General features: G+C 45.3%; 3 protein-coding genes and 1 long non-coding RNA gene across 14 annotated transcripts in view; 1 reads left to right on the forward strand and 3 right to left on the reverse strand.

Annotated features, from left to right (window-relative positions):
* Positions 1–2,433: 2,433 nt before the first annotated feature.
* On the forward strand, positions 2,434–55,288 carry PLCD1 (phospholipase C delta 1). 5 transcript variants are annotated; one of them, XM_072033872.1, is made up of 15 exons: positions 2,434–3,004; positions 15,448–15,612; positions 27,626–27,854; positions 32,788–32,917; positions 37,153–37,456; positions 38,458–38,659; positions 40,464–40,608; positions 41,617–41,766; positions 47,256–47,417; positions 48,764–48,920; positions 49,208–49,324; positions 50,478–50,656; positions 51,185–51,317; positions 53,187–53,336; positions 53,717–55,288. In XM_072033872.1, exons 1-15 carry the CDS (start codon positions 2,971–2,973, stop codon positions 53,806–53,808), a joined length of 2,349 nt encoding a protein of 782 aa, XP_071889973.1. In that variant the 5' UTR covers positions 2,434–2,970; the 3' UTR covers positions 53,809–55,288. The 5 variants fall into 5 exon arrangements, with proteins under 5 accessions (XP_071889973.1, XP_038030478.1, XP_071889974.1 ...); XM_038174550.2 differs by having other exon boundaries at positions 2,446–3,004; positions 37,228–37,456; XM_072033873.1 differs by lacking the exon at positions 2,434–3,004 and adding an exon at positions 10,287–10,305.
* Positions 7,392–10,459, reverse strand: LOC110354070 (uncharacterized). The gene is made up of 2 exons (XR_002405500.4): positions 10,319–10,459; positions 7,392–9,795 (listed from the first exon to the last, which is right to left on the reverse strand). It is a non-coding gene; the product is annotated as an uncharacterized lncRNA (long non-coding RNA).
* Positions 55,289–56,840: 1,552 nt separating the features above from the next.
* VILL (villin like) lies at positions 56,841–89,680 on the reverse strand. 4 transcript variants are annotated; one of them, XM_021277400.4, is made up of 21 exons: positions 89,242–89,680; positions 80,894–81,002; positions 78,813–78,894; positions 77,304–77,378; positions 75,497–75,693; positions 73,592–73,700; positions 73,191–73,301; positions 71,660–71,859; positions 71,493–71,571; positions 70,552–70,650; positions 68,191–68,344; positions 67,079–67,179; positions 66,320–66,457; positions 65,605–65,763; positions 64,340–64,519; positions 63,638–63,783; positions 62,823–62,967; positions 61,929–62,117; positions 60,264–60,332; positions 59,190–59,444; positions 56,841–57,996 (listed from the first exon to the last, which is right to left on the reverse strand). In XM_021277400.4, the coding sequence occupies exons 3-21, from the start codon at positions 78,879–78,881 to the stop codon at positions 57,883–57,885; spliced, it is 2,589 nt and encodes an 862-aa protein (XP_021133075.2). In that variant the 5' UTR covers positions 78,882–78,894; positions 80,894–81,002; positions 89,242–89,680; the 3' UTR covers positions 56,841–57,882. The 4 variants fall into 4 exon arrangements, with proteins under 4 accessions (XP_021133075.2, XP_021133074.2, XP_005027356.2 ...); XM_021277399.4 differs by lacking the exon at positions 89,242–89,680 and adding an exon at positions 88,334–88,365; XM_005027299.6 differs by lacking the exon at positions 80,894–81,002.
* A 13,342-nt stretch (positions 89,681–103,022) lies between these two features.
* CTDSPL (CTD small phosphatase like) overlaps positions 103,023–142,462 on the reverse strand; it is a 79,932-nt gene continuing 40,492 nt past the window's right edge. Inside the window, exons 2-9 of one of the 4 annotated variants that reach the window (XM_038173724.2) lie at positions 138,849–139,003; positions 131,763–131,795; positions 125,150–125,251; positions 120,167–120,223; positions 113,113–113,205; positions 111,273–111,458; positions 109,265–109,386; positions 103,023–109,194 (exon numbers count right to left, since the gene is read on the reverse strand). In XM_038173724.2, the coding sequence (XP_038029652.1) occupies positions 109,140–109,194; positions 109,265–109,386; positions 111,273–111,458; positions 113,113–113,205; positions 120,167–120,223; positions 125,150–125,251; positions 131,763–131,795; positions 138,849–139,003 (803 nt within the window). In that variant the 3' untranslated portion in view covers positions 103,023–109,139. Of the gene's footprint in view, positions 109,387–111,272; positions 111,459–113,112; positions 113,206–120,166; positions 120,224–125,149; positions 125,252–131,762; positions 131,796–138,848; positions 139,004–142,462 lie in introns of all 4 variants that reach the window. The other 3 variants (XM_038173725.2, XM_038173726.2, XM_038173727.2) reach the window with 3 other exon arrangements.

Below are 142,462 nucleotides of genomic sequence, written 5' to 3' on the forward strand. Positions count from 1 at the left end.
AGTGATGTTTAATTTTAATCATACTGAACTCTCTCCTTCAAATCCTAGTTTGATCTCAAAGATCAAGGGCCTCAGAACTGTTCATGAACCTGCTGGTGGATAGAGTTTAGGAGGTACATTCAGACCAGGGAAGAAGCGATCAGAAATTCAGACAGCTTTTTAAAAATAAGCAGTCAGTTGCAGCCTATCTTATCTACGCATTTTGTTAGAGAACAAATTGCTCTCTAAGGACTCCAGATGATTTCTTTTTTTTTTTTTTTTTTTTTTTTTTTTCACCAGTTTTAAACTTGCCACTCAGCTTTGATGCAGGCTTAACTAGGAAAAGGGCAGTCCCCCTAAACACCTTGAGCCTTTTGGATCAGCCAAAACCCAAACCAGAAAGGCAAACAGTGAGGGCTGTGATCCAAAGTGGGGACCAGGGACTTGATTCAGATAGGATTCTTATATTTTCCTTTTATTCTTAGGGGTATTGTTTCAGGATTTCTGCAGCTTATAGGAGCCCAATTGGTCCTCATGTAATTTTGGTCTAATTATTATTCTGTGCATATATTTGTTTCAGGAATGGAGAAGAATGGGAAATCAAGTGTGTATGGTGTGCATGCAGAAATATAGCTAAAAAGACTTTTGCCTTGAGAAAATAGGGTCTGATGAGACCAGTGCTGTATGATCTCAGCTTCGGTGTGTTTGCTGCAGGGTTTTGCTGGCTCTGATGGTGGCTGCTGTACTTTCTGATGAATGCCAGGAATGCAAGGCTGCCTGCAAGTGCTAGGCATGCGCTGAGCACACATCAAGCCTGTCACGGATTTAGGAGTGGTGATGCTTAAGCTTAGGATGGCAGGAAGGTGCCGCAGTGAAAGCAGCTGTAATAGTGATACTTCTGGACAGGTATGGGAGTGGGAAGAGTGGCGTAATGGAGAAAAGTGCAAGGTTGGACAAAGTTTTGTGAATCCTCCTGGCAGGCACTATTTCTGCCCCCACTTGCTCTCATCAAGAAGGCAGCATGGCAAGGAGGATGCACTGGCAGATGCGGTGGGGTAGGCGCAGAGGATCCTCAAATCTCAAATCTCACACCTTCAGATCTCAAGGTTTGATGGCAGGGAAGCTCAGTCCCTCTTGAAGGTGCCCTGTCCAGCCCAAGGAGGCCAGCACAGTCGTGATGGAGTTCACAGTGTTGCAGGGGACTGCTGATCCTATCTTGGTGCCACTGTGCCCTGTACTGTCGTGAAGGGGCACTATCCAGACCATGATCTTAATTGTTTTTGGGGCTAACAGCTTGCTTACACCTCTTTACTTTGCTACAGGGGACACAGGGGGACTGGCAGGTATGTCTTGAAGTGAGGCCTGGTGCTAGGCAGCGTGAGGATGCAGCAGGGTGTGATATAGAGAAGGGTAGAGGAGTGACTATAATGTTATTTCCTGTCACCGCTTTCAAACTGTTTGCCCTTCTCTGCTTCTTCTCCCTTCTGAAAACTCTAACACCTGCATCACCACCGCTTTACCGGAGTTTCCAGTCTGGCTGACTCACCTACCAGCCTGTCCAGCAGCCGCTTCCCCTTCAGCTGATAGCGTGATGGGTTTTGGTGGTGTCCTCTGGAAACCCCCCTGCCCTGGGGCTTTTAAGACTTTACAAGGATTCTTGAGACACCCTGGCTGCTTTCCTGCTGTCCTCACTGCCAAAATATTTGACCCTGTCCAAGCCAGTATCTCCTTTATTTTTTTATTGTGGGTTTGCAAAAGGGATGCTCCTTCCTGGGTCCTTCAGAAAGCATCTCACTTGTTTGCTCTTATGCTTTGTGCTAGCATGGAGGAGTTTTGCTATATTAAGGCAGTTTGGAGGGCATAAAATTAGCTGAAGTCTGAGCTCTTGAAGGAACAGCTCGATTCCTGGCAGGGATGGGCAAGCAGTCCTAGTCCCAAAGTATTTGTCACCAGGTGCACCCCAGAGCTGTCACTGTCAGTGAGGGACTTTTCCCTTCTGTCACCGGAGCTGCTGTGCGCACAGCTGCTGAGGAGCAAGGACTTTGAATCCTCTGACAGCTCCATCGATTGCATTAAGATCACCTAAATAACCAGAAATAAAAATAAACAACAGAAAAAAAATAATTAAAAACCTCCCTCAACCACTCAAGTAGATGGCCACTTTATTTTCCCAGTGTGGATTCCCTTTCTTTCCCTCTCCCTGCTTGACAGCATCATCTTTTTCTCCTTTAAAAAAGGAAAAAAAAAATGTAATCTATTTTAAGAGCAGGGGGCAGGGCAGAGGAAAACAGCTCGGCTCGGTACAAGCCTCAGGGCAGCGAGGAGTTTTTTCTGCTTTCTGCCTCGCTGTCTCGAAAGGAAAGCTTGCAGCTTTTTGTCTGCTTTTGTGGTTACAGCGTGTCCGCCAGCAACTTCTGAGCTGTTTTGTTGCATTTTTTTCTCCTTGTTTTGTTGCGTTGTGTCCTGAGAGATGCCTACAAGCCCTTTAAACCCCAAGCGCTGCCTCGCATCTCACGGCCCTTCCCTTGGGTTGGGGACAGATTCGAGCGCTCGGCGTCTTCTGGAAGCCTTGCCGGAAAGGAGCGGAGCGTGTTTCAGCGTTTGTGCCAGCAGCAGGAACAGAAGCAGGGCTTGGAGCTCCAGCAGGAGCAGGAACAGGAGGCTGGCCCCACAGAGAAGGCCAGCTTGCACAGGGAGGAGCCAGGGCCGGCGGTGAAGCTGGGGCGCTTGGCCTCACTCGACGCGTTGGGCAGGCGGCGGCGGCGTGCGGATGCGGGAGGGAAATCAATGAGGAGTCATAGCGAAGACGGCTCTCCAGCCAAGGGGAAGGAGCAGGCCTCGCCGAAGGGAGCTGACATTTGGGGATTACTGGAGGAGGGAGCACGGGGGAGCCTCGCGGCTCTGGCTGCCAGCCCCAGCCGGCGCTAACATCTGGGCACAGCTGTTTGCCGGAGCCCTTTCCGCGGCCGCCCCCCGGCTCGTTTCGCAGCCATGGAATCGAACGGCACCTTCCTCGCCTGCAACAGTAAGTCTGTGCAAACGTCCTTGCGTTTCAGCCCTTTTATCTCATGTGAGAGCTTGCTTTTTTCCTCCTCTCTCCTCCCTCCCCCTTTGCCGCTGCAGTTCTCTCAGTTGGAAGCAACGCGGCGTTTCAATCAGCGTTACGGGGGAGAGGTGACAGATTTTTCTCTTTTATTAGGGTTAGATGTGTTGCTCGGAAGGGTGTCTTGGCTGATCAGCGTGTGCGAGCCCAGCCGGGCTGATCCAAATCTCCTCCCCTTTATGGTGAAACTGGGAGCGGGACAGATGCTCAGCGGAGTAAATCAGGCTCAGGGGAAGGCAGCAGAGCCAGGATAACTCTCTTCGGCTCAGTGTCTGCCACCCAAGACTCTGTAAATACTCTGTAAAATACAAGTAATGTTTCTAAACAAAAAGAAATCCTCTCAGCCTTGACAGCAAGTGAGATTTAAGAAGTCTTGATCAGTACCAAGCTGAGGAGGCTTGTCTGATAGGCAGGGTAATGAAATATGCCTTATTCCCTAGTCTGACGTGTATATGTCGATCTGTTACCTCTTCATTGTGTTTTATTCACTCTGATGAGCAGGAACAGCTCAGGACTTGAAATGGGCAAAGTCTATGTGCTTATTTGTTGTTCTTGGGATAGGTGCTTTCTTCCTGTAGATGAGCTATAAATAAAAATAAATTGATAGATCGATCTGTGATTGACTGTAAACAGAACCAGGTAGCATTGCCAAGCAAAATGTGAAAAAAATCACCCCCAGGCTCAAGAAATCTTCCCTCTGCTTTTCCCAGAACCTAGAAATCAGGCAGGAAGGTGAAACTGAGGTTAATGCTAAACTTTGTGTAGGTATCTCATTCATTATAGAGCCACTGGGGAAAGAAAGCTAGGAAATACATCTGGAACTATTAAAAGCTTTCCTAATCTGGCTTGTAGGTCATTTTTCAGTGAATATTACTTTTTTTTTTTGTGTGTGTGTGGTGTTAGGGACCGGGAAGAATTCAGTGTCTGTTTGTTATTCTATTTTCTTGTCTCAGACAGAAAAATAGACAAGTATGGAATGAGCTGTGTGCTTTCAGAAAACTATTTGCTGAAATTCCTTGGCACATACGTGCACAAGTGCCAAAGTCACTCCGAATGCCAGACTTCTTAGACAGGAGAGGTTGCTCACGTGCTGGTTACTTAGCAGGATCAGACTTGTGCTGCTCCATTTGTCAGAAATTTCTCAGATACTGTGGTTTATAGCTATGTTTTATCTTTGGCTTGGTGTTTTGAAGCTCAATTTATCCCTGTCCCACATGGACACAACTGTGTTTGCTGTGTCAGAATTAACCACAGACACTCGGTTCCATCCCAGCACGCAGTAAGAGACCCCTGGGATGTCTTCCAGTAGCAACTGTTTTGATGAGAGTTTCCGAAAAGTTTGTAGAGTTTTGTTTGTTCTGTCTTTGGATGGAGATCTGAATCCTGGGATGAAAACTGAGTGTGCTCTCTTGTCCGTAGACCCGTGTAGCTGCTGTGATTTAGTGGTCTGTGCCTTTTATTCTGGATGTGTTTGATTCAGCTGTATGGGCTTCTTGGTGCTTTTTTTTTTTATAAAAGGTCATCTGCATTTATTATACAATGGATCTGCCGGACTCTGTGGGCTATTAATAAGCTTTCTTTTGCCTCATGAACCTGGCATGTATGTGAACTGGGGGTCCTTGTGCTCACCCAGATTGTAGAATAGCTAATTTGTGCTATGCCTTATTCTTACACACTGACCTCTTCATCCCAGACACTGTGCACATTGTGCGGGGAATGCCAGAGCCCCGTTACAGGAATGCCTTCTGCCACAGCCCAGGGTGAGAGTCAGCAGGGAGGGGCTCGTAAAATCCTACAGAACAGGCCGTTTCCTTGTTTTTCTGTCAGCCGATCCCGAGGACTAACTTCTCTTGGGTTTAGATTTCCAAATGAATCATCTCCACCTGCCCTTCGAAGCTGGGAGTGCTGAGAAGGCGCCTTCTGGGCTTCACCCTCCGTGGGTGGAGGTGATGCTGCTTGGCATCAGCTGAGATCTGCTCCGGAGCAGCCGGTGCCTTTGATCTCCTTTCCTGCAAACAAGATACGCCTGGCACACCTGGATTGTTGGAGGTTGTGCCAGATGCATGACGTGGGGTTTTTTAAAGCCACAACTTTGCCAGTAGTGCAGGAGAATTTGCCATACTGGCGCTGCTCGGTGCATTAAACATGCAGCGTTCCCTTTTTGCACAGGACAAGTCAAAGTCATCTTGGAACTTTTTTTATTTTCAATCAAAAACTGCTAAATGTCCAATCAGAGCAATGCTTTTTAAATAAAACTAAAGCCCTTAATTGGTTTTAAGACAATGCGCAAAGCCCCAACATCAGGCTCAGAAGCAGATGAGTAGAGCCAAAAGACGCTTGTGGAAAAATAGATTTTAAAGAAGAAATGAAAGAGGAGGAAGAAGGAAATGCAGTCACTTGGAAAACTGCTGCAGGTAGCAGGGATGAAAGGACACTGCCAAGTACAGGGAAAAGCAAGAGGAAGAGGTGTGAGGATGGGGTGGTTTGTGCAAGGTCAGGAAACTCAGCCAACTGGACAGGCAGCTCTGGGAACCGCAGGTGTTGATTTGGGAGCAAAGTATAGTTTCCTTCACTGGCAGATCACGTATATATAAACAGGTATTAATAGGGAAAACTGCATCGTGCTCTTGGTGATTTGACCATCCAGGGTGGGAATCCACTAGCTAAACGCAGGCGTCTGCAGGAAATTGTAGACTTGCAGGGATGAGTTACACGTCTCCTGGCCCCTTGCTCAGCACACTGCAGTTATCACAGGATCCCAGAATCGTTTAGGTTGGAAGAGACCTCCGAGATCACCTAGGCCAACCTAAAATCTAAATATCTAAATACTGTCAGACTCACCCCCAGTCCTTGCATCTCCAAAATCCTTCCCATGGGTGGAGCATCTCAGTCCTTACTCAGTCGAGCCCACCAGAATGGGTGGCTGCAGACCTGGGGTCAAACCTGAAGGTTTCTCTTTTTCTTTATGCAGGTAGAGAAGATTTTGCCACAATTTCTTCTAAACCAAGATACTTCCACACCTTAAATAAGCCACTTGAGATGGTGTGTGGGGAGAAAGCCTCACACCTTGGGCTGCCCCTCACACAGGTGTCTTTTAAGGCCCTGTGTTGAGAGACACACAAGTCTTGGCTATTTCTGGCTCTAGTTACAGAGTGATGAAATTCCAGATAAATCACACAGGGAAAAAAAAAAAGAAAAAGAAAAAAAAAAAAAAGATATTTTTTCCCCTAGTTTTGCATAACTCAGTGGTGCAATTTGATTATTGCACAAATTTTGCCCTGCGGTGGAATGCTCTGAGTGGCCTGCTTTTTGGCCAGGGAGGAAATCTCAGCTCCTGAATATGATGTTGAGAAAAGCTGTTAAGTGGCCTGAAAACAAAAAATGATTGAAGCTGGTACCCACCTACAATTGACTTTGGTTTCATGACGTGAAAGTCTTCATCAGTATGTGCTGAGAGATGTGACTTAGGAATTGTCACATTAGGACAGCCACAACACGATGCCTGGGATCAACTCCTCCTACACGAAGCTTTAAGATCACCCTGCTTCTGCTCGGCAGGACCTCTCGGGCACATTGGACGAGAAGTAGAGTGGGCGAGAAAAGCCAGAGTAAGGAAGAAAAGAGAGGTTTGCTGATGCTGCCACCAACTTTGTGGAGAAGCCCATTCTCAGTGTCACCACAAGGTGGAACTTGGTCCATACCACATGCACCGAAATGCATCCATGCTCACCGAGCAGCAGCAGCTTTGGCCAGAGATGCAATGATGTTTGTGGTCACAGTCCCCCCTCCCTGCTCCCCACTCCCCCAGAGGGAGCAAAAAGGGGAGAGCTGCTGTAGAGGAACCACTGGCATTTTTTAGTGGTGGTGGTGGTGAGAAACTGGCTGTTCCAGCAGCAAAGCCTGGTGCTGTGGTGTAACTGGGGAAAACAAAGCTGAGAGACAGTGGTGGGTAGCAAGGAAGGGGGAAATGGAAGCAAATGGAAAATGGAAGCTAATGGAAACGGAAGGAGGAAAATCCCAGGCAAGAGCTGATGTAAAAGCCAGGTGTATGCAACCATGGGTTGATGGCACATAACAAAAGGGGTCTCTCAGAGGCACCTCACAGGTGACATCAGTGTTTTGCAAAAGCACTTAGAAAACCAACTGATTTATTTGTCACTTGGCAGGTTTTCTGCTTTTCTGAACAGCAGCCGCTGCCCATTGCTGCAGGTGGCTGTGCTCATTTCCACGCAGCCGGCGCACTGACAGCACTCCTCATAAATAATGTGCAAAAAAAATAAATAAATAGTGTGCAAAATAATCCTCGGACTTCATTGACCACCAGAAACTTCAGGTTCTGAGGGCTCCATCACCCTAAGCAGCAACGGCAGGTTGTTGTGTAACTACAAATCAGCTGGACCACAACTTTTCCAAGCTTTCATTGATTCTCAGTTCACCTGGATTAAAAGCTCTTGCTCCTGGTGAGGGCGAGGAATTGGTAGGGCGAGCAGTGATACTTTTACTGTGCTGTTACTCTTTTTTAAATAATTCTGTTGAATTTCACCGTGGGTGAGCCTGGGAGGGAAGCTGAAATTAATATTAAAATACTTCAAAGAAAAGCATCCCGTGAAATAGACCTTCTTCCTTTTTGATAAGGAATAAGAGCAATGAACAACCTTTGACCTCATTAGTGGGATTTCCCCCCAAATTGAGATGTGTAGGTGTTTTGCAGCTGCCAGAGGCGTTACTAGTCCTAATAGAGCAATTTACATCATGTGCCTGATGCAATGGGGAAGTGGTGAGGGCATCACCAGCATGGATATTTTCATTCCAGTCCCAAATTATCACAAGTCGGGGCAAATCAGCAGTTGATGGCTGTCAGGTCATTGGGGTCAGCATGGTGTAAAGAGGTTGCCATCAGTAATAGGGCTGCACCACTTCTGGTATTGCCCAAACGTAGCCACGGTAGGTGACCAGTTCCAACCCCAAACCAACCTGCTTCTTCCTCTGTGAGTGGTAACAGAGCTTCCTTTGGTCCTTTGCATACGGATGTGATAAAGATTAATTCATTCTGGAAAATTGCCTGAAGAGCAGCCTCGGCATTAATAGTTTTCTCACATAGCCCATTTCCTATCAGGCTCTCCAGCCTTTCTGTCTCAAGTGCCTGTTTCCTGCATATTGAAGCACTTTGCTAACTTCAGGACCGTGTTCTGACAACCTCATTCCCATCAATTTCCATTTGCTCCGCGAGTAATCTAGCCAGAATCGATAGGATGATTAGCAAAGCCCCGATCCTGGGCACAAGGACATGAATAACTTCACTCATGTGACTAGTGCCATCGATTTCAGTGGGGTTGGTCATAGGGGTAAAATTGCATGGCTGAGTGTTCCCAGGCTTCGGCCCCAGTCAGGTGTTACCTGCAGTGAATAAGGGCTGGAGAATTTATCCCTGAGCCATTGAAGGAATCATTTCCTTCAGCACCAGCATGTGACACAGCATCAGGTAACATCAATGAGTACCCTGCAGTGCCACACTTACCCATCATGGCTTGTCTATCAGATATGACATTATCTCTAAATGACCTCAAGACCACAATAGATCCAGATCTCTTGTTTCCCCAAGCAGGGTGTTTCTGGCCCAGTGTTGTCATTTTTGTTTTAAAAACAAACTGATTTTATCTGCCTGGCATTTCCGAAGCGTTCACAACAGAACTTGCTCATTGCTGCTCTGGAGAAATGTCTAAACTTGGTGAGCGCCGAGATCCTGTGCTTTGCGTATGTGTAAACTTCAGGGATAAGTACAATAAAATGTTCTCTGAGAGCCTGAGAGGCTCTGGGCAGTGCTGTTGCTGACACTTTTTATTAGGAATTAATGAGAAAATGAGGCAGAAGGGATCTGCGTGCTCCCAAACTGATCCCTATGGGACACTGGCTGCTGGGAGAGCTGGTGCACAGAAGCAAACTGTTTTGCCAAGGCGAGTACAAGAGATGACTCTCTTCCCCGCTCCTTAATTAAATCAGCACTCTCCAGTACAATGTGAAATATGGGCAGTGCTCAGAGCCTGCTAGCTAATAAGCATGAGCTAGCCATCACATCACGGTGCTCACCCACCCGCCAGGGCAAGGGCAAGCCCCCCACTGCCGGGGGAGGGCTACAAAGACTTCTGGCACCAGCACAGAGGGCTCAGAAGAGGCTGGGGGTATTTCCTCAAGCACACTGCCTGGCTGATGTGTTCGGCAGTGTCCCATCCATAAAATGCCTTTATTTTCCTTTGCCTTCTGTGACTGGGAGCTGCTATAATAAGGCGTTACTAGTTGTGCTGCTGTTCAAGGCCAGGCAGTGGCTCTGCCTTGTCCCCAGTGAGTTTCTTACTCACTGTGCCAGGGATTAATGACTCCGATCCTGTCCTTGTGCTGGTCGGGTCACGCAGTCATCTGTGCTGATCTATGTGTGTTAGGAGGGCTTCCTCCAAAATACAGAGAAAGAGGAGGATGGCTGGGGTGCCAGACACCTGAAATAGAGAATCTGTTTCTAAAACCAAACACAAAATGCACTGGGTGTGATGGGGACTGATGATGGAGAGACCTGGATCTCCAGTAGAGATGGTGACACGTGGTTTGCCGTCGAGCTTCTTGGGCAGATCCTGGTTCTGCAGTAAGGGGACATTCACTCCAGTTTGGATCCATCTCCCCTCATTATTTTCACTTGTGGCTGGCTTTTCAGGGCGGCAGCTCTGCAAAGGCAATGACAAAAACCTGACAAGGTCTGTAAATTCACCTAGGATGGGACAGCTTAATAAGCAGAGCTCTGCATTTCACTGCAGAAGGAGTCATGGCTAGGAAAGACATGGATTTTAATCTGAATCATTGCCAGGAGAATAGGCAATAAACACGAGGGTCAGCAATTTACATAAACAACTTAAACTTATATAAACAAATTCTTCACTATGAGAGTGTCTAACCTCTTGAACAGTGGTCTAGATCAGCTGTTAAGTTTCCGTCCCTAGAGATATCCCAAACTCACCTGGACAAGGCTCTGAGCACCTGATCTGCATTTGAAGTGACCCCACCTTGGGTGGGTGGTTGACCAGGAGACCACCAGCTGTGATTCTCTATAACCAACTTGTTAACTTGTTAACTTGCTTGGGATAAGCCCCCATCGGAGGTTAACATGTAGAGGTGTAAGCCCTCTACATGTAAACCTGAACTACGAGAATAAACCCATAGCTATGCAGAAACACAGGGTAAGTGACTCACCCAAGTCACGTAGGAAATCGGTGGCAGGGAAGACATTCTCCGGAGTCTCAGGAAAATGCTCTCCCCTAGGTGGAAATAAGAGTATTAAAACAATTTCCGAGTGGCTTTCGGGCTACGTCTGCCTGCCCCGGTGTTTTTAGCTTCCTGTATGTCAATCGCTGCATGTCAGTGGGAACAACACAGAGCTCGGCACAGAAGGAAAGGGTGGAGCCGAGGTCCCTGAGCCAGGCGTTTGTGGGCAGGCTGAGCTGACGAGCCCCCTGGAGCCACAGGCAATATTTGGGGCCCCTCCAGCCCCTGGAAAGGAGGCACAAAACCCCACTGGCTGCCTGTAGGAAAACTCGCTCCTTCTACCTGGGCCGCTGCCGGCAGACAGCCGGCTGTAATTTGGCACCCAACGCATGCAGCCGATGAGCAAGCAGGAGGAGAGACTTCCATAGTCCCACCCCTAGCCGGACTCTGCCCTCCTCTGCCTTCTTCTGCCTGGCCTTTCCTCGCTGCCTCTTTTCCCTCCTTGGAGCCCAGTTGGACACGGCGAACGCCCCGGGGTTCCTGGATGAGCAGGGATCCCCTTGGGGCCGACAGGGCCCCCCATCCTTCCCGGAGTGCGGTGCTTCGTTGCGAGCCCTACGCTGGACCATGCAGTGCTTCCGAAGGCCGCCCAAACGCACCGCGTCCCAGGAGAACATCCTGCGGGAGCAGAGCCGTCAAGTGGCCGCACAGAATGGCAGCAGGCTGGGTAAGGGCCACGTTGGCCAGACCCTCGGCGCTTCCACACGCTGGCAGCCGCTTCGCTTCTGCCTCTTTTCCCTGCGCAGAGGCAGCGCTCCACCCTACAGGCAGCTCCGAGGTTATTTTTAAACTCCCGAGGTTTCTTTTCCTTTCCTTTGCCTGTAACCACCCGCCAGATGTAGGAACCACGTCGGTCGAGGCATCAAAGAAAGAGGGTCCTCCCTGGCAGAGGGTGGGTTCGCAGATCTCTTGCTGGGCTTTGGAGCTGGTGGTGCTGTGAGGGTGTTTGGGGGTGGCGGTGCCTCTTTTCTGCCCGGTTTTAGGACTTGTCAGCGGTGCGGTGCCAGCTGATTACAGCCCGAGGAACCACTCAGAGGGCTGCGTTCACCAGATGAAAAGAGACAGGAAACCCCAGCGAGTTTCGTAACTTCTCTGACTACGAATTTACGGCTAGTGCCTGCTGTCTGGAGAGACAGCCCAAGTGGATGCGGGTCCGTTGATTTACGTGGCTACAGACAGCAGGTGGAAATGGAAAATCACCATTCAATCCCCCCCGAGCTGTCTGTGTTTAATCTGAAAGGCTTTCTGCCCTTTTAAACTGGCAATCCTGAGCTGTGCCTGGTCCTCAACCAGGTGGGAGAGAGGAGCAGGCAGGAGGAGGCTTGTTTTATAGCAGCCGTAATTGATGTTTTTATCAGATCAGCAGATTTGCAAAGCGAGCAGAAATACAGACTGTCGCTGTCGCCTGTAAATATCATCCCAACTATCTCCTCAGTGAACTCAGAGCCAGGCTGCTGCCTTGACAGTTGTTGTTTTATGGTGTTCCCTGCTTGCTGTAAACCTGAGATGGGTAACACAAAGGTTAACGTTTTGGGGCTCTTGGTGTCTAAAGCTTCATAGTGCAGGATATTAACTTCATGCTCGCGGTGGTGCTGTGTGTGCTCGAGGCTCTCCTACCTCTGCCAAATGCAATTTTCCCTCTGAACAGTTCTGTACACTACGTGTGTTGTGTTTAGCAAGTGTTTGACTGATATTTTTAAGGAGGGGGGCCTGACCCTTGAAACACATAGCACAATTTTGTGTGACAGGTGTGTATTTGGTGTTTTGCAGAGGATGCTAAGCAAGACACGGCCCTGCCACATGTTTCAGGCAGGATCTGGACATCTATTTCAGCATGGCGATCGTGTTTCTCGTGCCCAGCGCTGTTATATAATTGCAAACCTAGATCCCTGTCCCACTGCACAGTGTTTCTGGATCGTTAGATGACGTTTGTATATGACAACTCTGTCTTTTTTTATACAGAAGTTTCCATTGCTGTGAGACAGAGCTCTGCACGGCCAACCTCATCAGCTCCCTGGGGATGTCTGGTAGAAGTCCCCAGGGGCTGGTTTGGATATAAAACCAAAAATGAAGGTTCTGCTTTGAAAAGATGTTTTTTGTAGGTTTGTTTTTTTTCAGGAAAGCAATTCAAATGACCAACTGAGAGTCATGTCCCACTGACACACTGGGGTTGCATTTGTTGTCCTATATTGTCAGATCAGAGCATGTTGTGGTCCATCTCTGACCTAATAAAACGCTGTTATCTGCCTCGTAGGTAGGAACAGAGAAGCTAAGAGCCTTGCCCAAGATCATTTAAAGAGTCTGTTGTAGTGCTTAGACCCGGCATAGGATGCAGGGACCAAAACATGGGCCTTATTCCTTCCTCTGGGCCTACCGTGGTGGCTCAATCCGTATTTTGGGTTAGTGTTGGCAGAGGTCAACTCTGGGTGAATGCTGTGTATCTGAAAGGCCCCATGAGAGTACCAACCTCCCTCATCAGAGGGGTAATGGAGCTTTTAGACACCCATCCTTAACCCTCTTGTCCTTTCCTGACCAAATTCACCATCTTCTGGAGGCAAACTTGTTTCCATCCCCTCCCTGGCTTCTCTCGCTGCCCTCTGATTCACGCTCCCTGACATCTTTGATCTTTGATCTCTGCTGTCCTTTCACCATGCACTTTCTCTCTTCATCTTTTTCTCCTACTTCTGTGAAGGGCAGTAGCCTCCTTCACTGTGTCATTGAACCTGTCCTGGTCTTTGGTCACAGTGGCCAAGGATGGGTGGGGATGGCTGGCAGGGCTGTTCCCAACCTGTAGTTGGATCCTCCGAAGAGGAAAGAGAATTTTGTCCCATGCTAATGCAAGGCCTGGGCTATGAGAAGGATGAAGGGCTCACTCCAGCTTGTGTCCTACCCACGTGGATCTAGCTTGGAGGAGACAAACCTACCCCTGACTACTGCTAGTGGCCATCCAAATTTGCCCTTATGACATTGATGCAGCTTTTTGATCAGTTACCATGACATGTTATGCATGCTGCATACAGAGTCTGTACCACAAAAACATGTCACAGTCAGCAGGGGTTTCTCATTGCACACTTATGCACATAGGCATCCAAAGGAATTGGTGGTTTTCCTGCTCATGTCACCCCAGGATGGCATGTCCTCCTTCTAGTCCCATAACAATGCCTTGCATGGTTGGGGTCTGAGGGAAGATGGAGTGAGGCTGGGAGCCAGAACATACATTTTGTGGGTAAACACAGAGGAGGAAGTTTGTTCCCTCTCCAGAAACCTTCAGGGGTACCACATCACTGTTAGTGAAGCCTAAGTCTGCAATTCTTTGTGCTTGAAAGGCCTTAGGATCAGAGAGGAAGCCTCGACACTGCAGCTCAGGAGGCCGATGCCTTGTGGGGCTGTTGTGGTGTCAGTCCTTCCTGTGGATGGTCTGGCCTCTTGTAGACTGGGTATGCTTGAACCTCAGCAAACCTAAGAGGGTGTCCCAGATCCCACAGCTGAGATCAATCTTTCACCCTTCTGTGCCTTGTGGGAGCCAGATTTTTCCTTCTCACCATGAATTTCTTCCTGAAGTTTCCAGGGGAAGCATTCAATTCCTCCTCCTGGGCACTTCCAAACCTGACGTTGGAGCTGAGAGGCTGTAGCATGTGCAGGCACTTAATTACTGATACAACTAATTGAATGTAGAGGAAAGAAAGAGGCCACAGCAACCTCTTCATGATCTTCAGCTCCTGTTGTGGTGCTTTCAATTCTGGATGCCTCAGTGAGGCTCAGCTCCAGGCCTGCTCCTGCTCAGCTCCAGGCCTGCTACTCGGTGTTGGAAACCAGTGAGGTGCCCTGAGCTGCTTACTGGGTGGACACAGGACACCCCTAATATTTAACTCTGACAGAGATCGCAGACTTTACCAACCTAAAATGACCATGTTTCGTTTTTCATGCAGGACTGAAGCAATGCTTTGTGGTTTATTGCCTTGTCCTGTTCAAAGAGCGGCCGTTCAAGGCAGCTCTACCCAGGGAGGAACAAACCCAATGGCCCAGGGGAATGCCACGCTGCAGTATAAATCTTATTGCACAAATCAATTAACTCAGATTCCTGCTTTGTGGGGCTCTGTGTTGTGTTTATGTAGTGCTGGGACATATCCTATGATGGGAGTGTCAGGTGGCTGCAAGTGGCCAAGTAGTTATTAGTGACAGCCTCACCTGCATCCTCAAGATAAGGTTAGCAGAAGTCATGCTGAGTTGGAGTTGGGCTTGTTCAATGCTACGGAGCTAAATGTTGTTTCACCAGCTTTGAAACAGCCTTTTATGCAATGTCAGAGCTGCAAGGTGCCTATTACAGGAAGCCCAGGGTGTGTTCCTCATGTTTCATTCTCCTGCTGCCCCCCACCCGCCCTGCACCAGTTCACACACTGCAGATCTCTAATTAATGGTTGGTCTGAGGGACAAAATCTCCAAGGTATTTAGGTATGTGGAAGTCATATACTTCTGAGACGTTCAAAACCATGTAGAATGTCAAATGTATGTTTTGAAAGCGTTAGTAGATGACTGTTGCTTCTCTGGATGTCTAAGTGCCTTCCTGAAGCTGGTCTGAGATGAGAAATCTCTGCAGGTGCTGGGACCAGAAGGGGACAGCTTTTCAGAGAGGGACCTGTTTTCCTGAAGGAAATTTGCTGTGAATAGAGCTGAATTCTCTTCAAAGCTCCTAACAGTGCTCCAATTAAACGTTACACAACTTTCCTGCCTCTGCTTTTACTTTTATGCTGTTGTTCTTGCATCTTAACTATATTTACTGTGAAGGAAATATTTGATGCTTGTAAACCACCTGAGAGTTGTAGTACAGAAATCTTTAGACTCAGTCTAAGAAATCCACAAGGCTCCAGTCTCTTTTGTGAGCATAAAATGTGATGTGGCAGATTTCTGGGTCTCTACTCCACCATTCTCCCCAGAGCTGGCTGCACTGTAGTGCTCTGTTTATGTCTCTGACTTATGTCCTGCTGAAGGGAAGACCCTGTGTACATCATTTCTTGTGCTAGCTCTTACGTATGATTATCACTACTCTTTCTCCCCAGGCCTGAAAGATGACAAGGATCTGAAGTTCCTCCTGAAAGGCAGCCAGCTGCTGAAGGTGAAGTCCAGCTCTTGGAGGAAGGAGCGGTTTTATAAGCTCCAGGAGGACTGCAAAACAATATGGCAGGAATCGAAGAAGATGCTGAGGTCTCCAGAGTCACAGATCTGTAAGTAAAGTCTGCATCATCGCAGGCGTGGGGCATGGTCTGCAGAGGTGCTTGGGGTGAACCAGGACGTGCTTGTGGTGCAAAGGCAGGGCTTGGAGCAACGCGACCAGATCCTTCCCTCGTCCTGTATCATACACTGAGTTATGCTGTCTGTTTTGGAGACAGCTGGGAGGAATCTGCCGAGTCGGGAATGGCCGCATTTCCCAAGCTCGTGAGCTACTGCTTAAAATTGTCGTGGGGTAGAATGAACCACAGGGGCTGTGTGGCGTGGCGTGGCGTGATGCGGTGTGCAGAGGGAAGGGCACGCCAGCAGCAGTTGGCACCCAGGTGTCCTGTTGTGTTGAGGGATTGTCCCATTGGGGCATTGGGCTGTGCCGGGCTCAGCAGCCCTACCTGGCGTATTTCCTCTCCAAATAAAGGGTTTGGGTTACTCAGGTGTCTCTGTGGGGACACCTGAATGTGTAATGCATGGTGTGTGATGTGGCTTGAGCATCTGTGGCGTGGTATGGGGCACTTTGGCTGCTGATTTGGGATCTGCCAGGACAGGTATCTTTGGGAAGGAGAACCTATTCCCATCCTTATCTTGGAAATTCACAATCTGCCCCATTGTAAGAAGTCCAGATATGACAGTCACTATTGCACGGGCACAAGGACAACCATTCATCCCCAGTATCACCCAGCTCAGAGTCATAACTGGGAACAGGGGCTCCTGGTCCTGCCATGTGCTGTCAAAATGGGATCAGGCAGTGTATGTATTTCTTTGTATCTGCTTTATTTCCTTCCCTTTTTTTTTTTCCTGACATATTTCACTGTCACTGATAATCATGGTCTGGTAAAGACAGGAGGTAAATGAATAATGTGGAACTTATTTTATAGCATACTAAAATGTAGAACATGCTGCCTGGGTTATTTACACTGTTTGCTTTTAACAGTCACAGCTAACTAAATGAAGAGTGGGTCTTCCAAACTACTCCATCCCTCTCCCAGAAATGGTGAGGAGGAGTAAGGTAGCAGAGCAAAATATGTTTAGTTTACAACCCAAATCTTTTATATGACTTTTGCCAGCTCATTTAATCTCTTTGTGCATCCTTTTCCCCTGCATTTCCTTTCTCCTCCTCAATCTAGCTGTAAAAAGCTTTGGATTAGAGACTGTCCCTTGCTGTGTGCTTGCATGTCCCGCATGGTCCTAAGCTCAGCAGGGTCCTGAGCTCAGCTGGGCTGTTTAGGTACCAGTGCAATACCCCATAATAACACTTGAGCATTTGCTCCCTAGCAATGTCTGTTACATGGAGCTCTGTCCCAGATAAAAGCTAAATCCTTTCCCAGATTATGTCTTCCTACAAAACAAACAAGGGCGTGAGTGGAGAAGAATGGCTTTCAGAGCTTTCTTTCCTGTGCTCTGAGCCAGCAGTTTCCAAATTACAGGGGCTGAGGACACCTCCAGCAACATTCCCACCCCAGCTGATCCTCTGAAGTGAACAGGAGGGGTGCTTGTGCCGTGACTTCATGGACCTTGAGGTCTGCTCAGAGGAGCACTGGTCAATCCCATTCTCTCCATCGCTGGGCCAGTGGCATGGAGAACTGGCCCCACCGTAACTTTATTCTGTGTTAAGTTGCAATAAGAGCCCCACAGGAAGATCAAATCCTTTGAGCTGGGTGTTGGGCACAGGCTGGGAGTGTGTCTGCGTGGGTGTGGATTAACACCACCCGAGATAGACTTTGCTAACCGGGCCCAGTTAACGTTATTGCGCTGCTGGGGATGGAGGCAGTGCAGAACCAGCTCTGCCCTAGGAGTGTCCTTGGTGCAGTGCAAGGATGGAGTAGAACTGCCTATTGACGCACACCCACAGATGTGCTCCATAACACTCCCACACATTCACACCTTTCCCCACAGAAAGTCTTTTTATTTTTTTTTTTTATCGTCAAGAGACCAGGAAGGGAGACAAGGCAGCTGAGGCACAGCTGTCCTTGCTGCTCTGAAAAAGCAAAGGGCAGCAGTGAAGCTGCTGGCTCTGCACCTTTGTGCCCTGCTGGCTGTAGAAGCGTGCCTGATGTCAGCTTGACCAACCAAGCACGCTGGAGCAGGCCACGTCCCACACGCTCCTGGGAGGACGTGCAGGTATGCTGGAGGTGCTGGCACAAGTTTTTGGGAGGGTTGGATGGCCACCTTGGGGCTGCTTCAACAAGCACAGTGGATGTGCCTGAACCTGGAAGTCAACAGGAGAGATGAATACAGGACTGATGCCTGCCCAGTCCCCAGCCAAAACCCCAAGGCCACCCATTTTCCCATGCCTTTCTCCTCTCTTGGTCCTCCAGGACCTTTCATTCCCAAGTCTTCAGGGTGATTGCTGGTTTTGGGTTTGTTTATTGGGCATTTGACTTCACCGGGATGCTTTGTGTTTAGGTACAGAGAGGATTGCCCCTGGTTCACGTTGTGTCCTCTGGCAGGCTTTATTGCTGTGGCCACCTTCTCGTTTGGTTTGGTGTGTGTAGGCAGTCAGAAGACAGAGGAAGAGTTCAGGTTCACTGATTTTATACACAAAAACAAGAATTTCAAGGCGAGTCTCTCCAAAGGGTCACCCTTCCTGGTTAACAGATTCCAGTGCACTCCAGGGCAAAGCCTTTCTAAAACTGATGATAAGCTGCTTTTTTTTTAAGGAAGGAAAAAGAATGAGCTGAATGGAAACTGGGAGGTTTGAGCAGCAAGGCCTAATCTTATCTGCAGCTGAACTCAGAACAGGCATATGGAGGCACCTCAGAGGAGCAAAGTCTGGATAGGGTAAGGGTTATGTTTTTTATTCGGGCAGTTTCCTGTTATTCCTCTTGCTGTTCTTATAATCAGGCAGAAAAGCTACTCGTAAACCATTGTGTGCTGGTGTCTGTAGGAGATAAAACTGCGGATCTCTAGGGATAGACAGGAGAATCTCAGCTGACTGAAGTTGAAAAAAACCAACATATCAGGGTTGTCACAGGCACAGATGTTGCCTGGGCCAGATACAAGGCATACAACCATTACCTTCCTCTGCCTTTATTTTAAACAACTGGAAATTTAGATAGGATGCTGTCTTGATATCTCTTATTACCTACAGGGCTTTTTTGGGGGAATAGGCTGCCCTTCTAATATGGTTGCTACACGGGAGGAATGTAATCCATTTTTTCCCTTTTTATCCATAATCCATTATTTTTCAATACTTCCATTTAGACCCAAGGAATGAGTTTTTCAAAAAGCCCCTGAAGCACCTTAAGGGGACAGTTCTCCAACAAATGTTAAACCACGATCCCTCAGGGTTCAAGTGGCAGGATTAACAGTTTGGGGGAAAAAGAAGAGGTTTGTGCAAGGGATCTGGTAGACAGCCAGTTCAATCAGTGCCCGTTCTCTCCTGAGCATCGTTATGGTGGGAGAGAGGGGAGGCAGAGAGGATTGCACTCAAGAAGCAGCAACCTGTCAGTAACGCTGTCTTGGCTAACTGTGGCCAAAGATCAGGTCTCATCTACACGTGCAAAAGAATAGAAAGCCACGTGCTGCTTTCAGTGAAATCAATTTTTGAAAGTTTTTTTCCTAAACCAGCTGAAATCCTCAGCTTGAGCTCACTTAAGCCAGCCTCAGTGCCTTCAGAAACTCTCTGAACTTGAGGATCTGTAGGATGGTTGAAAACTTTCCAGTGAAACACCCTTTGGGGCGGTTGGTGGAAAAACAGACTATTCAGAGGCGGAAGGAAAAGGCTGAATGAGTGGTTTAGATTCAAGGATACTACATCAGGGCCCCAGAGGAGCAGGTACCTCGCTGCCTCCTGCACCCTTTCTCTGTTGGAAGCTCAGGGAGATGACGTTTCCCATGACAGCCATGAGCGAGCTTCGCACACCACACAGGGGGTGACTCACTGGGGGTGCTTCGTTGAGTCATGAACTGTGCAATCAAGAAACAAGTTTAGGCGTTTTGGCTCAAACATTGCAATTTCTAGCCAAAAGCTTTACTGAAGTACTACTATTGTTGTATTTTTTTTTCTTTACTTTGGTTAAAAGAAAACAGTTTGGGAAGCAATTTACAGAGGCAAGCTATGCTCACTTGCACAACTGTTTAAATGAAGATTGTATTACTATTTTAAAGCATGAAATTGATATTTTCATCTAATGATTAATTAGCTTCAGTATTAAAAATGCACAGAATTTGTTCCAGTTCCTCCCAATTCCAACCCAATTATAGGATATTTTTATACAGTTTAAAGCTTTATAATACTCTGTACTACCAGTGTTCAGCAGAAAACTTTTTCCTTCAGTTTTCAGTTCTATTAAATTCAGGAACACCCTTGAAATGCCGCGTGATGAGCATACCATGCCACTTTTGTGGATGGATGAACGATTGCCTCCATTGAATTAATGCTCTGAACTTGCCTTTAGAAGAACAGAAAGGACGTGGTATTGCTCTGTGCCTGCTCAAGTCAAGAAGTAAAAACTTTAAGTTGATCCCGCGGATCTGATGAGTGCCAAAAGTCAACAGAAATTCTCAGCAACCTGTATGCACATAGCAGGAAACTGACTACACCAACAGCTTCCTTCTGGAGCTGGTTAGGCAGTTTCTCTAGGAATCGTTGCCTTCACGATCAGACATGTATTTGTCCCTGGAAAAATATTTGCTGATGTGAATATGTTATGCAAGGCAGCCATCAGCTGTGCAAACAAAACCGTCTGTCTGTGGGTCTCATTAGTTTTTATCAAAATCATTCAACCCATAAAACAAGTCACTTCAATTGCAGAGCTGCCTGTTTTTTCGATTTGATTTTAAATCAGGCCACTGCGTGAGTTTCTGGGACAGTTTTCATCACAGGCAGTCTGCTGGCAAATACCGACCTTATTCTCTATAGCAAGTTAAATGCAAAGGTGGAAGTGGTAAGAGCCTTAGATCCAAATTTAGTGGCAGGAGAAGTAGGAACTAGTGGCAAAAATAGTTTGCAGGGACTTGCTTGGTGTCTGGAATGTAAATAGAGATCACTATTTATATCAGCGCCCCGATCTGTGTTGCTTATACAGAAAGATTGGGTAAAGACCTCTTATTAAAATGTATTCCTGAACAACCTGTGAAATTACACGTGCGTTATATCAGTGGTTGTCAGCTGGTGATACACACCAGCAATGAGGGCAGGCTGCCGGGCAGCAGATCTCCAGTACAAACCATGTGCTGAGCAAGTTAGTGGAGGGGGGGGAGCGAAGAGAGCGGGTGAGGAATCAGCAGTTGAGAGCTGGAGTAATTCAGGCACAGGGAGAAGGGAGAGCAATGTGGTCAGAGCTAAGAAGGCACAGTACAGGGGGGCTCAATCTAAACCCACCCTCGAATCGTGATGCAAAAGCATCCATCAGTGATGAGGGTGCTGGACGACCTTTGGTGTTCCCAGTTCAGGAATTTGATGTGCTCCCACTCCTGCTGATTACAAAGGTCCCGATTCCAACTGTATTTAGCCCCTAGCATTAGTTGTCTATGGTGAAACTGAAAGCAGCTAAAGTGCTTTTCCTGGGGGCAAAACCAAGGAGAGAAGCAGCACACAGTGCCAGTTTGCCCCATGTGCTCAGCGTGTTGCAAAATCCGTGTAGTCTCACTGCAGCCCCCCAGGCTGGCAGGACTGTGCTGGGGGCAGGTAGCAGCTTTTGTCAGTTCTTGGCAAGATGCTAAAGCAACCTGGCTGAGCTGTGCTTGGAGAAGGGGTGATCTCTGCAGAAATGCAGTGTTGTGTGCAAATATGGTGCGAGCTATTAACAGCTCAGTGCATTTCTCGTCTGCGTTTCCTGACAGTAAACAGAAGTGACTTACTAAGGCAATTAGAGTGGGATGGAGTAATTCAGCGTGACTGGATGCCACACTGCAGACATCATTTGTTAATGAAGGGGAAGTAGGATATGGAAAAGGAAGGATCTGAAGAGCATTTGCCCCACAGTGAAAAAAAATTTCCCCCTCCTCTCAAGGCCAACTGTTTTGGCAGTGCCTCCATGTGTCCATACATTGTCCATACGTCTCCCTTGTTATCAGCAAAGGCACAAGTAAGAAGCAGCTTGTTGTCCATGTCCTTCACATCCTTAGTGGTTTGCAGATGTGGGTTCAGTTCCCTGTCTCTCTTTTCTGTAAGAGTCTTGACAAATCATCTCCCCTCAAAGGGCTGCCTTTCAATCAGGAGGAAGGTAAAGGGATTGCTTTCTGCCTCTGTTCCTCCTTTTTCTGTATTTTTTTTTTTAGGATTACCAAAGTGTTCTACTGTCCACGTTCCCAGCAGAGTCTGGATGTTTTACATTAGGAGCAATGACCAGAGAAGAGATGGACGTTGCCCCTGGAGCAGAGGACAGTGGCCAGGGCTCGTCTCTCACACAAGTGCTCTAATCATGAGGCACCTTGTCAGGCTCATACTTCTGGCTCTTCAGCATTTGTATTTTTGGCTGCCAAATGGCTCCCTGTGCGTATATGTGACTCTTGATGCTCCGGTGTTGCCGCTTTAGGGTGAAGGGGAGGTCAAATTTGGGCCCCTTTCCCTGCTGCCTCCTGAGGGATTGGTTCCCTCACAAATGGGCCTCTCCGCTGTGCAGGCCTTTGGAGCATCAGTCCTTGCACTGAGGTGGGCATAAGAGCACCTCACAGAGGGTGGTGAGGCTAGCCCAGGTCCTGGTGGAAGGCAGGTGGGGAGCCTTTCCCTCAGGGGCCACCCGTGGGGAAAAATCATAGATTTCTAGAATTATTAAGGCAGGAAAAGCCTTCCAAGATCATCTGATCCAACCATTCCCCTACCATCAATGTCACCACTAAGCCATGTCCCCAAGCACCACGTCCAACCTCTCCTTGAACACCCCCAGGGACGGTGATGCCACCACCTCCCTGGGCAACCCGTCCCAGTGCCTGACTGCTCTTTCTGAGCAGAAATGTCTCCTCATTTCCAACCTGAACCTCCCCTGGCACAACTTGAGGCCATTCCCTCTAGTCCTGTCACTAAAGTGATAGTGGCTCCTAGGGCCTGGGGGAACTTCTGGGTCATGCAGAGACAGAGGTGAGGCTCTGAACCCACTCAGCAAGGTTTTGTGGGTCACTGTGTTGGACCTGAGCTCTTGCATACTCTCTAAGTCTGCTTTCAGGCACATTGGTGTGAGTCACAGCTTTTGTCTTCCTTCAAAGGAGGTGTTCCTTGTCCTTCTGCATGAGGGGATGAGTTTGCAAGTGTAGCAGCAAACTCCTTGAAAGGCATGAAGAGAGAAATATAAATCAGAAGAGACTCCCAAAAGAGACACTCCTTGAAAATATTGGGCTGTTGAAACTGTTCTTCTGTGTTCTGTGGGCCTGACTCAAACCTGCTAATGCTATGGGTGAACTGGGAGAAGGGCACAGGACCAAGGAAGGGAGGTGCACAGGGGCACGAGAATAAAAAGAAAATTCTCACATCTCCATGAGACTGAGAGGAGTAATTTCAGTGGCTCCAGGGAATGCTGGTGTATGTCCATGTGAGCAGGGAGCTATGACCATCAGCTGTGGCGCTGGCCAAGAAGGCTGACCGGCATGTAACCTGTTTGACTCAATGTCTGGAGGCCGGGGAGGACTCAAGCTTCCTTGTGTGATGCTTCATTATTTTGGGCTTCTCACAAACCAGAATTTCAGCAGACATAAACACTCAAGAGAAGCAGATGCAAACTTTTCAGATTCCCTTTTGCTTGTGGTTACCTCCCCACTGTGGCGTGATGGGGAAGGACCAGGAAAGGTTTCAGGGATATGTGATTGATCGGTGTTTGCTGTAACTGCACCTCTTCTGTAAATCACTTCTCTGTCCCCCACTTCTTTCTGATCTCTCCTTGCAGCTAGCTCATCTGAGAACACAGTTGGTTTGGGACTGCTAATACAGCACAGTCTTTGTCCAGGAGCAGCTGATAATGTATTCATGCTGGACTAAGATTTTCCAGAAAAGAGATAACATTTGCAGATGGCTTGGGCTGACTCCTTTGGCTTCAGCTTTTATATTGATAGATGAAAGCAGTACATATGACCAAGCAACGGAAAGCTTTAAAAAATGTCCTCCTTTGCTTTTTTAATGGTTCCTGCACTGATAGCTTCTCTTGTCTCTTGTGTGACAACAGTAGACATTGATCTTGTTCCTCAGCCTTGTACTTTTTCTGCATGGGGACACTCTGTGCCCTCCATCATCCTCTTCTCAGCAGTATACTCCATGGAGATCAAGGCAGCCCTTCCAGCTACAGGTTTTCAATCTTTTTTCCTCCCACACAACTCACTTTTTTTTTCCAGTGGATTCACTTTGCCAGATAACGGTTTCCAAAGAATACATTCTAAATTTCCAATATTTAACATCAGATTTTCTAGTCTTGGAAACACTCTGTCATTGCCAACCCAAAGTTTAGGGATTGATTGCACAAGCAGAGTAGCTAGCCGGTCTGAAGGGATAATAACTTAGGAGCCAAGCAGTGGTGAGCAGTTGGCAGGTGATGAGGAACAACAGGATGATCCTTCCACTTGCACTGCCATAACCAAAGGACACCGGGAGTGGAGCAGAATCACCTGCTTATGGACCATCTGCATGGTACACATCTGCCTCTGAGATGCTCAGCCTGGGCTTCCTTTCTGGTCAAGGATCCACTGTAGTTGTAGATTTAGGCTTTGATTTCTCACATGCTAAATTTATTTCTAAATAGGACAGAAAGTTTGTGTTCCAAAAGTTTTTTTTCTCTCTCTTTTTTTTTTTTTCCCATTGCTTATAAAAGGAGCCTAACTAAGATACTGAGATTTAGGTATTTTGACTGAGCTGAATCCCTTTAAACATCACAGCATCCTTTACAATAAAGGTGTAAACTGTGCAGTGCTACCTAAGGCACAATCCCTGTCATTTGCCCAATGTGCTGGTTAACAAGCAAACTCAGCAGAAAGGCTCTCCACCAGCAACCTAGCTTCAAGGGAATTGCAGCCCTTTTCTTCGAAAGGTAGTTTTAGCACTCAAAACCATAAGCTTTCACTCTGAAGTAAGTTGGCCAGATAATGTAATTCCACAGCAGCCCATCCCATCCCATCCCAACCCAAACCTCTCCTCCCCTCCCCTCCGTCTGTTCCACTGTTGGCCTTCACCAAGTGAAAATAAGACCACACAAAGGTAATTGCACATCATCAGAGAGGAGCTTTGCCAACTCCAGGAAGGGTCTCACGGCATCTTCTTATATAGACACCAAATCAGCAGAGTGTTATGGAAGGTGTTTGACCACCCCAACACATGGTGGGAATTTAAAGCAAATGTCAAGTGTTGGTTTTGGACAGTCGCTAATTTTTGGAAATTGTAGGGTTTTTTTGCTGAGTGTGTGTGTTTTTTCCCCACAGCTGAGCTATATCATGACTGCCCTGGGGAAAAAGGGAGATTTTTAAACTCTGATGAGCATCCAGTGAGTTTTGGGTGATCCCAGGGCAGCCATGCTAAAAATATGCAGGGTGGATATTGAGTTGTGTATTTCTGCAGTGTTGAATTTGAATGAATTGGCACTGTAACAGTGAAAATGAACCAATTTAAATGAAGGAATAGGTTAAATCTTTTTCTTTTGGGGGGTAAATTTCTCAAGTTTCTCTTACTCAGCTAAATAGTAGAGATATTTTACACTCACATATGGTTTTTAATAAAGCTCCTTGAAGACAAGCACGAACAAAATCAGTCTCATACCTCCATGAGACAGGAATTAATATTTACCCATATTTTTCAGTTTGAAATAGGAATAAGTTAAAACCAACTTTTTTCATATTCCAGTGATTCTATCTGGTTTTAGGCATGCGTGTTACTGAAGATGTCTGGATATCTCTGTGGTGGTTTTACTCAGCTAGGCTGCTGAGCTCCCCTACAACTGCTCTCACTTCCCTTCCTCTAAGAGAAAGAGGGAAGAATATTTTGAAAAGGGCTCAAAGGCTAAGGACATGGAGATCACTCAACAATTAACATGGGCAGCGTCTCCCTCAGCCCCCCTGCTCCTGCGTGGGCTCCTTTCCACAGGCTGCAGCTCCGGCCCGGGGCCTGCTCCTGCGGGGGCTCTCCATGGGCCGCAGCCTCCTCCAGGCCACATCCACCTGCTCCACTGGGGGCTCCTGCACCCACGGGGGGGCTGCAGCGTGGAGATCTGCTCCATGGGGGACCCATGGGCTGCAGGGGGACAGCCTGCTCCACCAGGGGCCTCTCCACAGGCCACAGGGGAACTGCTGCTGTCTCCCTGGAGCACCTCCTGCCCTCCTGCTGCTCTCACCTTGGGGGCTGCAGGGCTGGGTCTCACTCCTCACTCTCCCAGCTGCTGTTGTGCAGCAGTTTTTTCCCCTTCCTTAAATCTGCTCTCCCAGAGGCACAAACAACATCACTTATTGACTCAGCTCTGGCCAGACGTGGATCCCTTTGGAGCCAGCTGAACTGGCCCATATGTACCATGGGGCAGCTGCTGGATTCTTCTCACTGCAGCCCACCCACTAACAAAACCTCGCCACATAAACCCAATACAATCTCTCAGGTGTGCTATCTTCTGTGTGTGTGCCCTGAGATGAATGTAGATGCTTGCAAAATGTTAACTGGTCTGTCAACCCCCAAGGCAAATGCAACTGGACGTTCTGAGTTATTGACTCCAACATCATTTGCAAACAGTTTTTTCATCTAGTGTATGTAAGTGCCTATTTAGGTGTTAAGTTTCTCAGCATCAAATCTGATTAAGCAGTGTCAGCCCTTTCCTCTCAGGCCTTTGTAGATGTATTAAGTGGCCCATCAACTCCCGAAAGACAAAAGGAGACTGTGTGTGCTGCTGGGAGAGAGCTCAGTTTCTGAGCTTGCCTGCTTTCAGCAGAGCTTGAGGTCACCAGCAATGCTCTCAGAGCAGAGTAGGACTGCCTCAGTTACATACCTTTGCTTCACGTACTTTGTTGAATACACGACTCTTTCTGGACTGCCTCGCATGTGCGCATGGCAAACTTGGTGTGCCTTCAGGGCTTGTTTCCACTAGCCGGGAGTCAGAGATGGAAATGGGAGGGTTTGAAAGCTGTGTATTGCTTGCTCACAGCAACGAGGATCAAGTCTGCCTTTGGCAGGGGTGTGGACGGATCGTTGGTGACACCAAACTGCTCTGAGGCTTTGGTCTTTGTCTCCCCAGTTTTTACTAGTGTGACTGAGAAGCGTATATGGGATTTTAAGATTTGAGACTAGAATAGCCAAAGGTTATTTGATTGATGGGGTGAGGTCCTGTTGGTCATGATCCTCCGGTCTTTCAAGTGGGTATTGATTACATGGCATCTAATACTATGCCCAAGAGAAATCTTAGTTGTGTCTAAAACGCCAAAAGCACCCAAGCATTTTGCAGAGGAGGATTAGTGTTTTGTCTCCCCGTGTTTATAGAGGAGTGAGAAAAACACCAACAGATGAAGCCACAAAAGCAATCAGTGATTTCTGGTGTCCTTTTTCAGAAGCATGGAAAAGAGCATGGATTTGAGAAGCTGGTAGCTCCTGTCTCTGAATATCAGTGTCACAGGTGGGACACTTGAAAATGATGGTCTCAGTGATAAATCCAGGACCAGACTTACAGGGGAAAGTGGACAGACCTACTGGGTTACCTGCCCCTGTTCATGGGGCGGCATAGATCCATTGCCCCGACTCACAGACAGGGGCAGAGGTCAAGGCAGGGATGCTCCAAGGACTGGAGTCTGCCTTGACAGTGACTAATAAGTCATAAATATGGTATCACAGTATGGCATCCATGCGTATAGTGAGTCTCTCTTAAATAAAGGACATGGGAAAAGAACAAAGGAGAGGTGTCAGGGGCTTTGTATGTTTGTTTTCTTGCTCTGTCTGTTCCTTTTCATTTGAGCTTTCTGCAGCAACAAAGTTTGTGGAAGGCAGAAAAGAGAAGGGAATCCTCCGGCTGTGGGAGGGAGAGGTTGCAGGAAAAGGAAAAAGAGTAATTTCTGAATATCCATCACCAAACAGAGATAAGGATGACTGAACCCCTGCTGACAACAGGCTCTGCTTTCTTTCCACAGTCTCCATTGAAGATATTCGGGATGTGAGGTCAGGCCATAAAACAGAAGGTATGGAAAAATACGCCAAGGATGTACCAGAGTATCGCTGCTTTTCCATCGTCTTCAAAGACCAGCGGAAAAACCTGGACCTCATTGCAAGTTCAGAGGACGATGCCAACCACTGGGTCCGCGGCCTTGGGAAAATCATAGCCCACAGCAACTCCATGAACCAGAAACAGAAACTCCAACAGTATCCTTTGCCTTGTAAAGTGATTAATCACACACAAAGAAGCACTTGTCCTCAGTGGGTGGAGATAGTAGACTAGACCCCTTTTTTCCTATTGGCCCTGGGCACCGAGTTTTCTCTCACATTGATTTTGCACCCAGGCAAATCCCTGGTTTCCAGTGCTTTTTTTTTCCTTTCCTACAGGCGAGAGTGGAGTCAGGCTCCACATAGCTCCTTAAGTAAAGAATTGCCCCTTTCAGGGATCTCTAGATAAAACAATCATTATCTTTTGTATTCTTCAGGGGTCTGTTTCACTTGCATTGCAGTAAACTCCAGGACGGGCACTTTTTGGCAAGGCATAAAAAGCCTCTATTGTTTATCATGTTTCTCAGCAATACAAGGCAAGGGAACTGATTCTCCTCTTCTCTCTGCCAAGTTTACTGTAGGGTAGCTCCTCTAACTCCAGTGAAACTACTCCTTATTTGCCTTAGCATGGGAGGAAGTTTTGCCCTGAAAGAGTTTGCAGTCGCTCTAGAGACAATGCAGACACAGAAGGGAAAAGGAGAAAAGCAGGAAAGAAGAGTGAATTAGCTGTGAGAAGGAGAGTGAGATGGTTATTGGGTGAAATCCTGGCTTTGCTGAATTCCCAGGGAATTTTCCCCAGGGCCAAGTTTCACTCAGTAAGTTGCTTTGTGACCACACGTCTTGCATCCATGTAAAAGCAGAATATCTGTGGATGTAGCTTTTGCTTGATTTTCTAGGATCCCTGTGTGCCTGAGGCCGTGGCCGTAACATATGAACCTGCTGGCCAATTTCACCCTGATTTGACAGAGCAGCAGGGGTCATAAAGTATTAAGTTCCTTTAAGCTCCACGAAAATAGGCATCCCGCTATCAGAGAGGAAAACAGATAGTGCTTGCAGTGAGGGGAGGCTGCGTGAGCTTCATGCCTGGTTCAACATCAAAGAATTTGCACAGAGGAAGGGAGATGTGAAGTCCTCAGCTGGGGAAAATCACAAAACTGGAGTCTGAGCCTGAGCTGGCCCCGGGGAGCCTTGCCCTCAGTCAAGGCTTCACTCCATGCGGGTTCCCTGCTGGGTAATAATGTACTGGTGATGAAGGAAACGGCACATAAATGCTGAGCTTTCATCAGGCTTTACTCTTCTGTGGGTTATCTGAAGCCTAATAAGCACTTGCACAGCCATAGAGCAGCTTCTTTAAAGGAATAAGATTCCATTAGTTCCGATGTGCATATGGTGGTGTGTTTATCTCTTGCGCTATGAGTATCATTTCAGGTGTTTTTTCAAGCTTTAGCCTCTAAGCTGTGCCAGCAGTTGTGTGTCCATGGTGGCAGGGAGCAGTCCCCAGGCAAGCTGAAATCCTGCAGCTCCAGTGCTGATAGAAATGGTACAGCCTGGCAGTTTTCCTTTTGAATGTGAAGGCTGCCCCCACCCCATGGTGCGTGGGGGAAATCTGGACTACAGAAACTTGTCCCTGCAGCATGTCAAAATTGACTGTATTGCTGAAAATCTTCCCTGTAAGAAGAGACCAGATCACTGAGGGGAGGGGGTAAATAACAATGACATTTGCAAAGGAAGAAAGCTGTAAATTTCCAGCGTGGAAAAGTGCCTCACTGTCTTTGGAAAGCAGAATCAGAGCTAAATGGGGTTGGTAGGCAAGCCGTATTTCTGGAAGAGTAATTACTGTGCAGTGCTGGCTTCCAATCTGGGATTGTCTCAGGCCATTTAACGTAACCTGGAATTACAGAACAGCATGATTTCTCATTTGAAATTTGATGATGTTTAATTAAAGCCTGGGATTTTAAATTTAGTCTGTCTTCACTGGGTTTGCTTGGCAGCGTGGGCTTACTCAGATCTTACTTAAACCTCAGAAGTGTTCTCTGCATCTGTGAGCACAGAAGGGGAAGAGTCAGTTGTGGAGGAGAAGTGTTGGGTCCCCTGCTTGGCCCCCGTCACTGGAGAACTGCCTTGCTGTGGGTGTTTCCCAGACTTCAAGACCCTGCAAAGCAAATAAGGGCTGAGCAGGATTTTGAAAACAAGTATTGAGAGCAAAGGACATGCTAGTGGCAGGTGGGATTTGTTATAACCGTGGTAGCAAGGGACTGGAATTAGTGTCTTCTGTGTCCTCTCCAGTTCTATATACCTACAAGATAAAACCTCCTCGTGCTTGAAGAGTATTTCTGATGTTCTTGTGCATACAGTAGTGTTTTACTAAGCCTCAGATTTCGCCATCAACAAATTGGCATAGGTTGTTAAGCTAACATTGCAGGTATGTGTGCAGGGATGACTTTAGGCCAGAAAATACAGGGAACTTTTCATTAGGGTAGCATGGCACCGCCTGCTTCAATTCTGGAATGTATATATGAGCTTTTCTTCTGGTCGGGAGTCACTTACCAGAAGTTTTGCAGCATTTCTGTTCCAAGCACATTCGTGGGATGTCTGCCAGATGGTTTCAGTCATCCCTTTTTGGTTTCGCATAGAAAGCTGGTAGTCCTGAAGCTGGCAGATGCTTTGAAAACAAGGGGCAGGAGGCAGGCACTCTGGACATACACAGGAATGGGACCAGCTCCTTCCTAGTTCTCCAGGCCCAAGTAAGCTGTGTAAAGTGAAAGGAAGACCCGCAACCAGGGCAGCAAAGCAGTGTTTGTATCAGATGAGAAGAATTTCAGTCTAAGTGCTTAGTTCACCCAGCTCCTCTAAGCTCTCTCAAACCCGAGGGGGATCCAGATGCGTGAGGAGTTTGGGTCTTTCTGAGACTGAACACTGCTTGCTGAAATAACAGGCTGAGGCTCCAGTTGTCTGTAGTCTCCTTTTTCTTACCCTCGTGGTGAGAGGCCCTGCTGTGTGCCTCTGCTCTTCGTGGGCTCTCTGATTTCCCTCCCGCGTTGCTCAGCCTTTCTGGGAGCAACAGCAGAGAAAAGCACCCTCCATTCGCAGTCAGACCCAGGCATATTCTTTTGTGGTTCCCTTTTACTGTTCACATACTGCTTTCCAGAGTGGACTTTGGATATGTGCATGAGCTTTGGGTGCTCGTGATCAGTGAAAATGACCACAGACTTGTAAAAAAAGGTGGCTTGCTTTTGCAGTGGCTAGAGCAAACATTGTAATTCCTACACGGAATTAGTAGCCACTCCTGCTGCCCACGTCTGGCTACGACATACAGGCTTTCCCCTTGGCTCCTTAGAGGTGTGCATTACTCCTGTCCTTTTAGGGGAGCTAAAGGTGGTGCAGGGGTTGGGTGGGAATGGGTGGCCCTGCTGTTGGCACCGCGTTGACATGCTGAGCAGATTGATGCTCTTGGAGCACAGTTGGTGTTCTCCACCCTGGGGAGGATGGTGGTGTGCTCCCAGCAGAGCATCCCTGGGAGAGCTCACATAGGAGCTTCGTGTCTCAAACTTGGTTTTATAGGGAACTGCTCCCAGCCAGAGCCTGGTTCAGGGCCCTGGAGTATCCTTGGGAGCCAGGGCAAATGTAGCCTCTCTTTATTTTCATTTCCATGTGTATAAAAGAGGAATATTAATATTACCAGGCTAAGAGGGATGCAGTGTGAGGTCATGGTTTAGCACCTGCCAAGATTTTTAAAGACAGAAAGTTCATCTTTCCATGAGACCAACAACACTAACAAACAGTTTACACATATTTCCAAGTGTCTGGAAATATTTTAATCCAATGGTAGCTCTGGTGAATACCCTCTTTCAGGGTTATGTCTATAGCCCTTAAAGGCTGTCAGTTAGCACCTCTTTTTGGAGGTGATTTTGAACGGACCAGATAAAATGTTATGGCACTATATGTCCCAGCTGGTGTTTGCTAATTCTGAAGTTTACTCTGTTTAACATCCAGATCGAGCATTTTTTATTTTTATTTTTTAATGAATTTGAAGCAATGCTCCCTGTGCAAGACATAGCTGGTTAGATTCATGGAGATCTAATTGTTACTTCCATCCTTTTTCTATTGAGAAGTAGGAGATTCTTCTGGGTGACCTTTGTCATTTGACAGTTAAAGCAAATTAGAGAGAGAGAGCTGTTTGATGCAAAACAAACAAACAAACATTAAAACAAACAAACAAACAAAAAAACCCAACAAACTCAAAGGTATGTCAACCGTGTCAACCATCTAACATTATTTTCCCAAGGGACTAAAAAACATGGGAGACCCAGTTCAAATTACGTTGTGTCACATTGAGAAGCTCATTTTTTTTTTTGGTAGTAATTTCTTTAGATCCGTAGATATACTGAAGTCATTGTAAATGAAGCTTTTAGGAACTATTATCACAGTAGCATACAGGAATGGACCTCGTGTATTTTATAGAGGAAAGTCAAGATCCATAAAGTTTGTATTGATTTTGATTTTGGCTTACTACAAAGTTCTTTAAGACTATTTAGGAAGAAATCCCTAAACAAATACAGAAGCTGAAGGTGAGTAAGAAGATAAATACCAACGTTTCTTTTGGAGAATCCCTGTTCAGTGTTCAATTTGATACACTGAATATCAGTCAAATCCCTAATGATTAGTTTCCTGTACTTGGGATTAGTTTCCTGTACTTTTACTCCCTCCTCTCTCCCCTCTTAACAGTCTGGAGCAGAATGCACTTTCTTTTGTAAAAGAGAGATTGGACTGTTTTGTGATGTGGCTGTGATGAGAAACTCCTAGAGGGTAAATAGAGCTGGTCCAGCTTTGGCCAGGTAGTTAAAAGCTTTCCCCATGTCATGATAGCTTGTATTACAGAGCATTTTGTTGCTGCCAAAGCACCGTTGTGCCCTTTCAGAGCAGAAGGTGAGCTGATGCAAGCTGTTCAGTGGGAGGGTGCTGATTTACAGCAGCATGGAGAGGTGGTTCAGAGTCTTTAGAAGAAATTTCCCTCCTTACCCCCAGGGGCTACAGGGGGGTGGTGTTTAGACAATGTACTGATCTGGAAAGATTTCCTTACATCATCCTGCAGTTGGATTCATACCTGCCTGCGGAAAGCTGATAAGAACAAAGACAACAAGATGAGCTTGAAAGAGCTCAAGAACTTCCTAAAAGAAGTGAACATTGAAGTTGATGACTATCATGCCAAGGAGATTTTCCAGGTAACAAGTGCAAGCAGATGAAGTACTTGCTGTTGGCTGAGGACAAGGTCTCCTGCTGCTTTCAGCTTTGGTTGGGGAACTAAAGTGAATTCATAGCATCTTTACTTGTACTAAGGAAGGATGTGGGGGCTTTGGTGCTCAACAGATTCCTACAAACAACTGAGTTAGGGCAGCATAGTGCTTTTGGTGAAGTTACGCTAACATGTTCTTTCTTTACCATTGATACCCAATTTTACCTGGGTTCAGAGAAGACACATGAACATGGATAGAGAAAGAAAAAGAAAAAAGCAGTGTAGGTGCACTTTGAGTCCCAGGTGTTTCAGGAGTTCTGTGTGCCATAACCACATATCGATGCCTAAGCCTACCTGAAATCAGTTTGGTTAAAATTATGAATCCTTTACCTTCCCAGGGGAGGAGGATTCCAAGTGACTTGCGTAAACAAATGTGACATTGCACCTAGACCTGGAAGAGTCTGGTTGCTCTAATAGCCCAAGGTACATTCAATCCACTTGGGACATAAACATCTAATAAATCTAACTCAAGATTCAGCTGCCGGCTGAGCCTATCTGAAGATAAGAAAGGGATGAAAATTTCTAAGTTGTTTTTAGAGTCTCTCTAAATGAGCTTTCCTGCTGAGGTGAGATAAAACATCTGGATAATTTCCAGACTTCCATCCCATCTGAAGAAGGATTTGAATTCATGGGTGGGCAGTTTCAGAAATGCTGTTTCTGATCAGTGGTAAACGTGGGTGGTTGCAGGTATGGGCAGTAATTGTTCTGCTCCTTCCTGTAAGCAGATAACAGGGGAGGTTGGCAAGGTCTTGCTAGGACCTTCCCCCAGAGGAAGAGTTTTCTAATCCTTCCTTTATGGAGGTCTCTTCGGTATCTCTGAAGGAGCGATGGGAAGGTGGGCAGCAGATTTTAAAAATTTTAATCTTGCAAAATCCTTCAGATAGGCTGCTTGCTGTGGCTGGCATATCCTATGGTTTGTTCCCTGTTCAGGAAAACCCTGGAAGAATAGCAATAAGGCTGGAATTCCTCTGGTGGAGTTAGAAGTCTCCAGTGCAGGCACATACATTGAAAGTAATCACCAATTCCTTCGCTGCCTTTGCGGTCTGTATAGATCAAGCAAATAATGGAGACCAGGTGTGATTCACCTCATCCTGAAGGAGGGATCTCACATGCATTGGATGAATCAGTCCCTAAATCTTCAAACACCAAACATCTGAAAAGACACCTTTTATCTTTAGAGGCACGGTCTCCTTTTCATTCAATGAACCTCTTTAGCTACGGCAATAGTTAGAAGGGAGCAGTAGGAGTGGAAACTTGCCCAAGTTCAGTTCTCTTTTTGCTTAAGGACTCCCAAGTAGTAACTAAGCCCTGACTTATCCCATCTAAATCCAGGCTGCTAGTTGAAGTGCCCTCATTAGACATGTAATTGTTCTGAGCTTCCTGTATAGCCAGCGGAAAGAGAGGAGGTTAATTAACCTTCTGAATTAACCTTCGGGAGGTTAATTCATATCTCTTGTGGGGTGAATTGCCTCTAGGGAGTGTCTGTCTCACTCCGTTTGACCACTGAGTTATCCTAAAGCAATTACATATTCATTTTACATATTACCTAAATATAGATGGATTGAGAGACATTACAGTGTATTAAAATGGTGATCTTCTTTTCTGTCTTTGTGAGTTTTTCTTCATTTAGTCACAGGAAGGAAGGGTGACCAAGGATTTAAGAGGGAGCTACAGGGCACGCTCTCACATTTTTCTTGCTTTTTGTCACATAACTCCGTGTCCGTGTGTAGGTTTTAGACACACCTAAGTAAGACGTATGCAATGCATCCAGAAACCGTGCAAATCCTGTAGTTGCTCACTTCGTTTCAACCTGGATGTTCATTCTGGTGCATCAGAAAGGGTCTGACTCTTTCTGGCAAATGAAGGTTCATTCAGAACTCGTGGTTTATGGTGCATACAAGTGAGCTAAAATACAGCCTTTTGTGTTGAGAGTGTCTCTCTCATACGGAGCTCTTGTAGCCCAAGCAGAGAAAGCCCAGTTTTACACCACGTATCTGATATGTCCTGGAATCTGCCTATGATGCCAACCAATGCTGTTGTGCTATGTTCATCACAGCCTTTAATGGCCACTAATGAACAAAATTCCTAAGGGACATTAGTTATAATGCTAGCTTCCTAGGAGTCATATCATGTTATTTTCCGTGTTTTGTCTTAAAGAAAAGAATGCCTGCCATTCACAGCATTGCTGCAGTCTCCACCAGCTGGTTTCCCTCTTTACACTCCTTTTTCAACTGCTAAATTTTAGTGCTCAGCTTAGCTTGTGAGATCTGCCAAAGCCACAGGACAGGATCATACAGAGGTGGAAGACAGCAAGGAAAAATTGTTTCCTGGACAGCTCAAACTCATTTTGAAGGTGTCTCTAGCACTGAGCATTTAATGGGTTGTTCTATCCCTGAGATTAGCCCATGGCTTTTAACCATCCGATTCTGAAATCAGAACAAGTTGAACTTTTTGTTCTTGGTTCAGTTTGTGAAATGCAATGCGTCAAGATTGTTTTGTTTGGTACTATAAGTGTGCCATAAACTGCAAGTGAAGGGCTCCAGTGGAGGCATTGCATGGGGATAGTCAGTGTCATTATCATCTTGCTTGGAGAGCTGCCAAAGCCGCTGTGGCCATCGCTGAGATCATTAGAAGGGTTAGGCTGAGATTAGTGTGATGATTGGCACGACTGAGACATTCATTCTGCTCATAAAAGCCAGGACAATAGCTCTATCTGTCATAAGAGATCAAAGATCAAAAACAATTAAATTCCTCTGGTTTGACAAGTTGCCACATGTCAGCTAAGGCACAGTAACCAACAGCAAGTTGTCCATCTTGAGGGCGAGATGAAATGCACTCCTACCTCCTTGGGGTGGTGTGGAGCACATGCTGCATGATCAGACTCAAAGAACAGTTTTTAGGCCAAAAACTAAGTAAGGCAATCCATGCTCTGCAAGCACTTTAACTTCTGTTGGAGGTTTGGCATCCATGCCAAAAGTTAGGTTTTTCAGACTTACCTGAAATGTAGGATGTCAGGAGGCTGTATGAGATGAGGGCACCACTGCTGAGGGGCTATCTCGCTGTATTGATAGAGAGGGAATCATTGTAGTAATAAGACATTAAGTTAAAGTGGGTCAAATGCTGAAATTTCTGGGAAAGCACACTCTGAAGAAGTATAATGCTCCCTGCCATAAGTGATTCCTCTGAGATAGGCTCCTGCTTGCCGTTGCAGCTTCTTTTGCTCAGTCATATTTACTGCAGAGGTAAATAGTTATCCCAGAGATAACTGGAGAATAGTTGTTCACCTCTCTGTGAGGAATTCTGCTAGGAAAAAAAAAACAAAAAAACAAAAACAAAAAATCCTATCAGGATTTGCCACAGGGGAAAAAAAAAAAGATGAAAAATTGAATCTGGGAATATTTTAAATAAACTGGAAATATTTCTTGTTGGAAAAGATGTTGTCCTTCATGGAGACACTAACTTGCATATCTTAAACTGCTGATCTTCTGTGATCAGCCAAGTCCTTGACTGCATTGTGCCACCAGAGCTGTTATTGAGTAAAGAAGTTCAAACCGTAGAGAAGCAAGGGAGTGTGAAGAATTTGAATTACAGCTCCTTGAGAAGCTGATACATGACTTGAAATTTTGTGGAGATTTTGCTACTTGGTGATTTTTGCAGAAGAATAGATAATTTCCATGAAAAGAGTTATTTTTTCCCCCTCACTTAAACAAGCACATATTTAGCAGGATTTTTTAAAGTCAGTTTTGATGCTGTCTTTGCAACCAGCCCTACTAAATAGCCTTGACAGTCTCCTGAGCCCTGAGTTCAGACCTACTAGGATCAAGGGGAAGGCCTTTTCCACTTATGAGATTTTAGGCCATGGTTTCCATTAATTTAAGATGCATTGAGTTAATTGTTTCCCTCTGTTCCTCCAAGGAATCTCAAGAGGTGCATTTCTTTTGACCCTTGATTTATGCTTAGATTGCAAAGACCCTTCCTTTTAACTCGTGTTTTGCACAGCACATAGTTCTGTGGAGCCTGGTGCTCTTCAGCATACAGATGAGTAAATGATAATGATTGTAACCATTATGTGACTGTTGGCCTTGTCAATGAGAACCATCGACCACGCTTCTCATTCACTGGCCAGTAACCGTTTCCAATTATTTTGTGTTCTGCGTTGTGTAGCCCTGGTGCAGATTACGGCTGGCATATGCCAGAAGGAAAGAAGGTTTTCACTCCTTCTCCCCTCTACGTTTACAGCACTGTGACAAGTCCAAAACAGAGGCTCTGGAGGATGATGAGATAGAGGAATTTTACAAGATATTGACAGAGAGAAAGGAAATAGACAAGATCTTCCAAAAGTACGCAGATGCGGAAGGGTTCATGTCCTGCCAGAACCTAGTGAGGTTCCTCTATGAGACACAACAAGAAGAAGATGCTGTTGTTGCTGCACCTCCCTTAATTCAGAGATACGAGCCCAACGAATTAGGTAGGTTGGAAACCCTGGTTGGCTTGGGTCATAATCTTGCTATCTTAATGAACTCTGAATTGCTTTTCTGTTGTTTTCTTCTGCAGCTATATATATATATATATATGTATATATATATATGTTTTTGACATGCAGTTGGTTACAAGGCAGTGAAATTCCCATGGGTAAGGCTCTGAAGGCTTATTCAAATGTCAAGATCTCAGGTGGCTTGCAAGATTAAGAATATAGCAATATTTCTGCTCTTTGGAAGCAGGAATAGAGGCAAATGTTCTTGAATGTGAGCACCTAGAAAGCTGTAAGTTGATGACATCTCTGAGTAGAGGGCCAACAAGGTGACAGTTGTTTAGGAGAGCAATCACAGAACTGTTTTTCTGCTCAGAAATTAAGCAAAACAGCAGACTGCAGCATTTGGAGGACATGTTCAAGAAACCAGCGCTGAATCATAGGCTGCCTCTGTGCTGTCCTGGTATACCTTCGTGAGAGGGATGATACTTCACAGATTGAAAATAGGACAGAAATCTAGCTCAGTCCTTCAAGATGGGGAGATACTAATTCTCTCCCAAATTTGCATTATTTTTCATTTACTCTGTGCAAATCTTGTAGTCATTGGATAATCTAGGCAGGATTTATCTGTCCATGTTTAGACATCTGACAATGTCTGTGTTGGCATGAACGAGGCTTGAAGTGCTCAAATGGAGATTTTTGTACTATAGCTATCTAGAAGCAGGTGAAGTAAGTGCTGTCTTTGGCACTTTTAGGTCTTATCGAGGACAGTAAGTGCTGTAAGAGCCTGCTCGTGAAGGGATTTTAAAAGCATTTTCCGACAGAGGAAGCTGTCACCATTATCTGAACAGCATCAATATCTACCATTAGCTGAATGCCTAGGGAGCACGTTTTACCTTTGGGATCCCCTGGAGATCAGCAGGCATCATGGTGAAGATGGCACCACTACCTGGTCATGTCAGATTTTAACAAGGGGTTTCTGTCTATTTATCTGGCAGCCAAGAAACGTAACGCCATGACCAAAGATGGTTTCCTGATGTACTTGCTGTCTGAGGATGGGAATATATTCAATTCCTCACACCGTAAAGTTTACCAGGACATGACTCAACCTCTCAGCCACTACTTTGTGTCATCCTCACACAATACCTATCTAATGGAAGACCAGCTTACAGGTCCTAGCAGCACAGAAGCCTACATCAGGTAATGTATGGGTGTGTGTATTTATGTGTTTAAGTGCCTGTGAGGTGCTGATCTCTTTCTTATAGAAGACATCAGGTGCTTGAGACACATTATAAGACACCTGTGCTGCTAGATGTAAGAGAACCAAGAAGCAGTCTGTCACCCTGAGACCAAGGAATGTGGACAGGTCTGCATTCAAATCAGGGTGACCCATTTCTAAATCAGGTTGGTCATGGTTCCCTTTTCATTGCACTTTGTCCTGGGTCTCTGCTGAACCCCATGTGGTGTTCTTCTGACTGTAAGATAAATAATTACTATATTTGGGGGCAGGGGAGTCCCTCCCCAGCTCTTCTGTAGCCCCCTTTAGGCACTGGCAGGCCACTGTAAGGTCTTCCCAGAGCCTCCCCTTCTCCAGGCTGAACAACCCCAACTCCCTCAGCCTCAATATGGCATGGGATCACATGTGAAAGAGCTTAGAGGGTGCCGAGATTTCTGGGATAAAGCTGCACAGCTGTGTAGAGACTGGAAGAAGCCCAAAATGATGCATAATGTCATGACACTTGCAATCCTTACTGCCTTTTGGGACTATCAGCATAGACGATTCCTTAGAGCCATGCTGGGGTTTGTCTTGGAGAAGGCTAGCTGGAGTGATCCAAAAAAGATATGGGATGTGAGCTAACGTGATGGTGTGAGTGATCAGGAATCTTCTGCCTGGTCTCTCTAGCTGTTTAGTTGCTCCCACATCATCCCTGGACAGGGCAGTGTTGCCTGCTTTTGCCTTTAACAGTGACTGCTGTCTGACGTCTCACGGCCAGATGTTTGCAGTGGCCTTTATTAACTTGCACAAACACCTTATCTTGCTTCTGTTGTCACCTGTGCCTTTATCAAGTGAGACAGTGTTTCCTTATAAGCAAGTCAATGACTGTAATTCTGTCTTTGCATATGATTTATCTGATTACCAGGGAATAATGGCTATCTTGAGTCACAAGCTTGAAGGGGTAGAGAGTGAAATCTGGCACAAACTAATGAAAGCAGCTGTTTGGATTCCTATTACACTATCATAACATTGCAGAATTACATTCTGGCTGTAAACCAAATAAATCCCATGATTCTTACTGCAATGAGTTAAAGGAGTGGTGTTATTTGAAATGTATGTAAAAGAAACAAGATCACTTCCTAGGCAGGTAAGTCTTTACAGGGGGAACCTCCATTTGAAAAGAAATGAAAATAAGAGTATGGGTATGTAGAAGGGGGAGTTTCAAAGGGGAATTCAATCTGTAGATTCTGTTTGGGAAACCGGTCCTCAGCAGTCTCCCCAGCTGTGACCGAGTTTCCCCGTCTCCCTCCCTGACATCCCTGCGGATCCATCCCTTGTGTCTTATCAATCCAGAGGAAGAAGGCACATCATCCAGGCTTCACGAGCTGTTTTTTAAGGCTGTCTTTCTTCCAGTCTAACTTCTCTTGATTTTCTCTTCTCTTCACCATCTTTGGGAAAAGACTCTGGGCACAGACATGAGTGTCCTTTCTCATCTGGCTCTTACTATGTCTCCTTCTTTGGATGGTCCTTACTTTGGACTTTCATGACTTCCTTTCTCAGATCCCAATGTGCTTTCCTTGCTCAACCTTAAGCTCTCTTTGTGAACTCTGAGCTGTCCTGGTCCCATCCTTATTTCATCTGCTTTCCTGTTTTTCCAAGCTCCTCTTTTCTCCTTTTCTCCCTGAACTTCCCATCAACCTTCCCAGGCAATACCTGTGGCCGATCCACTCTCACTTTGAGACAGAGCCAAAGGTTTAAAACCCAACCAGGTCCCTTCTTTGTTTCCAGAGCCCTCACCAAAGGCTGCCGCTGTGTGGAGCTGGACTGCTGGGATGGCCCTAACTCGGAACCCATCATTTATCATGGCTACACTCTCACCTCCAAGATCCTCTTCAGTGATGTCATTAAGGCCATCAAGAACTATGCTTTCAAAGTAAGGATGAGAGACCTGGGACCCTCTAAGATTTCTCCTATTACACAGTTCAAGACTGATAGCAGATCTCTGCCCTTCCAGTAGAGAGCATAAAGAATGAAGACTTCACTTTAACTTTTCTTATGAGTAGAATATGTCCCTCTGTCTAGGCATCCTTGTTCTGCTTTCTGCAGAGATCTGTTCCTGGAAGTCACTGGTGAGACAAAGCACTGCCAGGGGATGAGTTTAAATCTGTACCAGCACAGCTGGATACTGGATCCCACTGCAATGAAAATAACGTCCAACGTCTTGAATATACCTGGTAGAAAATGCAAATTAGCTTTTGATTTGTTTGGCTTTGATGTCTCAGGGCCTGTCCCTAGTTTGGAGGAACTGCATTGTGTGCACCTTGGAGGGACTCGTGTGAAGGACAGTTTCTGCTCAGGTTTAAAAGGAATGAGCAGGTCTAGACTCTGGAATGGCAGTCCTGGGCTAGCAGCCTTTAAAAATCTTTGGGTTTGTCCAGACTGACTGCTCTTTTTGCTATTTTTCTTCAGTGCACTTGACTTGAGAACCAGCCTCAAGTTTCTCCTGGGGCTATTAGGCAGTGGCAAAGCAATACCTTCAGCACACAGGAGGTCTGGGGGGCTTCAGGGAACCACATTAGTCCTGTGCAGGAAAGGAGGAAGGATTCAGATCACTTAAGGATCTGAACAAACTCAGGGACTTGCAAAGCTCCCTTCCCAGTCTTTCTGTGAGGTAAGAAGGTGCTCTGACCTGTGGTGCAAGTGGAGTGGAGACACAGGGAGCCTCACCAAACTGGGCAAGGCCATGGGAGGCATCCTGATGCAGCCTGGAAGGCATCAGCATAGATCTGAGTGGCTACCACACATCTGAATTTGTCCATTTTTTGTCCCTGCCATTGACGCACTCATTTCCAGAGCAAACAACACAGAGGTTTTATATCAATTGCTATAGACTGGTGAAATTACTGAGTTCACTGATGATGGATGTTATGTCTTGTCCTAGACCTCACCATACCCTGTCATCATCTCCCTGGAGAACCACTGCAGCCTTGACCAGCAGAAGGTCATGGCTCAGCACATGACGACGATCCTGCAGGACATGCTCTTGGTGGCCCCGGTCGATGGAAGCAAATCGCAGTTCCCGTCCCCAGAGGTGAGCAAGGCCAATCTAGCACTTTCTGCCCTCTGAAGGTGGGACAAGAGCGAGGTCTGTCTTCTTTTTGGGTGCCAGCTGGGGGACTATATGCCTGAGGGGTGGTGGGAACTACAGTTGCTGAGGAACAGAGCTTGTTTGTGAACAGTGGTGGAATAGGAAATAGGAGTAGCTAGAAACAGCTTCTGCACATCAATCTCCAAAATGACATCTTGCTCCTTGTTTGCTGTGTGAGATTTCACAGGAGACATTCCCGAGGGACTGAGGACATTCCTGGTCCATTTATCGAGGCTAGGCAATTTCCTTCATCCCATGAGGAGAGGATGTAAGGGAGCTGAGTCTTGTGGATCTATCTTGTATCTGCTCCCACACCCCAAACCTGAATACGGCCTCATTCGGGCTAATCCTCTGAAGCACAGGCAGGTTGCTGCACATGAAGGGAAGATTAGCTCCATGAGAAGTGACTACAAATTGTCTCGGTGTTTTTGATCCAGCAAGTCTGGGCACTGCCTGGTTTCATGGTAGGTGAGGCATTTTGCTCGGTGTTGAGGGATGTAGCATACACTTCCCTCCTCCTTTAGTGCCTCAGGTACACTACCGTGGAGACCCAAACTGCTGATTAGGAAGTCAGGAGGGCTGAAAGGACAGCTGAGATTTCTTGCCTCTTGAAACCCAAGGAGAAATTCAGCACAAGTGGCCTAAAATTGGATGTGAGAATTCCTTCTGCTGAGAATGGCGTGGCGTGGCATGGCAGAGGGGATGGGCTTACTGGGGAGATGTCCTAGGGGGACAAGGGGAGGTGGGAGATTGTGTGGAGGACAGGTGCCACTGTGATAGCTCTGAATCAGGGCAGCCCTTCTGGGGGAAGGAGATATACAGCTCTTAACAGCGTACCACTGCATTGATGTCATTACCAGGCAATTAGAAAAAAAAAGTGTAAATGGAATCTTCATATATATATATAAAAGAACTTTTTTTCTTTTTTTTTTTTTTCCAAAAAAGAAGCCAAAATGTTAACCTTTTCATCTGTTTGTACAGTTTGGGTTAGAGTTTTCTTTCTTCTTTTCTCTCCTAAGCACTTTTCAGAACCAGACTTTTATGTGTGTGAATATCTGCCGTTCCTTTTAAATCGCCTTCCTTTGCAAAAGAAATAATTTTCCCCAAATTGGATGAGAATGCCTAGCCGGAGCTGGAAGCAGTTTGTGGGTGGGATAAAGCTGGCAGTCAGCAGGGGAAAAGGGGAGGGAAATGAGCCACCCAAAATATCTTCTGTACTTGTTCTCCATCTCCACTTTTCACTTTCTGACTTACCCCTTTTGTTTGGGAGTGCTGTGCCTCACTTGATACAATGCCTGCTGCAGGGGGAAGCTGATCTGGGTTAGTCCCTAGGTACCAGTGCAATAAATTAGGATGAATCATAATATTTAATAGTGCTGCTTCAGCAGGACCTTTGCACTGGCACAGACAAGTTGCCTCCAGTGAAGAAGTGACTCTCCCAGGATGAGGTTACACCCAGCATGGAAACAGGTCTCCGCAGGCTGTTACTGGGTTGGAAAACCAGTCTTCAGCGTTACGTGCTGGCTTGTTATTTATCGTCAGCGTAGGATCAGGAAAGCTGCTGATGGCTTTTCAAAACACTGCCCTGTGACCAGAGGAATGATATGAAGAAAGAAACGAGAAACACCAGGGAAAGAAATGTGTGATGCGTGTGTATAAGGGAACGACCCCAGCTTCCCAAAGATGTTTTTCCCATTCTTGTGCTCATCTAACCTCCTGCTTTGCTTGCCCAGATGGACACGTGGCCCCAGCTGGAACAAAAGGGCCCAGATCTACGTTAGTGAATGGAGCTGGGCTGATACGCTCCAGTGGAGGGACTGATCCATTTAGTTTAAAGGGAGAAAAAATGTCAAGGTAGTAAAACATATCCTTTTTCCTCTGTTACTTTTCCTCCACTTCCCTGCCACGTGAACTAGGAGAGTATGTTTGTGGAAAATACATTGAAGCTGAAACATTAAGAACAAAAAAACAACAACAAGAAACCCCTTGGATTTTCCACTTCCTTGTGCTGCTGGCATGAGGAAGCCTGAGGTATTTTGTCTTAGAAAAAGGGTGGGATCCACCTCTGGGAAGAGGTCTGAAAGGCTGTAAATAAAAACAGGCAAAGCATTGCTGCAAAGTGTGTTCGCAGAGCAATGTCAGTAATTAAAAGACAAACACCGTTTGTATTCACGCTAACAATTCACAGTGCAGCACAAGGCAGGCATCTGGTTTATTAGGTCCCATTTAGGAACAGAGTATTGGGCTACACAGAGCATCTAAATACCTCCCCCAAGCTGCTGTCTTTAGGTCCCAATAATAAATTAAAGGTCTATAGGATAAAAGGCCAAAAGCTACAAAAAAAAAAGTTCCAGGAAAGCTTCAGGTCAATGCCAGAGTTGTAGGGAAGAGCTGCTCCAATCTTTTCTGCTGCTTGTTTATTTATCAGGCCTTTTTGCCTGATTCCTGACCTGCACAGGGGTCTGCCAGGGCCCTGTCCTTGCATACCAGCTAGAAATGATGCAAAAAACAGTGTTGGAATGAGACTAAAATAGCTGCCAACATCACATGCTACTAATCAGCATGTCAAGCATAACCAAGAGCTCTCCTACTCTTTGCTGTTGGACACCCTTCACCATGAGGATGGCTTTGGCCTTAACAGACCTGCCTTGGTGGGTGACCCTTTGGACCACGAGCCCCCCAGGTGAGAGCCCCAGTGCAGTGGCTGGGGTCTCAGCCATCCCACACCTCCCGTGTCCCACCAGCTGTCCCATCACATCCACTACTGAGACCAGCGCCCCCATTCAACATCCCCTTGAGCCATGCAGCTCAGCAACTGCTTCCAGTATAGCAGCAGCAAGGCACAACTGATCTAAATCTCTCAAAATCTCCTTCAATAATGTGCTTCTTCCCCTCCTCCCCTTTTTTTTTTCTGAGACTTTTTTTATCTTGTGGTGCTACTCATTGTAAAATCTGCAACACCTCAGGCTACAGCTGCTCTGAAAGACGTCCACAGATGGAGACATGATAGGAAAAAGTGCTCCTGGTTTGCACATCTCTTAATGAACATGAACACGTTAATCCTCACAGCTTCTCAGAAGTCTGGGGAGATGGATATCTCCTAAGGTGGCAGTTCTTAGTATATCCAAGTACCTGAGCATGCCACTTTGGGCTCCGTTTTACAACTAGTTAATACAGTCAGGGGCATTGGAGGTGTGGTCCCAAGTGGTTGTCTAAATAGACCAGGTGAATCACATCTTAGGAGTGTTCAGTTCTATTTGTTGACTCTAAAGGAGGTGTGAAGCCATAGAAAGTTTGTAGAGGTGGTTTCTGTTAAGAGTCTGACACTCCCACTGCAACAAAGACTGGAAATCAGATCTTGCCATGGCCTTTGGGCTGCTAGCAGGGGCAGGAAACCCTCAGGTAAAATAATTGCATGTGTGCAGATCTTTTAAACTCTGCTCTTAAAAGCTTTGCTCCTGATAAAGAACAGAACATTAGATAGTTGCCATGTCCCTAAGGGAGCAAAGCCTTGTGTCAGAGCCATCTCATGTGCAGAGCTGAGCTTGCTTTGGCGTGCCATAGAAAAGATGAGAGAGCAGGAACTCCACTTCTGGAGAACGAAAGCAACATGATTTACAAGGTACACAAGGAAGTGAAAGAGCTGCATTTACTCAACTACACTAAACATTCTCGGTGGAGTCCTGCATCCTTGTAGCTTTTCCCATTTTCCTAAGTTATATTCGACTTCGGGCTTGCCACTGGCAATTGGAATAGCTTTATGGCCTACTTGGAGAGTATTTATTGAGCATTTCAGCTAATGCTTCTTCCTAAGACAAGGGATCTGCTCAGCAGAGCTGAACTGATGAGCTGAGTGTCTCTCCCCTCAGGCTAGAAATACTTAATGTCACATGAAGAGGAACCCAGAGGGTTGGAACAAGTGCTTGTGAGTGTTTGTGTCTGTGTTTGTCAGCTTATTTAAAACCTTTGTAAAGGGATAAGCACTCACATTTAGGACTTTGCTTCCTAATATCCACGGTAAATGAGGGAGGGCAATGTTTATCACTGGCAGCTTCTGCAGACACATTTTGTCTGGAGTTGTAAAAGCTTAGAAAGGGCTGGTATCTCTGTTGGTAATCAAGCAGGCTGCCCCAAATGCATTTTGTCCGAGTTCCCTACTGCTGAACGGTGAGATGAGGCGGTAAGTTTTCTCATGGGATGTTAGACAGCAGAGGCAGGTAAGAATATAGAGTACAGCAGGATGCGATCTGCAGCCCGTGAAGGACCAGAGGGACTTCTCTGTGTCCCCCTACAACTGTCCCCAGTGCAACCCCTCCGGGCTGGGGCACTCAAAGCATTGCCTGGACACAGCTCAGCTTGGAAGAAGGCTGAGGAGCGGGGGGGCTGGAGGGTGGTCTGGGGATGGGGAGGAGGAGGATGCTGTGTTCTGAACGCTCCTTTGGGCCTTTTATTTCCAGACACTGGTACATTCCTCCCAGCTGCCTCTGTGCAGCTTTTGAATGACAGGGAAAGTGCCCCAGCGTAAACAGATCATTTGTGGTAGATGAAGAAAAATCCTCTTGGCTGCTGCTTCAGGTGCCGGTGCCAGATTTCGGCTCAAACCAAGTTTCATCTGCAGCGTAGCTGGTCCGTGAGGAGCTGGGCTGGTCTCCGCGGAGACACGATGCAATTTGCTTGCAGCCACAGAAGGGGAATGGTGTTCTTTGCAAATGCCTGTGTTGTTTTTAAAAAGATCCTTGGTTTTCCACAGGCCTGTCATTTGAGAGCAGTGGGGCTTGTTGCTTTTGCAGATGTGGAAGGGGCAAATATAGGATGGTGCTGGGAGAAGAGGGACCATGCTACACGAGTAAAGGGACTGCATTGGCTAAACCTGATATCGCCTTTTTCCTGGAATAAGTAGCACCCTCCGTAGCCAGCAGTACCACACATGTGGCAGCAAATCTCCCACTGACTTTACTGGAAGCTGCAGAATCTAGGGCTGCTCCTGGGCTGAATTATTTGATTTTTGAGGTGTAACCCATTCACTTGGAGATTGCATCCAGGCAATACTGCTGCTCCCTGCTGCCAGGATTGCTGCAGCACCATTTGGGTTCAGTCAGCCCTCTCCAGGCTTCAGCTTTCCTCCCACAGTCTGAGCTTGCACAAGCACTGGGTCATGTCAGTGGTGTGGTGGTCTGTGAGCAACCATCTGCTTTTGGTGCGTTCCTTCACCTGATGCTTTTAGGTGGACTTTGAAAGAGGCTGTGATTCGGCACAAGAAAAGTGTTCCTGGGATTAGCTCAGCAGCCAGAATGAGGTATCTAAGAAGGGTCTGGTTTGGGAACTCTTCCTTAGGGTGTCCATGCCCTAACACTTCACCTGCGAGATCCTTTATGTGTTCTGGTGCCACGTCTGCTAATTGCCAGCTATTTTGTCCACTTCTCTTTGTGCAGCAACTGAAAGGGAAGATCCTTGTGAAAGGCAAGAAGCTGAGCAGACAGGAGGATCCCACAAATGGGAACAACAACCTGGAGGCTGAGGATGTCTCTGATGAAGATGAAGCAGCTGAAATAGAAGATGAATCTGTAAAGACAAAGGTGCAGCAGAAGGGGAAGGTAAGTAAAACAAAAGTAACTGAATCCCTGAAAGGGGCAGATCTGGAAAGGCAGAAAAGCTTTGACTTAGATCTTTGTGTATTGCAGAAGGCTTTGAAATCCAGCATCAGGAGGTCTGGCCTTGTTCGTCAATCCCATGCCTTATGTTGGCAAACCACCTTCTAGGTGCGCTTTGTACTGTGCTTGAAAACAAACAAAAACAACAGAAATATACTTTTGATACATTTTCAGCTAAAGTAGTTTTGCTCCCTCATGTGAGGACACTTACTTTTCCAGACTGCAGGTCGTTGTGAAGGACATATCCCTTATGGACCAGGTTCACAGGTGACATAAATGCATTCAGCCCCACTTATGACAAAGTGGATTGACATTGCCTCTGAATCTGGTCTGATGCATGCTTTCCCTCGCTGATAAGCCCACCCTTTGAGGGCTTTATTTCCTTCTCTGATCTGTGATCAACAGTGTGTGTAATTGTGAAGACTCATTTTCTTTTCCTGCCTTTGGTGGGAGCTGGTGGCTCCCACTTCACCCTTGCATCAAGGCTGTGGAGTAGTTGGCACCAAAGCACTGTGAGAACTTCCTAAGTGAAGATAAAAAAGCCCAAGGTCTGGGGGTGCCCAAACATCTTTCCCTTCTCTCTGTTCCCACCCTTCTCTCTGTTCCCAGGTCTGCATACTTGGCACCAGGACAGTATTTTCAGACCAGTTCATTGCTAAGGCTCAGTTGTAAGGTTTAGCAACTGGCGACAGCCACTGATGCTGAATTACAAATGATAATGCAGAAAGCAGCAGAAAGGGTCTCCCACCAACAAAAAGTGAGAAATTTCATCTGGAGGACATCATGCAACAAGGGGTGCTGGGACAGCAAAGTGTCTCCTGTGTGAAATCCCCTCTTAGCTCACCAATACAGGCCAAATAGGTTCTGTCTGTGTTTATATCCCTAATCACTTGTGAGCTGTAATAGCCAAGGTGAAATAGTCATTCACATAACAGCGTGTGAATGAATGCAGGAGGGACAACCCAGATGAAGTGAAATATTCTTGGTGGTAGCAGTTGGGAAGTCAGTGATATCACTGGACAGGCCAGTATGGGCTGGTGAAATGTGCCGGTAGCGTTACCTACTGAAGGTCTGGGAGGAGGGATTAGCACTCTGCATGTGCTAAGGACATAGGAAGGGCAGGCTGCCCCTTTAGTGTTCTGCCTAGGGGAGCCCCAAGTCATCAGGGGCATCTTTTCCATCTGAAATCAGTGGAAAATAAAAGCCCCAGTGATCCTAAACAAAACATAACCGTTACTCTTGAGTAGGACTGCAGAAGCTCCCCACAAACCTCTTGCTCCTTCTTTTAGAGTGACACCCTGAAGCTGGCCAAGGAGCTGTCAGACACAGTTGTCTACTGCAAGAGCGTTCATTTCAATGGCTTCGAGGACCCCAGCCACCCTCGGGCTTTCTACGAGATGTCATCGTTCACAGAGAGCAAAGCTCTGAAACTAGCCCAGGAGTCTGGTACGTATATTCTGGCAGAAGGCCATCCTCTCTTCCAGTCCCCCATAAAGTGACAGCTAGTGGTGGTTAGGCATGAGAAAGAGGCATCCCCAGAGATCTAGGTCATGGTCTCCTTGGCCATCCATATCATTTTGAGAAACAGTGGGAGTGACTTAATGTCACGGAGGTTGTCACCAAGAAGGGCACTTTATGCAGGCCAGACTCACTGGACAGAACAGGGCTATAAACAGCAGCATCAAAGAAAAGCAGGCCCATCACTGAAAGGAATATTTTTTTTTTTCCTGAAGGAAACAGTTTTATTCATCACAACATCAGGCACCTGAGCCGAATCTACCCTGCCGGGTGGAGGACAGATTCTTCCAACTACAACCCCATCGACTTGTGGAACGTCGGCTGCCAGATCGGTGGGTGCAACTGGGAGCTTGGAGGGGGTCAACCTGGATGGTTTGGTCATAGAATCATTAAGGTTGGAAAAGCTCTCTAAGATCATCTGGTCCAACCATCCCCCTCCCACCAATGTCACCACTAAGCCATGTCCCCAAGCACCATGTCCAACCTTTACTTGAACACCTCAGATCAAACTCAGATCTCTCAAGCCCTAGAGGAGGGCCGTACCATAAGGGACAAGCTGTGGCCTGAGATCTTTCCAGTCAAAGCAGTGCCTCTAGTTTGCTCCTGGGACACTGAAGCCCTGGTGGCATTCTCATGTCTCAGAGATGTGATGAAAAGGTCTTGCAGCTTGCTAAGTGAATTATCTTGTAGCTTTCATTCAGAAAACCTGGTGCAGCGTATGTAGGACTAAGGCCCAGGATAAAGCTGGGCTTCTTTAGAAGTGGCTAAAGAGGTTAACATCACCTTGGGGAAATCAGGGGAGAACTGAGCAGGCTCTGGGATCTGTGTGCCCTCCCTTTGTGGTATTAATGAAACTGTTCACAGACACTGCTTCCAGATTTGACATCAAAGCTTTTAAAAAGATAGGGGCAAATTAGAAGGGATACAGGAAATCTGCCTGGTGTCAGGAGAACTGTGAGGTTTGATCTATATTGGGCAAAGGACAATATAGAGGTGATTTGATCACAGTTTCTCTACCGGACTGCATAAGGATTTCAGACTGTGAGGAGCTCTGTAGTGTAACCAGGAGAGGTCCCTGAGGGTGGCAAATGGAAATAGGTGTGTTTGGGCTGGAAAATAGGTTTTATAATGAGGTTAAGTAGATAGAGAAACAATCTGAGAATGATCTGTGGCTTCATGAATGGGTTTATGTGAAAGATGAGGTTGTTCAACCAGGTGACGTGAATTCAGTGCAGGACATTTTTTGATCCTGTCATAGGTAGGAAGAAAACTGAGGTAGCTACTATGGCTCCTTCTGCCTCTAACATCTCTGAATGGAAGAAATCCTCAGGGGAAGCAGGCTTTGGGGGTCAGAGGTTATCACTGATCTTTGCAGCATGGAAAAGTCAATGGTTATGTCCATGAAATGTAATTTCATGTGAACGGAATTGGTATACTCTCATTGATTTATCTGAAAGTGACTGAATTTATTTGTTTATGTTGCAGTTGCCCTAAATTTCCAGACAGCAGGCACAGAAATGGATGTCTACCAGGGTCGGTTCCAGGACAATGGGTTTTCTGGGTATGTCTTAAAGCCGGAATTCCTCCGGGATGAACAAACCAAATTCAATCCAAAATCCATCACAGAAGGAACATGGGGGACAAAGAAGAAGCTTCTGCTTAAAGTAAGAATAGAAGTTGGAAACTTATCTTAGTGGCATCCATTTTTTTGGGGGGGTTATAGGTTGTGCCTTCTCCTGGTCCCACATGGACAATGTTATCCCAGCCCTACTCATTTCCCACTGCCAGTGTCTCCGCTTCAGTCCTGCATGGGCCCTCATCTTCCAGGGACTCGCTCACGTTTAATATTTGTCAGCAGTAGAAGTTAATGACAGTATTCACCCTACAGGAACACACAGGCGTTTTATAGACAGGCAGTCAACAGTCACTGCTGTTATTTCCAAGTATCGTCTGATCATTTTGGGGAGAGAGAGGAGTTGACTTTTCCCTGACCCAGACCAGCTGGCTGCACTGTAGCAGCGTTCATTAGGTGCTTTAGCTCCTGACAGCGTCCTCTGAAGAATGTCACAGTGTTGGTTCTGAAAGACCAACACCAGCAACAAGTCCTGTGCTCCTGGAGAAGGAGAGGGATGTTTGTCAGGGAACCCCCTCTCCTACCGATGTTCTGACCTTTTCTTCTGTTTCCTCCACAGATCATCTCTGGTCAGCAGCTGCCCAAGGTAAACAAAAGCAAAAACTCCATCGTTGATCCCAAGGTAACGATTGAGATCCATGGCGTCCAACAGGATAACAACAAGAAGCAGACCAGAGTCATTGAAAACAACGGTAAGGGTTTTTCTTTCATGCCGTGACCCCTGGGGCAGTAATTCTTTGGTTTTCTGTAGCAGTGTGTTCCTCATCAAGACCTGCTGCCCTGTGGCCAGGCCTGCCCAGATCACCCGAGCTGGCTCACACTAAGCAGATCCATCAGATGCTGTTGGTGTACTTCAGTGCAGTGAACCTGGTTATATAGCTAGCCCCACAAACTGTCCCCATGGGGCATTTCTTTCAGGGTTTTTTCCATGTCTTCTCTGTCTGAGGTGTTTGGAGATAGAAATTACCTGTAAAACATCAGCCAGCTGAATTGCTTTTAGGTTGGCTGCCGAATCTGCAGACCCAGAGCTTTGGAAGTGTTCTTTACCTCCATGCAGTTGGATCTGACCTGGGACACAAAGTTTCCCAACAAGATCTTCCCAGAGAAGGCCTCTGGTGAGGCTGATTTTATTCTGAAAGAGCCACAAACTCATGAAAGAGTGAGGTAGGAAGGGAGGTCCAAAACAGGACCTAAGTTAACTCACGTTGTTCACTGTATTGACCAGATGGATTCTGAGTGTCCCAAAGCATGGAAATTGCAAGTGATCCAATCTTTCAGGGGCTGAATACTGTGGCAGAGACAGCAGAGGGCAGGTTCAGCCCTCTCTTCTGTGGGAAGACAAGGCAGTAGGAGTCTGAGAAATCAGACCTCCCCCTCCTCCAGACAGACAGACACATAGGTACACCCAGACACATGCACGCACTGCTTTTCTGCGTGAAGGAAAAGCCCAGCACTAGAAAGGCAACGCATATTTTCCTCTCTGCTAACATTGTTTTCCTTTTCCTCCTTTCCTGTTTGAGTAAATCTGGCCTGGCTCCTAAAGCTCACGGTCATTTCCTTTGCCTACAATGATTTTTAGAATGTCTCGAGTGGAGGCTAAGGAACATTTTAGATCTGCCAGGCTTATTCCTCAGGGCTGCTTAGCACATCTCCATAGCCAGCCCACAGCTGCCTGGAGAGGGGCAGGAGAGATGCTGGAAGGGAGCTCAAGGGGTGCTGGAGGTAGAGTAGCCCCAAAATTCCAAATAAATTGCAACAACCCAACCCAATTATTTTGCTATGGTGCTGTCACAGACCCTCCTAGCACCTTCAGGGCCAGCTGAAAGAGCACTGCCTCCTGCCGAGTCATCCACAGACCCTCCAGGACCGGCAGGCTTGAGCTGATGTTTTGCTGTCCTGGAGCTTCTGTGGCGCACAGGCTGTGCTGATGGCAGTGGGGTTTCAAACAGGATGTCCTCTTCTCCTGTTTGTTTCTGGGGAGTGGTTTGTTGAAACTGCAGGGAGCACCCGCAGTGACTTAGTGGGAGAGCACTGCGCTTGCTTTTTGTCTCTCATTTGATGGGGCTGTTGTCATTTTGTTTGCTTTGTGAGTCTGGATCACAAGATCCTTAGACATAAAGCCCCAGAGAGCTGTCATAACACAAAGGCACAGTTTTCTCCACTTCCCCCGGGTCTGGGGCTGTAAAAGTCTGCTGCTGGTCCAACACAACCCAAGATGTCTTATCTATGTATCAGCCAGTGAGAGCCTTTGGAGCAGGGCTGAGTTCAGCCCCATTCTGCCCCCTGCTGCCTTCTGGGGATGTGGTGCTGAGGCCTGCAGTGAGCAGCCTAAACTGAAGGATTTATTAATTAATACCAGGCAGCGATTCAGTGTCAGAGTTGGGAACAAGTCTCAGCATCTCCTGAGACCTCTGACCTGGGTCAGGTTAGGTTCCCAATCAGGCCAAGTCCCCATCCTTATTTGCAAACATCTCTGACCAACATTCTTGCTCGTGAGCATCTCCTACCTTCCTCCTTGTCTGCGAGCAGCTCTGATCTCCATCCTTGTCTGTGTTGCTCAGGCTTTAACCCGAAGTGGGAAGAAGAGTTTACGTTTGACATAGAGATCCCTGCACTTGCCCTGGTCCGCTTTGTGGTGGAGGACTTTGACATGTCAACCAAGAACGACTTCATCGGGCAGTATACGCTTCCCTTCACTAGTCTGAAGCAAGGTAAGGCCCTCTGCCCTCTTCCTCACACCCACTGATGCCTTTGAGTATCTCCAGTGTCCTACGTGAGAGGTCCAGAGCCCAGAACACTTTGGGTCAGGACAGGTCCTTGCTCTGGTGTCTGGACAAGATGATAAATGATTTACCGAGCAGCTGTTGCACGCTGACTCCTGGGAGGGGACAAGCTTGTCACCAGGGCCTTGGACATGTTGTGTTTTAACAATGCTCAAAGCCATGCCTCTCTGACCTAGCTGTTCTGTGGGGCACAGGGAGCAAAGCACTCTCAGAGACGGGGAAATGTTCGTGCAGGGTCTTGGCAAATGTTAGGAAATGTTTTTCCGACCGGACTAAAGGCCGCTCTCCATCTGTGTCTGTGCTTCCAGGTTACCGCCACATCCATCTCCTGACCAAGAACGGCGACCCGTACTCCTCCTCCACCCTCTTTGTCTACATCAATATCCAGGACTGCGATTAGCAGCTCGGCTCTTCCAGGGTGCAGCGGGCCTTGTTACAGCCCTAGGAGGAACGCAGCGTGTGTCGGCTGCCAGTGCCAGGGTCCCACCTGATCCCCAGTGCCTTCTCTGGAGCAGCACATGGTGCCCCACAGGGCCCTGGTCTGAAATAGCCATCGACTCTCTCCCTTCTGCGTGCTGGAAACATCCTAATGCTGCTGTTGAGATTAATCCTTTCGTACCTGTCCAACCAATCCAGCTGTGTTTTTTAGTTCACTTTACTTTAGTGTGATTTTCAATTCTGCTTTTAGCAAGAGGATAGGGACTCCTTTTTTGCAAATTACAGTGCTTGGTGTGGGTTCCAATCAAGCATCTGGACAAAACACTCCACATCTGTGCAAGAAAAATGCACCCTACCACTGAAGGCAGTGGCTAGATACCAGGTGACTTCTTGCAGCTTCAGATGTCAGACATCCTTCACCATCTGAAGTCCTAAACGAGGACACAATTCTCCTCTTGTCTGTTACAGATTAAAAAGAAAGCTGCACTACAAAGGGCCACGTTATATAACTTGACTTTTCTTTTGTATTATAATAAAAAATACATGAACACTACTCTGCCTGCGTGCCTGGCTCCCAGCCAGGTCGCTTTGCATTCAAAGCCTGGCTCTTACCCTGTGAAGGAGAAAGAAGCTGCCGAACGGCAGATTTCCCTCTAACCCAAAGTGAAATCCACTCAAAGGGACCTCAGAGAATGTCTTTTGCCGATGACAGTGGAAATACACTGAACTGACAGTAGGGCTTTTTTCTTTTTTTTTTTTTAATGCAGTAAAACTTTGTGTTTTTTATAGCAAAACCTCCTTTTAACACAAGAAGTGGCGGTAGAAATGGTTTTAAATGTTAGCTCAGTCCCAGTTGCACTGTAGAGGTAACCTAGCACAAGCAGAAAAAAGCGTTTTGAACAACCCAATATTTATGGCAAAAAGTGTTTTTTTTTTTTTCAAGCACAACTACAGAGTTAAGTGAATAGTGTTGAGATAATATATGTTTTCCAGTTCCAGCTATGTTACTATGTTAGACTATTAAAAGGACAAAAAAATAATCTGGAAAAGTCCAATTCCTCATCACTGTTTGCCTCTTTGACCTACCTGAATGCAACATGGATGAATTTGGAGACGGACCTGCTTAATTTCTTAAAGCTGTCAGTCTTTTGGGGGGTTTGGTTTTTCGTGGCTGGCATTGGAGAGGATGGGCTTCTACCAAAGAGGTTAATTTCTGTTTACACAAATTCCAGTCCATTCAATCCTCCACCTTTTTCTGAGTCTAAAATAGCTTGGATTTAGTGATCCTTGGGCCCACTGCAAAACTGGGCTTCTTTTAGTCCGACCTGGAGTTTGTTATGCTGCAGTAATGCTGGACACATTGATTTTTCCTCTTCACTATAATTATCTGTGATGTTGTAAACCATTGCCAGATTAAATGTGAATTATATCCACACCAAAAAGGCTGAAATTGACTTAATTACCTGCGGCTGAAGGAGTTTAAGAGCAGCAGAAGGCACCGAGGCAGAGCTGGGTGTCCTGCAGTGACATGAACTTTCACTCAGCTCACCTCTAGGACAGGGAACATCACACCAGGAGGCACGTTGGAAGGCCAAGGTTGGAGCATCCTTAGCTCTACCTCAGAGACACCCTGAGTTTGGGCCACCCAGGCTCCCAGGACGCTCCGAACATTTTGTTTTAAGGATGGGAGAGATGAGAGCTGCGGGAGATGGGCAGGCAGGGGCAGGATCTCACTGTCCATCCACAGTCAGGGTGGGTTTAGATGGACTATGTGGAGAAGCCAAGGCTGCCGCTGCCTGTTGTGGAGGTAGGCAAGATCTGTGGGAAGGCAACATCCCTTGTGGGACAGGTAGAGAGATCAGGGGAAATGGGATAGGTAGAGAGGTCAGGAGAAGAGTGGTAGACGTGGGCCACGACCCACCAGAAGCTGCAGCAAAAGCAAAAAGTGGCATGAAAGGGAGGATGTGGGTGAGAAACTGCCCTTTCCTTCATAAAACAGAGGCAGAGAGTAAAACCAGCTCTCCCCATGAGAAGAGGAGAGCAGCAGCAGTTTCCAGCAGGCCTAAATGTCAGAGATCTATTAATTGTAAAACAATAATATAAAAAATAATAATAAATAACCCTGCTGCTTTCCGAGTCCTGGTAGGACTGCTCTGTTCCCATTTGCTGGTGAGCATCATGGCAGCACAAATGAAAGCAACACGTAGCAAACCAGCTTCATCTCCCTTACCTGATAGGGTTGCCACTTGCTCTCCGTTGATTGCAGGATACTCATTAGGCCCCCCGTCAGGGCTGATGGGTGGAATCGCTGCATTTTATGAAGTAGCACACGCGATTCGTTAATTTGGGAGCTGGCACGAGCTTGCTGCAGCAGGGCAAAATAAATATTGTACATAGACTGCAGCTTCCAGCCGTGGCAGAGGGATAACGTGCACTGATTATATCCAGCGTGAACACAACAGGAGCACTCACGCTGGCAATTTGGCCGAACTGTGTCTCTGTTTGACTCTCACCTTACTCTGTGTGGGTGTTTCTGTGGGTCTGGGGCTGGACCCTCAAGCAGAAATGAGCCGAAGCGGTGCAGGAGCATGGAGGTAATGATGTGGTTGTGGCTTATAGGAAGTAACCACCAACTCTGAAATGCAAAGATCTGTCCAGAAGAACCCTCCACTGGAAGGTCCATGCCTCCAGCCCTCCTGGGTACTACATGAGAGCCCTCTGCTCCTCAACCAACACATCGGCAGCTCCTCAGCTCCAACCCCATGTCCCTGCAGCAGGGGTGGGCAGTCAAGCCACCTGATGAACAATGTGGGGAACAGGGGGTTCAGGAGCAGAGTGCATGGGCTGGAGACACAAATGGACCAGACTGTGGTGTTTAGGACTCTTCCTTTCAAGGAAGATCCCAAATTCCATCAAAGACCAGGTATTTGAAGGCCCTGCAGAGCTTTTCTCCACCACCGTCCTACCCCACATACTGACCAAAGACACTTACAGTGCTGCTGTTGGCTGTTTATTTGGAATCACCCATCAGGCTGGAAATAGAGTAAAGCTTTAAAACCACATCTTTGGGGTTTTTAAACATATGTTTTTCCTCCTTTCCTATATAGTTGCATCCCTTCATCACTGATCACTCACTTTTCCCCCTGCCCCCTCCAATCAGATTGAGCTCATACCCCAAACCCTCCTGGCTTTGCCAAGGCTCTGGTCTGTGGGGAGGTGGGCTCAGACTCACCTGCCCCCAGTCACGCTCATGGTAGGACCAGAGATGTTGTCTGAATGGAAAAAAAAAATCAGTCTTCTTGGGCAGTCAAAATCAACAGCTGCATCTAGCCTTTAATCTCATCATCTTCTTGAAATAGATTAGCTAATAAATATACTCTAAATATGTATTTTTTCCCAACCCATTTTTTTATTTGTTTTACTTGCATTAGGCTATGCATGTTAGTCTATAATCGATCCTTGCTGGCTTATGACGAGGAGCTTTTCTGCAGGGTGAGAAGAGGCTGACCTGGCTAGTTGTACTCCATGGGCTGCCCCATCACACATCTGGCCACTCCACTGCCTTTTCCTGACCCCAAGGCTCTCTCCCTAGGGCTTTCCCCTTCTCTTCCCATCCAGAATTTATGTAACAGCTACAAGTGGCCCTTGTCTTGCCTAAATTTAAACTGCTCCAAACAAAGGAAGATCGTGGCCTTGTGGATGTGGCAGATTGCAAAAGGGAGAGGAAAAGAAGAGGCTACAACACAGCTGTGACACACACTTGTCTTCATGGCTATTAGCAATAAAGTGTCCAAAAGGGGCAAAAACATCCTGCAAAGCCATTCTGCAAAAGGTTTTGTCTCCTTGTTTTGGGGACTTGCAGGGAGAAAGGAGCCATCCCCTGAACAGTGGTTGCTGGAATAACTGCGTTGGAGCTTGGCCTGATTAAGATGTTGGGTTGGGTTCGTTGAGCAAATGTCTGTATGTCCTCCCTGCAGCTCCTGAGAGAGCAAGGGTTGGTCCCAGAGTCACTGGATGCTGGGTGGCCCCTGCAGGCTCAGAAGAGTCCACACTGCTTCTTCTCATTCTGCTGCTTCCATTTGGGCATCTGGTAGAACTCGTGTTTGGACTTCCCAAAGATATCATGGAAATCAGCGTCGGAGAGATAGTACTGCAGCAGGGCGAGAGAGCAAGGAGAGGTCAGCACGGGCTTTTGCGAAGGCTGGGACACCTCCATCAGCTGTGCCCCTTCCTCACCCTGCCATCCCCTGAGTTCAGGCAAGCAGCTCCTGTCCTGCTGCCTGTCCTCATGTTAGGAAATGGAACGTCCCAGCAACTGTTTCTCATCCCGCTGCCCAGAGCACCAGAGGAATAAAAGCCCACCAGCCCAAAGGGATGCCCTTGTTTTGAAAATTAGCATGCTCTGGTTGGAATTTGGTCCCTGCTGATCATACTGAGGCCAGGACAATTAATGCTGATTCAGAGAAACTCTGCTGGCCTGACTTTTGAGTGGTTTCTCAGGCAGTGATTCACCGTGAAAGCATCTTCCCCTGGCTTAATTGCCCCCTGAATATTCCACTAGAAGTGCTCACTCCTATTGCTGGAAAGACAGGAACTCAGACAGTGGTCTCAGGAAGACCCTGAGGGACATGGAAGTTGAGTTTTCTCCAGCATTTCGAGTAAAATAAAGGACTCTTGTACAGCCTAGCTGAAATACAGCCATTAGCACATGGGCTTTGCTGCAGGGCAGAGCTGCTGGCCCTGCAGCTCTCTGGCCAGATGTAAATCTGGCTGTGACACTGGTCTTTGCCTGAAGATCTGCTGGGGCAAGAAACTGGTCAAACATGGGTTGTAGGAAACAGAGGGAAGCATTCCCCTGTGTCTCTCCCACCAGCTTGCTTGCACTCAACTACAGATGTTGGCAAAAGCGTAGGGCTGAAATATGGCACTCCTCCCTGCCCTTCTCAGTGGGTTTTGCTGAAATCTAAGCTTCTGACAACAAACAAACAAAACCAAAAAATACCAAGATCCCTTCTGGAAGGAGTTTCAAATGAAAATAAAAACCTACAGCCCAGGCAAAACACACCTCCTGGTTTCATTCTGAGCTGCCTTTAGAACATATTTTTTTAATTAATTACTTAAAATTCACTTTTCTTCCATAAAAAAAGAGGAATATTTCAACTACAGTAAAACTACCACAGTTTCCTCTCACATCAAACTCCTGCTTTTTCAATAGAGCTCCGTGTCCAGCTGTCATCTCCTTTAGCCTCAAGTAGGATTTAATAACCCAAGGTGCCTGTGCTCTTAGCCTGCAACTAAGTTCCAGGTTGAGCTACAAAGACATCAAACCGGCAGTGCTGTCACCTCTTTTTTAGTGGGATCCACTCCTTCTGGAAGTTCATCCACGGTCTTGTTCATCAGCACCTCCCGGGAGTAGATTCCTTCGCCGTTGGGCATTGAGGAAGGGCTGCTGTTGGTGTAGCTGCTGTTGTTGGTGTAGCTGCTGCTGTCGGCGTGGTTGAAGTGGGATTTATACTCGGGGGAAGCACTCGCTGTGCTTGAAACAGCCAAATTGGTCATGCTGAGGGTTTTCTTGCTCAGGCTGATGTTGTTAAGGTCCTGCCAAATGGAGGAAAAGATGTCAAGAGAAGCAAGGCAACTTGGGGGTTATCCGCAAGTCTTTCTTTCTGGTGGGGTTGAAGGGACTGTTCCTGGCACAGAACATCTGCTGCTCTGCCACTTTGGAGAGCCAAAGAATCAAGGAGAAAGTCGACACTAAAACATCAGGCCAGCACTTCCATCAACATTACATCAAGATGTTAGGACTGTTAAAAGCACAGCCCTGTTGAGAGCCCTTAGAAATAACTGAAGACAATTCAAGTAGTCTCATTTTTCAAAAGATAATGTCAGAGAGAGGATGCACATGGGAGTACAGACAGTAAGATTAGATATCTACCATGTCTGGAACTTCTAAATTATGTGGCCCCTTTGCTGTGCTGCCATCTCTCCTTGTTCAAAGCCCCTACCACATCCTTCCAACCTTCCCCCTGCTCCTGTCCAAAGCAGAATCGATCCCATGTGACAATAGTTTTTGGGATTGATGGGACCTTGTGCCCTCTCAAGTTGTGCCAGGGGAGGTTCAGATTGGAAATGAGGAGACATTTCTGCTCAGAAAGAGCAGTCAGGCATTGGGACAGGTTGCCCAGGGAGGTGGTGGAGTCACCGTCCCTGGGGGTGTTCAAGGAGAGGCTGGATGTGGTGCTTGGGGACATGGCTTAGTGGTGACATTGGTGGTAGGGGAATGGTTGGACCTGATGATCCTGGAGGGCTTTTCCAACCTTAATGACTCTGTGGTTCTGAGATTCTATGGTACGCTGGGGGACATGGTGGTGTTTAAACCCAGGTGTTTCCCACCCATACCACCTCGAAGCCACTCACCACTGTAATCTCAGATATGGCCGACATGTCTCCTAAGCTGTTCTTCATCTCCTCATAGGACTTGCCATCCTAAAGGTAAAAAGAGTTGTTAGAAGCATGGACCACCTTTAATTAGCACATGCTGCTCTCTTCTAACAGGGTCAGGAAATCATATGAATTTTAAAGCCCAGTGGTGCTCCCCGGGGTGGCAGCTAGTGTCTCCTTTAACTCCCAGCTCCTGGAACCAGGAGACTGAGCCAGAGTCTGAGCTGCCACTTGAAAACAAAAAACAGATGAACTTTAGCCTCTGCAGTTATAAACTAACAGGTGAACACAGAAAATGTAAAGACTTCAGAGAACAGAAGGCAGATAAAGAGAAATCTATTTACTGCTAGATTGATATCTTCTAAATTTTAAACTAATCTTGCAATTTTAATCTTGCAAATTTGGAATAAGATGTTATTCCTTTTTTTTTTTTTTTTTTTCACTTCACTGTTTCACTTAGCAACAGATTTTTGAAAGCCTCAGTCCCAGACATTTTAGTGCCATGTATGACCGGGTACCTTTTAGCTCCTACAAAAGGAATGTACTAGATACACTGGCAATCTGATGGCTGTGTTTTCCTAAACAGCCAGGAGATGTCAGTTCTTAGCAGCACCATCCAGCAAAGATCCCCAATAAGAACAAACAACACAAACACAGGGACTGCAGAACAAACACATTTAGACCCAAAACTGAGCAAGGAACACAAACACCAGATGTTTCTGGGATGTTAGCAGTTTGAATGGCTTGTCTGTTGTTGTTAAAACTGCCTATAGGGGATACATTTAGATGTATGGATTTTATAAGTTGTATCCTTATTTTTCAGCAGTTCCTTAGAAAAATCAAGGTCTGACCTTTGTTCTAAGCATCAATGTTGTTTTAAGGGTCAGTGCTCTGGGAGACGCTGTCTTATCTGTCCAAATACAGCTTTTAAGAATGATTTCCTACCACCTTAGAGACTGCAAATAAAGATGATGCAAATTCTTCTAGAGAAGAAAAATCTCTCTATATGAGATTTCCTGCGGTGTGAAGTCCCCTGGGTATTTTCACCCACCGCCCTGGTTGTCCTCCCTCAGACTCCAGTGTGGGATTTATTCACAGATTTATTCACCAGAGGATGAGACTGCTTGTGAATAGGTTGAACAATGATGTTTGTAGAAAATACAGGAGAGAGAAGGGACAATCAGTGGCAGCCCACTGCAGAAGGGTCCAGAGGAACACCACCTGGGAGCTCAGTTTTCCCAGCTGCTCATCGTCCTAATGCTTTTCCTTTCCTAAACTGTGCACACAGGTGCCATCGGGTGGCAGGAATTTGGGTGCAGCCTGGCAAGCTTGCTTCCTCATGAGCTATTCCAGGTCCGTTAACCACTGAAGCTCCTCCAGGGTTGCCCTTTATTCCCAATAAATTCTGTGCTGCACCCCCAGGCAGGCTGGACCAGCTGGTTCATGGTCTGGATGGATGAGTGCATCGCTCCTTCCTCCATCCAACCATGCTGTACACAAACCAGGTGTGAGTTAAAGCACATTTACTTATATTTGCGGAAGCCCATTGCACCAAACAGGTACTTTTTGCTGATGAGGAAACAGAAGCTGCTGAGAGAAAGGTCATGGGGAGGGTTTGCTCCTCACACCCCAACAACTTACACTCCATTTGTAGGGGTCCCAAGCGTTGAACCATCCTGTGAAGTTGAGGGGTTCACAACCCTGCTTCACCAGTATTATTGGAGTTGCCAAGTCTCTCCCTGCTGGATGGGTCTTGAGATACTCCTTGGCTGAGGCAATTGCCTCGTTCCTCTCATATGTGTTGGAGGCTTTGCCAATCCAAAGGAAAATCTGAAATGAGAGAAGGCATTGAAGACCAGTGAGCAGTTAGGACCTGTGCAGACACAGCTCTTTGTTCTCCCCTGATAAGTGAAGTGGAGATAAGACTGCAACTCGTTTCCCAATAACCACCTGGGATTTTTATCTCAGATTTATTCCCAGTCAAGAAGGATTTTGCTTCGACAGGCACAAAGCATAAATATTTCAGAAAATAGGGAGAAAAGGAAGCCAAAACCTGAGCCCCTGCCTGGTTCAGGACTATTAGTGCTAAGCTCAGGTATGCCCTTTGCTCTCCAGGAACATGGGAGCTGATTGCTTTCGGTCTGCTTTGAAAACATCTAGTCTGGGAGTAGAGGAGAAGGAAGGAGGAAAAACTATTGTCTGTCTTTAGATTGTGTCTGAAACCATCCTGATTAGGAGGAACTACATTCCTCACACTGAGTGTACACACTAAGCAACCTTGGCCAAAGTGCTTTGCTTTCTGTGCCTCAGTTTCCCACTTTTCAGACAGGCTAACAATAGTGCCTCACTGAAGTGTTTTTACCGAGGTGAGAAGAATTAGACATTTGCCTGCTTGTCTGACCAGGCATCAGGCAGGGTTTAGAGACAGGGCAGAAGACATATGGCCCTCATTTTCATGTTGAATGACAGACACATATGAATTAAGCCATAACCTGTTTGAAAATATGTCTGGAGGGTAGGGGAGTCTGTGCTGACCTCTTCCCAAGTGTCTAGCAGCATGACATCGTCTTCGTCCAAGTCTTCCTGGCAGAAGCCCACCACTTCTGTCATGATGAACCGCCCTGTCTGGTTGGAGCACTCAAAGAGGCGAGGCTGGTAGTGTGTGATCTGCTCTTGAAACCTTCCTCATGCATGACAGGGAAAGAAAAATTGAGATGAAAACTTTTCCCCTGTGGTTTACCACTGGGCCCTGCCACTACTAGTCATGACCATGCAGGGTGAAATGGAAACATGGCAGCACTTGTCAGAAGGCCTGAAATTCAGCGATGTCAGTTTGTACAAGATACTTGTACCATTTTTACTATTTTAAAGGTAACTTTTTCCACCCAAAGGCAAAGGCAGAAGATCCCTTCCCTCCACGTGGAGAAGAGCCTGCTGCCAGGTGAAAGCCACATCAGATCACTTGGTTGCAAAGCAACATGTCTCCAGCTCTGAGGGCTGCAGATTTCCAGGTTGCTTAAATGCCAATTCAGTTTTGTGAATCTTCTGGGGCTGCCCATAAGGCCAGTAATGGCTGGAAATGGAGGATGTGGGTCATATAACTCTTATGACAAAACATGAGATGGATTTACCATGGGGAAATCCATCCAACCCAATACCCAAAACCAAGACAAGAGTCATCTTGGTGCGATTTCTGACTGTGTGAAGCCAAGCTTTTGGGAATATTCTGATCCAGTGCTCCCATTGGTGAGGATATGGAATCAAAGTGCTTACCCACCTTCCTGCAAAGGTCTGATCCTTTACTTAATGTTCCCTGGCCAAGCCCAGAGGAACCACCCGGTCACTATTACCTCTTTTCACTGGCATAAGGGGCTTTGCCTCCCAGTGCTTCCCAGAACTCTGCTGGCTCTTGTCCCTCCAGAACGGTGTGCTTGTCCCTCCTGGAGACAATGTCAGCCACCATCTTTGCCATCTCCCTCTCATCTCCGCTGCAGCCCTAGGTTCAGGACAGAAGATTGAGGATGAGTTAGTGGCAGACTGGGGAAACTTATCAGTGGGGCTGAACTGTCTTGATCTCTGCACTGCTCCAGAGAGTTTTAGACATGCTTCAGTGCTTTTGAGGGTCTCATCTGAGCTGGTCACTAAGAATCTATTTCTAGTCATTGAAGGGATGGCCAGTGCAGTCAATGGCATCTGGGGTGCAACTCATCTCATCCTGAAGCAGACTAGAAGAGGTTAAATGAGCATGCCCAAATCTTGCTAGTTTCTTACAATTGTATAGCCTGGGGTGCTTTATTCAGGTGAAAGCTGTATGAACATGTAAAATGGGATGACGTGAATCCCAAGGTGCGTTACTTCTGAAGAGAGTGGGCTGTCTTACTGCTAATCCTCCAGACAAAGCCTTCTCCTGGGTTCACCTTCTTCCGCTGAAATTAATGGGCTCTGTGCCCAAGGCTACACCTCCACGGCTCAGTTGAGGCTGGAGACTCAAGACCCACATCAGCAATTTCATCCCCCTGGGGCTGCCTCCCTTGGGATCACGGTGGTCTCACCTTCCCACACCACAGGTAGCAGACTTGGTTAGTGGCCAGCAGGAAGACGTCGTTGGAATTGAGAGAGGAGGCCCGGGCTGGCACCTCCGTGGCCTTGGTGTTCATCTCACTTGTGCCCCTCACCTGGAAGAGGCGGATCGCTGGCTCGGGCGTGCTTTTCTGAGCCCGGCTCGTGCCACTCTGCAAGGCAACAGAGAGAAGGATGGTGTTGGGAGGTGAGGGTGCAAATCCAGGGTAGAACTAATTTGAGGGAAGAAGACTTGGTCTCTCAGCCCTCCACACAGCAACAGACCATGGGCCTGCACAGAGCAGGTGAGGAAATCCAAATAACTTCTGGTTCCAGGCCAGAATAAAACCCACATGTTGTAACTTCCACATTGCTCCCTGGTTATTCTGCATCTTGACTGGCTCCCGTCAAGATGCTCAGCAGATCTTAGAGTCCGCAAAGCACTTGCCATGTAAACTGGGCAGGGCATCTGGACTCAGATTTCGAGCTGTGCTCTCCGTATCATATGCTGTGGTGTGGTGTGTGATCATATGCTTCAAGCCAACACAGAGAGCTGAGGGCAAGCCCCCTCTTTCCCAGCCATTTGCAATGCCTCTACCAGAGATGTTGGCACCCAAAGGAAAGTGGGTTAGAAGTTAATGTGATGTAATTCAGGCAGGGAAAATTCAAACCATGTTAACTGCTTGCTGGGTGTTTTGGAGGAACTCCTCTGGAGGCAGGCCCTGAAGGATTATGTTACCTGTAATTTATGATACTATCATCCTATTTTAACTGCAAAATATTTTGGTATAGAGTTGGAAAGAAAGAACGTTAATGCATTAACACTGGAGCTCAGGGGTGGACAGCTGAGTCCAAGCCAGTCCAGGATTGTTCCCCTTTTCTCATGTGGTGTTGAGCCTACTCACTAACTTGGGAAGTTAGTGTGGAAAACTCAGGTCCTGTGATGTTCCAATGTTCCTACCACACTAGAGACTGCTTCAGTGCTGTGGAAATGGAAATCAGCCCCTCTGTGTCTCAGTTACCCAACTGTAGGCTGAAGGGGAGGGGGTTGAAAACACATTACAGCAACGATGGCTCTATTTGCACCCACAAAGGAAGAGCTAAAAATATTCCACCATTTTCCCATGCCAGACCATACGGACCTGGCAGGATCTCTTCCTGAATACCAGCCCATTTTTCTGGACTACTTCTATTGTCACTGCCAATCCATCACTGCTGCTTTCACCTTGCATTGACCATGCACACAAAGCCACGTTACCTCGTAAATGATCAGCTTGCCCTTGAAGATCGCCAGGAAGTGTGCTGGCTCCTTGCCCATGGTCACGCGCACTTGCACAGCTTCGTCCCCGTACTTTTTGTCCAGCTCAATGGCATTGAGGGCACAGGCAGTGATTTCATCCACAGAAGCATGGCGACCCTAGGGAAGAAGATGCAACATGATGAGGGGAAGGGTGTAAAGCTCTGAAAAGTGTAACATCTTGCCAATCCAAAGCCCTGTGTACAATAAAATGAAAGTTAAAAATGACTTGATTTTTACATTTCATTTATTTCATTCTTTTGAAGCCTTTAGGATCACATTTTCAAAGCTTTAGAGAAAAGCATGCATTCCAGGAAAGGAAATTATAATTTAAAGAGCAGAGCTATTGGTATTCATATACTCAGTAGACCCTAGGAGCTGAGGCCTTAAAGGACAATCTGAAAGACTACAAGATTTAACCTCAGCATTGTGAGTCCTATAACCCTTCACCACTTCTCTGTGACATTGCTGGCTCTCTGCCTGATGCTAGCTTGGGCTCAGTGTCCATGCAGCCTACAAAGCAGAGCTTGGGATGATTCCAAGTGGACAATTGATGAGCAAAGGACACGTGAGTTCTTCTGGATGTTTTACTGAGGATTTTTGTGTGCAACTCTTTCTTTGAGTTTCAGGCTTCTAGCAGACACAGCACAGTCCCTTCTGTTTCAGTTTGACCTACCTGCCACATGTAGAGGACATAGTGAGGCCGGCCTGATCTGAGGTAGGTGTACAGGACCAGGTAGCAATCACCTCCGTAGAACTGCCCGTATGTCTTGGGATTCACCGGCTGCATCTGCAGGTCCTCAATTCTCCACACCTAGTGTGAGAAACATGTTGGTGAGCAGCAGTGTAGTCAACGTGAAGACAGAACAGCCCCTTTGCCAAAAGACCACTGATGTTCAGGTCTTCATCTGGAAAGACAATCCCCAGCTTGATTAAAGTGCTTGCTGGCAAAGTCATGTCTATCTAGTGACTGTCATAATATATGTGCCATAACTGAACAGTCAGTGGATCTCAAGGAGGTGGAGGTGCAGCTTCTCAGACCCATGGCTCATCTCTCAACCAATTCTGTCTTCCATGGAAGGCCACAGGAAAAAGAGAGTGGCCTCTGCTCTGCACTGACACATGTAATATAGACTGAACTCGGGGACAGTGTGAGAAGGGAGCTGCTCCTGATTCAGCCTCGTGCCCTGTGCACATGGCAGGAGAGGGTTCAGCTTGGTGGCTGCTTTTCTCTGGTGGACATGGGCTGGAGGAGAAATGCCCTAGAGGTAACTGCTGCTTGGTTGGAGTTTGTAAGCAGATTGCTCTGGCCACAGCCATGCTACTTTGTGGAGGACAGGTGGGCACAGCTCATACAGCTGCTGTATGAAAAGGCAGAGAAGTTTGGAAACACTTTGGTAGTTGCATTCTCTGTCAGCCAAAGGAGCTCTCTCACCTCAATGTCCCCAGAGGCATCATCCACCATTCTCTGCTCAGCAGCTAGCTCTGGTCTCGCATGGAGCTGAGTCGTGTCAAACTTCACCTGCTCCACCTTGGCTGCACGCACCAGCAGAATAAAGGCAAGAACCCAGTGAATGCACAGTAACATACAAACCCTATGCATCACCCTTGTGCACACACACACACACAATCATTATGCATGTAAGAAAAACTTGGTCAGCAGTAGGCAAATGTTGATTTCAGGATATACAAGAGCTCACACACTCCAGAGTTGATCTGTTAGGCTGGCAACTGCCCATATAGCACTTTACTGGAAAGTTGTGATGATTGGCAGATAAAAATAGAAGTTATCTCATGACCAAAAAGTCATAATTGTTTTCCAAATCTATACATATTTCCCTCGTTTTTTGAGTGCTGCTTTTAGAACTAGAATGCCTACAGTTTTTCAGCTCATGATAAAGAGAGTATTTATGGACAGCAGGGAGAGAGAACTTGCAAAAAAAGGGTATTTGCATCTCTGAAGATATTACTGATGGAGACATTCAGCATCTCTGTCACTTCTCTCTGTCAGGAAGATCTCTCTCTTCAATGTTTACTCTTTGGGGTTAATGCCTTGCAATATTCACTTCAGCAGCATGATAAATGGGGGCACCACTTACACTGGTGTAAATACAGAATAATTCCATTGACGTCAGGAGGGGCTTGGGTGGATGCCAGTGTAAATGAAAGCAGAATGTTGTTCAACACTTCCTTTGCAGGTTCATCATTAGCCCTCTCTAAAGAAAATTAAGAAGTTCTACAAGTGTGAATTTTCTGCACACATTTTTTTTTCAGATGAGATTGATCTTCTGCCAGCATTCACATTTGGAATAAGTGGCAGTTTGGTTTATGCAAAAAGCCCCAGCAGTTTTGAACATTGTTCAATTGCTGAATCATTGTTTCTACTGAAGAAGGTGGAAAATACAGAACATGAGAAGAACGTGCACTGGATTTTCAAAGAGCTGAGGACAGGGAACAGTTAATGTGAGTGATGTTTCTTCAGCTGTGGCTTATCACAGGTAGCAAAGTCAAATGCAGGGTAAGTTATTGCTCTGAAAACATACTCACCAGTTTTGCCAACAGTATAGATTTTGCCCAGTCCTAGTGTTTCATCCTTTTCTGTCCACTTCTGGAAGAGCTGTTTGAACATGGCTGACTCTGCACCATCATTGATCACTTCAATGTTGGTAGAAGGAGAGTAGCCTTTGGCCTGGATAAAACCCTAATGGGGTAGAAAAGGGGCATTAGTGGGGACACACCACAGTTCTCATGGACATGGGAAGAAGAAGTGGCCTAAACCAGCCCCAAAAGCAAACTTCCACCTGCAGCTGAACACAGCAGCGTAACCAAGGGCAGGATACACCCCAAGATGAAGATACTTGCATTTGGACTTATGCAGATGTCTACAAATTTAGAGGTCGGCCAGCTGGATCATATCCTAAACTTAATTTCTGCATAGCATTTAAGTCCTGAAGAAAATCTAACTCAATAGGTCTAATGCACAGCCTCCTTCTATCTCATTCAGCTCTTTGGAGAGCTTCTGGTCATAGATCCGTGAGTGGAGGTGGAGAGAACAGTGATGGCATGTGCCCATGACCTGAGTGCCTAGTTCAACTTACTTTTGTGCCAAAAAGACCCTCGCTGAAACAGGGATCCTGTCCTCCCTTTAGCATGGTAGAGGGCATGTATGCTGGAGGCAGTTACATACCCCAGAGTGTGACACATATTCTGAAGGGGGTAAAACTCTCATAAATCTGTTTTTTTTTTTTAATTTTATTTTCCTGAAAAAAAATATTATTTATTTGAAATAGAGCAGCTATTGAGTTAAAAGAGTGCTTCAACAGAGGTGCTTGATACAATGGGGTAAGGACAAAAACGATCTGTGTTCTGCCACAATGTCAAAGTCATTGCTTGGTTTTTGAGAACTGCTCTCATGTTTATCTCGGCAGACTCCAGGATGACCTGGAGGTACAATGCTGACAGCCATGTTTCAGGGAAGGAGCCTGAATGTGGGCTTTCTGAGCATTCATCTTCTGCTGTAAATACCGCAGCCACATACTACCCCCAGGGAAAAGCAGAGCAGATGGTCTTCCCATCCCTCCCACCTGCCACGCTGAAAGTAAGAGATATCTGTTGTTCTACATTTGTAGCTCAGGGCCAGAATTTGCAGAGCTGATTGCCTATAAAAAGCATCTGGGTTAAGCTTTTGAAAGGAGCACAGAGGATTGTGAGATAAGTTTTAAGTCAAAGTTCATCTAAGCTTTTCTTCCTTGGGACAATAGGTGTAATTGTTATTGAAGTTGGGTATCTCAGGTAGGATCTCACTGAAGGTGGGGCCATTGAGGTTCAGTATCTCCGGGTAAGATCTCATTGAAAATGAGCCCATTTATGGTCTTCACGTAAGTCAATAGATGAATTAAAAGTTAAATTCCCTTGTAGACTTCATTTCCATCTGCCAACTACCATGTAAAACTACCAAATGCCTTACACACTCAGGCTCCCATGAGGCGAACTCTGTCTGAATAGAAGTGTTGAGGCATGTTCTGCTGGAAAATGACTGTGTGGCAGCTTATTTGAAGGAGTAGCATAGGCACCTGTGTGCTATGCTGGAGTGCTCTACCTTAACAGAAGCTGTAGTTTTTCTGCAGGTTGACTGATCTGAGTTAGTAACGGTTAATAACAGATCTCTTTTTACCAAGTGGAAGAGCCCTGTGCCAGCTTCAAAGTCACATGGGACTATTGACACTCCGAAAAATACTTGTTGCCTGTAATGGACTTGGGATTGAGGCCTATAGCACTTAATATCAAGTCTGTTTTTTTCAGAGAGCCCAAGTAATTGAGTTCCCCATTGACTTGCTCAGAAGTATTACACTTGGTTGGGGACACAAGACATGCCTTTCTGGTTCAGAGCAGTGATCCGTGCTGCCTTGGACAGTGGCAGTAAAAGATATTGTTCAGCTAAAACATGTGAGCCTTGTAGCTATCTGCAATGTGATCCCTTTGTTCTCTCTAATATTCACAATATGGGGTCATGGATGTTACAGAGGCTGTAAGAGCCTCCTCCTTCAATATCTGTTTATGGGCCCGTTGACCATGAATTGGCCTAATCCCTTTTCAGCCCTGCTGATCCTCTCTGCCTGCACCATTTCTTGAAGCAACAAATTCCACAAGTCTACCAGTTACTGTGTAACATGGCATTTATTCTTTTACATTTTCTTGTCCTTAACCAATTTCTTCGTACTCTCAGTGAGAGTCCTTAGTGAGATTTGCTGAATAACCATTTTACATTATGTCATCGCACCTCCCTTAGAAGTTCTTTCTCTGTTATTACCCAGGCCAGCTCCTCAAGACCTATTCTTAATTGTAATTAGTGGTCAGATCTAGATTAGTGCTTAGTTAACCTCCCACGACATTGTTTGCACTACTCACCACAGCTCGAGTGAAGGCTGCTTTTTTCTCTTCCTGGTTGGAGGCTTTTCCTCTCCAGACATAAATCTTATAGCCACCTTGGTCTAAAATGTAGCAGTCCTGAGAAGAAACCAAAAAATATATGTAAAAAGATCTCTTCAGGCAAAGATCCTCACTTGTAGCCTACCCAAGTTGGATTCTTCCTGAAGACCTAGATTAGAGGTAGCTCTAGCTTATTTCATCACCTTCCAGAGTTTTAATGTTGGTAAACCATTAGTAGAGGTAACACAGGATGGATTTACTGGTTCAAAATTGGGCTAACAAGTACCATCAACCCTAGACCTCTTCTTCATGACTATTACATGTCCCCAGTATGAAGCTAAAAGCATTGCACCAGGATCCTGAACCCCAGCAGGATGAGATGGCTGCCAGGCAGCCTGCCTCCTCTGCAGAGAGCTGGTGGTCCAAAGTGACAATCCACTGTGAGACCAAAGGCTTCTTGTTTTTCAGGCTGGGGGAATGTGATTTAGACTAGTCACTTGCTACAGCATGAATATATATCTAAATTCATGATTTTTGAACAGTGTTAATTTGCTCTGAATGCTGCAGATGGAGAGTTGTAGCAGAACATCAGATATTAAGAAGCCTTGTTTCCATCTGGAATTCATTCCTGGCCTCCAGCTTTGACTCTCCTTTTATTATGATTGCCAAGGTAACACTGTCCTTGGCTGGCAGGGTGGGTTTGCCATCTCTTGTTAGAGCAGCTTCAACCTGTTTCACTGCCTGCCTCTGGCCACTGAAGCTGTAGGCAGAGGCTAAGCTGTCTTGTTTGGGAAGGACACTGTTAATCTAGGACAGAAGGGCTGTTAATTTCCAGGAAATGAATTATTCTATAGAAACAGGTGCTCAGCGGAAAATAAAGAGAACCACTTTTTATTGCTATTAAGGCTCATGTCTTTCACCTCGTGCTGGAGCAGGTCCTGTGTCAGGGGCCGAGTGGCTATCTCCTGTACCACCAGGTCATTGTCCTTCTCGTAGACACTGAAAGGCAGAGTTAATGAGTAGGGTCAGGCTGCACAGTGCCTGCTGTGGCAAGGGATGGGGTTTGGAGGCCCAGCCCCAGACTTACTGGTAGAGCCTGACATTTGCTTTCTGCAATTCATCTGCTTTCGTGTCCGGGATGGCATCTCGGAGCTCCCCACGCCTCTCCCCCAGCACCATCTTCATGATCTTTAGGAGGTCTGGGGAGTCTTTCTCGTTGTCAATGATGCCAATCTGAGCGCGGCCGCCTCTTTCACTGTCCCTGATGCTACGAGCCAACGCGAGGCCCTGCACAAGGATCATCAGGGGATTAATCCCGGTCCATACAATAAATTCAGCAAGCATTGTGTCAGACCTAGAGCAATGACCGAGTACTCGTTGTCTACGCCAGATTACCACAGCTCTCCAAAGATGCTAGTGTCCGCCAGATTTTACTATTTAAAAATGGGGATTTCTCCTTTATGCCTGTTTATTAACTCAGTCTCAGAAAGATACTGCTTAGTACAGACATGCAGTAGCCACAGCGGGCATTGCTTATGTGTGACAGTACACAAGCAAGTCCAATAATCCTGAGATGTTCTGGGAGAGAGACACATGTGCTGAGGATAACGAGGCTGGATGCTATAGAGCTGTAGGACCCTGGATGCTCTGTGGTGACATTTTACATTTAAAGGTTTCAAGTATTTGAAAAACATGGATGTTTTATCTGAAAAAAGTGTGAAATGCCAAACAAATTATTTCCATCTTCCACATTTTTTTTTTTTCACTCCCGTGACTCTTACCACAACAGATTTTAAAGGGAGACATCTCTGTTAGACCTAGGAAATGACCTGTTTGATCGTCAGGCCTGAGATGAACCTGTTCTTCTAGTCTTCCCTCTGTCTTGTTCCCTTTCCTCTCTGTCTCACCCTCTGTTGGATCTTCATCTCAACCCATCATGCCCTGGACAACTGCCTTCCCTGTGAGGTCTCCCCCAACCCCAGATCATCACGTGCCATTATGTGAAGAGCAGTCCTACTCGCCTTTTAATGTGTATAATTACAACCATCAGCTTTGTTAATGACCTGTAGAAAAATCTGGCTTATTACATCTCGATATCACAGTTCCTCTATCAGTAAAATAAGGATTAATGACCTCTTTGTAAAATGCCTTTATAAATAGGGATCTGACCTATCAAAACCTGGTTCATGCATTCCTGCTTGTCTCATACTGACCAAGCTGGAATTCCCTGTGATGTAAAAAATAAATTGAAATTCAACCACTCCTGGGGTAGTTATTGCAGTTAAATCTACTGGTGCTACTGACTTTTTATTCCTACGTCACACAAACTACAGTGCACAGAGGGCTGGATGGACCTCCCCAGAGGGAGCTGGATGCCTTTCTGGAACAGTGGATATCAGTGGATGAGGAAGTAGAAGATTTACCAGGATTTTCTCTGTTCAGCTCTGTGTTCCTGGTTTTAATTAGATTCTCACTGTGCAAACACTGAGCACTGTTTCTGTCTTCACAGACACTGAGCACTGTATGTGTGTCTCTCTCTCTTTTTTTTTTCTTTTCTTTCCCACCCTGTGATCAAAAAAATACCTCTAACAAACCACAGGGCTTTTGCCTGTACTCACCCTGGATTTCTCAGCAATGTTGCAGTTGGGTCCATTCCACTGGATCAGCACTTTCCCAAGGTCCAGTAAGAACACATCGCCCTTATTGAAACTGTCCCAGGAAAGTGCTACCTGTTTGTTGTGAGGAAATGAGAAGGCTTGGTGAATAGAGGGGACAAGGAGAGCTGCAGGAGACAAGTCACAGGCATGGAGAAACTGCCCTGGGGATGTAAAAAATGGTCTGCAACGACAGGCTCATTTTTCTAGCACTGAGCCAAATGGCTTTTCTCGGGATTATACCAAACCCCAGTGAGGATGCTTGACCAGAAAAGAGCTATCGAGCAGGCAGACCTGATAGAATATGGGTGTAGGAGGGAAGGCAAGGAGAAATGATCCATAAGGAGAGGAGCTCCCGTGCTTACTTCCGTGGCTGTCACATGCTTCTTCCCCTTGACATGAAGAAGACGTTTGATGTTGTACATATTGGTCTCCACATGCTTAAATCCTGAAGCCACTCCTCCCTTCTTGTAGCTGTAGTGCAACAAGGAATAAAGAGTTAGAGTTGGTTAGAAAAAGTCCCCTCTATCCTCTGAGAACATCTCAAGCTTTTCTTGACAAGTAAAAAAAATATAGAGCTAATATCTCAAAGTCCTAAAAAAGGAGTGTCAAATGGTGCTGTGTTGCCTCACGCTACTGTTCATGGTCTCTGGTCAGACAACAGCTCCTCACAGTGACCATCCACCTTGTGTGGGTGTTGCTGTTGTGCATCCATAAATGGTCAAATAAAAAATGAGCCATGTTTTGCAGACAATATATTTTTTTTGCTATTTTTTTTTTTTTTATTCAAAATAGGTATTCTGTTTAAAGCAGCTCAGATGGAAAGTTGTTGCCATAAGCAGAACAAAATGCTATTGTAAAGGGATACAGGACACCATCTTTCTCTCAGATTTAATTTACCGATTTTGTTGTCCTTCCATCCTTGAACACACACTTTGCAATAGCTGCTGTTAGCACTGTAATTGCCTCACTACATGATGCCATCCTTCCCTCCCTCTGTAACTTTGCAAGGAAGACACAATCCCATCATGAGAGCACACAGCACCCCAGAGAAGTCCCGGAAAATTTTAACAGTTTTTTTGGACAAGTCTAACCCCTTTCCACATATCCTAGTCCATTCTAAAAATCTAACCCAATGTTCGTAATTCAGGCCTTAAAGTAACAGTTGAAGCTATCTAATTGCCATTTGTGGGAAAGAGAGGTGATTGTTGAGAGTTTTATAGCTTTGCTATGTGGAAAATAAGTCTGTTTTATTATAGCTTGGAAAAGACTGGCAAATGTGGTCAGGCTTGCGAGTGATTCACAGTGGTTTAGACTTGTTTGGCACAGTTCTGTGAATCCACAGAAGGATTCTCTGCTGATTATTCTACCTGCCAAGGTGTGGAAAGAGCCTGTTTTAATTTCTCATTCTGACTCAGACTTCCTGCTTGACCTTATGTGTGTGGTTTAGGCCAAGATGAAGTCTAACTCATACTGATTTCAGGGCCAGATAGGTTTCCAAATAGACTTCTATACCCAAATGCTTTTGAAGGTCTGAATTTTAGTCCTTCGTTGCCCTTTACTCATCTTTAAAATGAGCATAAAAGCACTCTTCTGTTTCAGAAAAGTCCTGAAGAAACTCATGAGAGGATGTAGAGAGGTACAATAACAAGATATGAAAAGTAATACAGGATAGAGTCTGAAGATGGGCTTTCATCTGGGTTTTCTTCAGCTGTTTAAAAGTGAGGAACTGCTTCACTGGCCACTTACTGCCAGCAAAGGTCCTCCTGGAGGACGTCTTTCGGAGTCACCTTCCAAAGACCCCAGAGGGAGTCATGACCACAGGTTTGGACTCAACACCACAGGGTTGGACTCAATACTATCTTTTAGACGGCTTAGTTCAGAGAGTCAATCTTTGCTTCCTCTGCAGGAAAATTACTCCCAGCGTGAGCCAAATCAACACTTCTCCTCAACGTGGCTATTAGTTTAAAGTGCTGTGGATGGATATATTAATCTAAAGTGTGCAGAGGAGAGGAAGGAAGACCTTACAGTGAACAAAAGGGAGGTTAAAAACCTTTTACAGCAAATATCTGGGAAAAGAGTCGGTAGATCAGAATGACATGGGCCCAGTCCCAATGCTTACAATTAATTTTTTCAAAATGGGAAGTTTTCCCTCTGAATTTTGAACTACCCCAGTGCTCCATTTTTGAAACGTTGATGCCTGAGACAGAGGGAAGCAGAGAAAGCTCCAGGGACCATGATGATGCTGCAAAGCCTTTCATGCTACTCACATAATGCCATTGCGGAAATAGCTTTGGAAGGTCTCAGACTCGTGTCCCTGCACTTCCCGGTGCTGCACGGGGTTTCCCCTGAGCGCAGTGTCCAGCTGGGTGACATACATGGCCGCGGCACCTTGTTCATCCTGAGTTGAATCCTTGCCAATCCAATAATGCAAATCCACAGCCGTGCCACGAGATGTTCTTTTGCTCTGGAAGAGGCGAGAAAGATGAGGGCAAAGTCCAGATATCTGGAGCAAATAATGTTGCTGGGCAAGGGGAGATGGGATGGAGCCCTTCGATGTTCCACAGGAGCTTGGCCTGGAGCCAGGGACTTAATTCAGGAGAATGGGGTTTGTGTATATATTTTACTGAAGCAGGTTGCTGTCATATATATTTTTATGACTCTTGCTATCAAAGAAAACTGAGCACCTGTGAAAGTCCAAAACTGTGTGTGTTTGACCCGTCCTACTTTTGTAGAGTTTGATATTAAAACTTAAAGGACATTTTTCTCATAAATCATTTAAATAAAAAGAGTAATATGCACTGCTATTTATTTGCCTGGAGATACTATCCTTTCTCCACTTTTCTCTTTCTCATATAGCACTATATAGTAGCACCAACTGCCTGTGAATTCCTGCTGACTTGCAAAAGAGACATAACTCCAAAGGAAGCTGAGCCTGTGTGTGCATGCTGTGATTCATCTTATTACAGAAAAACCCAATAGCCTAGAAAGAAAAGACAAGCGATCTGAGAACAGGTGTGCTTACTGTTATGTGACTTGCGCCAGTTATTTTTCAGCACCTACTGTGTTAAATCCTATCATCCATGCCTGGGAAAGATAATAAAAGCTCATTTTATAAACTCGATTTGACACTAAGTTCTGTTTATTTGCTTTGTGCAGTGATACCGCGGTGTAAAACACTAGAAGAACTTGAATAAAATACAATTCAGTTCCTCTAGGCACAGCTGATTAATTTGTGGCAAAATCACTCAGTTTAATACACTGCTATTGAAGATGATCAAAGTCCCATTGTCCTGAAGACAATTTTTGTTTGGAGAGCATCCAGTCAAGATGCAGAACGCAAAGATGAATATTTTTACCCTCTTATCTGCAGGTGGGAAGGGGAGTCGTGGATTGATTAAGGGCTTTTCTACCTGGGGAAGCTATTGCAACAAAAGCTGAGCCTGTGAGCATCAAAATCTATAGTGATTATATTCAGCCCCTTGCAAGGATGGTCTAAGCATGTCTTTGGGTGGCTGCTACCAAATCCATTCCCCAAAGCACTCAAAAGGTACCATAAAAGGATGTGCATGGTGAATTAGTGCAGGTGACTCATTGTGGATTGTTATCACAGCCTGCTTTCCCAGCCAGATGTATAGTGAATATGCATTTGGTTATCATGGAATAGTGGAGGCTTTTCTGTCTCTTGACTGATGAAGGCACACTCAGGCCCAGGAAATGGAAAATTTGAGGTTCCATCATGTGGATGTTGTTTGATGCAATGGGGCCTGGACTGCTCTTCACAGTTGAAGAGATTTGGAAGGAAGTCTGGGAGCACAGTGCAGCACATTGTCCTCCTGCAGAGCTCCAGGCACTTTGCACAACCCAACAGTAGGGTTAATTCTCAGAAGTTCCTTGTGCTTCTGGCTAGCTTGGGTACAACTGGTTGCAAGCAGTTCTGAATCTAATTTGGGAGATCTCCTAAGGGGGAGAGGGAGAAGGGCTGCAGAGCCCCTCTACTGTCCAGCATCAGCTGGAACCAAAGGAACAACGTTGAACCTGTTGCTTGTCAAAGAGATTAATGTCTGCCTTACTTACGTGCAGAATTATGTAACAGTCCCCTTCAAAAAAAGTCCCATAAGCTTTTTCAGGTACAGGAACCATCTTCATATTCTGTAAGACAACGAGCATGTGGGTCATTGATCATGAAACACCAAGGTGACAATGAGGGTTTGGAAAAGGAAGAATCAGAGCTGTGCCTGTGGGCTGGGAAAAGCCAATTCTGGGGGAAATTCCAAACATACTAAGGGGTAAGAAGGAGTAAATGAAAATGCTGCTTGCCTAGATTGACAAGTATATATATTTTTACCTCTCCTTTCCCCTTTGCAATCCTGTAGGCCTAAGGCAAGAAGGCCTAGAGGTCATGCTGAAGTGCTCCAGGGCTTGCATTTGTGGGGAACTTCCCAGGTGATTGCATACATCTCATCCTACATTTAGTTCTAGGGCACGGCTTATAATCAGTACCCATAAAATTCAAGGATAATTTTCAGAGCTTTGTTAGGATAACCACTTTGTTTGGGATTCAGAGCAACTAGCAGTGGTGATAAAAGATGGACACTGATGTGTCTTTCAACCCTCCAGACCCTTAATAGCACGTTGCTTCTGGTACAAGTGCACAATTGACCAGCTATGCCTGCCCAGCGTAGGTGGCTGTGTGTGCCACCCACTAGTACACACCAAGTTCCTGGGCTGGAACTGACTCTGTGGTTCCCTGGAATTAGAGACGTGCATTTTTTTGGTGGCCTGACTTGTTTCCCTGCATACCAACCTGACCCTCATGAACCGATATGTCTCTAATTACAGATCCTCTAGCAAACAGCTTGGTACAATGCTTTGCAGAGAAATGGAAAGGCAAAGACCCTGTGGCATTGGGACCTTGGCTGGGATTTGCAGAGGGCCACCACTGTCTGAAGACCCTTTCCTCTTCTCCCCTAGGCTGTCTATGCACCTCATTTTATGCCCCCTCTTGTTGCAGGGGAACATCCTGCAAGAACAAAGCAAAACTGAGCACAGCCTGGCTCCAAACTACAAGCAAAGACCACCCCAAGCAGAAGGTGGTTTTGCAGGCTGTAGTATCCCACCAGTCATAGTGGGAAAGCTAAGGATAAGACGGAAACAGACTCCAAAGGATTTCTTCACTGCAAAAATGTGTGCCTTCACCATGGCAGCTGCCACACTGCTGGTATAAACTAAGACTACTCATGCATAATCCCTCTTCCTGGTGAAACAAGTAATTCATTTTTAGCGTACTAAAACAGCCTTGCATTTGTTCCCCAAAAGGACTAAGAAAGACTCCAGTGCTGGAGGAACACTGTCAGACCCACCAAATTCATGTTTTGTTAGTCAATATCACCCTTGTTTTACAGAGGAGGAACAGCAAAGCACCAAGCAACAACATACTGAAAGTAGCATAGGGAGAAGCTGGGTTTCCTGTTTCCCACTGCTGTATCTTATCTGTAAGACCCTCTTTTCCTACCCAGATTACTTCAAGAATATTTTCCTTGAAACACACACAAGATATATGACATCATTGCCGTGTTGTCGTACCTCTATGCCCCATATCTGCAGTCCCAGCCTTCTCTCAATAGGTGGAAGATTTGTGTCACCGTCTGCCATCCTGCGCTCTGAGCTAAAAGGGAAAAGAAAAAGAAAAACAAAAATAATTACAGTATTGGATACATCAGTAAGTGCGTTAGTCAGATGGCTTTCTCTTACAGTCAGCGGAGGTTTAGTAGAGATAATCCTAGCTTGAAATGTCTCTGTCCCTCACCCTCTGCTGACTATGAAGAGAGTACAGCCCAACACAGATACAAATATCAACAATTAGGTGGGATGAAGTCCCATTCCCAGTGTGTATATGCTCATAGGGCTCCAACAAAGCATGGGAACACTGCCCATAAAAGCCTGCGTAGGATACCATTGATTGGCATGGGATTGCTTTTCCCCTGTTCGCATAGGTGGAAAGGATTCAGCAAGGTGTTGAACCTGACATCAGCACTGCTCTGCTCACACTGTGGCACAAGGGGTAGCAGGTCAGTTACCCCGTGTCACTGGTGGTCTAAGGAATTAAGTCCTTCCAGTTCAGGAGGAGATGCAGGTCTAAATTAAGCTATCTGCAAGGTAGGGCACCAGGCTTTCATCTCCTTTAGGGCCCAAGTGAGCCAGTGCAGTCAGCAGAGCATAGGGAGTGATTCAGCTGATGACCCAAACATCTATGTTATGCATAGCCAAGTGGCTCCCCAGGCTCTGATACCTGCAGGGCAAAGTTGTGGGGCTCAGCTACCCACACAAAGGTATCTGGGAACATTTGAGATGGTTTGAGTATCTCTGAATACCATTCTGATGGGTGAAGGTCTCCCATTCATCCTCTATCCTATCTGCCAGCTGTGAAAATAAAGAAGGACTCCCCTTAGCTATGTTCCCTGCTCCCTCTGCCTGGATGGCTGACGTTTTTGTTCAAGAAGCAACTTCTGAACCCAAGCATTTACAGGGCAGCCTCCTGAAGCAGATCGCAAGCAGTGTACATGAAAGCACTGGGTTATGTCCTAGCAGTGCTGGCTGGCCCGTGGGGGCACAGCAGGTGCCTCCAGATCCATTTATCTCAGCTGCAGTGACCACAGGACAGGCTGTGATTGTGGCGGGGCAGCACCCACATCAGCCCATCCCGTGTGAGTCAGTCCTGCTCACAAACCCAGCTTGGAGAGAAAGCATGGCTCACTGATTTCTGCATTTTGCATTCATTTGCTTTACAAGTGCCCTCAACCCTGATTTGCATTTGCTCATGACAGACTGAACTATTGTACTGTGTTAAAAAAAAAAACACCAACAACTTGATTGACTGCATTTTCTTTTCCGCCTCTGGGTGACATGGCGGCACTGCCCGTAGGCCGCGGCCTCCCCTGTGCTCCTCTGATCCTTCACAGGAAAGTGCCTACAAGAAGGAACGGTGACATTTCTGTGTGAAGCTGGCACAATACCTGAGCCACAATAAGGTGAAAAAACAAAAGAAGCCACCACACAAAGCCACAAAAGAAGCTTCTTCCGAGGAACAAAAGAACAAAGATGGGTGAGCTCATGCCAGAAGGCATGTTTATTGCCTGCATTACAAAAGCACGGGGAGATACGCTGCACTTGTCACCAGTAAGTCATTAGAAGCCATCATCCTCCTCCTGAAGAGTTTTCGCTTAATTAAGAGGACAAAATTTGCTGTTTTAAGGTTGGTCCGTCCAGATTTACCACAGCCCAGAGCCTGACTCCATGCCCAGGCAGTGGAGGGAAGCAGCTACCTCGAGGAGAGGTGCGAGCACAGCCCCAGCACCTCTCTGCTAACCAAGCAGGAGTCAGCAACACTCACTCCTTGGACATGGATGTATCTGAAGGATTGTAGAAGATTGAGTCCACGTGGCCTCACGCATCTACCAGGAGCATTCAGCAACCTTCAGCTCCCTTTCAGCTCCCTCCAAATAGCTTCCAGGCAAGAGCACAAACAGCAAGAAGAATAAAGACATTTTTCATCTGGATTCCCAGAAAGGTAATTGAGACCCACGTATATTGAAAGCCAGATCCGGGAAGATATTTCACTGTCTAAGTTGGAGCTAGACACTTTTGGGAATGCAGTCCTGACTCACCTACTGTGGAGTCTGTGGCTGCCAGGAGCTAAGGCCAGAAGCAAGGTCCCAGATCAGCTCTTTAACCAAAAGACCATCCTTTCATTTCAGAATAGCATTCAAAAAGCCCCTATCGAAGAAAAAAACAAGTGAAGAAGAAAAAACAAGCCACCTTCCTTTAGCTATCTTTTCCATTTGTTTATGTTTTTTCCATCCAGTCTAGCACCAAAACAATTGAAAGCAAAGCCAGTACAGAGGTTTGTATGTCAGGGAGCATTCGGGGGCTGAAATCTTTTAGTAAATCTGATGTTGCTCCCTGTGGAAGGCAGCAGGCGTCCTGCTCGCCTCCTAACAACAGGAAAACAGCAGCTGGCCGGCTGTGAAACACAGCTGGCGCCCTGCTTCTCCCAGCATCCCATCCTCTCCCATCTGAAAAGTTAACTCAAAGGATCCTGAGACTCCTCTGAGCTCAGAAAACCACGCTGGACAAAACCCTCCTAAAGCCAGAAATGCCTTATTGATGCCCATCGGAACATCTTTGACTCAAAATGGGGATCTTCAATCTCCTCTGCTCCTGGGGCTCCTTTTTCAGGCACCTGCATGTTAACTTTGGTCCTGTTTTTCTGGGAAATGCTGTCCCTCCCCTCCTCCTGAGTCATTTAATGGTTGAAGTGTGAAGCAGACAAGGTCAGCTGTGTCTTTGGACTTTCCAGCTTCTTCCGGCTGGTGGCCAAGTTAGAAATAATAGGAATATGACTTCTATAATCAGACAGCTCATCTCAATAAAGATTTAATGTGGGTTTTTAATCAGATGGTCCCATAATTCAACTCCTGCCCAGACACAAGATCCAGTATTAATGGAGTAAAGACTTCTCATCTGTGCTGAAAGCAGGAAGGACAGAAACTTTTCTAATTTAAAAAGAAACTTTACAAGGAGTGGGCTCACCATGGGGTTTGAACAGTGATGTACAGGTCGGTTCCTATCTCAGCCAAAATGGTTCTGCCCAGCACTAGGTGAAGTGTGGAGTGAACTGCCTCTGGGGCAGGAATTCACTGAAAAAATCTGGTTATGGAAGCTATTTGCTTCCTCCTTCACAGACACAGATTTACCTGTTAAGGGGGAAGAGAGGCACTAAAGCAGCTGTAGCTCTGTGATGTGGAGGTGAAGCGGATTAGTAGCATGCAGCTATCCAATTTCCACCTCCAGGGCCAGCTACCCTATTTTCACCATTTCCACAGATTCTTGCAGCCTCAGAAAAAGGAGACAAACTCACACCTTCAGTGCAGGCTGAGAGGAAAGAGCAGAGATCACTGCATGGCAAAGACAAATGCTGGCTCAGAGCTGCTTTGCTGGGTCATCGCTGCTTGGTTAAGATGTTATAAATGAAACTGGAAAGAGCAAATGCTTCTGCTTGGTGAGGGCAGGGGACCCAAAGACCAAACGGAGGTGGCATGCTAAGTTACAAAGCTGGTGGGTGAGGGTAGATGGGTCTCCTTCATACGTGCTCTTCTTCACATCCTGCCAAGATCAGAGCAATGCTTCTGCTTGGTAACTGATCCCCATCCCCTCTATAACCAGGGGGAAAAGCTTTGCCTTCAAGAAGGACTAGATGACTAATTAAGAGTCAAGGTCATTCCCAAGATTGGTTAATAAATAACAATTGGAGTGAAGTGCCAGCAATCACTGCTTCGTTTGGACAACCTGGTACGTGTGGAGAAAGCAGGCTTAGGAGGAGGACATTTCTTCAGGCAGACTGGAGCTGTTTGGGTGGGGAGGGAGAACAGGGGCTCAGAGGGGGGATAGGAGATGATTTCAAGCTCCCGGAGTACGTTCCGAATTAATCCTGATTTGGCTTGTCTGGATTTTGGCGGTGCACTTACTCGGCTGCAGTCACGGCAATAAAAAAACCCCAGTGAGATGACTAATGCTCTGTACAGCTTCGGGAAAATAGGAAGCAGCTGTGGCTCCAGCCCTTCCAGGCTGAAAGGCCTAATTATTGGGAATACTTGGGCTGGCATTAGATGAGGTAAAGCAGGGCTGTCCAATTGCTTACGTTGTCTGCACTATAGCTGCGTGTCTGGGCTGAAGGAGGTGTCAATTTTGTTTGCACAGAGGGCATGAATTTGCTCTTGTTTTGCCCCAAGTAATTAAAATCAGTGGGGAACTACCTATTTTCCTGTTGGAGAAGGAGAAAAAGTGGCTTTCCATCTCACATGGAAATGACTGGTGGGAGGCTCGGCCATGGAGTTCGTCTTCTCTTTGATGCCATCACATAGGCACTCGTGTAATATCCTCCTCCAACTTTTCAGCAGGAAGGCAAAATTCCTGTAATTGACAATGCCCACAAGGTATAATATCCCCAGGTACATGGGTGTGCTGGTGACAGCTCCGATCCTCTCACATAAACACAGGAGGGCTGCAGTCAGAGGGGCTGAATCTCATCACCCATGCTGGACGTGGTGATGAGGCAGAGGATGGGAGATGTGCTTTAGGGGGTGGCAAAAGAAGAAAAAAACACATCTCAGAGCACCCTCCTCCTCTAGACCCCTTGAGGTCCAGGTTCGGGAGCTCTGTGTGGCCAACATGCCAAGGAGAGGGCTCTGCACAGATGCTGACCACAGAGAGCACTTCAGCCCTCTTGGAAAGAGCTGTTGCCTGGCAGCTAAAATTACGTAAAAGAAGCCTTGAAATAAGATGCTATTTCTGATCACGGTGGGCAATTAAACATTGGAACAGCTTATTAGGGAAGCTGGCAGGCTTGGCTTTACTTAATGTCTTTGAAATGAGACGGCTAAATGGCCAGGGTGTGCTCACTGGGCTCTGATCCTCACAGCCTGGGAGCAGGAGGCCCCCGCAGGTTCTGCCCCTCCTTCATGCATGGTCCTCATGCTTCAGGGATTCACCCAGCCACCTCCATGGATCCAAAAAGATCCCCTAACCTTGCTAGAGAAACATCCAGGTAGATTACAAAAGGGGTCAGAGGGCTTTTTCAGTCTGAAGTAAGATGGATCCAAACTGGGGCTGGTGTGTTGGGCACGATGAGCTAGGATTAAGAAGAAACCTTCCCAGGGGAGGTTTGTATTCCCTTTATATTCTCTGTAAAGGATGCACAAACCTGGATCCACCTAACTAAGTTACTTCTCAGGTTCTGAATGAGCAATAAGCAGTTTTCTCTGGCTGACAGAAGATGACCAGTCTCCCCAGGACACAGCCACAATGTGAATTTCCAGGGTTCAAGAGACACAATCTCCAAACACTGTCCCAGGGCATTACCAAGATGCAGACCTTTGGCTCAGCATCTCTCTCTATAACCTGTGCTTTCACCTCCTGTCCATTTCTGATGTTTCTGCCTTACTTTGTAGCTTGCACAATCTTTCCTAGGAACTCACTGGTCCTGTGAGCCCTCACCTTTCAGCCCCTCATAAGCCACAGGCAGATGGGCTTTGCACCAATTCTCCAAAACTTACGATTGCTTAAAAGGAAGGAGCAAAAGTCATGTTTTACTGGGCAATAACCACCTTCCCAGCTGCAGCAGCCCTCAATCTGTACCTCATCTGCCTCTTCAGATTCCTTGGAGGACATCTGACTTAGGAGGGCCAGCAAACCACAGTTTATCTGCTCTGACTTTGACTAGTCTCTGCAGCTGCCTCATTTCCACCTGCCATAAATACTAGCTCAACACATTGCTCCATCCAGAAAGCCTTGCTCATCTCTCCACACCTCCCTTTATGACCTCCTTTGTTCTCTCTATTCATCTGACTGCTGGTAGCTTTCCAGCAGCCTGATCTTCAAGCAGATGGTCTTAGGAAACTGATTCGTGGGAGCAGATTTTCCCAAACTGCTGCTATTTCAGAATCCTCGTGCTAAAATGTTAACATCTATTTTCCCTGGGAAGGGTAGAAGATGCACTGTCTCTGCAAACTTCTCAACAACATAACAGCAACGTAGTGACAAGTCAATAGAAATCCATACACCAGCCACAGCCCCCGGGTCACACAGATGGAGTTTCCACGCTCATCATACTGAGCAGAGAGACAGATGCTCAGCAGAGGCTGACATGAAAAAGAAGAGCAAATTGGCTAAACACAGAGGCTGGCGGTGCTTGCCTTGGTGTCCTACCCCTGCTGCTCTTGACCGAGTGCTGTCCCATCAAGTCCTTCTTCTCCAGGCTGTCTGTGGAAGCGGCAGGCTCACCAGCAGCTCTCCGGGGAGAGGGCAGCTCTGTTAGACCCAACGCTTTCTGAAGCAGCAGCAGAGCCTGTGCTGCACTCACAGCCCAGGAAATCAGTCCCAGAGACCTGCACCGAAGTCGTTCAGTGCAAACCCACCTCTCCCCGAGGATCTGGCTGTGAGCAAGAGCAGTGGCACAAGCACAAGCAGCTTCTGGAAGCTGTAGGCAAGTGCCTTGCAGCAGCGCTGCCCCTGGTGCGGTGCCAGCTGCATTATTTTCAAATAATAAAATGCAGCTGGACCCACGCCTGCTCCAGAGGTATCCGTTCCACCCCTGGCTCCTTGTCGTGAGGTTATTGAGTCGGTAACGGTACAGAGCCATCCCCAGGGAAAGGCAGGCAAGAAGCCTGCCAATTCATGACGAACAAATCTCTCCTTTCTTTCAGCTCTTCCTGCCCTGGTGAAAGGGAGCGATCGCTGGCTCGGGACCAGCCCTGCGTCCAAAGGCAGGGCTCCATGCCACAGCGAGGGCAAAGAGATGCACGCAGAAGGAAAACAAAGCTGAGGCCATTTTAATTCCTCTTCCTGGTTCCCAGAGAAGCGGCTCGGTTAGCAGCATTGTCAGAAACTTCTTGTTCCTCACCGCCTCCAGGAAAAAAAAAAAGGTATGATCCTCTCCCACATCAGCATTTTAACAGAGCGTTGTTAAACCTAATGACCGCAGGTAAGTAAAACAAGAGCTGAGACATCAGGGAGGAGGACGTGTGTTTGGTTATGTGTACAAGAGCTTTTTGAGCCGCAGGGAACACCGGAGCTCAGATGCATGCAGGAACTGTAAGGTAGAGGCAAGGCACACAGCTAGCTGTAAGGACAGCTGGGAAGAGACCCCCAAAAGAAAGCATTTTCCCAGCTGACGCTGAAGAAAGGCCACTGTGTGGGGTTAAAAGAGCCAGGAGAAAGGCCAGGAAAGGATGGGATTCATCTACCTCCACTTGGATATCTCAATTTTAGCTGCTTGAGTCTGAGAGCTCTCCCTGGGTGTTCCCCTCCTCCTGATGTTGGGTTTAGGGGCAGATCTGGTGAACCTCAGTCAGGGGGAGCTCAGCCTACAAGGGAAGCCTCTGTGTGGAGATCCCAGTGTCCCACACCGTCCCTCACCTCTCACAGAGAGTGGGAGCTCAGCCCCCATCCTCCGTGCCCAAAACCCTGGCTTATTTCCCAGGTCTGAAGGCCCTGATCCAGGTATGTCAGCGAGAACTGAGCCCACCTACACCATCCTTTTCACAAACCAAGTCTAAAAGTTAATGTTTTTGCCTACTGCACGCAACAATTTTTTACCTATTGCAAGAATGCACACAAACATGTGCACACACATATGCATACAAGATAAGATTGAGTTTCTTCTCTTCTCTCAAGGGAACCCCAGCAGCACCCACACTGGCGTTATCCTGTAAGCTTCTCTGAAACCAGAGGGGAGTTCAGAGTGTGTCTGGCACTCATCTGGCGTGAGAAGGGAAATCCAGCCCACACAGGTCCTCAGCACGCAAGCGCGAGGAGGTTCTGCAGTCCCATCTTGCTGGAAATGAAGGCCAGCTTTGAGAGAGCAGCGTGGCAACTGCATGAAGCCGAATGAATAAAACATCCCTGCAAGTGCTGCAAAGAGCTTTAGAAAGAGTCATTCACCCGGGACCTGGTTTTGCAACCAGAGCTGCCAACAGGAGGTCTGTCTGAGCGCTGAGAGGGAAATCAGGCCTCTGAAAGATGGGATGGGTGAGATTTGCTCAGGCTCAGAGAGCTGCTGCCTAAGCTGCAGCAAAGGACAGTAATTCGGGCTCTGGCAGCCTCCCAAAGAGAAGGTGGGTACCTCGACAGCTTCAATCACCCAAAAGAGAGCACAACTTCCAGTGCCGCCCGTTTCCTATTCTGTTAGTCTGTTTTTGTAAGAGCAGTTTTAAATAAAGGGCTATCCAGCAACCTATTCTTTCATTCCAGGGCATGGCAAAAGGACATTTTTAGGTAGGAGAGGCTGGCTGCTCTGAATAGCCCATTCCACAGGAAATGCCCAGGATGGAGCAAAACCGTGCAATTTTGCATCCCCTGTGCCACATGCCTTTGACATGGATGTAAAGTAAGGACAAGTTTGAGTCTGTCCAGCACTGCCTCAGATAAGCACGAATAGGCTCAGATAAAAGACAGATAACGAGTGGTAGGATTTCTTTTTCAAGCAAAGGTTCTTGGAAATCAAGGCAACTGGAGCCTGTGCTAAAATTCAACGTTACATATAAGAGGACTCTTCAGACCGAAGGATGCCAAAGACTTGGGGACAACATTCGCCCTTTTCTGCATTCCTTTTGCACCCAAAACGCTCAATGGAAATGAATAATTGTCCAAGAGAGACCTTTTCCAGGGTTGTTTTATGTGGAAAGGGAAAGCATGGAGAGGTGTTAACGGGTCTTAGGAGCACATATCCCCTCGTGACTGTACAAGGTGTGTTTGGCTGAGGGGTGAAGAGAAGCTGAAGAGTATGCGGTAATAAAAGAGAGACAGAGCTGAGATATTTTGGGTGTGGGGTGTCCGCGTGAAAGACTTTCCTTGCACAGGTGGACACATCACACATAGCAGAGCAGCTTTTAGGGCAGACAGGAAGCCCAACCCATGGATTTGTGCCGGTCACTGAGCAAGAGTCAGGAGGCTGCAAGGAGCCCATTCCTTGAGAGTAACAAGGGCTCATTGGGGCACGTTCCTTCTCCAGGGGTGGTGCAGGTAGCACAAAGGCCTTCACAGTGCCCTGTGTTCCTCTTTGTCACACAGGGCATTTCAGAGCTCGGCATCAAAGCAGGCTGTGAGATATTTAGCTTTATCAAAACTTTCTGGTCCAACAGGCTGTGCCCAGCACAGATCCAGCCTGAAGTCACAGAGCTCATGGTGCATCTCCTTCATGTACCACACATCCCATACCTCCCTGGGGGCTCCAGGGCAGAAAAGGTAACAACCACCACACTTCAAGTCCAGAAAAACACGTGCAGGTGAGCCAGAAAGACCAAAAGACACAATGAGCATCTTCAGCATCCTTGGCCAGTCAAGAGCAGAGATTCATTGTCTCAACCTAACCAGGAGCCCCAGGACACAGGGGAAGGAAGGAGACCAGGGTGACACCACTTGTGGTCACAGTAGAAAACCTTTGCTCCCAGCTGGGGGACCTTGACAAGTGTTGCCACCAAGTCCTGCCTAGGAAATCACGGTATGAGGCTGGTGGGAAGGGAGCTGGAGGAGGAGAAGGGCAGGCTTACCTGCTAGAGGAACACAAGGAAACAGGCAGGCATGGTGAAACTCCAGCAACACGGAAGGCTGATGCCCTCTGATTGTCTAATCTCCACTTTTCAAGCTTTAATCTACCCATTTAGCCGCGGTGCGTAAAGAGCACCTGGGTGATTCACCAACTAAGTGCTACCCTGGTGGGGCCAGTTTGCCTCAGCTGTTGTAATATTTGTTTACACCTGTGCTAGGGCAGCCTTGAACAAACGCAAACCTCCCACGGATGCTAATTCATATCGGTTCTCCTTTCTGTTAAATATTTATGCTCTTAATAGACACGCCTAAGAAAAATACTGGCAAGTAAGCCTGCAGCTCAACTCCATTACAACTCAGTTTTATCTCAGAGCAATCTGCATCTCAAATGAACAAGGAGAGAAAACAATCTGTACTGGTAGAGCAAACAGCCCGGCGTTCAGCCATTAGCAGATTTATCCATTAGGCTACAGCAAGACCCATGGGTCAGGACTTCCAGCAAGTTTTTTTTGCGCTGCTCGGACCCGTAACCACATCACACGGGCTTCGGGCAAGTCCCCATGGCAGCAAGAAGCGAAACAAACTGGGTTAAAGCCAAATGCCGTTAATTGCTCGTTGGGTGAAATCAAAGCTGTTCGGTGCAGAGAGCTCAACGAGAAGCATGTGTCCTCCAAACCACGGCCGATACTCGGTGCCTACACGGTCACAGCAGCAGCACCAGGCACGGTGCAAATCTGGGGGGCTCTTTGCCTTTAGTAGAGACCCAGGCTTCCACCAGGAGAGCTTTTTAATGTTGTGAAATACTTCAATTTTTTTTTTTTTTTTCTGGCTCTCCCACCCAGCAAGAGCAGTCTTGAAACCCTTCTGGCCTTCCCACTACAAGCAGGAGGGGTGCAGAAAAGCCTCTTACCTCGCAGTGCGCCCGATATCCTCTCAGGTCTCCCTTCTCCGCACGCCCAGCACTTTCTCTCCTCTTTGGTGAGCTAGTTTCAAGGCACTTTTTGTTTGCTGTTCTGCTACCTTGTCAGCTAGGGAACGGCAGTGCTCGGTAATTCAATCCCCTACTTAGCTGCAGACACTCCTACTGGCGGATCACACCCATTCCCCCGCGCACCGAGGGACAAAGACGGAGCCAGTACGAGAGAGTTTCAACCAACTCGCTGTTTGCATCAAACATCCACCAGCGCTGCACTCGCCCAGTGCTAATGGTTAAGTGCTGTTTTAATTAGAAACCTGTTTTGTCCAGATTTAAAGGGCAGGAGTTGGTTTTCCTCCCTTTTTCTCTGTCTCAGCTGCGCAGAGCCAGGCGCGGTGCTGCTCCGTGCCACATCAACACTTGGGCCCCAGCGTCCCAGCTCCTGTTCCTGGCTCTGATTGTCCCAAATTTTGGGAGCCAGCTGCCGAAACGGTCTGAGGGAGAGGTGCTGTGGGCAGAAAACCTGCACGATCTCCCGTGGTGTAGCCCTGGGGGTGAGGTTTGCTGTAAGGATTAAAGGCTGAAACGGGCATGTGACAGAGCACCGGAGCGTGCAGCCAACCTGCCCTCCCGGGAGAAAATAATGATAAACCAGAAAATCCCTGCAAAGCTGGCACTGTTTGCTGCAGAAAGCTCTCCTCTTCACTGGGGAAGCCTGTAGCTGGTGGTTCAGACGTAGCGTGAGATAACAGATAGGTGGGCTGCATGCCCACCTCCCTGACAGAAGGGATATATCAGAAATGGGATGGGTTTCGCCCTTGTGATGCTCTTGGCAACACACGTGTGGACACATGTCGTGATATGGTGGATCATTGTTAAGAAAAAAATTATCTGCAAGGGATGTAATATGATGTTAGCCCCTCTGAAAGGGCCATCTCCTTTCTGTCCCAACCGCTCGTGGCTGGTGGTGGGAACCCTGGAGAGGGGTTGAGGCAACACTTCTTAGCCTGTTGTCACCAGGTGGCTTTGTCTTTGGGGACCAGGACACCTTCGGTGTCCCTGTAGTTAGGACTACCCAGCACCGAGAGGACTGCATGTAAACCTCTGCTTTTCAACTGATTTTCTGCACACTTTTGGACAGGTTTCTCAGACTTAGACATTCAGAGAAATTCAGAGGCCAGGCTTCCACTGATGCCCGTAGGAAAGGGGCCATGGGTTCAGAGGCCATGAACCTCTGAACATCAATCCCAACCATCTCCTGTTTTCCCTATGAAATGGGAATATCAGCCCTGCTCCACCTTTTGCAGCAGAGGGAAAACGTCACCAGGCACTCAGGAAGAAGAAGAAAGATCATACGTGTAGCAGAGAAATGCCATAAAGGCCAGGATAGTGTAGAGTTGGGTTTGGAATATCTCCGAGGATGGAGACACCACAGCCTCTCTGGACTAGGAAGTAAATAAGAAGCATCTTTTTCCATTTTCTTAATTTCTTAGAACAACCCACATTAACTTAAAATGGACATGCTGGATTAAACCAACACAGTTTTCACAGATCTTGTCCAAACGAGCCACCTCAGAGCTGAGGAACCTCTACTGGGAAGAGTACCCAAAGTACTCGTGACGTTTGGTACAGACCAGCGGGCCACTAATCACGATGGCTGCAGATCAGGGTGCAGGCTGAACCTGCTCGTTCACCCTGTGTGTGCCCGAATTTGAGAGGACCCTTTCAGAAAACTCATGGTTTCACAGCTGAAGATGCCAAAATCTCAGTGAACGTTTTGTCCCTTAATGTCAGCAGGTTACAGCTCACAAAATCCGTAACAGCCTTCACCTTGCGTTTTTGATTCTTTTCATTCCTGAAAAGTTCATGCGGAATAATTCATGTTACAGGGAGCAGAGGGATGATGTTTTGGGTCTCCCTCCAACCCAAAGGAGATGGGGACCTCCAGCAGGGCCTGCCTTTACCTTAGGAGTCAGCCCCAAGCCCTCAGCAGCTTCAATGGTCATACACCTGGCTGTGGTGGGAGATAATAATAATAATAAATAATAATAAATAATCTTGGTGAGCTGCTAAGGAGCCCAAATCTGTAGAAATATATGTACAGCAGTTTAGAACAGTCGGTGCCAAGGGAAAAGGAAATGTTTGTCGTAAAATATGGGCTCATTCAGCGCTGAGCTGTAGGCACTTTTGCTTCCTGCTGATTTTGGTCATGCCATGGGGTTACGAAGCAGAAAACATTATTTCCAAGCAGTTTAGCTTGATACTGGTGGAAAACAGAACGGCCTGAGTTTTGTAACCATACATAATCTGAGCTGTTCCCGTCCCAGCTACGTTTCACACATGCGTGACCTGATGCAATCCTCTTCTCATCCTGAGCCTTGACCTGGTATTCCCAGAGCTCAGAGACCTTGTGGTTAAAGGATATTTTCCATATGTACAACTGGCAGATGAGGCTGATTTCAGTGTCCCAGTGCAAGCTTAAGACACTGAAGACATTGTCATAGGGGCGTGCTTGGGGAAATCAGAGAGTACTGGGAGGAAGACTCTGCTGAAGCACACGATCAAGGTTTGGCAATGTAGTGGCCCCCATCTGCCTCACCCTTGGCCACCCCAAGTGCCTGTGGACAAGGTTAACATTGTGCATGGGGAAGCAGGCTCTGCCAAGGACGTATTTGTCAAATGACACGTTGCAAAGGTATTTCCACCCCGCTTTCGGGTACAGAGCTCCGGGAGGAAGAGGGAAAGGCCAAACCCTGTGGGTGAGATAACACGGCAGGGGCCTCATACTTTGGAGAAGTGAGGGATGGAGAAAAAAAAACACGTACAAGAGGGCAGTGCAGGGACCCATTGCTACCTATATCAGGTTAAATGACTGGTAGCAGCCAGGCACTGCATGGATTTCTGAGAATGCTGCAGGAGAGCTTTCCTTGACCCAAAATGTGATATTTTACTACAGGTTCCTCACTCAGCATCCAACCCATGAGCAAGGCAGGGCCGGAGGACAGCTAGGAGGGATTGAGAACCAGCCTCAGGATTTGGCCCTGCTGCCTGCAAGGGGAGGCACTTGGCCGTGGGGGAAGGCGAACGCAGCTTTGCTCTTTGGCCTGGCGGGTTCGGACCGGTGGAGGTCAGGGCTCGGAATGGAAAGTATTTCTCAGGGTAAATCTCTGCCAGATCCAGCTGACACGGCAGCACGGAGCTGTCTGTGCTGGGCAGCGGTGTGCTGGTTAATGGTTAACTGCAGCAAATGGAAATGTCTCGGGACCAGGGAAGGTGCCTGGGCACTGGGTGAGGAGCATTCCCGTGCAGGGCTGTCTTGCACCGGCCAGAACAAAGTGGTCTTTGGTGGCAGTGAGTCCTCCTCACCTCAGCAGGCAGCTCTGGGCACACGGAGATGCCTCCATCCCTCGGACGAGCCCTTCCATCCTGGCTCTCGGGCAACGGAGCCCGGCACACATCGGCTCCCACAGGGGCAGGACGGGCCAAACTCTCTCCTCCCAACATGGAAGAAAGGAGTGGCTGTGGCAAGCCAAGACTGAAGGGTAAATGCTGAATTCAGGCAGGAATAGCTTGGTGGGAGCTCTGGAAAGCTGGTTTGTCTTCCTAGAGCCCACAGCTCGCAGCAGGCTGAGACAGGAGCAGTACCTCTGGCACAGCCAAACCTGTACTGGTTGCTCCAATTTATTGTTTGGCAACCTTGGTGCAAACCCCATTTTAAGCCAGCTATGATAGGATGAGAACTGCGGATATGAGGCTCATATTTCCTTAGGCTCATGAGGGAAAGTCCCCCTTGCAAAAGAAAAGGAGAGAGGGCCAGAGATGGTGTCACCTTCCAGCACCACAGCAAGGTCTCCCAGGGCTTCTGCTCAGGCTCAAACCCCTCTTCTACATCTTAAAATATCTACAGGTGATCCTTGGAGGTAGGAGGCACAACTCTTAAGTCTCTGCTAATAAGGAGAAACACCTCAGCAATGATACCTGCCCTCACCGCAGCGACGTTGAAGGACGTGGCCATACCAGCCCTCCCCTGGCCTCGTTGTGTGAGCACTGACCACTACCGAAGGCTTTGCAAGGTTCTGTGATGCACCAAATTTTGTTTTCCAAAATTATATTTGGAAAGATGTGGAGGAAAATCCTCAGGGAGCTGCTCCTCACCTTTGGGAGGTCAATCAGTTTTGCTGGCCCTGCCTGGGGGCACGGGGGGCACGGGATCCTCTGCTCTGTTCCCTTCTCCACTTGCTCGCTCGTGCCAAGAATTAACAGGTGTGCTGAGCAAACAGGATGGCCCAGGTGGGGCCGTGCGGCGTGGCATGGGCAAACAGAGGCCCTGGCAGCTTTCCAGAGGGAACGGAGAGGAGGAATGCGGCAGTGGGGCCCCAGCACAGATCCGGCCATTTTCAGGGCATTGCCTCATCTGGGGAGGCTTCCAGAAGGCCCCCAGACCCCTCACCCCATGTCACCGTCAGACCCTACCCCTAATGCAGGTGTGGAGTTTGGGCATCAGATGTCCTTCAGGTCATTGGCTGGGTGCCTGCTAGGATGGATGAGGTTTGTGCTTCCATTTTCTACTGCTTCAGAAAACGGCTCTGTTTCTCCAGAAAGCCAAAAGGCTTTGGGGAAGCACTCCGTGTCAACTTGGCCCTTTAAGGAAAGAGATGGAGAACCTAAAGGGGTGAGCTTCAAGGCAATGCGGTGATCTATACAGAGTCTAACCCCGGGGGAATGATGTGCAGGAGAACCGAGCTATTGCATTCCTTTCCCTGAGTGTTTTCCTTGGTTTTACATAAACTGCAACCAGCTGAGCTGAGGTTCGGGGCTGTCAGCTGTTAATAACCCTTACTAAATTACCGACTTCCTTTAGAGATCTCAAATCCTGATTCAGCCCTTTACAAAGCAAGCGCAGACACCTAAACTGATCCTCCCAGGGTGAGCGATTGTGGGAGCCTGGCCCTGTGTTTACCTCTCTCACGTCAGTCTTCAATCAGTAGCAGGGAGATGGATAAGGTCTCCCCAGCAGTATTAATGTGGGAACTGAGTAATAAAGGCCTAAATAAGCCCAAATCACCCAAGCACCAGCCTGCTGACTTGGTCACGAAGGCGAACCTCCTCCTAAGTGTCCTGTCACCACTTAGTCTTCAGTCCTCAGCCGCAGCACGGAGCAGATGTTCCCCTAGGGAGAGCAGAGCCTACCTTGACGGGGAAGAGAAGGAGGAGAGGAAGGCAGAGAGCAGGGAGGAGCAGCAAAACCAAACATCCCTACCAACCGGCCAGCCCTGCACATTGCCGTACGGATAGCTCAGGAATTTCACAAAACCTCAGGGGCTCTCTCGCAGCCCTAATGAAAACCGTCTGAAACCCAGCGAATTCCAGCACGCTTTGGTCAGGGTCATCGAGCAAAGCCTCAGCAGTTTCCAGCGGCAGCTGAATCCAGCAGAAAGCAGACATTTCACAGCAAGGACTGCACACGCAGGGAAGGCAGGGCCGTGCCAGCACCAGTTAATGGCTGTGTGACCATGGCAGCCCTTGGTGGAGGAGCAACTTGCTCATGTCGTGGTGCTCACATCCCCGGAGATCCTGGGGTCTGTCCTGGCATGGGAGTTGCACCATGAACAAGTAGGATGGAGAAAAGGAGGTTATTTATGCCTTTTGGGCCACAATTACATGGGAAGCCTGTGCACAAAGCAGAAAGTCGGTGTGGGTCCCCAGCAGTTTGCAGGAGACATGCCCCGGTGGCAAAGGCTGCTGGAGCTCTCACCCTCACCATTTATTTTTAGCATTCAGGCAGACCAGTGGTTTTATCTACTGTGGGAAACCTGACTGCTTGCGTCGGTGACTATACCTGAGCGCCCACAAAATCACCCCACCCTCCCTCCCAAGCTTAATTTTTAATCCCTGTCATTTCGGCGACCTGGCTGCTGCTGTGACTCCCCAGGCACCCTCTGCTGAAATCCCAAAGCCCTGTCCTTCTGCCAACACAGCAGTCACCCCCATGGAATCAGTGTCACAGCCAATGGATTTCAAACCCTAGTAGACAAAGGGGTCAAGCTGCTGATCCCCAGGACCTGCAGGCAGCAGCAGGACCGTGTCTGCAGGGCTGCGGGCATGGCAGGTAGCTGAGGCTGGCCGAGCTATTGTTTGCAGGAATGCAGCCCTCTGTATGCCAACCAGGAAGGAGCAGGAGAAATGAATCGCCCTCCGGGCTGAGAAATTGTCACCCTGTTAAATATCACCCCTCCCTGCCCTTCATGGTCCCCAAAGGGTGCTCAACTTGCTTCATTACCCCCAGTGAATTGACGTTGAACACGTCATGGTGCTGGAAGGAGCTCGGGTGGTGCTGGGCACACCTCTGCATGGTCTGGGGACTTCTCAGCATCATCTCCACCTGCCTCTTGCAGATCAGCCCCAGGAACACAAATAGGATGTTAAGCAGGTGGGCAGAACCCACAGAGATTTTCTGGTTTTCCCCTCAAAAGATGGGAGATGAAAGGCGTGAAAACTGTTTGAGGGAAACAACTTGGTTTGTGCTGTTCTGGTTGCTTCAATGATTGCAGAACTCCTGCAGCTGTGTTTTAGGCAACATCAGGGCCTGGAGAGTTAAATCTCTTTGTCACTAAAGATCTTCAGAAAGTCAAAGCCAGAGGTGAAGCCCAGCTCTCCTGTGTCCTCCGCACAACCCATGGGGCCGTACATCACACCTAGTTGCAAGTTTGGGTCCAAGAAGCAATAGGACCCAAGCTGCCACCCCAGCTGCCACCAAGCTCTGCACGAGAAGATCTGATGGTATTCCCCAAAACCCACCCATTTTGAGGAAAAACCTCGCCCCGAGGCTGGTCCACCCAAATCTTCTGGAGTGCTTTGGCTGTTAGCCATGGCAAACATCGACACCGCCCGTCCTTACAGGGTCAGAGCACTGACACATGTGAGCTGAGAGCATTTTCCCGGGCGGTTCCAGTCACCAATTCAAACACTAAGCAAGAAACCCGTGTTCCTTCCTTGTGGGATTTCTACTACAAGGGAGAGGTCATGCTCGGGGAATCCTTGTGCAAATGAGCAATGCCATTCCACTTCTAGCCAAACCTGCTCGGGGATGGGCGATAAAGAGATGCCGGGGAAATGATTGCATCACTGTGCACTCAAACATGGGGTTTCTGCCCATTTCTGCGTGGGTTTTGCCTCGCCTGGAACCAAAAGCATTCACAAAGAGGGCGGAGGAGTTGGATAAGAGGCTCTCCTTCATCTCCTGTACTGACCTTTGCTTTTAGGAGGTTTTCTCTCCCCACTGAGGATCCGGATGGGCTCCTTTTGCTGGAAGACGTGCTGGGGAGGACTTCTGCAGGCCACATTCCTTCTGTGCACAAATCCAGCTCCAGGAGGCATCCGGGGAGAGGAGCACAAAAGATGCCTCCAGGGTGGCATTCCTGGCTTGGGGGGGGATGAATCCAGAAGGAAGAAGTTTCCTGCCATTTTACGAGGACCATACATTATATGTAAAAATGCAGAGAGAGGAGCAGCCTGCTGGTACAGGGTTGCTTTTCGCATGCGCTAGTGACAAATTCAGGATCTCTCAGGAACATTTTCTGCAGTACCCAGAAACTGTCGATTATTCAATGAAAACCCACACCCCAGCTCTCAGCCAAATTCCAGAACGCTTCAAATCTCTGATGATGCAGGCGTGAAGCTATTTCCTTACATTCCCTTTCTCCTCTCCTAACCAGCCTTCCCAGCTGGATTACCTGTCCCAAAGACACCTCTAAAACACTTTTGGAAAGCAAAGCAGCAGCAGGTCAGCATCCTGGGGGATAAAGGCTTTTACAATCCTTGCTTTTGAAGGTTCGTCCAGATGCCTTTGTGCCACAAAATGCCATCTGCAGACACGTACCTACAAAGGTACATGGTGTCTGCATGGGGTAGTCCAGGGGAAGAAGCATCCTTGCTGGTGAAATGCTCCTCTGGTCCAGATAGGCGATGTCCCTACTTAAACCATGTACTGCTAGGCTGTAGCTATGTGGTAGTCCTAATATGATGCTGAATTATTATTTTTTGGTTGAAAATGATGCTGTTTTCTAGAGAGGACAGCAATCTGACATACATCCTGCTAAAAAACAAGCATTAATCCCGACAAATTCTCTCTTTGAGAAGAAATGCACAGTGTGCTGCTTTCCTGTGGGTTAGGCTCTCCACAATCTGTGGCTCTGCCAGTCCACTTCATCGGCATTTTCTGCCTTGAGGCACACTGGCACTGAACACAGCTCCTGTCCAAATCTCCTTGGCATTGAGTAGCACAGCAGCAATGGTTTCCCAGATTTTACATAACTTTCCCTCTGAATATATTCCTAGAATGAGCCTTTTTTTTTTTTTTTTTTTTTTTTGCAATGGCTTGTTTTTTTAAACTCGAGGTTATTTTTCCTTCAGAAGCAGCGTGTAAGAGATCCAGGCTTTGTCATCCGCTGCATCTCCCTGCTCTCCTGCAGCGCAGCGCCCTGCGGCACAGCCTCCTGGTGTCCTGCCGTATGCTTGTTTGTTTGGACTTCTCCTGCAGGAGAGGCAAACACGATCTGCCCACTCAGTCCTAGAATTAGAGAGTGGTTTGGGTTGGCAGGGACCTCAAAGTCCATCTAATCCCACCCCCTCCATGGGCAGGGCCCCCTTCCAGCAGCCCAGGCTGCCCCCAGCCCCATCCAGCCTGGCCTTGGGCACTGCCAGGGATGGGGCAGCCACAGCTCCTCTGGGCAGCCTAGGATAGGGCCTCACTGCCCTCACAGTGAAGAATTTCCTCCTAATATCTAACCTAAACCCACCTTCTTTCGGTTTAAAGCCATTTCCCCATGTTCTGTCACTGCACTCCCTGACCAAGAGTCCCTCCCCAGCTCTCCTGCAGCCCCCTCTGAGTACTGGTATGGGTATGACTGTATCCACCATCCCTCAGCAACCATTTCATTTTACATGCAGCTTACCCGAAATAACAGCAATGTTTAAAATAATCCCATTTTCTCTTCCTTTAGCCCAATATTTCAGTTCAATAAGGACAGCAACCACAACAGCACAGGGAAGAGTCCTCCCTGGGGGCAGCAGTATGAGGAAATGATCTCCTGAAAGCCCCACAAAGCCCACCAAAGCAGTAGCTTCAGGACTGGAGGGCTTAGTTCTTTCCATGGGGCTTCAGGTGGGACTAAAGTGATTTCTGCTCAAATCTCCTGAGAAGCAAAGCAGCTGGGGAGGAGAGGGGGGAGCTGAAGGAGAAGTGAAGCCACTGTTGGTACCTCTGGGTACCAGGAGGAATGGCACCAGGAGCAGGGAACAGGGGCAGCACTGACTCAAGAATACAGGATGTTTTGGCCATGAGGGAGACCTCTCCCAAGACCTTTTTTTTTTTTTTTTTTTTTTTTTTTTTTTTTCCTCAGAAAAAAGCATCTGATGTTGCTGTTCCCTACGGTGCATGTTTTTCTGCTCAAACAGACAGCTTTGTGTTGGATGGGGCTTTGCTGGGGGCTTTGGACAACCTGGGCTGGTGGGAGGGGTCCCTGCCCATGGTAGGGGGTTGGGATTAGATGGGCTTTGAGGTCACTTCCACCCCAAACCATTCTGTGAATCTATGAAATGCTTTGAAGCAGCTGCCTCTGCTGTGGACCCAAGGGCAGCTCAGGGACCTGGAAGCTTGGCTTCACCTTTTGCTCCCACCAGCCCAATGGGGACATCATCCCCTCCTTCCCTCCCACAGTGCATTTTTCAGGTGCTGCCATCAGGATGAGCTCCAAAAAGGTTTTCCTATATTGGCGTTTCTTTCATTGCAGAAGTGCAGCTTATTTCTAACAGCCTTTATATCTTGAGATTGTTAAAAGGTAAAATTAATTAGGCTCATTTACAGGAAAACAAAACAAAACAAAACAAAACAAACAAACAAACAAACAAAAAAAGGAAATAATCACAGAACTGCTTTGAACTTTGAAGATGCTGTTACAGGATTTGACATGATTTCATTGCTCTATAACTGGCCATAAAAAAGAGGGGTGTCCAGAAAGTTTGTTGGACATGGCAAGTTTGCAGTTTGTTGTTGATCAAAGGCTGGCATTTTAAAATAAAGCAGCAGAGGGCACTTTCCCCAGCTCTGACTGCCACTGCTACAGAAGCAGCTCTCCAGAGCAGAGGGTGCAGCGGTGGAAGGACGCAGCAGGGGATCACGCACCTCTCAGCAGCTCCATGCCCAAAGGGATTTATTCTTCTGGAGCGAAACCTCTGGCATTCAGGGGAGCAGGAAATGTCCAGGAGCAAGCCAGGTTTAGGTGGCTTGGGCTGCACACCCGTATGGACCTGGACTTGTTATAAGGTCAGATCTACAGAGCTGGGAGCTCAATTCCTAACACATGGCCAAGTGACTGGGGCAAAGGGAGAGGCAAGGAGCAGTTATTGGGCACTTCTGACTCAAAATTGAACTTGAGGAACTGCAGCTGGTTGTGTTAACATGCGAGGAAGATGGGCAGGTGGCCTTGTTGAAGCTTTGCTGGAGAGCTCTGGGCTCTGAAGGCTCTGGAGGGGATGGTGCTGTGAGCTGTGGGGTGGGATCCAGGGGACCCAGAGCCCTCTTCCACCGACACCACCCCTTCCCATCTGTAAAATGGGTACATGCTGCCCTTCAATGGAGCACTCGCCCTTCTACTGCTGTATTTCATATGATGCAGCTGAGGGACATTAAACGGTGACAACTTTCTTCTGCTCTGAGGGCAGGGAGATGTAGGAACTGCTCGGATTTGCAGCTTGGCAGCTGGCCTGTGCTTCACCTCCCTTGGGGTCAAATCTCATCCAACCCTGACCCACTCCATTTGCTGGAGCACTTCTGCACATTTATCATCTCGCTGGTGGGTGACCAGCCGTTCTCCTTAATTACAGGAGTTCCTAATGATCTGATTTCTGCCTCACTAACATCATAATATCATGCAGTGTTTCTCAGGGGACACCTGCTCTAAAGCTGAAAAAGTTATCAGAGGAGGGAACCTGCTACTCTGACAAATTACTCAAAATTAGCTTCAGTGTTTCCAACCCTTTCCAGGACAGAGCTGAAATCCGTTCCCCAAATTCCTAAAAGCGGGTGAGAGTGCACAGGACTGGTGCCTGTGCAACCCGGCCTGGTAGAGAGCACATTGAATCCCCTGCTTTCAAAACACAGCGAGAGAGCATCAGGGCCGACAGCTCGGTTAAGAAGAAGAAGTGAAATGGTGGATTTTATTTTCTTGAATCTAGAGAAGCCGGGAAATCCGGCTGTGGTGGCTGCTTGTGGCTGACCCCCTGGCAGGGCTGGCCAGGAGGTGCCATGGCGACGCGGACCCACGGGCGAGCAGGCCGCGGCCTTCGCAGCGGGTATGAGGAAATGCTTTATTTGTGGGATGGTTTGCCCTCAGAAACGGAATCCCTCAGATCATTTCCTTCCTTTATAGCAGAGTAAAGGTGAGAAAGGGCCGTGCCCATCAGCAGCACCCAAGGAAGTGGAATAATTCACGGAGCAGCAGGATTTTGGGGAGATCAGAGCCCAATTTAATGCCAGCCCATCGGCTGGAGCTGGACCCTTACTGTGGCACAGGTCAGTCGTGCTGGCAGACACCTCCTGCAGGAATCCCACTCCTTTTAATTGAAATTCTCCATATTGCTCAGATTACATTAATCCAGTTTCACCTTAGTTCTCCTCCTGGGGGCCACATGCTGAGCCCAGGACGGGAGTGCTGAGCAGAGCTGGGCTACGGATTAACTGGAAGGCAGGCAGGAGATGTGCAGCTCGAGTCCCACGTGGAGTTCGTGGTATGCCAATAGCTATTATTTCTCAGCGTTAATCTCCCGTGCTATGCACTGACAGAGAGGGATAACTTCCCATCTAGATATTGCGGGGAGGAAATAAGCCAACCAACACTCGGACAGACATTCATTCCTCTAAAAGAAGAGGCAGAAGAGAGGGAACAACCGAACCAGAAGCCAGCAGCCCCCAGGCTGAGCTGGGGCTGCTCCCTGGGCTGGACAGATCCCCCTCCAGGACAGACAGACATCCTGGCCCTATAACCCTGCCCCATAACCCTGCAGCACATGCTGCAGCTCTGGCCTGGCCCCAAACCCCCCAGCTCAGCTCCGCACGCAGGCAGGGATGCGGAAGAGGCGTGGGGAGCGCTGCCTTGCTCCCACCTGCCAGCTTGGCATCCAATTCTGTTTATTTCTATTTTTTTTTTTTTTTTAATCTCCCTCCTGGAGATTTAACATTTGTCCACGGATTTTATGATGTACTTCGGCCAAATCCCAGACAATTTTAAGCAAACAAACAGACCAAACAGCACGGTTAGCAGCGAAGATTTTGGAGCAGTATGTTTACCACACTGGGGAAGGTGTAACAACATTTTAAACTCCGCTGGGGATATACTAATTTCCTTATTTTTCATGTGCTGGTGATGGGATTTTGCATTTTCTTGGAAGAAAACAGTAACTAAAATTAACACGAATACTTTCTGTGCTGTATTCAGCTGGGGAGACCCCAGTTCCTTTTGCAAGGGAAACTCAGCCTTCATTAAACAGATGAAGAAATTACCTCTGAAGTACCGAGAGAGATTTTAATTGAAGGAAGACATTTCCCACACGGGGTACAACGCTGGCAGATTAAGACAGCGAAGCCGTGGTGATGTTTTCATTTGAGATAATGTCTTTTAAGCTCCCTTCACGGCGCCTTTAAAAGCCATCGCTGCACAGCTGCACCATCTCGTGGTGTGCCCAAGCCCTGCATGGCCGAAACCTCCAGAGCTTCGTGTTTTTCCCCATTTCCCCAAGACTTTGAGCATGGATGCGTCCAAAAGCCAAGCGATCCCACTGCCTGCCCCCGACCTTGCCATTTCCCTGTCTTCGAGCAATGTCCCAATGGTTTTTGAATCGCAACCATCGTCATCCCACCCAAATATTTGCCCCCACTCTTTCAGTTAGTATTTCAAGACCAATTCAGCTGTGAACGATGATTCATTGAAATCTGCCTTAGCTGAATTACCAAGATGCCTGTAGAGGGCTCAGAGGAGATCGAGGCTTCATTGGGTTAAATGCATAAGCATTGATCCTCCAAAAGCCTCACTATTAAGATAAAACATTAGAGGGAAGATTAAGGGGTACAGAGCCAAGGCAAGAACCCATCCAAGCTCAGTCTTAGCCCAACACTTAAACAAACAGCAGCCCAGCTCAGCCAGAAATGGGCTCAGCTCCTGACACAAACCTTCCTCCCTTCTCATAAATGCATTTGCTTGTGAAGGAGCAGCACAGCCCAAGACAGCAGGTATTACACCTTTATATTTTAGGCGTGCAAAAACCACTTACATTTTACTTGCATCTGTGGTTTGCTGCCTCTCAGTGTAAGGCATGTAGTAACCAGGTTGTTAGGGGCTGATCAGGGGGAAAAAAGAATCTAAAAACTTTTATTGAATGATATATGGAAATACGTCAGAGCTCGGTCAGTATTCCTCCCAGCACCTTGCTCCTCTCTCAGCTCCAGCTTAGCCGTAGCTTTGGAAGCTGCAAGGTTCTTTTACTCAAATCTCAGCAGGTTAACAAGGAAAGACCAGAATCCAAACCCAGCTGGAGAAGCCCCTGATGCCCACCAGTCAAGGCTGTGGTATTGCCTAGTGCCCAGCAAACCAAAAGACCTGGGCAGGAACAGAACAAGAACTTTCTGCCCTGATTCTCTGAAGTCTTTTTTTTTTTTTTTCCCCCAGGAGACTGGCATGGGGAGGAGAGGGGTTTCGGCTACACGCACGATCAGACATGGAGAAGATGAAAAAAATAACAGATTGTTTATTAGCAAACAATCAAAGCATGGAAAAAAAAATAATCACAAAGTTACACTGTGAAGAAATTTGGTTTTCATCACAAAAGCTCGTAAAAATATGACAAAGAGCCCAGCCAGCAACCCCCGAAACCACCCTCAGGTTTGTGCGTAATGGGTATTGAAGGGCTGCAAATTCCTAGATGGTGCCCATCACGTTTGTAAGGACGAAACACTCAGCCCTCAGCAGCCAGGAGAGCTGTGGCTGTCGGGGGGATCCCAAACACTCCTGGCTCAGCGACGAATCTTCCCCGAGTCTTCGAGCAGCAGCAGCCTGGGCTCAGCTGGAGTCAGACCGAGTTTTGCTCCTCTGTCCAGCACTTCCATGCAATCGACATCCCGATAGAAGGTGGTTACAGCATGAAGGTAAGAGAGGCTTGCAGAATAAAGTGGTGGTCGTGGGGAGGTACGGCTGCAGCACAGCATCCTCCGAGGTCCAGAGGTACGGCCGGCTTTGAGCCATCCCCTCAAACATTCGGTTTGCTGCTGGTTTAATCGGTCACCAAATCGGTTTGCATCGTTGGTGTGGAATAGCAATGCAGACCTACTGTGCAGAAGCAAATCCAAGACGTTGGTGTGTTGCCCGTGCTTCGGAAATGCAACCTGCTCCCTCTAACCTAGCACTCGAAGGCTTCCAACAAAACACGCCTGGAAGCTTTTCAGGTTTGAGCTTGCCAACCTGTCCAAACCAATATATTACCCACAGATCATTTATTTTCCAGTAGCTCCGGGAGAACCGGCAGAGGAGTCCAGGAGAGCTCTGCCTGATCTTCCTGCCAGGAAAACTGCTGGAGACTGCAGGGTCCCCTGGAGCTGCAGCCCACCTGGCAGAGCCCTAAGCCCATCTTGCAGGGAGTGTCGGAGCGGGTGGCTTTCCTTCGGAGTCAGAACGTGATAAAAAGGTAAAAGATAGCAGAAGGCATGTGCACAGAGGTGTGTGTATATAGCTGATGGTGTGTTCGATTTTGCAAACAGCATCAATCAGCCAGGATAGAACAAACCCATCTTCCTCATCTCTATAAGGAGCTGCTTTGGGAATTCCGAAATACTCATTTTTAGGGGTTGGACTACAACATTATCTTTTGAGGTCCCTTCCAACCTTGTCCCTTCTACGATTCTGTGATCTTTATCCTAAGCAGCAGCTAAGGAGATTGGTAACATTAAAAAAGAAAATCAAAAAACCCAACCCACCGCAAACTGAAGGCAGTCTAGGTCACTGCATCCAATCGTGGGAATAACTAGAAATTTGCAACCAAGGCGTTATCTCGAGCCAGCTGCTTATCCTAACAGGCCCGAGGATTTCTGCTCATAAAGCACTAATAATACGTGCCTTTTCCTAGAAAGGAAGGCTCTGCCTAAGTCTTACTATGGCAGATAAAAACTCTCAAAATAGACTGCAACTAAATAAAGCATTTTATTCAGATATTCACTCGGATATGGCAACGATTTTAAGAACAGCTATTCAAGTAGCTGAAGTAAGCCCTTCAGAAGAAGTCACCCAGCTCTGAGACTTGAACAAATTATTGTATGATCTCATCCCAGAGATCTAAATAGCTGGAACATCTGCCAGAGTCACCACCAATTTATTTAGCAGAGTTCATCAGTAGTTCATCAGCTCTGTTTGCACAAGCAGGTGCCAGAGCAGTCAATAAGGAGTCCTATCCATGATTTAAGAAGAGGAGAGGGGGAGAGTGGAATAGAGAAGGGGGATTTCGCTGTCCAACGTGGATGTGCACACGGCAGGAATAAAATCCCTGTCAAATTACGGCAGTGACTATTACTGAAAGGAAAAGGGCAGAAAATCTTTTTTTCCCAGAGAAGCATTACATGCACAAGTAACTATATTGTTAAAATCTTTTTATTTGTGACAGTAAAGAAACCATTCAATACCTGATTGACAACACTTCTCTCTCCTGAAAACACTCAAATGGTATCTGTAGTGTTTCTCAAGTATCGCTGGATTGTTCATTGCATTAAAGTGTAAACAGCTCCATTATTAGAAAAAAAAATAATCAAGAAACATTTCCATTGCTTACTCCTCTTTTAAGAAGTTCCCAATAGATCTTTAACAAGAAAGAAAGAAAGAAAAAAAGTCAGCTGGATTTTTACAATATAATGCGAAACAGAAAACTGACAGCTGGTTTTGCATAGTTAGCCCAGAGATTTTTTAAAGCCATCGCCCCGCGCATGTCTCACCTGCCCTCCTCGCCCCACAAAGGCATACATCACAGCACCTTGGAAATCAGAGGCACAAACATGTTGTTGTTTTACAAATAGGGCTGTGCGGTACTGTGTTTTATTAGTTAAAAAGAATCTGTAAAACATAGGATTAAGTGTTTGTAAATCATATAGCTACAGGTTTGTTGTTGTTGTTTTTTTTTTTTACACTGAAATTTCAAAAGCTGCAACATCAGCACACACCAGTGTCATTTAGATACTTTATTGTCCCCAACCAGTCTAATCAAAATCATGCCGTGATAAAGTGATTGCGTACACCGATAACCAAATCTCTTCAGGTGTTGAGTCTCTTCCATGTGTATAACTCTGCTGTTTGAAAGATTAGAGGGCAAAACAATAGACAAATTACTCCTCCGAAGCTAAGTGCACACAGCAATACTGTACATTTTGCTACGAGCCTCCATCGAGACCGGCCGCGCTTCCTGGCGGTTAACAAATATCCTGCGCACAGCCCTAGTTTAACAAATGGCAATTTAATCGTAACACTTCAGTTGAATTTCAAGAATCGAAGGCATTCTGCCTTACAGCTTAATTTAAAAATACCTATACAGGCAAAAACCCTTTTTTAACCCAACATAAAACGGACAACAGAACTTCAGGCCAGGCAGCGTTTCTTTTCTTGGACAGAAATCAACTGGAAAAGACTTGTTAATACTCTTCTGATATCCAGAAACCTAACTGAGAACCAAGGTTAATAACAACCCTGTAGACCTGCATGCATTAACTGCACTTTGAAATAAGTTGGAGGTTTAGGAAATATTTTGTCTCCTATCTTAATTTTTTAAATCTTGTACTTAAAATGCTATCAAATACCCGTATTGCAAATTTTACAAACATTCCACTCCTTTATCTGGCTTTACAGACAGAACTCTATTGCTTTGTTAAAATCTAGATGCTTTAAATATATAGCGCGTGTATATTCAAACAAACTTAAAACAGGAATTTAAGTACGACAAAATATGATGGTTTGATCCCTTTGCCCAAATCTGAAGAGCCAGGCAAGCCCACACTTGACTGCAGAACACTGCAACTTTTATTTCAATGGGAAAGAGCTAAAAAAAACAAACAAAAAAAGCACAAAAACCAAACCCTACAACAGAAATTACAGAAAATAGTCTTAAGATACTAGCAGAGATCAAAACTGCTGCTAAGTTTTACCCCTTTGTATTGTCACCAAGTATCATTTTAATGCTTTATTCATTTTTTTTTCCTTCTGGAAATTTGTGGATTTCCAGAGCTGAAAAACAATACAAAACAAGTCGGGCTGTACAGAGCATCATCGAAACCGTTCATCCAGAAGCTGGAACAGAAGTTCAGTTGTCCATTATATGTGGATTTTAAAAACAATACAAGACACTTTAATAATCAACATTCATTCACAGACTTAAGGCAACTGGTTCATGAAATCGCTGCTTTCATAAATGCGAACTAACGACATGGTTCGTCTCACGTGGAACAGGTTACAACCGTACAATGGTAACGCCTCAGCGGGGTTATTTATTGTCTACTTGGAAGATTGTTTGGTCTAACGCTAGCAAGAAAAGTCTTTGAATTTTTTTTTCAGCCATTCCTATCATACCTGCACAACTAACTACAACCTGAATACTTCCCTGCAAACTGCATTTGCAGCTCAGAAGCTACGAACACAGTTGAAAATACTGCTCAGAGAACAACTTTTTGGCAGCTTACAGTTTCATTACTCTGAATTCAAATACAAAACTAAACAATCTTAAACTGAAAGTGAACGTTAATGGACTAACCAGAATCCATACGTCTTTTCTGAAACAACGTAGGGTGTTTTTTTTTTTAATATATTTTAATGCTTAAGCGTCAGTTTTGTCTTTTGTTGTGGCACAGAATGATACAGTACTAAGGTAATGCCAACTGGTAAGAAAAGAAAACGGGGACGCCGTACGGACTCACGAGTGTCCCGGGGCTGCCTCCATCGCCCTCGCCGCGAGGCACAGCGGCACCGCGAGGGGTAAATCGTCCTCCAGGCTCACACTGCGCCCGCGACTCTCTCCTCACTGCCTGCGTCAGCTGGCCTGCCCTTCTATGAATGGATTCCTTAAGCTGCTTCACCAATTTGTTATCTAAAAACAAGGATGATGATCCAAGTCCATTGCAATTCCCTCCCCCCCCTCCCCCAAACCCCAAGTCGTCAAGACTTTTCATGAAAAAAAGGCAAAAGGCGAAGGGGATCTACTGTTGAGAATTTAGCACTAGGCTAATTAGAAGCACCAACTGCTCTGATCGGTTTTCTTTTCTGACAGCCCAGTAGAGCTGGGATTTTTGTGGTCGTAGATTTCTGGTGTGGGAAATAATTAAAAGGTGACACTGCAAAGAAAAAAAAAAAAAAAAAAAAAGGATTTTCCTTCAAAAGGCTTAAAAATAGTTAAGAATAGTTAAGAGTTTTTCAAGGGTATTAATGACCCTACAGAAGAGTAGAATTCCAGATTCAAAGATGAGGCTTATTCAGCTCCAAAGCATAGGAATACTTTAGAGAAAAGTCTAGGCTAGTAGCTTCTTCCCTTCTAGGAAGTCTTGTAATAGCTTCCCAGCCTGTACCTTACACACACCTTGGGAAAGAAGAAATACAAATCAGAGATAAGGGAAAAATACTTTTCCCATGTTTATATACCAAAGAAAGGAGAGGGCTTCATCTAAACTGAAAACAAAACAAAACAAAAACTACACAATGATAAAAAAAATAAAAAAAATCCTTTGCAGGTCACCTTTAACTGAGTTCTCTGGTATATCAAATACCGTGGGATTAATGCGTAAGGGTGGGTTATGAAGCCTGCATTTTATTTATTGCCCTAGTTTGCAGCTTACAGAAAATGTTTCATAGCACAGGCACAGTGGCAAAAACAGTATAACAGCCGATGGTCAACTCCATTTGGTGAGTATACAGTAGCAGCAATTAAAAGAAAAAAGTACTCCAAACAGCTCAATGCAGATCCAGCTTACCCAGATGGGTTTCTTTTTAAGAAAAGAATTTTAAACTAATAAATAGATCTCCTCCCCATTCTCCCAAGATAATGATTTTCCAAAAAAAAAATAAATGAGAGGCATGGCAGTTGTGCGTAAGCAGAAACAATAGAACTTCATCTGTCTAGAATAGAAGGTGCTTTAGATCTATTTGTCACCCTATTTTCTAAATTCCATCATTCCCTAATACTCAAACAACTGCAGATATGTTCAAAAACCGTATCCGAAATCGTATCAGTGAAATAACCGTGTAATCCAAATCGCCCCTCCCACAAACGCTTGAACCTTCTGAGCATGACAAAACGGAATACAACTTAATGTCAACGTGGAGACAGGAACCCAGCATCTTTGTTTTAACTTTTTCCTTTGTTATATATTACAGTGCTCTATAAAATTTTTTTTCCTTTTTCCTTTTAAAGCATTTAGACAATACAAGACTAAAAGATGTCTGGAAATAAGTCTTATACAAAAATGAATTTTTATCTTAAAATAACATTCAAAAAGGCACTTCATTCTGTAAGAAAAAATTCAGAGTCAGGTCAACTGCTCTAAGCAGGGGGGTAAAATTGTCTGCATAGTGGGAGGGGAAGAAAGGGAGAGAAATTCAACTGCTGAAATACAAGCTTCTTTTTTTTTGGCATGTTTTAAGAAAAGCTGATCCAGTAAAAGATGTCCATTTATGAAATTCATTAAAAGAGTCCCATTTAAAATAGCTTCTTTTTTTTTTTTTCCTTTAAAAAAGTAGTCTGAACACATGACCTTAGGAGTCAGGCTTCTGAAGGCTTAATAGCATCACTCATGATTGTCCTTCGTGTCCAATGTAAGAGGAAGATCAAGAGTAGCACTTCTGACAGGAGGGACCTCCCCAAAGCTTACATTTGAAAGAGCTGAAAAAGATGGAGACATCCTCTAGCAACTGCAATCTAGTAGCAGAAGTCAGTCAAAGTTAAGGGCTACCTGTTGCAGAGTTTATGAAGCATACTGTAAACTTCTTCCTCTTTGCTTAGTCCTTCAAAGAAAGGAATAAGATCTAGCAGCTCTGTGTCTGTCATGTCATCAAACCAGGACTGCACAGGCACCTGAAAGAAAGCAACCAACAAAAGCTGTCAAGACTTCATGACGTGAAGAAAACGTGTGAGTTTTGCCTGCACAGATGCTCTGTAACCCTCACTGCCATCACAAGTAAGATAAATTGTTGGCCATCAGCATTCAAGGGGTCCAAGTTCACATTTTCTAGCAAGATTAACCCCAGATCCAAGTTTAAAACCAGCATGGCACAGAGCTGACCTGCACGGACAGCCCAGGCAGCCTACCCAAGGTAACGCTGGGCACCTTGATCTGTCCTGCCTCCTTGATAGTCAGGACAGACTGGAAGGAGGATGCATGGTGCTTGTAAAGCCATACTGATGCTCCACTTGGAAAAAATTATTTATGGGCGAGTCTTTTTCCCCCTCTAAGTATTATCAGTGTGAGTCACTAAACACAGGCATGCAGCAACAGCCTCCTCTGGCACACGAGGCTACGGAGGAAATATTTAAACAGCGAATACTGAACAGTTCTCTCTGATTAAAATGTAAGAGCCGGTTCAGAAAACAATGCATCTAATAATACTCCTTAAATGTGGGCTGGATTTGCAGAAGGAGCTCTGTATCTTCCCTGTGAAAGTATACTGAGGTCTTTTAAAGACTATCTTGGATCTAAGTTACATGGCTTGGTTTCTGCAGAGTCTCAACCATCCCTTTGCTAGCAGCACTTTTCTATACATGATTAAACCATTCTGACAAAGTCTTTAATTTCATCTCCCAAATTTCTACAGCTCATTATTTTCTTGGCACTGAATTCTGAGATACCGAATGATGATCCGGATGGGTTTTTTAATTTTAACCATGAACATAAATTAAGAGCTACAGCTCCTGGTTATTATAAATAGCAACTTTAAACCATGTGTGGCACCAACCAGGAGAAAATGTTTTCACCCAATCATTCAGGACAGCACAGTATTAAGATCTGAATTTAAATGCTCAATGCTGTTAAGATAAAGCAGCTCATAAAAAAATTGCTATCCAGAGAGGCAGGACCATGCAAAACAATGTTCCTGATAAAAATTTCCTTATGCTAATTTAAACAGTTCACAGAAAAGGCAGCCTAAAACCATCAAAGAAAACATTACACAGCCTGGCTGTTTAGGAGTCAGCAGATCTAAGGGAAGTTCCAGCTTGCTATCCTGGCAGCTACAAAACAGATGTGAGCATCTGTGCCGACCGCTGTGAAGGGCAAGTGCCAGACTGTTCCGGCACAGCTTCTGGAGCCAGTATAAAATGCCCAGTGAAAACGTGCATGGCTCCTACTTATTTCTCCCTTGAAATGCTGTTGCCTTCTACCCTTATTTCTGAAACTTGATGAGCTTGTTGACTAACATTTCTAATTATGAAACTATCTCAAAAATATTTGGAAGTATAACGCAACAGAATCTTTATTTTTTTCTTCCCTCTAGCCATGAATAAAGAAAACAGATAGTAACCAGTAAAACCTTTATCTAATAAAATAATTTCTTTCACACGATGAGAAAAAGATAGAGTACCAAAAGCACTTCAAGTAATCCATCCTTACAGAAATAACCACTCCAAAGAACAAAAACTACGCTGGAGGGCAACTTCACTTTTGAGATCTAGGTTAGTTACACAGTTATACCACTGCTTGGTATTTCTCAAAGCTGATGGACTGCAGGCCAACAGCTACAACTGAGAGCAGTGGAACAGTGATGACTGTGACACACTGTCAAGATCTGTTTGCCACAGCCCTTCACCATTCGGCAGCAAATACCAGAACCTACCTGCAACCTAAGAAGACACAGAGAGTAAAAATGTTAGCACTCTGAAAGTGTATTTTGTGTATCAGAAATGTCTGGGAAGAAACCAGGAAGATAAAACCATAGTTGAGTATTTGGAATTCGAAGAACACTTACTGCATTTTCAGGATGGAAGATGTAAGATGCAGGAGAATTATCCACTATAATAACTTTACTCAGCTCACGTCCCAGCCGACTCAGATCCTTCACGTAATTTCCTCGGTGGAAAACACAGGATTCTCTAAATAGCCTTGCCCTGAACACACCCCAGCGATCCAGTAAGTCGGCTACTGGGTCTGCATACTTAAAAATACAAGTCAGAAAGCCAAAGTTAGCAATCTGCAGATAAGGCTAATTCACAGAACTATGAAGAATAAACACAAAATTTCAGATAAATTGCCTTTTCCTCATTTTCTTCCCTGTTCCTTCTTAAGTACCTCACATGTCTGCAAACCTGAAGTGATTAACAGATAACACCAAAGTAGAATCCTTATCTTTCTGAAGAAAGCTAACTTGCACTCTAATGTTTTCTGTGATTTACTGATTAGGTTTTCATCTTAGGGTCATCTTACAGTTACCCTTTTACACCTAGAAGTTGATGGATCCAGAGATCTCACCTAACATTACCATAAAACCAATGAACACTAACAGAAAATCAATAGGAAGACATTTCCCCAGCTGATTCATTTCCATGTGCCTCTGAGGACAAACTGCAATTACACGCATCTCATCTTGATGCAGCTTTTTTTTTTTTTTTTTCCCTCCACGCAGTGGTTATCGAATGACTGGGGCTCAGTAAGAGTTAAAGTTATCGAATTGTGTAATTGGGCCATAAAAAAAATAATCAAAGATGGTATTAGGCAAAATGCTCATGTACAATAATGGAAAATTCTCAAAAGGACAGTATCTCAAATATGTACTGTTCCATATAGGAGATGATGCTTTAGGTGAGGCACAGCTTAGGATCCAACAACTGACAAAATGTCCAAATAAATCAGAATGTGAAGTGACTGTGTACTTGAAAATGGTAGTCAGAACTTATTTTTACAGGACAGGAGTTACTGTTTTCCTGTATTTTAAACAGAGAAGCAAAATTGATGCTGAGATCAGTCATCTCTTGACTGAAAACTGCTAGGCAGCTAGCTGCAGTGCAAAACTGTTCCATTATTTAGGATTTTCATGATGTGACCAAACAGAACATGGCCAAGTGTGCAGTGAAGAATCCCCTAATAATAAGGCACCATGGTAGATCAAACAGGGTCCTGTCCCCTCCCACCAATCTCTATGGTATGCTGGAGTAAAAGCTTACTATGCTAGAGTATTATTTAAAAATAATAAAAACAGCTTTATACACAGGACACCACGAGCACTGTACATTGAAATAACTGAATTTTAGGCGTCTACTACTGTAACGTCTACCACAAAACTACCTACGAGGTACTACTGCTACCAGAGGGCACAAAATATTCGTGTTAATGTTTCAGGCTTTCCAAAACGTCTCATTTCCTAACCCCAGACTGCAATTGCACCTTGACAGGACCACAACACGTTCCAATTTTTTCACACACAACAAATTTGAGCCACCGGTTGATCGTGTAGATAAGAGTTAAACACGGTGTGTTTTATTTCATGCCCAGCTTTAATATGCTGCTGTACTCGCACGCTATTTGTTCTAATTTCTGCCGATAACCATGGTAACTTGTAAGCCTTTCATATTGGCATTATGAGCAATGCATGGAGGCTACATTATGAGGCGAGCCCATATGTGATAGCGTTACCATGGGAACACTTACCCACACACTAGCAGACAAAGTACACACTGTCAGACAAAGAAGCAGAAAAGAAGGGGAAAAATTAAGATAGTACCAACTGTGGAAATAATTATCCATTAGAAAACCCAAGCAAAAGTCCACTGCCCAGCATTAAACGGGTTACCGAGTTGAAGAGAGCAACAAACCTTTGCTAGACTGGCTGTGAAGAGTACACATTCAAAGAGCTCTCCCATCCTCTGAAGAAACTCATCCACATGTGGTCGTTTCAATACATAAACCTGGAATGACAATGACTATTCAGGTCAAATGGTGTTGAAGGTAGAAGGAAAAAAAAAAAAGAACACAAAAAACAAGTAACGACCCACTGCTGTAATCCTAAACACTTGAAAAAAACAAAAGTTAGCATGCAGGTGCTTCAAATGAAATGCTGAAAGGAAAAAAAAGGAGTATATGTGATAAAAGTAGACATTCAATAATGAGAATTTGAATGCATGGACTGCAAAGACCCATGCTGATTATGCAATTGCAAATACTGTGCATCACCTGGAGTGATGCTTCCTGAAAATCTCATTAAGGCACAGAGAGACAGTAGGGCTTCCCAAGAAATGAGGATGCAAACCTCTCAACCAACATGATTTTGGTGCTGGTGCCATCAATCCAAAGAGCTTTACAGAAGAAATAAATCTGAAGAAACTTCTGTGATGATAGGAATTGCACAATAGGGAACTGTTTTTCTTCCTGTGGCTAATTCCTTCATGTTCTGAATTCCAGGCACTAAGCACCGTACCGCACTCGTGATACATAGCAGTCCCTGGGCTCTGTGCAGAGGTATTCACCAGAAATCTTCACAGCACCACGCAGCACACCTCGCAAATGCAGCTTTCTAGATTCAGTGGAAAAATCTTCATCTCCTACCCTGACCTTGCAGTAGGATGAATGCTTAGGATCTTGTTCCTCCTGAGCTGCTGGGTTTCAGTGGTGCTACGTTGCCTTTTTGCACTGACAACCACCCAGGCAGCCTGGCTGCCTACCGTCAACAACCTGATTAATTAATATTAGAACCTTCTTGCTTGCTTTTCAGCGCAAGCAGGACGATTTGCAGAAAATACTGAGATAAGGTAACTGCTGGTTATAAAGCTTACAACCACAACAAACTGGGAAGCTGAAGAGGGGAGTTTGCATGAAAAATATTTATCTATGTTGTTTGTGGTTAGATTAAAAGTTTGAGAGAAAACACTGGCAGCATTTTATCTTCTCCGTTTGGCAAGTAACCCCTAATACTGGAAATTTCAAACGGAAAGGTCTGGCATACACCCGAATTCAGGAATTGCAAGCCTGATGCAATTTTAGGAATTCTTTGTTCGATATGCAGGAGAACTAGATGAACTGCAGGTATTTTATGAGATTCATAGTAATAAAAAAGGCAAAAAACATAAGGCACCCAGAGAAAAGGCCCGAAGGAGAACAATATGGAAATGCCAGCTTGAACTTATGTGCAACAATTAAAGCCTCTAGCAAAAGCAAAAGAAGCTGTATAATGGAGATTTGAAATTTAAAACCTAAATCTGAAAGCAAAGTTTTATTAAAAACATGTATGATGGAGCTGTACCTTAATGACTAAAGCAGAAATGTTAATTACTTTTCTACTTTGCTTTAAGTGGCCAATAGCTCACAGCATGAAGACTTGATTTGCTATCTAAGTCGTTTCTATTAAGTTTAACTAAACTTTAATTCTACACCCTCAAATTCAAGTAGTACACTCAAACTTTGATGCAGACATGAATTTATAACCTAGACTTTTTTTTTTAAACAAAAAAACAACCACAGAAGCACCCAACCTACCAGCTGTGACTTTTTACGAATTAAAAGTTAGAGAGTTTTTTGATAGATGTACTTCAACATTGCTCTTTCCGGATAATTACAGCAAAGGTTCCTGTATTTCACTAGGCTTAAACCAAGTAATTTCCTTCCTATAACAGTGCAATTCATTCTTCACTTGAATCTTACTACACAGAACTGCTCTGTAGCATTCCCTTCCCAAATTATTTCTTCAAATTCTCAAAGAGATGGGTAGAAAGCCATCTGCAGTCTCTCTGCATTTGGGTACTCAGGCTTATCTGACTTGCCAGTTATAAGAGGAAAGATAGCAGGAAACGAGTTACTTATTAACTCCACAGTTTGTAATGAAGTTCTTTTAATTTTTTAAGCTGAATCTGTATTCCTACACTTACTTCTGAGAGGGCACCCCAAAGTCTTAAAAGCATTCTTGGGTACTAAGTGCTGGAATCCAGCATGAATTTCCCTTTTAAAAACTACTGTTTTCAGCCACAGCAAAGTCCCCTTTCGTCCCCACGGCTGTGCCGGGGAAGTATTCCCACTTGGCACGTCAGCATGAGCTCCCAGCCAAGGCTACGGACGTCGTGCTTGCGACACAACCCATCTCCTCCCCAAGGCGAGCCTACGCGAAACCAACCCGGCAGCTACGGCCTGAGAGCCGCTCAACCACAGCCCTGTGGAAAGGGGAGAGCTTCTGAAAGCAAATATTTGGAAAATGTGCTCTTTTTGCAACTTGTAGGCCTCCCGTTGCTACACAGCAGCAACTGGGCCGCGTGAGCTGTAGGCACGTGGCGATTTTAGGTTGTGTTGTCACCGTTTGGCCCTTTTTGGATCTCCTGAGCCGTCACGGAGCAACCCTCAGCCTCCTCTGCTTCATTTTTCCCTGCTGTTTTGCCTGAAATGTTACCTACTGGACCCTGGCCAACAGATTTGCTCCTCATTTAAATGTCCCGATAGCAATAAATGCGGCCTTGTCAGCGGAGGCCTCACCACATTCCCCCTGCCAAAGGCCCCAGCTCCCTCACCCCTCTCTTTTCAAACAGCGCTGTTTTTCCTTCCAGAGCAACATTTCTTAATACCATGGCTGGATATTCCCCTTGAAATTCCTACTTAGATCCTGCAAGCGTCCTCGTATCCCGGGCTACAAAATCCCTTTGGTTTATTTCACATGAAAAGCTTTCTTCAACCAACAGTGCAGCTCTTTTCTCCTCTTCCTCCTCGTTTGGAATTTTTTCCCTTCACTTTGTTAGCGGCTGGACTTGAATCTCAATGCCGCATGGTTATTTGTGGCTTGGCTTTTTCCTCTGCTGCCTGATGTCTTCAGTTTGTCTCTAGACTAACTGGCTCCTGGCATTTTTCTGAGATTTATATACTGTCTTCAGGGTATTAAAAACAAAACGCCATTTTTTCTGTACTGCATGCTCACTAATATCTTCCTTATCACAGCGAGAATTAGCAGAATACAGTCATTTTTCACGAACCTCACTGTTAAAATGCTAAGGCACGAATCAGGCGCCAGGCATGTTTTCACAGGATTCTGCATTTACAGCTGCTAATGGCAGAACCCAAGCAATTATCTTGAATTGTTTTCAAGCGTGTGGTGTTTCCACATACAGTTTTTATACCTCAAAGCAGTCTTAGCCTAAAAAGATGGAGTATTTGTAAACCAAAAGAGAAACCCAGCTTAATTTCAATCAATTAAATAGGTCAGAAAGAATTGCCTTGCAAAACCGACTTCAGAATAACACAATTTTCAAGTAACGACAACAAAATCAGCTCATGACATCTCAAGTTTCTGTTATCTCCTATGTCTTGGGGTAGGTTCATCTTCTTCGTGGAGAGGAGAGCACAACACGTGGGGTCTTGAGCCGTGTCTTTCTGGTCCACCCTGCCGTGACTGCCTCCCAGTGCAAGTAACCAAGAATAGGCCAGCAGGAATGGATACAGCCTATCCTGGATTACTTGAACCAGGTGACAGCCCATTTCGGAATTTTTGTCCTTTATAGAAAAAAAGTTTGTTATTTGAACAGCATTTTCACCCACCGTTAAAAACAGCTTGCACATTATATTCGAAGTAGACTTATTAAACATCTCTTTAGCTTTCTGTAACTAATAATAAGCAATTATTTATTCAATATAAGAAAATGACTTAAAATATAGCTTTACTCTGTTAATAAACAAATGACATTCAGGAACAAAATTCCAAATAACACCAAATCAAACTTATCCTGGCTGCTCTCCTTATTTTTGGGCACTGAGAGACATAAAGGCATGGCAAAGGCCACTTGAACTAATCTGGGGGCAGCATGCTCCAGGAGAGAGGACGCGTCCTTGCAGAAGTTATATCGGTACCAAACAGGTTGAACATCTTTTCTCAAACCACTGCTTTCATCCTCGATAAACATCCTTTAAAGAGCACCTTCAGTTGCAGCACATTTCCCTGGACTTCCCACAGCTTCTCCCTTGTAATTTGGCAGAACAAGGGACCAGCTCTGATTTCCTTTTATTCAGAGAACCGGAATTAAATTAAAAAACTGGCCAAAGTAGTGTCAGTTTGCATTGAACTGTGCTTTTTTTTATCTGTGCCGTGATTTCCAACACAAAGTGCGGAATTCATCTCCAGTAACACAAGCTGCCTTGTGGAAGGGCACAGCCTCTGCAGGCATCTAAACACCTTTACAGAAGGAAGGAGAGGTGCCCCACAAGTTATTTCCTCCCAAAATAAAACAGCAAATCCCTTCTAACAGACGATGCAAATTTGTCTAGAGATACAAGGATGGGAGAGGGCCAAGGGGTGTTCAGAAAAGCTATTTTTTAATTGAGGAAAGCTGGTTTGCCCAAGCACCCTTTAAGATGATGATCCAACAGTCCTTTTTGTAGAAGAGCAAGAGCCTCTCTCACCTTTGGATTATAAAGGACATAAAGGAGAATAACTCCCCAAATTAAGGGCAGCCTTTTTTCAACACCTCTGCTGCACAACAACAACAAAAATGTAATACCATGAACAAATCTCATTAGATAAGGCAGCCTCAAATATCTTGCGAGTGCACAGCAATACACAGGAGGCAAACACGAGTTCACCAGGTAAAAAGTAGCTCGTATTTTTGGTATAGGAAATCTGAAGAAAACCCAATTTCTTTCCAAATGGGTACTTCTGAAACATTTCTCCCCATTTGTCTTCCATGGGGTTCTGTGTAAGGCAGGGTTCAAGTATACCAGTACCCTGTCAGACACCGTGCTACCGGTCCAGTCAGGGACATGTGCTGCTGATGGTTCAGTTTTGCATTTCACCCATCCCAGGGCATTTCAAATATTTAAGTATTTCTCTAATCTTTGAGTACATAAACTCGTTATGAAAACGGACAAGCATTAAATAGGCAGATTCTGACAGATAATAAAAGTTGTTGGTATTGGTTTTGTTTATGCTCTAAGTGAATGAAAAGATTACAGGCTTGAAGTGGGAATGAGTTGTTAAAAACTCTACAGCCTGTGTTAATAAACATCAGACTAAGCCAGAATGTCTGCTTTTGCCTTTTAGATTATTACACTTTAAAAAAAAAAAAAAAAAAAAAAAGATGGCTAGATAGCAACACATTACTTTGCCTGCAGAGGTGATTACAAACAGGGGAATCCAAGACTTTGCCTGCTCTGCATATTGTGTAAATTAACTTTACTTCAAGGATCACAAATTCCTTACAATTAACTTCACTCTAACCACCCAGATTTGACTGAGATGTTTTACCTGTTTTAGAGATTTTGAATCTGCAGCACACAGGGATTAAGCAATTTCCTGAAAATTATACAGAAAGTCTCAAGCAAGGCTCATCTGAGACTGACTTCATTTGACCTGCTCCGTCCTCTGTCCTCTCCTTCCTCCCCTTCACGTTTAGGGTATGCACAAACCCACTCCCCTTGATGTGTTCCTCACTGCACCCCACAGCTGAATATTTAAATTACAAACAAACAGAAAAACAAACCAAAAAGCCCAGTCTTTTGTGGTTTTGTTTTGAAACATAAATGTCTAATATTGACAAGCTAGGCGATCACAGTCCTAAGTAACTCAAAATTGTTAGGCAATCTGTTTTATTCCCTTTCAAAACCATTCCAGAAAGCTTTAAGTACAAAAATGTGTGTTACAGCACCAAACACATTTAAAGCCCAGATCAAATGAGGATAAACACTACTGCAACACAAACCTCCCAGATCATCACATACACATTTTAAACATTCAGCTCTGGCGAAGATTATAGGTTAAAGTACCTTAAATATTGATTTTTTGCTACATAACAGAGGCACAGTACAGAGCAACTATCACTACTGACTGATATTCAGTAATCATTTTTAAGACTGACAGTTACATGGATAGTTTTCGTAACAGGAAATCAAACAAAATTATGAATTAACTTTATGATCTGTCAATTGTTCCAAGCAAAAAATACCGGCGTATTTGTCTGAGTAAAAAATAATCCATATAAAAGACAACATTTCAGAAATCAAAGTATTTAAAATCTCCATTGAAACACATCCAGGAAAGATTTGCAACTTAAACCTACAACACAACCAACAAAAGCTGTTTCAAGCGATTTGAAACCTTCAGGTATCAGAAAGGCTCAACTTCACAGCAACTGGTGTGACCTGTCTCCAGCATGAACTTCAATGTCTGGCTGCAGAGGAAAACTTACCGTACTGTAAATTTATTTCAAGCGAATAAAGACACCAAACTAAGGTACACGAAAGAGACTGATTTTCAAATTACAGGCATTTTGTATTCACTGAAAACCATTTCACAGAGTATAAAGTGAAGTTCTTGAGGAACAAGAAATAAAAACTAGTCTTACTGCAATTTTGCCTGGACATTTTAAAGATACTGAAGTTTATAATGAGTCCTAATCAGAGGAACCTTAATTACTTACACAAAGGGGACAGAAATTGCGACAAAAAATGAAGAAATGTCCACTCTCCTTTATACACTCACAAAGCATTGGCTATTTGGACTAGTAAAAGACATTCAGACCTACTTCTGTCCATTTCCCTGTGGAGGGAATGCAGTATTCAGGATAATTTCTTCTGGGCCTAGCAATGTTTGAAAACCCATCATGAGATCATTTCCCATTTGAAAATGTTTTATAATTAATTGACCAGGAGTTAAGTATTGAAGTCTTGAAAGAGATACTCTAGAGAAAAGTGAAAATGGAAACTCATGAGATTTCTACTCTGGTAAGAACTACATACCTGATCAAACAGGAATGCTTGCCTGGATGATACACTCCAGAGCACAGCTTTTGTGTTTTGCAAAAAAAACAAATCATTCGGTGTAAAATAGCAAAGGGAGAGAGGTAACACTCTGCGACAGCAAGGACAGTTTTGCTACCAAAGCAATGTTAAATGAACAACAGAGCTTACCTGATGTATGGTTCCATCAATCTCAACAGGAACGATGAAATCAGCATTGCTAATTGGCTAGAAGAGATGACAAGAAAAATCATTCAACTTCAAAAATGAAATCGTTCCAGGGAAAATTTCAGAGGCATAAAATAAAAGCGCACTTAATTCTGGAGTTCATAAGCATTACTGACTGCACAGACCCACTCCATGTCTGTGTCCTTTGCACAAAGAAGTCAAAACTTGTAGGCAACTGTCTTCACCAGATACCACGTTCCCATCCTCCCTCATATTTTTCAGCTTCATACAATGCAATAAAGTTCACTGCTCGAGTAATCCTCTCTACTTCTGAGCGTGTGTACCAGGATAAATATCTATTTGAGTAACTCTTTCATCAAGTCTGTGTGGATGATCACAAAGAAATTCTGTCATTTGAAATTCCACATATTCTACTCTGGGTCATCAACTAGTAATTAATTTAAAATAAAGGCAGCTGTAAAAGTGGAACCTAAATGATATATTTGAATCAGGAGCTACAGAAAGGAAAGACTTAAGTCATTTAGGTAAATGATTCTCAAGACACGATACCTGAAAAACATGCTACACTAACCCAATTAATCATGCAAAACAGCATTTTAATCCTAAAGGAAGAGCAGGCACACCCTAGCCAAGTCCTAGAAACCATTTTTCTAGCTTGTTGGATGCAACTCATTTCTTAAGACTTAGTGTGAAAAACTGACAGAAAAACAGGCAGAAAAATGTCCTTGTAGACAGTTTGAGTACATAGTCTAATCCTGGTTAGGCAGCGCTGGTAACTGGGGGGCACACAGTTAACGTTTGTTAGTTTAAATGGACAAACTTGGGTAGAAACCTTTGGTGTGGCTCATGCATTATGACTGGGATAAGAATATGATGTAAACACGCCTGGCTGAAGTCCGTACCAACTCCACGACCCACAGCTTGGATACAGCCGAAAACCAAGCACATTTTGATAGGACTGAGTACCAGACAGTATGCTTCACAGGTAATAGCCTAAAACAAATGCCAGGAGTACTGCTAAGCTTATGCTGGAGAACATCTTCATGCAGCTCTATCAGACCTGGTGGTCTGAATCGACAAAAAGATCCATCTGAAGAACCACGAGGATCATGGCACTAAAGAACTGCCATTTAGGGCATTGAAGGGTGCCAAGAAAGCAGAGAAGCAGACAAGCTAAAACAACTGAGAAGCAAACTCACACATTGGTGAGCCTTAACAGATGCTCAAAGAAAAATGGAAGGAAAGGGAATCCTGCAGCATTAAGCTGCAAACAGCCCTTTGATGCCCTTTCAAAAGGAGATTTTAATTCCACTGTCGAACCAACTTTCCTGTGAGGTCAGCAAAATAACTGGAATAACTTACACCAAGAGCAAGACCCGCCCTCAGTAAGCAGTATTGTGGAAGCCAGTCTGCTCTGACTTCTGCAAGCTACCCCGGATATGGTCCTGCCAATAAACCACTATCAGCAATCAAACCTCCAATGCTGGACAACTCAATCCTTCTGATACCTGCTGCACGAGCAGGGGCTAAAGAGTTCCGCAAATACCTGTAGATACAATCTAGACTGTTCTTTAGCTTCCACCAAGCACATATCAAGATAGACCCACCTTTCTGCCTCTGAAAAATAGAAGAGAAGCTCCAGCTGTTACCTGCACGGAGTCTCTCAGCCAGAAAAGACACTATATTCCTCTGCAGTACCTCTAACAGCAAGAGAACAGGTACATAAAAATGTTCTGAAGCTTCACCTTAAAAGAAACCCAAATGAACTTCCAATAAGACCCAGCCACCAAAGTTTTCAAGTGGTTGCCAGCTCTGTGCATACTTTGTAGAGACTTGCAGGCACTTGCATAATTTCTATATGCATGACTCCCTGAAGCAAGATAAATCTCCGTACTGGCAGAGAACGAGTAGGTCACTGCAAGCTGCAAAGGTTTTGAAGCCCACCGATAAAAACAAGGCTGGAACTGACCTTCCTTACCAAAGGGACCAGCAGCTACCAACCAGGTGTCAGAGAAAAGCCTATCTTGTTTAGACAACTCAGTTTTTAACAACAAACAGGCCTCACCCTCAAGACTTTGTAACGCTAACCAAAGTACTCTTAGCTACGTATTTGCTTCCCCCACTTATATTTGAGGTACTACATAGCTGTGTTGTTGGCACAAGTGACAAGGAATTGAGTGTGGACTGGGGTTCTGTGCCTCACCATGATGGGAAGACAGCAAAGCCTGCAAGACTTTGTTGGCTAAGGGCTTCTGGGGTGGCCCACACGAAGCACGTACACGTCCCAAGTGGGAACTGCTCAGACAGACCGCGAAAGAAGACAATGCATTTTCATTTAAAACTCTTTGCTTCAGTTAAAACTGTCTTCATTTAATGAGAAGCTTCAGAGTTTTAAACGTGTTCTACAGAAACGTTTCACAGCCAGTTTTGAATACAACTACATTCCAGACTTGCATGTGGTTTAATTCATTTTATGCAAGACAATGTTTACATCTTCTTGATTTAGTAATTTATGATTTTTGCTTCTATTATTGTTTTATGATGGGAATGATAACTGTAATGTCTATCTATTCCTTTTTTACTCCTGCCAAAGCACCCCAAACTTTATTCCTTTAATACGCATTTAACATAAAAGACTAATATCTCTTAAAGCTTCAAATATGCAGGGGCATAAAAAGATGAGAATTACCCTCCTTCAGATGTTGCTGCTTTCATAAAGGAGTACTTTAAATACCCTGCATCTCTGGTTGTGTTAAAAAAACACAAAAAAACAATTATCTGCATTTGAAATACGAAGCCTATTTCATAACAGAATTATGAATTCTAAAACATGTGTTTTAAATAAAGCCTTTTGTATTGAAAATCACAAATTTATGTATGCTCTTACAGCTTTTAAGTAGGGACCTGCCTGGGTAAAGCAGACACGTTTTAGTGAAAAACATCTACAAGAAACTGCACAAATATTCAGGCAGAACAGCGTACATATAGGTGTCAAAATCCCTGGTCTTGATGGAAATCCTGATGGAAATCCATCAGATTTTTGATGACCACAATGGCCTCATTTCGGTACCCTTATGAAACAAAATCCAAACATCACCACAGAAGCACACTGGACAGAGTGCCAGACACTGAACAACTTCCAGCTGTTTCCTACAACATTTACTTTTCTCTTAAATACCCCCATCACGGTGCTTCACGTTAAGATAACGTGACGATGGCCCTAAGAGTCTAACGCTACAGAAATTCTAATGTTTGCCTAATGTTATTTACCTCACAGAAAAAAAGCAGTTTTCCTGCAGAAAACACTGAACAGTGTTCAAGCAGAATAACCTTTTGATTTTTTCTTAAATATCTATTTAACGTCTTCTAAATACCCATTAAATATCAAAACACGAATAAATGGGATGATTAAATTTGAAAACAAGCCCACTGAGCAAGCACTCTGCAATAAAGGCAAACCTCAGTCCTACAAGAAAGGATTTACAATATGTCAACCATTAAACATGTATTTCTTTAAAATGGGTAAAAAATTATTAACCACCTAAATGGTGGTTAATAAGCTCGTTTTCTTTCAAGACCCAGAAAATCACAGCACAGTTATCCACAGCATACAGAAAGCAGACTCCTAGTTTTACATTTCAGATAAAAATAATGAAGTATTAGACTTAGTATTATGTAAATTTAGACTTTTACATTGAGCTTTCCCTTCCTATTTTTGACTCTCGCTTAATTAGGAAGGCATGGTCCCTCCCTTCCCTATCCAGATGTGATGATAATCTCCCTGAAAAATTTTGAAGTACGACTTCAGTCTGGGTACAGCAGACAGGGAGCTGGCACTGATGCTGAGAGGCCCCTGTACACCACCACAAATTGGCATATACCATTAGGCACAATAAAGAAAGAGAAAAATTTGAGTTTCAGTTGGAGGCACAGCAATATTTGTTCTAGTATCTCCATATAAGGTCTTCTTTAAGTCAACAAAGGCAGAGCGTTGCCAAATTTTAACCACAACATGAATTACAGTTTGCATATTTAAATGCTGGCAACTAAATACTGCAGGATTAAAATGCTGAATTTTTGCTAGTAGTGAAAAATGGAGTGCAACCAGAACTACAAGACTGACTTTATGCTAACTCTAGCTTGCTGCTAGTAAGGAAAAATACTATCGATTCTTAAAAATTCTCCAGTTTCAAAGTATAGACCTATTCCTTTTATAATGTCTGACATTTAATAATCAGAAATACTACCAGTACTCTGAGCCAATTTAGGTTATTATTTGGGTAGTACTGAATTCTCTGATTCTAACTTTAGACCTACTTAAACAATAGAAAAATACCACTACTTCCACCCCATGCTGAATTGTGAAGGGTTATACAAGTTGCTTCACAAGCTGACTGAGTCATCAGCAACAGCTAAATGCTATTTGCTTTCCTGCTGTGAAAGCTGAATACTTAAACCCAGTTACTATGACCAGAACAGCAGCCTGCCATTTGCCTACCCCACGATCCACGATACAATCTTCTTCAGTAATGGAGCACAGCAGTCACTGGTGCCCACAGCCTACTGGTTTAAGCTCTATCTACCCAGCATAGAGCTGAATTCCTACACCTTCCACGCTCCATGACTAACTATAGCATCGTTTAAACATCAAAAATGAAAATGTATTGTCAGAGCAACAAGTTCTGTACCTGTTCGATGCTGGCCCTTGTTGGGATAGTTACTGTCTAAAGCTACAAAGCTAGTGACCATTCAGAGCCTTGCTTCAGTCTCAGGATCAAAAAAATAGCAGTGTCTGCGGTACTCCCCTTAAAACTAAGGATGAATAATTGTAGAAGGAACAATGAGAACTACCAGGCGTCCTGGGAGAGCCTGCAAGACCAGTTCATGTGCTAAGAGGCTTAACAGCTCCTACAGAACTTCCCTGGCAGAGGCAAGGTGCAAGAGATCGCTTTCGAATGTACTCACCTTAAATGAACTGTGCACTAAAGTTTCATCTAAATCAATGACCACACACTTCTTCCCATAGTCTGATGCTGTCAGTTCTGGCAGGAGGTATTTAGCTGGTGGCTAAAAAAAAAGAGGGAGACAACAAAAAAATGTAAAACCTCTATTGAAGGGGCACTGTTCTGCCAACATTACTCTTCCAGTAGTCACTCACTAGGAACTGAAATACGTGATTCAAAGTTGAATGTATTTCTGGGCTCGCTGCAAGGACACATATGGAAATCAACAGCTCATGCAATGCAGATACTGTTTTTTTCTGTTTTCTAAAACATTTAGAATGTTTTCCAAAGCACTCGAGATGAAAATGGTAAAACACCATCGCTAATTGAAAACAACAGTGAAAAACTGGACATTTGATACAACGACATCTCCCAGTGGCCCTCTTTCCAATGCCTCAGTTTTAGTCGCTGCTGTTATCTTCCTGCTGCATCAGTGCTATTTCTGGCCATGTCACATAGATGGACATTTTACACAAATTCTGGTAGCCACGAAAAACACTGAAGTGGAGAAGCCATCCCGAAGGAAGACAGCACCACTGATTTTACCTTCCAGAACACATCTCCACTCTAATTTTTACCACTTATGAAGGTGCTGACCAAGACCTTGGATAGCATTCAGAATCAAGGTATTAAGCCTGTAGTAACGAAAGCTCTCTTAAACCCAGGCTCTTCTGCAGTATGCTGCACTTATAAAAACTGGTACAAATTACATAAAGGAAGAATTGACTTTTTTTTTCCCCCTGAAATCAGTGCAGTCACACAGTCTTCTATCGTTCAACCCCCAATTGAACATCCCAATCTGCAGCTGACTTGCATTATTTTAGGATTCTGCACTGATTAGCTCATGAAAGAACAGACATGGAGAGAGCCCTTCCATTTGGAGCTGAACCACTGCTGGCTTAAAGAGGTCTTTTTTGATGAAGGAAAAGGACTGGTTTTATAGAAAAGCATCAATAGGGAGAAGCTCGAGACCAAGAGGAAATTAAATCAATTAAGAATATAAAAAATGGGACATAGAACTCTAACTTGATTCTCTTGCCATCTCTCTATCTGTTCTATTCAGATGATGTTGCTCTGGTAAGGATGCATCCACCCTGTCCTTTGTTCCTTCTGGATACAATAGCCTTTTGTCGAGGTGCTTTTGGAGACCTGAGGTCACCACTTGGCAGAGAGCAGTGTGACAACAGATGAGTAAGATACCCACTGAGCGCATCGCAGCAGCAAGCACAGATTCTCCCTTAATCACTGATTTATTTTGGATGTGGTCTTAAATTGATAGATACTGGCCAGCAACGCCTAGCAAGGTCTTGTTTAAATGAAGTAGCTAACGAATGAGACTCTGGACTGAGACAGAGGAGTCCTTAGCTAAATAAAGCGTAAGTTACTGGGCAATTTAGTGAGGGGCTCACTGAAAATGATTTAACTCCTTAAAATTAACATCACTTTCTGGAGCTAAGAAAACAGAGGCTGCCTTGCTTACAAGAGCCACTTGTCTTAATACATTTCCTCTAAGCACACATCTAACAGTGACCTTTATGAAAAAACTGCTGCTGCTTAATGCCTGTAAAGTGTGCATCCATCACAGTGATCTAATGGGACCAAAATTTACACGACACCCTTTCTAGGATATAGAGTCCCACGTATACATTACTTCCACAACTGCTTGAGCTCCAGCTTGGCTTGCTTGCTCGGCAGCATGCTAGTACAGTAGACCAGGACCAGTTCTAAAGAATTCAGGTTTTTCACTCCTACATCAAAACCTTGAAGGCATTCCACCTACATTTTTCATCGTAAGAAGCATCCAGGCTTACAATCTAAATAGACTAAAAGCTTATCAGAAAAAAATTACATCCACTTAAAGACAATCTTCTTCAGAATCCATGCTTTGATACATGTTTCTTGACTGTCTTTGAAGTGAAAGAGGCAGGGACATTCCCCCAAAACCTTTTTTTTGTTAGAAAAAATAAAATAAAAATTGCTCCATTCATTTCTGTACTTTTAGGACTGCTAGTATTTACTGTGAATTTTTGAGTGAAGTTAATCTGCATTACATATATACAGAGAATATAAGGAAATTGATTTTCTTTCAAGTAAAAATAGGTATATGAAAAATGTGAGCACCGTCAGGTCACAGTTATCCTTGTTCTGTATCTGGAATCTAATACAGTTGCCATCAGAGAAAGGATGAACAAACACCTGTAGCTACAAAGGCTTCGGTGAGAGGCCCTGACCTCCTTGCCTGCACGGAGTCCCCTCTTCCTCAGCCACCTCAAGGGCAAAAGCCAAGAGAGGACCAAGCTTACCTTAGGTAGCTGCACAGGCATGCTGGTTATTGTCAGATTTTCTCCCTTTTTTCACTATTACCTTAGGAGACAACGTGCAAATATCGACCTAACTCCATCTAAGAGGCCTACTCCTCCGTGTTTGTCCTGGGGAGGGTCTCCCACCAGAGCAGGTCGCTTTGAATTCTGCCTCATCCTGTTTTCAAAGACATGTGGCCAACTGCTTGTGCATTTGAAGACAGAAGAAATACACTTTCCATTTCAAATCCTGCATCTCTTCTGCCTTCACCTTTAAAGACTGATTTTCAACATAATGATCTACCTGGAAACTGTTCTGAAGCTGCAAGGCCCACAGGTTGTGAGACCACAAAACGTCTGGTGACTCTGGAGCAAAGATGACATTTTTAAGGCTTACAAGCCTTGTATGTAGAATATCAATCCATTTGTTTGCCATTCAAACCTTCTGATCTAAAAAAAAATTCCACATCTTCCAGAGTAGCAAAGCTTTTATGCAGAAAATGGCATTACTCAATCCCCTCACTGATGGAGGGGCATCTGAGGAGAGCTGCAATTTCCAGATTTTCATTGTAGCTAATGGTGAAGAGACACTACAGACTGCTACAGAATTCAGTAGAAAAATACTCTGTGGTGTCTCGGTACTCTAAGTCCTAGCTTGGTCTTCAATCCCAACAAAAACTGAATTGTATCCAAGATAAAGCTTTTAAACCTGTCAGTGTTTGGGACCAGGTCTCACGGCTGATCAGCTTAACCAACCTTGCAGTGAAATGACTGCTGCACTGTTTCAGTCCCATGGAAATCATATTTTATTGGCTAAAGAGAAAGAAAAAAAATGGAGGGGAGCAGGAAAACAGGACTTCTGGTGAGGTTGAAGGAGTTGGTGAACAGAAACCTCTCAAAAATTTACTCTACAAAGCAATCATAACCCTTCTTCTCTGCAGGCCCACATTTCCCATAAAAACAAATACCAGAATTTAGAAGTCCTTTCTCTTTGTACTGAAAATGTTGTCTAGTGTACGTGCAGAACATTAATTTGCTGTTTAGGTTCCCTTCAGTTCTCTTTTGTTGTACTCTGCAGCTAACAGCTTCTCCCAGCAGGTAGGCACAGAACACTAATCGAGGGTAAGAGCTCCCCATTAAATCCTCAGTGCCTGGAGAAGCCAGCTACTGTTGTGAAGCAAGCAGTTCACAAACTTCTAGAAAAAGCTAAAAAAAAAAAAAAATTATCAAAATGTAGTTAAGGAAAAGTGAAAATGAGATATCCCAATGCTAAGAATTAACTTCTGCAGGGATTCTGAAGACTATTTTCAGTGCTGTTCCTTCATACTGCACTTTTAAATACAGGAAAAAAAATAAAAGGATACTTCCATCTTCATTTTCATTCAAAAGAATGAAAATGTGTGAAGTTGCTATGGGCTTACTTTGATATATCTACTGTACTCTTTTCCAAACAAAGCAGAGAAAAGCCCAGGAAAGCACAGGCATCCTGAGCTACAGCCAACACATATTGAAGTTGAGTCTTCCACAAAACCCCTCGAATTACTATTCTGCTCACGTGTCAGCTGGTATTTTTTCCTAGTTTTGTGTTTATTTCACCCTAAAAAATAAACAGCTTTGCAGTATTATAAAAAAAATAAAAATCAGTTACACTGCTGTTTAATTTATGCCTTATCTGGAAACAATTTCATAATAAACAGAATAAAGTTCACCTTTAAAAAAAAAAAAAAAACACACCAAAGTTGCACAGTTTCTGTTTTCTGAAGAACTGGAATGTTTCCTGATTGGCTCTTATCTCTATCAATAACCAAGTGAAAATTCATACCTAAGTTTTATGTTTTTCACATAAAGTTTTGTAAGTTATATAAAGTTTTTTTTTTTTTTTTTTTTTTTTTTTTTTTTTTTTTTTACATTAAGTGCAATTAAAATAGCAAATACTGGATTCAATTTTTGGATTTAAAGATATACTTCACCTATCAGAACTTCTTTGTTTTGTGGCCAAATAGGTAACCCTAGCAGACTGCCAGACTTTACATGCACATGATAAAACTCTAGAAAACCTCTTATTTTGACTGGAGGCTTCAACTTGCAAGTTTAATGAGTAGAGAGCAGGCAGGGCTCTTTTCAGAGCCACCAAGGAATTCTCTAAACACTTGAAGTGATTACATTTGCGATGAACCCTATAAAAAGTAAACGTCCAATTTAATTGCGACCAACCTCACTGTCTGTTTAAAGGATTTTCTCCTGGTATGCATAATGCATACAGCTCAGCCTATTTCTTACTCACGTCCCTGTGGAGCAGAGCAGCAGGAACTTCCACCTGCCTGGGTCCTGACCACAGATTTCAGAGCATCTCAGAGTCAACCTCTGGGCTTTGGTGCTTAGGACAAGCAAGGTCTTGTAAGACCAGCAAGAAGGACTGATTTTGGACTTTTTTTTTTTCTTCCAAATACAATGTTGTCTTTTCCTCTCCTTTCCTTCTGCTTGCTCCATATACAGAGTGCTTTGCCTTTGACTTAGAAGCCAAAGCAGTGCTGCTTGCTGGACCACCTTTGAGAGCAAGAAGCTCCCCAGTGCCAGTCCCTTGATGTCCCCTGAGTATCCTGCTGGGGAGGAGGCATCAGATGGCCCAGGAGGAGATGAACAAGTGCATTTAGGCACCTGTCCCCTGAGAGCTGCCTGCTACGACTGCTAGAGTAAGTTAATTTTACTACCTTCAGGTGCTGGGAATACAGTTCAGCAAAATTACATCTGAACCACAATAAAGAACAGAAAAAAAATAAACTAGAACCCCTTCTCGAATCCTTCATTTTCCTACCACCACCCAAGCCAAGCAGAGCACTGCTTTACCATCACGAAGATGGTGTTCCAAAGCTTCTGGTTTTGTGTCTGTATCTGACAAAGCTGCGCTCATTTGTAATTTCAAAACTGTCTTTGGCATGAACTCTTACACTCAACTCTTGGGTGATGTTTTACTCTAGCTCAGAGCCAGACCGTGTTTCACGTTGACTGCCAGTACAGGAGCTACCGCGATCAGATTCTGGTGGCTATGTACAAGAAGGAGTACTTTAGAAATCAGTGTTTTAATTTGGGAATTGACATCTTCCTAGACCCGAAGCTTTTTATTTTAAGACTTGCAGAGATGCAAATTATGCATGTGTGCGTGTGTACGTATACAACACGCACACAAACGTAGGCATTAGCCATATAAGAAAGAATATCATGTTATTATTAATAAAGAACAAAGAGTAATTCCTAATAGTTCTTATAATGGGTGAAGGAGGGAAGGGATCTGCAGTTTTCACCACCTCCTGACACCGCAGCCCTGCAGCACTAATGGGATTCTTCCAAGAGCCCTTGTAATGCTGGGCTACATGAGAAGCAAGGAAAAGAGGGGAAAATAGTATCTTGGAAATACTAAGGTCTTTAGGGCTACCAAGTATCTCCAGAAAGAGGGTTGTGCCAATAACCCCACACACAAGCAGTGGTGTGCTACTTCCTGCAAAACTCTGCAATAATAAAATATTTAAAAAAAAAAAGGCAAAGGAGCTCAAAAAAGTACTTCCAGCTAGGAAGTACTAAGGCCTAAGTCTTTCTCCACATAAAAACAAGTAGAAAAGGAGCGGCTTTTTGGCCAAAAATGGCTATCCCACATTAAATTAAAGGGTTCAGCTTGAAGAACTTGTTCTTTTATTTAGGTTTGAAAAATAATTCAAATGCCAAACAGCATTCCACGTTTAATCCAGGAAAGATAAGTAGGAATACGAGGGCCATAAAACAACAGCTGATAATGAGAGCATCATCTCCAGCAAGCAAAGTAATACAGATATGGTTGGCGTACTCTGTTTTCCTAAAATGGCTTGTTTCAACACAAATTATGGAGCTTCTACCTCCTCTTTTCCAACAGGAGTATTTGGAAAAATAAGAGGAAGAGTTTTTTGTAGACGTGTACCACTTGGTAACAATGAGTCACCTTTTGTCACTATTAAAATAAACAGCTTCAATTGTTAAACTACTACTACATTTATTTTCAAAATGCTAAAAATTCAGAAACAAATTCAACTGAGATGCAAGATGAAAACCGTATAAAACCCAAACTCTTCTTTTAGTCCGTGTACAACATGTGCAGTTCAATTCATCTCTGAGTATACACCGCAGACAACACAAAATCCTTTTGTTAACATGCAACACAAAACAGACCTGTTAGACTGCAACATAAGATGACTCAAAGCAAAAGTTATGAAAATTATTAAAAGAAAAAGGGATAAAAATACATACACTTGGTATAGGCATGACCTGCATCTGGTCACCCTGGGGAAAAAGAAAAAAAATCACTGTAAGGGTAATGGCTTTTAAAGGGTAGAACAAAGGTCTGAAGCAGTAAATGTAGCACTCAAACATTTTAAACCAAAAGTTCAAAGTATTCAAGAAACCAGGGTAAAAAAAATAAAATAAAAACAGGATCTTGTATTTTAGTTGCTAAAATGATTGGTTAGTATATCGCTATTCATGATTTTTAGGAGACTGGACTGGTAAAACCCATGCTATGATTAAAAGAGATGATAATAAGAAAGTACCTGTATTTACTGTAACTTTTTCAGCTTTAAGGTCTACTAATGGGTATATCTGTCCTGTTTCACAGCAGCAGCAGCAAGAGGCTCAGCCAGACCTCAGGAGCAGGGCAGAAGCCCACTTCTTGAAGATAAACTCACTTGAGACGACGGCCTCAGAAAAAAACATCATTTTCAATTAAACAACAGCAAAAAGGCCAAGATGGATGGATGGATGATGACAAAACCTAGGAATCCCGTTTTCTTCAGCCAGAAAGAGGCAGCACTATCAATGCTCTTCTCATAACCTTATTTTTTTTTTTTCCAGTGTGCTTGGAAGCACTGGGAAAAAAAGCAAGATGACAGTCGGGACCTTGGCCAACTTGACGCTTTCTTCTCATCCAGGGACCTGACATACTAAGGCAAAAGACACTTCCTTTTACAGCCTCCAAATGCAGAAATGTTGATCGCAGGGTCACTGACTTAATATGCAAGAGATGTGGGAAGCAGGAATTGCATTTGCTCATCATGTACTGCTCTCAAAGAGATTTGTTTTCTGGTGGGCACTGCAAGTAAAAAAAAGAAACTGACCAATTGTTGCTTAGGTAGAAATGATTTTTTTTTTTTCTAATTACTTGGAAAGCAATGGTGCTGACTACCAGAAGACTATTTGTTAAAAGTTGAAAGGACTGCTTTCCACATTGAACATCCTCTTCCGGCTGAAAAGGTCTTGTGCTCACTTGTGTTGGAACCTCACAGTGTTGACAAATAAAAAGATGAATGACAAATGAAAATAACTCCATGCTATTTTTACATACCTTTTCTTGCTAAAATAGCAGATTTTTATTGACCTTTGACCAAATCCCAGAGAAGCTGCTGAAGCAGCTGAAGAACAGATACCAGATGAACTATCAAAATGTTTCCTTTAGTAAAAAGTACCTGACTTGAAAAAAAGAAAAAGAGCAAATAATAAGATTGGTTAATTTAAATTATCGAGATAATAGCAAAAGAAAAAAAATAGTAATTTAGCATACTGAAGTCCACAGAGGAGGATGTCATCTGAAGTTCATGTGCAGTTTGAGAAAGGAGTGAATGAGAATAGGTGCCAGTTGGATCAGCTGGCCTGGGATCAGACCGTTATCAAGGATATGGTTATGCAGGCACAGCGCTGATCACGAACCTATCGGTTGTTTTGTTGTTGGCTTTTTTTTTCTTCACTCACTGTTAGACTAAAATACAACCAGGGCTTCTCTTCTGTCAACAGATAAAATAGTATGAGAGGTAGAGGAATACGGTGAAAGATTATCTTAATTGTGGGCACAAAAATAGTCGTGTATCACATCAGGTTTTCCCACAAGCTCCCAGAGGCACTCGTGGCGATGTAACTTGCTTTTTGTTTTGGCAATCTCGTGAAACCAGAGCTGCACTCTATGGCGTTACTAGAAGCCTGACTTCCATGAGAATCTAGAATCAAGTTGATAAAGCCCTTGAATCACTCTTTGCTATATTTTTCTTGCAGAATTTATTATATCATAAAGTTCTTGAGGAAAACAATTGAATTCCCTAGGTGGAACCCTAGAAGTACATATACAAAAATCAAAATGGTTATGACGACGCTTGGAAAAACAAGCGGAACGATAGATGTAAAAGTCTGCTGGTAAAGTGTAAACGGCCATGAACAGACAAATGGTTTTTAAAAACAAAACTGCTGTGGGAAATTTTAAAAAATGTCCTGCCTCATTTCCTGATGCCTTGGAACAGGAAGGGAAGTAGGTCATAATGCTATCGTTTGAAATAGATGACAGATGACTGCATTTGCTGAAGTCTTTCCATGAGCTTCTCATGCTGGTAATAGGACAAAGCTCTTAAAATGCCAAAATTGCCCCATTGTATAACTAAGATATCCAGGAACTGATTTGTCCAGCCACTGAAATTAGTGTTTTTCATGTCACGATACATGCGGTGATAAATCTCACCTCTTCCCTGAGCCCCGTAGTTTCAGTTTGAGATGCAGTGCTCAGGTAGCACAGGGGATCGATGACTGCCAAGTGACAAACCATGGTATTTTGCCTGTTCGAGAACAGTCTGTGTGCAAAGACAAGGAGATGTTTTGTTTTAAAGAACAACCTATTCATAGAAGAAGCTGATCAAATGAACAATTCATTATACTGATTTCTTCAACCCAAGTTTTTTTGCTAGGCTGTTGATAGTTAACATATTACCATCCTTAACCTGCTTTAATCTTTCATTGACTTGGATCGTGGAGCTTTGTCTCATAATATAGAAGACTTTTGGAAGGCAATGGACGAGGTCCGAATGAGGAGGCAGAGAAAGAGAAATCAAACGGATCTGCGTGGAGATTTTCTTATTTTCTAAACAGATTCATCATACATCATGCTGATGACGACCAGTGCAATCAGACCGTAGGAGTTTCCAGCTCTGATAGCAAGGGTTAAGCAGGAGAAAAAAGTACTGTTATTTATATTCATCTCACTTATCTTCTTCCACACTGGGGAGTGAGACTGGTTCCACGTCTGTTCAGAAAGCGTGCTGTTAGGTGTCCCCATCAGAGTCCACGTGCATCTTGCTCCTCTACGTCTTTTGGATGAAGGAGATACTTCAGATCTCAAGAACACGTTCCTTACAGGCTCTGTTTTTCTCACTCCGGTGAACCTTATTCACATGGGATAGAGGAGGTCCTTTGCCCTGCACTTTCAAGTGTGTTATAAATAGCGATCCCTAAAGCAGAAGTGTTGGAGACATGACAATAGGTCATCAAAACAGTTTTCCAGCATCTCCTTGGAGATGGCAGCACCCTGCAGCGGAAAGCAGAGGGGAGAAAGACACCTAATGTTCGTAGTGGTTGGGATGGCTGAGATGGAAATTCAAGGACTTGACCTTTCTGGCTTCACTCCTGTAACAGGGAAAGCAGTAGGGGCAGCTGCTGCCCCCAGAATAAACTTTCTTCTAATTCTGTCTTCTTCCCCATTGAGAGTGGATCAAGACCTTCTCCCCTAATCCAGCAAGTACAAAAAAGCCCTTTCCTCATTCACGCTTCATCTTGCTGAACGCGAGCCATGTGCCCAATCTGTCTCCAACTGGGAAAGAAAAGCAGAGATTACTGCAGAGGAACTGGGCTGTGGGAGAAATGGCCGCGTGCCGAGAGGCGCCAGAGCTCCTCAGCCACCAGGACTGAAAGGGAAGGGAAGAGAGCCCATTTGCATCGAGCTTTTCCCCCTTTTCCCTGGTTAGATCTCTCCTTGAAGCCTGCAGATGCTCCAGAAGTCAGGTAACAAAGTTGGCCAGAATAAAACAGACTCCAGCAGCATGCCCAGAAATTACACATTTTGAGTCAAGACTGCTCGCTGCGGAACAGAAATTGAGATTGCTCAGAAGAAAACAAAAACCGCTGCCTCCCTCCCAACACTGCTGCCCCAAAAAAGCTGGCTGGAAGGTCTTGGCGAGCTGCCTGCTGCTGAGAAGGCAGGAAAAAATTAGCCAGGATTTCAGGAGGCTGAACATTGTGTGCTCCCAGTGACACATCGGACTCGGCATCCGAGCTGCAGACAGGCCGATATACCCACTGTAACAGATATTCCATCTTAGAGCTTATCTTTGGGCTGCACTAAAAAGCCGCTGCGTTTTAAGGAAAACAAGCATACAGTAGTTTCAGTAAATACAAGTTATTATTGAAAAATGTTGTATCGGAACTTTAGAGACAGAGCGGACCATTCACTTCCAGTATTAGAGTCACGCTTGGACAAGCAGCTGCTCTGTGAGTAGAGGTTTTGGAAAGTGAACTCAATACTTAAAGAAGTTTTTGGGCTTTTTATTCTTTTCTAATGGAGCAAAGTCAGTGCTGTGAAAGTCTCGTGTGCCAAACCATGCTCAGTTCGGTGTTTCTTCCAATCCTATGAAGAAGTGACATGCCATTTAACTTGCCACACATAATCAAGTCACATTATTCGGTAAAACACTAAATGAAGCACTGATTTCATTTCAACTCTTTTTTTTTTTCCTAACACATCAAGAAAAAAAAATCTCAGCACAATTACTCAGAACAAAATCTCACAGCTCTGTTTTCAATTGCTTTATGAAATACCCTTCGCTGCTTCCCTTCCTTTACGACAGGTTAACATTGAAAGAATGGAGACTCCTAATTAGAAGGAAGTAAGCTTGTCACACCACATTAAAAACGTGCCAGAAGCAATGCAGAACACTGATTTCTCTGAAACCGGCACAAGTTCTCCTGGTTTCTTTCCTTCCCCTCCAGTCTTGATCACTATTTTCCACGTAACGGTTCCATTGAACAGTGAAAACAGAAGGAGAATACATCCAGGCAATTTTATACTCCAGTTTCTAACCATATAACATCATTGTGCAATTTCATTTCCCCAGTTTTGAAGGGAAAGGTTACAGGAACCAATTGCACCATGGTCAGAGGTCACCTGTGATGAATCAATAATTAATACAGTAATACAAGAGTGACAGCAGATGTAATGAAGTGACCGTCTGAACAGCAGCCCAACAGAATTTAAACTCTTCTAACCTGGCAGGCAGATTAATGCAACGAGACCTTTAAACAAAGAGCAGAAGAGTTTAGGTAGCGTGTTGTAAAGCTCTCCCTTCTTTTCTAAAGCTGGTTGTTCTGTCCTTCTCAGATTCTTAATTTCACTGATTTAGAAGCTGATGCCCATGCTGCATGTACTTTCCTCCAATTTACACATCACCTCCTCATCTAAATAAGATGCTCACTGTAACCCAATCAAACCCAAGGCTCCTGCACAGATTTAGACCACAGATCTTTTGGTAAAAAGCACGGGCCTGACAAGTGAAAATATTCACGTATATCTACCAGTGCTGTTTTTCTGTCTTTAAAAGGATTTCCCTCTTATACTAACCATGTTAGTGCTGAAAATAAAAGCAGCATAGAAAAGAATATAAAGCTTATTAGCCCGCAGAACTGAGATTTAAAATGAAAATGCTACAGAATCTATCTGTACTGAACTAAAAAAAAACACTCAAAAGCTTAGCTATACTTGTTTCTTTCTACAGAGAACTGTTCATATTGGAGTATATTTCACTGCATCTAAAGAAACTGCACTCATTGGTAATTCTTTTTAATGTATTCATTGGACTTTTCTGCCCAATTAAGTTGTACTTTGGCAATTCTCTCAATTCGGTGATTTGTGTTATTTGTGGTTTGGGCGCACACAAGGATTGCACAACTCCAAATCACTCACTAAGGTGGTAACAACGTGAGGATGGAAACCTGTGTAAACAAATGCAATCACTCGCTCAAGGTGTAAGAAACATTTAGAAAGTAATTATGTGTTTTACGAAATGTACTCTGAAAAATTTGGATTCCAGAATATTTTAACTAAAATTTTCCAAAGAATTTTTTTTTTATTATTCTTTAAACAAAGTTTTCTTTCTCTCACTTTCTCTTATTTCAATTTTGCTGTTACTCTCACTTCTACCACTTTTCACTCAGCAGTATAGTGCAAAAGGAAATTTCATTATTTTCCCATTTATTTTCTTTTTCAGGTGAACGTGCTACACACTACTTAGATTTCCCTTCAGCCTATCCAAGCTAGATTTCCCTTACTTCATCTTCGCTAGGAAAAAAAAGTTTTAAAATACACACTCAATTTTTCCCCTTGACAGAGAAATTTTCAGTGCACTTTTACCCTGCCAGTGTATTTCTAGTCTCTGACGCTCAATTTGCTTTTCTTTCCTCTCTTCCTCCACAGAGCCTGTGTGCTCTCTCCTGAGCTTTACAGAAGTCAAACATCAACACCAGAATTCAAAAAAAAACAAACAAACAACAAAAAAAAAAAAACAACAACCCAAAGATACGGGCCAAGTAGGCAAGAAATAAGCTGCATCAAATATGAAAAATTAGTATGAAGAGCAGAGGGTGAAAAGATGGAAACTTCTTTGTTTTTGTTATTATTCCTCATCATGGATACATCTATTCTTGCAATCCCTTCATGTCCTCAAAAATTGGAGGGGAAAGATTTTTCAGTTTCGAATGTGAGTGCTGAAACACAACACAGCACGGAAACAATGGTACTGCTACATTTGCACTGAACTGAAATCCATCAGCAACTTAATGCAAATGTGCTCAGCATCATCAGATTGAAAGAGGACATAGAAAATTATTTGTGTTGATTTTACGGTACTTCAAAGCAGTTTAATTGCTCGAACTTAATGAAAGTAATCTGCTGCTCTTAACACACAATGCTTTAAAATGCTCAAAGTTTAAATTAAATTGACTTCTTAGCTGAACAAAACTATTAACAACCTAGCCAAAAGAGCAAAAGCTGATACCTCTGGTCTCAGCATGCATTAAATGCAGGTGAAGTGGTTAAAAAAAGTCAAAACAATTAACAGTTCTCCCCCTTCCTGGACTGTTCTTACGTCACTGGAATTATTTCAATTGACATTGAAAGCAGCTCCACTAGGCTCCATTCAGAAATCCTTCCATCTTCCTTTATGTGCGAAAGAGAACCAAAGCTAGGAGACAACTCAGCATCTGGAGCATTATGAGAAGTCTACATTTTTAGAATGCCTTACTCAGGTTTTTTAGTGTTATCTGCATATAAAATACATAGAGCCTTCATGGAAAGTTAGTTTTAAATCGCAGCTGCATGAATGCTATTAGCAATTCATCATCAGAACATTCAGCTTCTCAGTAACTCATTATGGTTACCCACAAGGGAAACCTGTTGAGACAAACTTTTAGAAGTTCATAGTTAAACCCTGGTTATAGGAGACCTTTTTTTACAGGTAAATAAGATAAAAGCCTGACCTTCTGAAGTCCTCCATTCTCCTCCACCAAAGGAGGAAGAGCACTGGTGCTATTGGTAGATGGTGGCTCGACATTGTAGTCACGAAAGCAGCAGAATAAGGTGCTAAAGATACTTCGACTCCTTTGCTTCTTCAAGCTGATATTACACTGGGACACTAGAAGAAAAAAATACAACAAATAAATTCATGTAACAGACCTATTTTTTCACACATACAACAACTGAATTTAAGATTGGTTATTACCCAAGAAGTTCTTCTTGAGCCTTAAGATAAGCCCATGGAATTATTCCATCACGTTGAGACCCCCTCCTTCTATTTCAACATACTCTTTGCTCATCAAAGTTGCACACAGTGTGTTACTAACAACTTGGGTCCCTGCAGAATCACAGGTTTTGTTATAACGACAAAATCAAGTCCCAGGAGCTGCAGGATCGGGGTGGGAGAGTGTCGCTGAGCGAAAAGAAAGGCCAGGACTCCTGTTTGACTTGCTTATTGCTCTACCAGGGTTAAAAAAAGAAACAAGTGGATAAAACAAAAAGTTACATGCAGCTCAATGAAAGCAAGAGTAGCACTTTTGAAGACCAGAAGTGGTAGAAAAGGGTAACATTGCAGAAAAAGGAATACACAAAAGACACCCAGCGATTCCCTTAAGATTCAATCAGATCTTGAATGAAGCATTAAAATAAATTAAAAAAGCAGTTCATAAAAGGCTTTAGAGCATTTTAGTAATGCCTGATTTGCTCAAATATTTGATGATCTGTTGTTAGCTAGAAGTTCTTGTTTGCCACGCTGCAGTGCAATACCCGCTGGATTCGGCGTCCAGGCGTGGGTTCCACTTTGATCTTGCACCTCCATGAGGTGCTTCTTTGATGTTCAGCTACACCACACCGCATCACACGGTCACGCCATGGCCATCTTACAAACTAGTTAGCAAGACGGTAGGGTTAGGTAGTTACGAACTATCTCCCTTCCCAGCACCGGCCCCGAGAACACCGTGCAAACCCAAATGTTCCTGGGACAGGCGCTCCCATCACCTGCCCCGAGCTGGCTGGGTCCAGTTCACCCTTTCCATTAAGCAGAGGAATACCTGAGCCTATACGGATTAATCGCTTCATTTTCAGAGTCTACGAATGATTTCATTTTAAATATATGCAAGCAAGCCCCAACAAGTTATTTTCTGTTTCTATTCCCAGCTATGCATCTAAAGCTGGATGAAGAGACTGCGAAAGCAAACAACCCAGCCTTCTCCACAGGTAGCACGTGAGCGTGTACATCTCAGCCTGCCAGAGGATGACTACGTGGCTTTAATTTGCTCCTGTTGATCACGCCGCGAGAGTGAGCTCAGAGAAGGAAAACCCAGTTATGGTTTTAGACCTTCATCATGTCCTCCAACCAAAATGTGACTGTGGAAGAAACCTTGAAAAGGTATATGAAATATAAATAAAAGAATATATATAAGTATAAATATAAAATATAGCTTATTTATCTTGGAAGAAACACAACACCCCTCACCCCACAGTGAGAGGCTGACACCCTTGGGAAGTCCCCTATGAAGACGCATCCATTCCTAACTCCCTACCTTGCCTCCTCTGTTGAATTAAGAGGGAACCAACACAAATACCTACTTTCCTCCCAATACTACCAAGAACTCAAGTGCAGTCGAGGCAACTGGCAACGTGCCTAAATACAAGAAGAAAATGTCTGCAGGAGTTTTGTATGGAGTGGAGAAACCTGCCTGGAGGAACCACGGTGGGCTAGAAGCAGGAGGGGTATGGGTGCACGGATGAAGAAACATCACCAGGCAGATTTTGACCGAAATTCCACATCAGATTCGTGTCCCTGTTCCCAGAAGTATTTGGAAAAGTCAGCACAAGCTGGACATCAACCATTTATCTTCCCAAAACACCTTGGACACATGGTGCCTGATGACAGCGATGTTCTGTTCTCCCTGTAGTGCGCATTTCTGTATTAGCTGACGTATTTTTGCCTTCAAGGGAGGCAGTGCTCTAGTTCAGCTACTTTCTGGAACTGTTCCCATATCAAACACTAAACAGGTTTTATAAACTTCCATCATTTAAAAAATCTTGGATAACAGAATAAAGTTAGCACAGGGCACAGATTTGTGCACACGCCTGTTCAAGGAAGCGTTGCACTGCTGCAAAGACACTTGTAAATTGAAACCATTTTTCAGCTGATCTAAACATTGCTCCTCAGTACTCAAACAGAAAAAAAATATGCAAAACTCCACCCATTTGTGATGTACCTACATGTTAGAGAAAAAGGCTTATTCTTAAAGTGTCACGCTCCGTCTACATCAGATCTGTGGAAACACGTTCACAAATCCCCGCGGACACCCAACGCAGCTCCCAGCCACTTTTTCAAGCAGCACTCAAGAACATCTGTCCCGCAGGCATAAAGAAGCTTGTTGCAGCATCATCAAGGCAAGGAGAAACTCCTTGCTGACCTCAACCACTGAAATATGCTGGTATTAGGAGAAGGAGAACAACGCTGTGCATTTTGTTACGTACAACCAGTGCGAATGACGCCCCCAAATGATTTGTGTTTCGTTTACACTTGCCCTCTCTGTACCAATACATGCAGATCTGTGATGTGCTGAGCTCTGTTTCACGGGAACAATTTTGATATCCCACACCCGTGAGCCACTCACTTTGCCTGGCTTTCCTCTGATCTGTCCGTTCAGCCTTCACTTAAAAATATGAGAGCAATTAAGCAAAGCTGAATGCTTGGAATAGGAATGTTCTTACGCAGCATTTATCATTTGTTGTTCTCCTGGACTTCTTAAAGTACAAGGGTGTAATATTAGATTTCATTCTGCAAACAATTTTTATGCATAAGAGCCCAGCCTGCACTGTACAACGAAGCCCTGCTGATTCTCTAAGCTGGGACTGAAGTAGGTCTTCAGAAAACCTCTCTGTGAAGTTAAGAGGTTAGAATTCAGCAGGAAAAATGAGTTACCAAATGCCTGCCTTGGACGCTGCAGAACACTTCTGAGCTTTGTCTTTAGGAGGTTACTGAACACAAGCAGCATGCAGGGATTAAATTTACCGCAACCACACCACGTTACAGTCCTCGAGTCTCATACGCTAAGGATCAGACCTTGGGTGTCTGGGATGCACAAAGAGCAGTATTAAGAGGTTACAGGGCAAAATCCCAACTTCTCAAGAGAAATTTTGCTTTCAGCTGCAGCAATGTGCATGTGGCAAGGAAATGCTGGAGCTGCCAGTGACCTCTGGGGATCCTTTGGGTCTGCATCCAGCCTGTTGCTCAGGGACGAGCTGCAGCAGCGTCCTTAAATTCCTAACTTAGGGCCTTGGTTGAATATCAGGTCAACTGGAACAGCGTGACGCACCAAGGAGCAGCCCTTCTACTTTTCCTATACAGAGGACTGCAAGAGGCAATAAACAGAGGAAAGACTCAGAACAATATTCAAAGTCTTGGACAAAAGCTACTGATTTGTCCCAACTGTTTAAGAATACTTATTTATTTTCCTTGATCAAATCAGTTTAGATCTGCACACTCACTTTTACTTAGGGAAAGACTTGTTTTAGGAAAAAAGTTCCTTAATTCTGCTTGCCATTCATAATAGAGTGGTGT

This window comes from Anas platyrhynchos, chromosome 2 (genome assembly GCF_047663525.1).
Source record: "Anas platyrhynchos isolate ZD024472 breed Pekin duck chromosome 2, IASCAAS_PekinDuck_T2T, whole genome shotgun sequence".
Classification (NCBI taxonomy): Eukaryota; Metazoa; Chordata; class Aves; order Anseriformes; family Anatidae; genus Anas; species Anas platyrhynchos.

Bases quoted from the DNA above. Each gene is read 5' to 3' on its own strand.
- PLCD1 (XM_072033871.1), top strand. From the start codon at position 10,958: ATGCAGTGCTTCCGAAGGCCGCCCAAACGCACCGCGTCCCAGGAGAAC. The intron at 37,457-38,457 runs GTAGGTTGGAAA...TTTATCTGGCAG, and splicing joins ATACGAGCCCAACGAATTAG to CCAAGAAACGTAACGCCATG. The intron at 49,325-50,477 runs GTGGGTGCAACT...TTTATGTTGCAG, and splicing joins GAACGTCGGCTGCCAGATCG to TTGCCCTAAATTTCCAGACA.
- VILL (XM_005027297.6), bottom strand. From the start codon at position 88,443: ATGGGTAGATTAAAGCTTGAAAAGTGGAGATTAGACAATCAGAGGGCA. The intron at 71,860-73,190 runs GTGAGTACAGGC...ATCCTTGTGCAG, and splicing joins ACATTGCTGAGAAATCCAGG to GGCCTCGCGTTGGCTCGTAG. The intron at 68,345-70,551 runs GTGAGTAGTGCA...CTACCCCATTAG, and splicing joins CAGCCTTCACTCGAGCTGTG to GGTTTTATCCAGGCCAAAGG.